Source organism: Chelmon rostratus, chromosome 17 (genome assembly GCF_017976325.1).
Source record: "Chelmon rostratus isolate fCheRos1 chromosome 17, fCheRos1.pri, whole genome shotgun sequence".
Classification (NCBI taxonomy): domain Eukaryota; kingdom Metazoa; phylum Chordata; class Actinopteri; order Chaetodontiformes; family Chaetodontidae; genus Chelmon; species Chelmon rostratus.
The window spans coordinates 15,830,001-15,950,000 of NC_055674.1; the positions used below are offsets into that span (position 1 = coordinate 15,830,001).

General features: G+C 44.2%; 6 protein-coding genes across 7 annotated transcripts in view; 4 read left to right on the top strand and 2 right to left on the bottom strand.

The window, feature by feature from the left end:
- Positions 1 to 1,548: 1,548 nt before the first annotated feature.
- nubp1 (nucleotide binding protein 1 (MinD homolog, E. coli)) lies at positions 1,549 to 17,062 on the top strand. The gene is made up of 10 exons (XM_041956739.1): positions 1,549 to 1,594; positions 9,295 to 9,399; positions 9,521 to 9,654; positions 10,485 to 10,553; positions 10,656 to 10,688; positions 10,793 to 10,883; positions 10,974 to 11,128; positions 13,179 to 13,289; positions 14,964 to 15,150; positions 15,603 to 17,062. Exons 1-10 carry the CDS (start codon positions 1,564 to 1,566, stop codon positions 15,653 to 15,655), a joined length of 969 nt encoding a protein of 322 aa, XP_041812673.1. The 5' UTR covers positions 1,549 to 1,563; the 3' UTR covers positions 15,656 to 17,062.
- A 1,417-nt stretch (positions 17,063 to 18,479) lies between these two features.
- ciita (class II, major histocompatibility complex, transactivator) lies at positions 18,480 to 35,527 on the top strand. Its single transcript, XM_041957224.1, has 22 exons — positions 18,480 to 19,794; positions 24,434 to 24,496; positions 25,432 to 25,479; positions 25,598 to 25,687; positions 26,279 to 26,386; positions 26,578 to 26,643; positions 27,285 to 27,332; positions 28,493 to 28,699; positions 29,424 to 29,474; positions 29,697 to 29,810; positions 29,894 to 29,953; positions 30,068 to 30,273; positions 30,420 to 31,765; positions 31,904 to 32,440; positions 33,255 to 33,434; positions 33,546 to 33,617; positions 33,705 to 33,785; positions 33,896 to 33,979; positions 34,123 to 34,206; positions 34,318 to 34,401; positions 34,707 to 34,790; positions 34,973 to 35,527. The coding sequence occupies exons 1-22, from the start codon at positions 18,480 to 18,482 to the stop codon at positions 35,046 to 35,048; spliced, it is 5,004 nt and encodes a 1,667-aa protein (XP_041813158.1). The 3' UTR covers positions 35,049 to 35,527.
- Positions 35,528 to 37,128: 1,601 nt separating this feature from the next.
- On the bottom strand, positions 37,129 to 41,345 carry dexi (Dexi homolog (mouse)). The gene is made up of 3 exons (XM_041957115.1): positions 41,254 to 41,345; positions 40,350 to 40,934; positions 37,129 to 40,179 (listed from the first exon to the last, which is right to left on the bottom strand). Exon 2 carries the CDS (start codon positions 40,788 to 40,790, stop codon positions 40,521 to 40,523), a length of 270 nt encoding a protein of 89 aa, XP_041813049.1. The 5' UTR covers positions 40,791 to 40,934; positions 41,254 to 41,345; the 3' UTR covers positions 37,129 to 40,179; positions 40,350 to 40,520.
- A 312-nt stretch (positions 41,346 to 41,657) lies between these two features.
- On the top strand, positions 41,658 to 81,326 carry clec16a (C-type lectin domain containing 16A). The gene is made up of 24 exons (XM_041956755.1): positions 41,658 to 41,809; positions 42,756 to 42,884; positions 44,246 to 44,379; positions 45,046 to 45,194; positions 47,060 to 47,165; positions 49,661 to 49,666; positions 51,745 to 51,868; positions 52,288 to 52,462; positions 53,248 to 53,298; positions 53,872 to 53,988; positions 57,195 to 57,495; positions 58,846 to 58,957; positions 59,078 to 59,178; positions 60,381 to 60,500; positions 61,336 to 61,445; positions 64,010 to 64,054; positions 65,167 to 65,217; positions 65,361 to 65,489; positions 65,900 to 66,020; positions 71,891 to 72,042; positions 72,406 to 72,610; positions 73,651 to 73,821; positions 75,006 to 75,143; positions 77,720 to 81,326. The coding sequence occupies exons 1-24, from the start codon at positions 41,736 to 41,738 to the stop codon at positions 78,325 to 78,327; spliced, it is 3,429 nt and encodes a 1,142-aa protein (XP_041812689.1). The 5' UTR covers positions 41,658 to 41,735; the 3' UTR covers positions 78,328 to 81,326.
- A 6,530-nt stretch (positions 81,327 to 87,856) lies between these two features.
- socs1a (suppressor of cytokine signaling 1a) lies at positions 87,857 to 89,969 on the bottom strand. Its single transcript, XM_041956931.1, has 2 exons — positions 89,797 to 89,969; positions 87,857 to 88,784 (listed from the first exon to the last, which is right to left on the bottom strand). The coding sequence occupies exon 2, from the start codon at positions 88,725 to 88,727 to the stop codon at positions 87,999 to 88,001; it is 729 nt and encodes a 242-aa protein (XP_041812865.1). The 5' UTR covers positions 88,728 to 88,784; positions 89,797 to 89,969; the 3' UTR covers positions 87,857 to 87,998.
- A 29,455-nt stretch (positions 89,970 to 119,424) lies between these two features.
- prkcbb (protein kinase C, beta b) overlaps positions 119,425 to 120,000 on the top strand; it is a 94,925-nt gene continuing 94,349 nt past the window's right edge. For both annotated transcript variants that reach the window (XM_041956152.1, XM_041956151.1), the window contains exon 1: positions 119,425 to 119,891. In XM_041956152.1, coding sequence (XP_041812086.1) covers positions 119,713 to 119,891 — 179 coding nt within the window. In that variant the 5' untranslated portion in view covers positions 119,425 to 119,712. The remainder of the gene's footprint in view (positions 119,892 to 120,000) is intronic.

Below are 120,000 nucleotides of genomic sequence, written 5' to 3' on the forward strand. Positions count from 1 at the left end.
TACGGTCCCCCTGAGTCACTGAACGACTCACCTTTGTTGTTTGTGTTGCACTCAAATGTCAGATCAACATGGAAATATTGTAAATAAATATATATAGCACTCAATTGCAATGTGATTTGAGTCAAGACTGACATTACAAGAATGAGTACTGCATGAAACCACTCATTGTCAGAAAGCAGTTCAGATCCCCATCTCTGTCTTCTTTTCCTTTTTGTGTGTGTGTGTGTGTGTGTGAGAGAGAGAGAGAGAGAGAGAGAGAGAGAGAGAGAGAGTCTCTGACTTTATCTTTTGCTGCTGTAATTCAATCAACAGCACCCCATAGTGGACACATTTCACAACACAAACAGTCACAGTGCGCTTCAGTAATCGCCACAGTTTTGGGACAATTAATAAACTTCCTGCTGCTGATTCGGGGTAATAATCATTGTAACATAATTGTTTTAAACACTATACTGAGGAATACCGAGCGCTGAGTTAATGCTGAATACTGTCAAATACTGAGTAACACTAAATACTAAATGGAATACTTTAAAATACTTTCTCCAGCTTAGTGCAGATCCCAAAGAAGTTGTTAAGAACTGAAATAAAGCAAAAAATAGTAGTACATCTTGTTGGTGTAACACTGTGACAGCTCTATGAATGAGTGAGCTAAAGTTTGATGAATTCTTATAAAACTCTGCAGGTTAAAATGTTCATGTCTCATCTGCCTGAGAGCTTCCAAAGTATGACCTCGAGAATGTGCAATAATTCCAATAAATGTCGTGTTTTCAGTGCAATCTCAGCACTATACCTACTTGTTAGTTACACACATACTTGTTACAAGTTGAAGTAAGTTAAATACAGGAATAAGAAAAAGTGATTGTGCAACTATCTGATTTTGTCAAAAGTAATTTAAATTTGAATAATTTTTCAAGAAACTGGAAATGTATTTATTTTAATTGTATTCTGTTGATTTATAATCAAAGCAACTCAGCAACATATTGCATGTAATGCACGTATGGATTTTGGTGTAAGACAAAGATTTTGGCCTTTGGCACTGAGGATGGTAAAAGCTCTAGGGGCTTTACCTCCAGTCCACATTTACAGTAGCCCTTCTAATGTCAAAGTATACAGCAATTTAGTTGTGCTATTCACGAAATATGTCCACGTTTTAGGAGATTAATATTTCAAGGAAACATTCATTAATATAATATTATATAAATATTATGCCTCATGAGTATTATATGTCTTTTAGAAAAACAATAAATTTTTGATTTATCATTGAATATGTCTGTGAGTTGTATTCCGCTTTCATACTTCTATTTTGTCTACTTCATTACACTTGAAAGAAAAAGATAAGAAAGGGGAAATCTGAATGTTATATGAAGTATTTCAATACATATTGATATATGTTGATGCATACACATTTTCTGCCGCTGCATTATCACAGCAGTGATGGAAATCCAAGCCTGTAATTGTTCAGTTAGGACATGCGAAACTCCGTTCACATCTGGGGACCGAAGTTTCATGTTGTGCGTATCCGGAACCATCGAAGGGGGACGACTTTAACGGGAGGACACGAAAATGGCGGACGTACCAGAGAACGCACCAGAACGTGAGCTTTTAAATTTCATTTTTGGGGGATTTTTCCTCCAAGACTATGTAGTCGATTGGCGTTATAGCGTTTTTTAGTACTGACTTTACTGTGAGGTCGTGATGAGTTTTAAACAAACCGTCTCATTGTGGCTGTTGCCGGAACTGTCGGCAAACTTCTTGCAATATGTTTGTTTTGATGTTTTTTGTGGCCAGGCTGGGCGTGTGTTAGCTAAAATATGCTGAAATATTCACCTGGACCGCTGCTGCTGAGGCCTCTTAGACACAATTAAACGCTTATTGAAGCATGACGATCTGTGACGCAGTTACTTACTGTGTTTTTCACACAGCCATTAGATAAACGTCAGCGGATGGATGCCATTACAGAAGTTGAGATTTTTTACTTGAACAAGATGTAATAAATGCACAGTGTTACTTAAACGGTGCTGCACGTGTTTGGTCCCCTGTCACACTGACGTTGCTCCCTGAAAGGTTGCTGAGTCATTGTGACACAGTTCACAATCAGCGTGGAAAATGACACTGATGCTTCTCGTTAGTCACATTGTTCTGCAGTATGAAATTGTACATGTAATCCCTAGTTAAAAGGATCATGCTCTATGTGGCAGCAGAGGGGGTCGGGGTGAATGATGGGTCTAATCTAGTAACTGTTACACGAATTTTGATTAGGCCAATCACACCCAAACAGTTGGAGAGATTGATAGTCAAATTGACAATAGTAACCGACAACGCCACCCCAGGAATTTCACCTGGAGAATTATGCTAACCCTTTCCACAGTAGATATAGCACACGAGTTCGTTTTACTGATGAAGGCTTGAGACTGGGTCCAGTATAAATAATATGTTCTTTTATTTAACAATTATAAGTTTAACACAATTCATTAATAAAATTGTTACGCACACACACACATTCAAGCACTCCCGAGACCAACCCAACAAAATAAACACAAAAGCAAATAATTAAATTGGCAAATAACTAAATTGGGCTTAACTCATAGTTAACCTAATAAACCACACAAATTAACAAAACCCCACAAAATACACAACAAAGGACGAATAATTATACTATTAGACGAATATGTCTTATACTATATTATAAGACATCAGACTGTGTGCAAGTATCGCAGAGCTCACAACAGGCTGGCAAAGATTGGAGGTTGGTATTATGGCAGGATGTACAGTGTCCCCGCTAGCTTTCACAATGGCTATGGAGGTAATTATTAGGGCTTCCAAGTGGGTCGTAGGTGGGGAGAGACGGCAGAATGGAATGCGTCTTCCACCAATTAGGGCTTATATGGATGATATGACACTGCTAACTTCAACAGTGCCATGTACAAGGAGGTTGTTAGATAAAGTCAGTCAGAATCTCAAGTGGGCTAGTATGAAGACTAAGCCTAGTAAGTCAAGGAGTATTTCAATATACAGAGGGAAAGTAAGTGATAGGAAGTTTGCTATAGATGGTGAGGAAATCCCAACAATTAGGGAGAAATCAGTTAAGAGTCTAGGACGGTGGTACAATGTGGACCTGAATGATGTTGAACAGGTTGTGCAATTTAGAAAGGATGTTGCAGAAGGGCTGGAGAGAATAGATAAATCAGGGCTCCCAGGAAAACTGAGGCTGTGGTGCTTGCAGTTTGGCTTGTATCCTGGGTTAATGTGGCCAATGTCAGTATATGAAGTCCCATTATCTGTAGCAGAGAGAATGGAAAGGCTAAGTAGCTCTTATATTAGAAAATGGTTGGGTGCTCCCAGGTGCTTAAGCAATGTAGCTTTGTATGGGAAAGGAATGCTTCAGCTGCCAGTATCCAGTCTAACAGAGGAGTTTAAATGCACTAAGGTTAGGACAGAACTTTTATTATCTGGGAGTAAGGACATGTTAGTTAGCAATGTGGTTCCGAATCCTTCTGGGGGGAGGAAATGGAACCCAAGGGCAGCAGTGCAGGAGGCAGAGGCAGCTCTTAGGCATGCAGAAATAGTAGGAAATGTTCAATTTGGCCGGGGAGGCTTGGGGCTTGGCCCAGGCAAACCAGTGTGGAATAAAGCAGGTCTAAAGGAGAAAAGAAAGCTTGTAGTGGAACAGGTGCGTAGGCAGGAGGAGTTGTTAAGAGGGGCAAAAGCAGTTGGTCAAGCCAAACAGGGACAATGGCTGAATTGGGAAGGTGTTGAGAAGAGGAAACTTAGTTGGAGGGACCTGTGGAATATGGAGGAAGGCCGTATTAAATTTCTGATAGGGGCGACATACGATGTGTTGCCAACCCCGCAGAACCTAAGTCTCTGGGTACAGGGCGATCAATCGTGCCCACTCTGCTCAGGTACAGCAAGTTTAAAGCACATTTTGTCAGGTTGTAGAATTAGCTTATCACAAGGCCGGTATACATGGCGGCATAATCAGGTGCTGAGAAGCTTAGCCGCAGGCATTGAAGAGAGAAGGAAGCAGGTGAATTCTGGAAGTTCTAGAAAGGAGAGGTTAGATGTGCAGTTTGTTCGAGAGGGGGAGAAAAATAGAGCTGCTAACTCAGGGAGAAGGCAGGTAGGTGGCTGCCTGGTAGGGGCTGATGATTGGCAAATGCAGGTCGACTTGGGAGGAAAGCTAGTTGTGCCCCAGGAAATAGTTTATAGTAATCTGAGGCCGGACATTGTCTTATGGTCCATGAGTAAAAAGACTGTATTTTATTGAAGTAACAGTCCCTTGGGAAAATTCAGTGGAGGCAGCTTATGAAAGGAAGAAGACTAAGTATGCAGATTTAAAGACAGAATCTGAGCAGAGGGGATGGAAGACCAGGGTCTGTCCGGTTGAAGTGGGGTGTAGAGGTTTTGTTGCAGGGTCAGCTGTTTCACTGTTGAGGGAGCTGGGAGTGCATGGGCAAAATTTAAGGAAGACAGTGAGGGAGATGTCAGATGAGGCTGCTAGGTCTAGTCAGTGGATATGGATCAGGAGAAATAATAGTAGTTGGGGGGTGAAATAGGGACAGTGAGGGAGGGGGGGGCAGAGGACATGCATGCCTAACCCGGCGGGAGAAGAGGTTCAAGTCTGAACAAGACACCTCTCCTCTGCTCTGCTTTCCCCGCCCCATCTTCTCGCTCTGCCAATAGGAAGAGAACCAGGAAGAGGAAGGTTAGATAAGGTGGGGGTGTGGCCAGCTAGAGTCTCTTTTTGGGACCATGCGGCCTGTTCAGGTGAGTTTGGGTGGTAAAATACAGAGTTGGCTTGTTTTTTGATCTTTTTGGTTGTTTTCCTGTTTTGTTTGCTTCTTGAAGGAAATGTTAGGGTTTGTTTTCCTACTTTGTTTGCTTTTTGAAGGAAATGGTAGGGTTTGCTGCTTCTTGAAGGAAATGTTAGAAGAGGCTGTTAAATCTAGTCTGTGGTTTAGGCCTCCACCTTCAGCACCCTCTAAATTTTCCACCCCCTACCTGAACAAGGGTCTGTATCCAATCCCTACTTTCATCTTTTGACTCTACCTCTTTATTTTCTACCCCCTACCCGAACCAGGGTTTGTATTCCCACCCCGCTTTTTTGGTGCAGTTGGTGAGAGGCAGGTGTAGATGATGGTAGTGTGGCAATCGGCAGTTACATGTGGCATCTAGGCCTGTGGTAGCATTGTAACAGCTAACAATAGCTAAAGCGGTGAGAGTACGATAGTATCTTAGCAGTTAGTATTGGTAGCTAGCAATTTACATTAACAGTATAGGTGAATCTAGCTTTATTGTCTTCTTCTGTTCCTCTTAGCAGGTAGTGGTTAGCACGTAACATTAGCTAAATGGTAGCATCGGAACTGTATTGTCTTCTTCTGTTCTTCTTAGCGGTTAGCATTAGCATTAGCAATAGTTAAATGGTAGCATCGGTACTGGCCACTACCTGGAGCATCTCTGGTTCAGTTGAACGTGGCGGTGCTGTTTGGATTGTGTAGGAGCAGTGTGAACTGGCACTAGGGGGGGTGACTCTGGGACGCCGGAGTTCACTGCCTAACCTCCTGGAGGTGTAGTGGGACTAAGTAGGCGAAACACTGTTGAAGGGAGGTTTCCACCTGATGACCCCCAGAGACGTGTTAGGAATCACTGCTCTTTGGCAGGTATAGAGGCAGATTAGAGCTCCAAGGTTCTTCACTGAGAATGAATCCTCTTTTTGAGCACAAGTATCTTGTGTTTAAATTAACTAAATTGGGTTAAATCAGGGTTAAATTAATTAGACCACACAAATGAACAGAACCAAACCCATGCAAACAAAAGAAAATGGTCAAATAACCCACAGCAGATAAACAAAGATAATCAGAAATAATCTTGAATTTATCAAAAATAATAAACTCCAATAAACATGCAAAGCAATCAAAGAAAGATGATAATAAAGAAGAAGTAAAGCAAATAGACATGCAAAGCAATCCAAACGCAAGGCAAAGGACTAAGATAATAACTAACTAAACCCCAATACACATGCGACTCAATTAAAAGAGAAATTATTAATAAAAATCAGTCAAGGTGTGCACAGCCCAGGGTAAGAACGGCAACCACCCTGATGAGTGCCAACAACAGCAACGCTGGAGGTGCAGGGTTGGATAAATGGAAACAAATAATTGATCAGCAGGTACACAAAACGGCAACACATCAGGTAACACAGGTCGGCGAAACAGCAGGTAACACCGATCGGCGAAACAGCAGGTGACCCGATAGGCAAAACAGCAGGTGACACAGACCGGCGAAACAGCAGCCAGCTGATGCGGCGTGCCGAGGGGCGGAGTTAAAGCCGGCAGAGTGGACTGCACATACGTGCACCCTGCCATTGAAAGACACCTTTTCAGAAACTAAAACTATCAACTATGCTGGTAACTTTCGCATCGTGAGGTTTACATACCATCAGGAGAACGACCATCACAAGGTAAGGAAGAGGAGAGCTCCGCGCCGCAGCGGCGCGACCACAAATGCGGCCGGGGGCCGCGGACCACCCACCTCCACGCTACAGCACGTGAGACGAGGCGCAGAGGGAGAGACACTCTATGGGCCGCGACTGTCTCCGACCATGGAGAGGGGACACCTAACCGGAAGCTTCCGACAAGAGAGCTCCCAGGGCACAACCACCCACCTTTATAGACTGCGCCCCAAGCAGAGTCAAGCTGAGACCGCAGCACCAATTAAGGCAGCACACAGCTACAGCCCTACTGCTACATCTATATGCCCTATAGGACAATGGTCTATGTCAAGAGGGTGATGTAGGCCATTTTATTTTTTGCCTAAGTCAACATTTCAGTATCAGTAGGGCTGAATATGATGCACATGTGAACAAAAAAGATGAAGCAAGGAAAGAGAAATCCAGTGACAAGGAGTCTGCAAACAAAGAGAAATCTTTATGGACAATGGACTTGCAAGCTGTGCTGCTGTGTCCAAAAACCCAAGCCAGCTGCCTGTATTACAAAACAAAACTGCAGGTCCACAACTTTACCCTCTTCGATTTGCAATCAAAGGAAGGGTACTGCTACATCTGGGATGAGTCAGAGGGGGACCTCAGCAGCGATGTTTTTGCACACCTTCAGTATCGCCATTTTGAAAGAGTGATCAAAGAAAATCCTGAAATCAAGGAGATAGAAGTCAGAACCGGAATGTAACTGTGGCAAACGCATATTCTGAGCTGTCGAGAAAACATGGCGTTCTTATAACACAAAAATACCTTGTAGCTGGCCACACACAGATGGAATGCGACAGCATGCACAGTACCATTGAGCGCAAAATGACAGGAGACATCATCACCAAGAGAGACTACCCGATCATCCTCCAGACTGCAAGACTCAAACCTAAACCCTACCAAGTGAAGGTTGTCAAGCATGATGAAATCATGAAACTCAATGGATCATACTTCTCAAGTATCAGACCAGGCAAAAAAGCAGGAGATCCGACTGTACATGATCTGCAGGCTCGTCAGTTCAGCCCTGATGGCAATGTCCAGTACAAGCTATCCTTTTCTGACAACTCTGAGTGGGATGCACTGCCACAGAGGACACAGGTGCCAAGTGAGCCGATGGCATGGATCAGAATGTTCCAGCAAGCACTGCCAATCAAAGAGGGGAAGTTTCAGGACCTTCAGTCCATGAAACATGTGATGCCGATGAGTGTCATCACTTCTTTGACAATTTGCCACATAGTTAGGCAAATCAAAGATAACTGAGAATAAAGATTCAGTGGATAAACTGAATAGAACCAGCAAAGAAGCTGGAGAAGTGAGGAGAGGGGCATGCTTCCTCAGTGTTGAGTTTGCTTTTTGGAATTAAAGGACAGTTAATACTCAGGTTTTAAAAATTTGGCAAAAATAGATGTTCGAAATGGGTTTAGTTCAATAAAAAAAACAGCAAAGACGACCTGGAGAAGTGAGGATAGATACTGCCTCCTGTTACAAATTGATTTATGTGACATTTGATTAATATAACTCAGGGAAATTTCAATTTTGAGTTTGCATTTTTGAATTAAAAGACAGTTTATGCCAGGTTTAAAGTTGCCTAAGTCACATTAGAATGTTTCGATTTTGGCCTAAGTCAGTTTATTCTTTAATGTTACATTATTGACACACAGCGATCCACTCCCCAGTCATCCACTGTCAAGGCCTTTTTGTTTAAAATGATAAATAAATATCATATGCTCTGAATTTGTATAAGTTTTTTGTGTTTTCCCAAAAACTTGAAAATAGGCCATTATTTTAATAGGGTGACGATATAATCTCTATTTAGTCTGTTATTCAGCTGCCCGCATCATCACCAGAACCCCCTCCATCCACCACATCACTCCTGTCCTTCAGCAGCTCCACTGGCTCCCCATCAAATTTCGCATTGATTTCAAAATCCTCCTGGTAACATTCAAGGCCATTCATAACCTCGCCCATCATCTGTCAGCTCTCCTCCGCGTCCACACCGCCTCTCGCTCCCTCAGATCTTCCTCTACTATCAACCTGTCTGTCCCCTCCCCCCGTCTCACCACAATGGGGAGCAGAGCATTCAGCCGCTCTGCTCCCCAGCTCTGGAACTCATTACCACCCGAAATTAAAAACATTGATTCATTTTCCCGTTTTAAATCCACACTCAAAACACACCTGTTCAGACTTGCTTATCCTACATGAGGTCAACTGGTCAGTCTGATTTTACACTAATTTGTTTTATCACTTGTTTATTTTATTTTATTTTATTGTGTTTTATCGTATTTTTGTTTGATATTTCTTGTGATGTACAGTGTCCTTGAGTGTCCTGAAAGGCGCTTTTAACAAACAAAAGTTATTATTATTATTATTATTATTATAGTAATCTTTCTATTGAAAATGGATATTTACATTAAGATGTCACATTTACAATATTTAGGGTTAGACCTGATGTTTTTTCAGCTGCGCAGCTCCATCAGATGGAAATATTTTAAACACCTTGTGCAACATTTTATACACATTCCCCCAAGATTCCCCTTGACATGCTTGGTGTGTTTGGAAACTCTGGTGTCTCTGTTTGAACTTAAAGGAAAGTCCGGTGGGTTTGATCACAGCTTGGCAGCACAGCATGAGTTTGAAATGACGGTCCCACCAGCAGGTTGCGTGGTTGAAGAGGTTAAAACTAATATAGTTCACCCAAAGACTTGAGTTTAATTTCAGCCACCAGAACCAGAGCATGCGTCGGGTGCTCATCAGTTTGAGAAGATCCTATAAAGCCGACTCACTGACAGCTGATGTCTGTTTAATGCTTTCAGACTGCCCGGGCACAGCAAGTGAACAGGCAGGAAAGTCATCCTCATGTCAGGGCTGTCCCAACCAGAAACTGTGTGCCTCTGGAGCCACCAAGGCCCCTGACCCTGGTAAGACTGTTCCCACATCTTGATATGGTGATAATTTGATGTATACTTAGAGTAAGGCTGGACAGTTTAGCACAACGACCCATCTGCACCCTTCGTCTCCTCCTCCCTGTCTCTTCTGCAGCTATAGCAGAGATAGGAGAGAAGCTGTCGACAGTCAAACACAAGATCCTCGTGCTGTCGGGTAAAGGAGGAGTAGGGAAGAGCACCTTCAGCGCTCACCTGGCTCACGCCCTGGCAAGCGACAGCAGGAAGGAGGTGATGTAAAACCACAGAGCCACCTGCTTCTGGTTCAAAAATTAAAACAATTAAGGTCGCCAAAACATTTGCTTGAACTTGCACATATTACGGCTGGGAGGATTTTTTCCCCCTTTAGATTCAAAGAGGGCAGGGGTGCCGTGAGACAGTTTCCCTTTTGAGGGTTAAAATGAGTTCAAACTGTCTGGAACAAACTCATGTGGTCACTCAACCACTTTGAAGCTGTGGTTTCCACTGTACCTGAGGTTCAGTCTAAACCCAGCTCCTGTGACCTGTGGAAATCAACCAAACACCACTAGAGGTCACCACAGATGTGGTTTAACAGAGGTTTAAGGCCGCACAGTTCACATTTCTACAGCTCATATCATATGCCCAGTTTAGTTTTTGTTACCCGTGACCCAGCTCATTTTTTGACACAGCAGTCAGGTTCAGCTTAGTATGCAGCTGCATTTTACCGAACTAAACCTGTTCTAAACCACAGCTTAGCACCATTCTGTTCAGATTTAGGCTGGACCTTAAAGTGTCTCTGCTTCTGCTAAAACCACATTCAGCCACACATGTAGATGCTGCCATACAAAGAATGTGGTTCCAGCCTGCTGTCCAGTTTTATCTCTCCGGCCTTCAGGTCACTTCGAGCCTTTAGCCAGTCATAAAGTCTCACTTTGTAGCACGCAGCCAAGAAATTCTCAGTGCAGCGCTTGAGAAGTGTCATGAATGCCTGTTGTAGACATTTGTGCAGGATTACAAAGAAGAGTCTAATTTTAAGATCATTTCAGCCTGTCACACTGGAGACTAATGAGTCTTTGTTTTACTCTTCTTGCCATGTTTAGGTTGCCCTGCTAGATGTAGATATCTGTGGTCCATCCATTCCTAGAATCATGGGCTTAGAGGGGGAACAGGTGAGTTGTGAGCAGAAATTAACTCTTCATTTTGTTTGATCCTTTCCTCATAAATTACTCACAGCTACTACAGTATTTATTGACCTGTCCTCTTGTTCACAGGTTCACCAGAGTGGCTCAGGCTGGTCTCCTGTGGTCAGTCAGTTCAAGTTTTTCAAGCTTTCGTTCATAGTGTCATAGTTCTTTAAATAAACTGCTTATATGACAAGAGTTTATATGTCTGTGTGTGGCTGTTGCAGTATGTGGAAGACAACCTGGCGGTCATGTCTATCGGCTTCCTGCTCAGTAGCCCTGATGATGCTGTGATATGGAGAGGACCCAAGAAGAATGGTAGTGTGTGTGTGTGTGTGTGTGTGTGTGTTTTCAGACTCTTCCAAACGTCACAACACTGTAACTTGTCTGGTGTTTGTCTAAAATCAGGGATGATCAAGCAGTTTTTGAGGGATGTTGACTGGGGGGACCTGGATTACCTCATTGTGGACACGCCCCCTGGCACCTCTGACGAACACCTGTCAATCGTCCAGTACCTAAGCTCCACCAGCGTCGATGGAGCTGTCATCATCACCACACCACAGGTAGCACACACACATGCTCAGACTTCTAACCTGTGACCGTTAACTGCAGTAATATTAGTAGCATTTCCAGCAACTGTAAAGGGAAATTCCAACCTGAAATACCATCAGTGTCTACTTCACCTGATTTGACTACTCGGTCTTCAGTTGGTGATGTCCTACATTTCCCAGAATGACTTTCAGCCACCTGGAGTTGTTCGTTCAGCCGGTTGGTTTCGTGTAACTCTAATGACTAATCATGATAGTAAGAGTGACACTAATAGCCACAAAGATGGTATGTAGCGGACAGAGAATGAGAGCCGCTAGCAGGCTAAAAACCTACAATCACAACCTTTACTCAAAACGCAACATTGCTATTGCTATGATGTTTGCGCTGCGCTCCAGGGGACTGGTGATATCGCTGCCTCTTTCTGACTCAACTATATTTCAATCACAGTTACACTAACACTGTTTTTCTAGACAAAAAAAAAGGTTTTGTTGGTATGTCCTTTAGTTAAGAATTTCTGTCTAGAATTTGCAACAGCAAATATTAGAAGCAGTCTCAGTGGTCCTTTCGTTTACGTTGTAAGAGTTTTAGGGAAAGTGTGGGATCATTTTATCTTAACTGGGAAACCCCTCGCTCTACCACTGCAGTGACTGTCACCAGTCGTCTCTCCGCCTACATGTTAAACCCACAGCTAAATTCAGTAAGTTACCACTCATTAATAATTCTGTCAAGTGTAAACACACGAGGCAGACTGAGAGAAAGAGGTCAGTCACCTGAGCTCGACGACATTATAATAACCACGTGTCAATAGAGTAGGAACAGTCTGAAACAGTGATCAGATAAGATCAACTTTATTTATCCCCAGCTGGGGAAATTTGGTGTTACAGGCAGCGTCAATAAAAATAGCAAACAGCAAAGGCAATGGAAAATAAAAAATACAAAATAAGAAGTGAGCATGTTGCAGACACAGTACAAATACACAATATCAAAGTTCTCTCTGAGATATGGAAGAAATATGTTGTGCAGTTGGCATCATGTTCCCACTAAATACATTTTGTTATTGTAAAATAGTCATTCTGCACACGCAGGAGAACAATTGCCAGGAAGGTAATTCAAATGTGACACTAAGCCATAACAAAACAGCTGCTGTTTCCCTCTTCCAACTTTTTTTTACATTGTCATTCATGAGTAACTGCTTCTAAGACTCTGCAGTCATCCAACTACAATATGGCAACCTATCCTATTTAATCATTAGCCCGTCAGTACAGTCGGGCTTTAGTTGGCGAGGGCCCAATCCTTCACAACTGGTTTGTTAAGGACTTCTTCTTTGTGTCACAAGGACACACCTTAAGCATTAGATGGGTGTGTGTTCTAAATGGGCACCGAAAAAATCTGATGCCATTGCAACAGAACAGACCTGCAGACACACACATACATACACATTGACATCGTGCTCCACAGTGCTCCAGTGTTCCTGCTTTCTGACCCAGACCCAGGCCTTTTCACCTGAATTACACCCATTTTGTCAGTAGTACTCTACATTCTACTGACTGTATCCCACACTGTATTGTAATGTCCTGTCCCTGTCCAATGCGTGTCCCCAAATCAGTTTTTACTATACACGGTGAAAGACTTCATTCGAGCAAACACTTCCTGATACTTAAATTTAGACCAGGACAGATGAGGTCAGACAGCAGGAGAATCACTTCCTCATTCCATCAGCTCTCACTTAACCAAAACTAACCACACAAGAGGCTGGAATTACCCAAGCAAATGAGCCAGTCTGGACGATATCAAGAGACGAGGGTCCAAGCTCTTAATGTGTAAGAGAAGAGCTTGGTGTATGAGGGCTCGATAGCCCTCATAAACCATGATGAACCATAACAGCAGTTGTGAGGGAAGGGAAAACAATCTCAGCTAATCCTTTCTGTTTCGCTCTCACCACCAGCGTCTTTGTTTCCTCCCCCTCTCTCCTTTCTTCTGCGATATCCTCTCTCTTTCCCTGCTCTATTTGCCTTTGTCTTTCGCCTATTTCCATTTCTGCTCTCTCTCTCTTTGACTCTCCAGGAGGTATCGTTGCAGGACGTACGAAAGGAGATCCGGTTCTGTCAGAAGGTCAAGCTGCCGATCATCGGAGTGGTGGAGAACATGAGCGGCTTCGTTTGTCCTTCATGCAAGGTCATTGACTGATGCACATGTGCATCTACAGCGATGCTCTGTGTTTTTATTCTGGAGTAGCTTTACATGAGTCACAGTTCAAAAAAGTTCCCAGTGCTTGTGAGAGGCTTCATCCTCTTGCTGGTGTGCTCAATGATATAGAGATATGGAACACTGTATTTGATAAGAGGCCAGGCCTCACTGGTCACTGTACGGAAACACAACTCTGCCAAAGGCCTGAAGGAGTTTTCCCACTCTGCAGCATATTCAGATGTCATGCCAGACTTTTATTCATGCAGAGCAGGGAAATGATTCATATTTCCAGTTGCACTTCCCACAGCTTTAATTTCAATTCAATTGATTTCTCATGTGAAAGCAGAGAGCTGAGCAGCTGCTGGAGCTTGAGGTTCAACTCTGGGAGCTACCTGGTTAATGTCCACCATGAAGGTCAAAGCACAGAGACACCTGCTGTCACTGAGTTTCATCAGGTTTTCCTTCATCTCTAGAATTATTCCAGACAAACTGACACTTAGGAACAATTTCACTTTGTCTGGTTCTAGCAGCTTCACAGCAGCAACAGTGCACTCCATAAGTTCTCCCTCTGAATGAGGTTTCAGCTTCTTGGCTATCAGCTCGTTCACCACAGAACTTGCGTGCAGAACACTGTCTCTGTCAGAATGTGGTCTTGTGAAAGCTGCTTGTTGGGCACCCAAGCTCGACTGAAGAGCTTTGGAAAGTGGACAGTTTTGCCAAACAACCACAGAACACACACAGCAATGAAAACAGAGCTCTGAAGTAGAACTGCAGCAGGTTTGGCAAGCCCATTAGAACCAATGTGACCAGAGATCACTTCATCTGTTACAGCAAAGCAAGTCAGGACTGCTAAGAAGCATTAAAGCTGCTCGGTCAAGCCACTTTTTTTGTTTTAGCTGAAGTATTTTTAACTCCTGGTGCCAAGCCTTGTGTTAAGCAGTAAGAGATAGATAGCTGTTTAAACGTGTTTCCCTTTCAGTTTGAATTAGCTCAGGTTTTTTTTTAGGTTTTCCAGCCTGTCTCCTGTGTGTTGATGATGCAACCTGATGATGTCATCAGGGTTATCTCAGGTTTGGCTTGGAGACCGCACAATTAGAAGAGAAAGTCTGCATTAAAAATGTTGCATGTGACATTTGAATCAGATAGGAAAGGTCAAATGAAAGATGCTGTTGAGCTAATATATGCGCTATGGGACTAACCCAACTTTTTGATCATTAACATTTAGTTTGCATTCAGTTATGAAAAATGTTAGACATTTCTTCATTGCTCTTGTTATTACAGGTTACTTTTTGTCTCGTTTTAGTCTAGTTTTTGGCAGAAATAAAATGTTTGCCGGTGAATATGTTCTATCACAGCTGATGGAATTAATGGTGTGTATGTTGAAGTGAGCCACCTACATATAAAGGAAAAAAAGCCTTTCAAAGTAACAAACCAGTTTGTGAACTGGGAGTAGCTGAAAAACAATGAATTTTGCATCAGACATAAACCAAATGTTGAAAAGTGAGACACTTACTGTTGATGATACTGACAACACAGAACAAATTATACAAAATTATGATGGATTTCAACAGCATAGTATCTTAGATCCTATGTAATTTAGGGTCCACACAATCTGAAAATGCATTAATAACTTAGATTTTTTTCTTGTCCCCTCTCTTGTAGAACACATCCCAGATCTTCCCTCCCACCAGCGGGGGAGCTGAGCGGATGTGTGCAGATCTTAATCTACCCCTGTTAGGAAAGGTTCCTCTAGACCCGAGGATAGCACGAAGCTGTGACGAGGGCAGGTCTTTCCTCAATGAAGTACCTGACTCTCCTGCTGCTGAAGTCTACCAGAGTATTGTGCAGAGTGAGTGCTTCCAGGATTACATATGCAAGTGTTTCCAGCGGCTGTTTTGCCACCTATTATTATTGCTACATTCCTGGGTAAAGGCGTTTGACGTACATACAGATATATATTTTGGCTTCCAGCGAAGTCCATCAGTATTTTTGATGACTAGATGGTTTACTTGATGTCCCAATTCCTGATTAAATACTGAGAAAGAAGAAGTGATCGCTTTGCAAATGGGAAGCAGTCGACTAAAGCGGAAGATGCAGAGATCGAAATTCAATAACTGTACTTACATCATGAGATAAAGTTGAGGAATCAAATGCAGTTTGTGTTTTGGATAATTCACCCAGAGTGTTTACAGGCAGTTATTAAAAAGAAAATACACGCAATGTTCTTTAATAACAGGTATATTTGTTTGTTGCTGTCCTTGGAAATCTTCATCATCATCACTCTTCTCTCTCCTCCATCAGGTATTCAGGACTACTGTTCCAACCGTGTGACAGAGGAGCAGAGCACCACCTGACCCCACTCTGATGGAGGCCATATTGGACCACAAGACCGGACAGATCACATGATGACGAGCTACTGAATAAGAAACGTACAGAGGACCACAAAGAGCATTAATAATGCAAAATTCACCAAAAGCCTGCCAGAATTATCTCAACATCTTCCATTATCATTTAATTGTAATATAATTGGGACTAGTTCCACCTCAATAAATATTTAGAAATAATTACAGCTTTATAATGATGAGTGGTCGTATCCACAGAAGCACTTTGGCCGAAGTTTGAACCTCAGTGGTCGCGTTTCAAAAAACAACAACTTCAAACCACCAGTCCGAGCAGTTTTATAAGTCATCCTGAAAGATAAAGCCGGCAATATTCTTTTGTCAGGTACTATTTTCAGCTGCAGATTAAGACACGTTTGGTGTTTGATTGAGTAATCATGGCAGCTGGACTGTGTATTTGGGATTCATCACAACAAGGGAACCTGTCTGTTCGTGTAACAGTGCAGTTCAGTTATATGATTTAATTGATTTTGGACGCCACTGGAGCTCTACAGCACGTAGGAAACTATATGAGTCTTTGGATACACAGGCAATACTTCAGCCTTCAATTCATAATTGTTTTTGGTCCTTTCATGGAATTTGTGACTATGAGAAAAATAGACTTTTCTGCAATGTTAAAGGACAGGTTCTCTGCTTATGAATGAGACTGATGTGGATCTTGTGATACATCAGACATTAGTATATGCCGGCAGTTCTTATGGTTGATGAAAAGCACTAAAACTCTACCCATTGTGCTAAAGTAGGCAGTTTGGTGTTTGGGGAAGTTAAGAAATCAAGTAGTAAATCAAGCGAAAGTGTCAAACAGTTAACCGTTTCCTACAAGGTGAAGGACAGAGTCGTGTCTGTGACCCTCATTGTCTCTGGTTACAGTGAATCAGTAGTCAGTCCCACCATCAGTGGGATTTAAACTCAAGTCCTCTAAATACAAAGCACAGCATCATCATGGTATGAAAATTCAACTCGTCATTTGATTCTGTTGTCGCTGTGATTGCAATCATTCCACATTTGAAATGAGGAGAGTGTACGTATACGTTGACCTTTCAAGCCGTGTAGATGTTTTGTTGTTGTTTTTTCAGGACATGTACAGTGAATTTAAAAAAAAATTCATGAAAAAAAAAATGATGAAAAGCTGCAGGCAAAATGTACCAACATTTGGCTCATGGTGGGTTTTAATTTTCTTCACCGACCGGATGTATCTGTTTATAAATCAGAGACTAATTGAGAAAACATGTTTGTAGTATTTGTTGTAATAAGTTTCCCTGGGTCTTGGCACCATGTTTTATTTGTCTGCGTGCGTGCGTGCGTGCGTGCGTGCGTGCGTGCGTGCGTGCGGTTACAGCTATGAGCGTTCTCCCTTGTACTTTGACATGCGTAGTCGTAGTTCCTTAAAAAACACATGTGAAACTGCATTTGCATCCTGCTAAGACAAAACAACAGCAGCCACACGCAGTGTTAGTTATGTAGCTCTACAGTTATTTTATGTTTGCATGGTTGCAGTCTGTTGAGTTGTAAAAGTGTGACTTTCTTCCATTTCAAGCAATTCAGTTTATGTAGAAAAATGTATATATACATGTAAAAGTCAGAAGTGCAAGGTCAAAATCAGTTTAATTTGCTAGAATACATCAAACAATTTGAAGCAATGAAAGACTGTGACCCCTAAATGGTTCAGTACACAGGAAACCATCTACAGAGGCAGTGTTCACTATTTTAAAATCAACAGCTCTTAACCCCAGTGAGCACCAACAAATGTTTATGTCCCCCGAGCACTTTAGCAAGCATATATCCATGACACAGACATAGAGCAGAGGGGAGATACGGAGACAGCCATGTAACCTGGTTGCTAGGAGTCCCGCCCTCACACCTTATGCGCTGTTATTGCCTGGGGGCTACACACCAACTAACCAAAAGGTTGACACCCAGAAACGTCCCGAACACAGCAAAATAATAAGAAACTAGAGGCAGAAGGCAGGAGATGCATACGTTTTTCAGGAAGATCTGCATAGTGTAACTATAACTGCTACAGAGGGTGTGGCTGAGGTGAAACTAAGCAAATGAGGCACGGTGAATATCGGGCATGGCAATACGGCTTTGTTTAGCCAAACCTGTTCTAGTCACTGAAATACTAAACTAAATACTTATAGTGGCAAAGCGTCATGTAGGAAGTGGAGGAGAGAGGATAGTGTGTATCAGTGCTCAGTTATGAGTGGATTTGCTGAATGTTTGTGATTGAAAACCGGTAAATCATGACTAATTCAGTATGGAATGGTGGAGGAGTTTTAGGGAAATACAGAAATGTAGTCCCTCTATTGTGGTCTTGTGTTACATAAAGAAAAACTCCCTAAATCAGTGAAACACAATAACTCATCAAACTGGAATAATGTTCCTCTTGGTTTGAGAAGTATGCGCGGTCTGATTCTGCACTTAAAACGATGTGTGTAAATCAAACAAAAAGCAGCATGTGTATGTTTGACACTATTAATGTAAAAAACAGCAAAATATCAGGCACCTTTAAAGAAAATGAATGGTGGCTAGACAACAGGAGTGACTTTCAGCCTGTGTAGGCGTTATGTAACCTCACCTCCTGATTATAATGACGTCTCTACTTCCAGGCCGTTAAAGCCCCTCTCATGTGCATTCACACGTAAAAAAAAAGAAACTTTTCATTATACAGACCTCCCCTAAACCACGCAAACACCTCCTTCTTTTAATGGGAACGCCTCCTGACCAACATCGTTTTTGTTCCTTAAAAAAAATAAAAGTCAATCATCTCTACAAGTGCATGCCAGACAACAATGTCCGGGGCGCAGACGTCGTCGTCATGACTCAGTTTGAGGAGGTTCTGGACTTGGTGCGGCTGGGTCTGACCTGGGCCTCTCCTGATGAGATCCGAGCCCTGCTGGAGGGTTTGGTGGAGGAGCGGATCGTTTCAGAGGCCTACAGCAAGAGCCTGAGTCTGCGCCGACTTACTGAGGGGATGGCGCCCGAGCCGGCTCCGGCCGAAACAGCTTGTCAATCTGGTTCGATTAGTTCACCGGGATCTGACCAGCGACCCAACCGAGGTCAGCTCTGCCAGGTCTGGAGAGACTCTGCTGCCGGTGACCACGTCCACGCAGGACCAGAGTCTGTATCACCAGTGGATGGACAGGACGGCGCGTGGTCCGGGCCAAAAACGCACCCACCAGTGATGGATGAACACTACCTCAATCACAGGCTCCTCTCTTCACAGACAGAACATGACTTCCAGAGAAGGCTCGCATTAGATGAAGAAGTAACAGAACTGCTGAGAGGTGCAGAATCAATGCAGAAGCCAGCAAGTGATAATGAAAGAATAAATGAGGGGAATTCAGAGGATGAGAGGGAGTGGCTAGAGCAGGTAGAGGAGGCAGCCAGAAAGATAGCTGTCCCTCTGTGGCAGCACTGGGACCGAGGACGGAGCATGTTGCTGCCCCTGGTGCCTTGTATGACGACTGGCTGTTCAACAAGTGAAAACTCAGCCACAGGCAGCGACTCTCGATGCCCTGCTTTGAATATGGAAGAGGAAACAGAACTTGCAATCGCTTGCAGAACACTAGATTTTTGTGCGAATAGCTTTTACTGTACAGAGATTATAGACCCAGAGTTCACACTGGATGCAGGAGGAGCCGCCGACACACCAGAAGGCCTCGGTTTACCTACAAGCGACGGCGTGGCGACGACTGGATTGAACACGGATCATTTCAGCTTCTCTGGAGCAGCGAGAAACGCCTCACCTGTTGAAGCCTGTCCAGCAAGAGACACAAACTACATCACTGATGGGCTTGTCGGCGATCTCGACGTCTGCTGGATGACAGACACAACAGAGGACCTGCTCTCGTTGACAGGCGATACACAATGTGGCTTTCCAGGATTTAGAGAAGGCATTGCACATTTACTTTCTCCCTGTATGCCTAAGGACCCTCATACTGAGGCACAAGATCACTCATTGTACTCAAACACTAATGACGGCGTGGAAAATGTTTTCAGGGATGCTTATGGTGCAAAAATGTGCAGCACTGATAGCATGACAGGCTTCAGTGAGAATAAAGAGGATGAGGAGAGGCTGGATTCACACTGGGGTAAGTTTGCACTCACATCGTGTGCCCTGCTCTCCTGCTTTCCAACAAAAAAGTCCCAAAATAAATGTCAGCCTTGCATTGGACATGTGCCTTCCATGACCAGTCACGGCTAGTTTGTTGTGGATAAATGCCCGGTGAGGATTTGGTGGTTAGGGTGTGACTTACTTTCAGTTTCATTTTGAGTTATTCTCAGGCCAAAAAAAGGGAGTGGAGAAAGTATTCAGAGCCTCAAGGAATAATAATACCACACTGAAAAGTACTGTTAAGTAAAAGTCCAGAACTGAAAATGTACTCAATGCAGAAGAATGTTCTCTGTGACTGTTATACTCTTATAAAATACATCATTATGTTACTTTTACTCATGCAAAGATCCCAAAGTGACACCTTCACAATGCTTGTTTTGTCCAAACCTCACAAGGAGGAGGTGTGGAGGTGGAAGCATGAAATGTTCCAAAATCGTTTCCACTTAATTTTAGGTCAATTGATCATTTTAGTTGCACTAACTTATAACAAAACACAGAACTCTAGAAGCTCCTCATATGTTTTGTGAGCAAAAACTTGTTTAAAGTGTATGGAACGAGTAAACAAAGCTGTCAGATACATGTAACTGAGTAAAAAGAACAACAGTTTGAGCTTGATAAAGCTTCAGTTTTCCGTTTGAAGAGTTACAGATTGGGCTTCAGGGTCAAACAGCTGATGTTTGCAATGCGAGCTGAGGTGACGTGGACACCGAGCAGCCATGATGGAATTTGCTGTGGGAAAACTGCTATCATGGCAGAGATGGCAAGAATGTGCGGCCCAGATGAGGTTTGTCCCTGTGGAGATGGCTGTGATAGGACTCAGCCACACGGGCGGAGCTTGACTTTCTTCCGTATGGGTGTCGCCGCTCAGGCCTCTGTCCACTCAGTCAAAGGTTATTAATCTGTAACTGCCAGCAATTATCGGCAATTTGTTGCATTTATTCCCCAGTACTAGTAACGCTGTCACACCTACAAAATCACAGCAAGATCAACAGTTTTGCTCTAAAGCGACACACCTTTCTCAAGAATTTCACTCATCTGCCCCTCTCTTTGTCTTTGCTTCCTCCCACCATCTGTAACCTCTTCCCTTTCCTTGCTCCCCCATATTTGCCAGCATTGACTGTGTGTCTGTGTGAGTGTGTGTGTCTTCACGCACACCCACTGGTTTCTGAGAGAAACACTGTAGCAGCATCGTGTCACTTGGCACAGCAGCAGGTATTCATGGTATGAGCCTGTGTGGCAGCGTGGCGCAGAACAAGGCTCATCAGTTTGGTGCTGGTGAACAGGTAGGCCAGGTACTTTCCACCAGAAATAACCAAAACACCCAGCGCTTCCTCCTTCAGGACGAGTGTGTGATGGTGTTTTTCACGTGTTGTACCGGGGGTCGAGCTGAGCTCAACCAGTGTGATATTCAAAATCAGACTGTTTGAAACAGAAACAACACAAAGAGAGTGGAAAGCACCTTACTGGGAAAATACTGTGGGAGTAAAACAAACAGGACCTCATGCAGGAAAGTGATGGAAAGAGGCAAGTGTCATAAGCTGACCTGGGACAGACCTCCTAATAACAACAGTACAGTAATAATAATAATAATAATACCAATATTCTCACATATCTGAGACTAAATCTGACATTAACTGAAGGGTTGGTAGTAATAATTAATAGCTTCCAGCAGCTGCTTTAAAAGGTGAGTTATGAGGCAGGTGTTGGCTCTCCACATCCAGAGGGAGAGTTGTTCTCCTTTTATTTTTGAAGACACAAACCGAAACTGCAGTTTGTCCCAGACACAACCCGCTGCTGCAGCCCCTCATCCCGTCTTGCAAAGTTTGGCTCCTCTTCAGGCGCGTTTCGGCAAAGTGAAAGCAAAAGCTTGTCGGAGGGAGCAGGTTGCGCGCACCGAGTTCGCCTCAGGACATGCTGTATGCGTGCATCTATGTAGGCGGTAGATGTTGTGACTTAGTTGACCGAGTTTGTCGCCCAGGGATCACACAGCAGGAGGACGGAAGACCTGAGCATCATCCAGTGAGGCCGGCCCGGCAGGTGAGTGGTTCCCCGGCTCTGACCAGGCGGTTTGGGCGCATCTATCCAAAGTGCGCAAGCACTGATAGGGAAGGATGCCGCCGTCTTTCCTTTCATCTACATGTTCTTCGTGTATTTACGGCGTTATGTAATGATTTCAGGTTGTTTTCGGCTGCTTATTTATACGCAGGGGTAAAGTTTTCCCCCCTTCATCGTTAAATAAGCAGAATAAAATAAAATAAAAAGTTTACAAAAAAAATGGTTAATTTTGCAATCTGATACTTTCCGTCTTCATATAACCTTTATCATGCCCAAACGGTTAATATCCGGTTGATGGGAGTCTACACTTCTCTTAACAGCGATGTTTTGTATGAATTTTACAAACGTTCAGCCATCACAAGGCGACTAGACTCAATGACGCACGTGAAGTGGCTTATGTGGGGGGTCTACCGTCCAGCATGTCCTCCATGTGCAAAATACACGCATGAGGTGAGGGGGTTGTTGTCAGGGGGGAGTCAGTGAAAGCCGGGTATTTGGGGGGACTTCCAATGCTTTTGCAGCACCCAAAAAAAAAAAAAAAAAAAAAAAACACTCACGAACACCGGGCTTGGGGGGGGGGGGGGGGGGGGGGGGGGGGGGGGGGGTGCAGGCCACAAGTCCAAATTTTCATCGAGATTAATTGTGTCATGGCGCAAGTCTGAGCATAGATGTGAGTTGAAAGTCCAGATGAAGCAGGTTAGTGATTTGGCAGGCAGAGTTATGGTGAGTTTGACTTAGTTAGGGTGTGTGTCTGGCTTATATAACCATAACCTACTGCCAATGATACCTGAAATGTGATACCTGCCATTGCACTGGGCAGGACAGGAAGTGCAACATTGTTGAACTGTGCAGAGTTGATTGTAAAATCCGGGTGGTCCCCATGCTGTGCTCGTTATTAATATTTAATGTTTAATTGAAGCCAGGTTAACGAGTCTTCAAGACAAGCAATTTAAAGCTCCTTCTTTTGTCCACGTTTCAAAGCTCGTTGTTTAAAGTTTGGTCATCACAGTTTGATCATCCAAAGAAATCTGAGGCTGTCTGGTTGAAACGATCAGCCCTTTGGGTGCTCAGGGTGGGCCTGAGAACCGTCTAACCGACACCAACAAAGTCAAAATATTCACATTCACATCGGCGGGCATGTGGTGAAAGTCACTTTTCCCTATCTTTCTCGATTGGCTAAAATTAGACACAGTTTAGTGCACTATGATAGCTTGGCCTTTATGTTAGGCTGAGTTAAACTGAAGGAGAGAAAAAAGGGGGGGGGGGGGGACACTTTCGACAGAACAGTTTTTCATTGTTAAGTTTGCTGGATGTGTGCAAGATGAAGCAGGATGTAGGGATGTAGCAAGCAAGCTGACGGTGGTCAAGGTCTGCATGGCAAGTCGGGGCTGGTCTCTGATATAATCCCACATTTACCACCCACTGTACAAAGATGTACTCTGCATTATGCAATGAGAACCAGCCTTAGTGGATTCACCAGCTTATGATTTCAGTGCGGATTTTAATGCCACATCTCGCACAAATCATCATCTGATTTACGCCAGGCTTGTTTACACGGTGCCTTAGTTTCACTTTCAAGCAGGACGCTGTAATAACACACGTATAGACGCACTCTAAATGAAGTTGAAGGGATGTTGAATAATCGAAATAAACAGCATCAGCAGCACTTGCAGCAACGCTGTCGCACACGTCTCCGAGTGCCAACACCAAACAAAGAATCCAGTCTTACTTCCTCGTACCTTTCTATGCTGTCTCTTACAGATACTTCTACTTATTAATGTTTTGTTATTTTTACGGCTTAATTTCATACTGCCACTAGAGAGGTGACAGGAAACTGATGTGAGAGAGGCAACAGAGGTTGACCTCAAACGAAGGCTGTTGCACGTCACAGTGTAGCTGATTTTTTACCCTCTGAAGCTGCCTCTTTAACAGAGCGTTAAGTGGTAATTTCCTGGTTCCTGGTTGTTGTCCTGTGTCTGATGATCAACTGTGAAAGCTTTCTGAGTCTGGGGAATAAATAATATGACTATGATTATGTTGTGTGATATTTTTAATCCAATAAATCACTGGGATAAACAGAAAACTGCTCCAATCCTGCCAAAGCACCTAATACACACCTAATATTATGTAAACTGGGATATTTCAACGTGCGTTTCTTATTATGGGACTGTTTTCCTCAGCTTGTTTGGTACAGCTGCCGTGTCCTTCGTGTCTTTGTGCAGGGAGAGACTGTACCAGGTTGTGGGATTTCTCAGTTGGACCACAATGGTCCTGCACAGTCCGGCACAGGCAGCAAATGAAACAACAGTGACATTGTGTTTGAAGCTTAATATGAAAATGTTAATGGTGTTAATTGAAAATTGCTCTGGCTGCAACAGCACTCACCAAGACATGTTCTCATCTAATGCTGGCCAGTCTGTGACGTTTCTGTTCACTGCTAATCTGTGCAGGTCAAGAGGTTGCCGTCAGTGCTCGTTCAGTACAGCACCGTGCTCTCAGTCGCCATGCATCAATATCTTCATTTCTTCCCTTCATTTATTTCATTTTATCTGTGTTACCAGTTGCCAAGATGCAGGAAGTGGACCAGGACCCGTGCATGTTCCCTGACCTGGGAGAGCTACCAGGTTAGTGCTGTTTCTGGATCTGCATGAATCAACACGGAAAGGTACTTTGGTTTGTTCATAAAACTAATGGTGCATCGGGTGTAAAATCTTTTTATTCAAAAACGGGATGAGCCCATTAAGAAGCAGATGAAAGACGCACCAAGATGAATAACAGGCTGGTTGAAAGGCACCATTATTGGTGTTCATGCACTAGTTTTACCAGTGAAGAAGAACTGGCTCAAGACTTGGTCTGCAGGTGGTGTTCTCTACCTCTGTAACCAGTAGGTGTCTTGAGGGCGGATGAGGGGGGTTACCAGCAGCCTAACTGTGCTGTGTATTGATAGATCCATGGTGCTGTCTGTGGTGCTGAAGTAGCAGATGGATTTGTAACTGCACCTTTTTTCTCTCAGGGCCGCCCGTCTGTCAGTTTCTTCTTGGATTTATAATATTCTCTCAACTACACACTGTAAATACTCAAGTCTGTGTGTGTAGCCACGGATGACTGAGAGGATCATAGAGACACACTAACACACCATCCACCCTGTTAAAAATTAATAAATCGCCAAGTGTCTGTAACCACATCTATAACCCCCGCCACCAACCGCTAAATGTGTAACTTTGAACGTTTTACTACATTCATTTATATTAACAGTTTTAGCTGCGTGAGGTCCAAGGTAGCAAAGAAGCCCACATATCCTGCACGACATGGGGGCTAAAGCTTGCTGTGCTCTTCCTGGTCATTCAGATCCAGTGTTCTTGTATGAATGGGATGTTTTCCACTATTGCAGCCTTCTTCTTGTTATGATTTATATTCATAAAATGCTAAAACATTAGAATTGAGAGTCGCTGATTTTGGAAAAGCAGCCCCAAAAATAGACTGGCTGGTCCAATGAATTGTGATATTTAAATGGTTTGAATCTGAATGACGTTCATTATGTTCATTATGTGTGTCGTAGATGATTTATCTGAATTCTTGAATGAAGATTACCTGGGGAAGATAGTGGGTAAGTTGTAACCAAACCTCTGCACACATATGCATTCGTTCACAGTGTTCAGTGTGTGATGACACACAAGTGGACGTGAACACAGGGCTTGATCTATTGTCACCGGATTCTTACCTAGATGCTGATGTGCTTTTTGGCGATCCATGGTTGACCTGCGAAGATGAACTCAACACCTGCAATAAGGACCTCCTCCTCTCATGCATAGCAGGTGATGAAGGAGAAAAAACATAATAGTGAACTTTTGTTAAATATTACAACGTGTCCACATTCCCTGACTGACCCCAGGCATGAATAACATCACTGTGTGGGATGCCATTCTGTGCATTTCTCTGTCTGTGAATGACTTTTTGGCAAATTTAAGGAGTATTCATATAATATAATATGTAAAAAATAAAACATTTGTTGCAATGACAATGTTTTATGGGGGATTTAGCATCTTTCGCACATTGAGAAGGGTTAGGGTTAATTCAGTTCTTTTCTACATGTTGGGTTTTAATGAAGTGAGTGGAAAAGAAAAGAAAATGTGATGATAAAAATTGGAATTACAAACAGAGCAGAGCAGGCTCTCTGTGTCCCTAAAGAGCAAGGAAGTAATGCTAGTGGCCACAAAACACAACGGTTAACACTTCAAGGCACAGTTGCCCTACGTTTTACCCCGTGCTGCACTTGAACATGTTTGGAGACACACGCCTCACTGCCATTATCTTCAGTTCAGTACTAAAATTGATGTGAATAACAACCATTTCTGTTTTGCTAGCTGCTTCACTGACTCTTTTACTTCCTCTTTCATGCACTTCAGGTGATGTTCCCATGCCAACAGAGCTGCCCAGCCCCCCAGACAACCACCAGCAGAGGCAGAAGGACAAACTAACAGACAAAACGAGTAACAGCAGAAAGAGACCCAGAGGTAGATAACCGGCCGCTAACTAGAACCTACTGACTGCAGCTCAGTGACAAATGTCCTCATCACCTCTTTGTCATGTAAAACTTCATTTTCAGATTTAAGGCCACAACGTTCTGCAAGCCTGAACCAAATGCATCAGCTTTGCTTGCCTGTGTAGCAGGTTTACATGTTCTTTTTATAATTTTCCCCTCCAGTTCCCCGCTCACAAAGGGCCACTGATGAGAACACACCATCTAGGCCAAAGAGGCGGAGAGCAGCAGGTGAGCTACCCACACTGTTTGGGTTACTGCCAGGTAACTGCTTGTGACACTGTGGCTTCAAATGTGGGACACTGTGAAACATGCAATCTGTCCGTCTCGCAGCGAATGTTTCATTGGTGCCCTGTTTGTCAGATAAAATTATATAGCCTTTTTATTCCAAAACAGAGTCCAGGTGAATGTATTAGCCAAATCTTCAGGACAGCCTACGGTAATTGTAAAAACTAGTTCACAGCAGCGGTCAAGTTTGGAATAGGTGCACAGAGAATCTGTGTTGTTATTTGTAGTTAAGGAACTAAAACTTGCGAAACAGTTGATCCTTTAAGCGGCACTTTCTCCGAAGATACACATGCAGTGTACACATAAAACGCTTTTCCAGCCATTGATTCACACATTGCGTGACTCAGTATTGCACTGATGCTTAACTTTACCTAACACCAACGGGGTGTTTGTTTGTGGTATATTTATATTATCGTTGGGTTACTGGATCAAAATGACTGTTGGCTGGTTTTCTGACCGTTGCTTCCGGGTGAAATTAACCCAGTGTTGTGTCGGTGCTATATTGACCCCACACCAACGGTCAAATGGTCAGCCAAGTGTTTTTTAGTTTGCTTGTTGTGATGTTGGCTCTTCATCTCTTGTAGGTCGACCAAAAACCAAAGAGATGCAGGCTGAGCTAGCTGTCGCCCAGGGTAAGTCTCTAACGCTTGTGTTGTAAATGAATTCTTAGGGGAACAGACGGACACCGAAGGGTTTATTTAACATTTAAAGATGTGATAAGAAAAATAATTCTGCTTCCAGTTCCAGTTGCTGTTATGAAAGGAGCTGCGGGAAAAGCACAAGAAAGGTTGCATCAGTATTTCTAAAAACTGAGCAGTTGTGAAAAAGGGGTTATTAATATCATATATGAATCAATGATATCAATTGAATAGGTACTACAGTATGTAGCCAAGATCTTTTTTTTCTTCATTTCTCTAATTCTTTAATTTGCTTTTGTTGGTGAACTTCTCCAAAATCTGTTCCCACCTGTGAATAGGTTCCTATCATATCAGTTGTCTGTGGCATGCCTTTTTGTTTCCCCAGGAAACGTCATTTGCCGTTGCTCCGCTGGGCTCACGCTTCAGTGAGAATGAGCTGAATGTGGAGACGAGCGGGTGTAAAACCCTGACGCTCTGTGTCTTTTTTTTCTATCGCGAAAGAATAAAACCCCACAACAGAGCGCAGGTTGGCGCACGTACACAGTAAATTGCTCATCTAATATGCTGCACGCAGCTGTACTGTAACCTGTCGTGTTCAGAGCAGAACCGCAACATGAGAATTGACTGTATAACTAAATGGCATTTTACAGTCAAGACTAACAGTGTGAGGCCGCAGCAGTAACATTAGAGTCACGAGTTAGAGGGATGTTGGTTGGCTTTGCTTGACTTGGTTCCTTCATGGCACCGGAATGCAAATCAAGAATGAGGAAGTTTAATTTAGACTTTGTCAGAAAATAGGTGATGCTGATGAACCAAAAGAAGAACTCTCACCTCGCCGACTTCCTTCACACGCTGCTTTTTAGATGTCCGATTGATTCTCAGCATGATGAAAACTCCTTTCAGAGGAGGTGTTTATTGTTATAAGTACACTGTTGTAAGCCCAGCAATCAGTCTTCTACTGTTGACCACTTAGCTTTCATTTTCACGTTTGTGTACAGATACGAAAGTCTTTAATGCGAAACCCCTTGATGTGTCCTCGGAAACTAAACTTTTAGCTTGCTTTCCTCGCTCAGCTTCCATTTCTTGGACCACTCAAGGTTAGCAGAGCCCGTCGGCAAAGAACGATAAGAACGTTGTCGCTACTTGTTTCGCAGGCGATGACACGGGATCAGAGTCAAGTCCAGGAGAGATGACGGGCCTCTCCACCACTCCACCGAGAATCCTTCATCTGCATCCCTCCATTCAGTTTATCACCATCCCAGACCATCCAGGATATCAGGTTGTCCAGACAGTGAGGCTCTCTCCTCCAGTTATTAGACTTCCACTCCCCAATACAGCTGCTGCACCTACTTACATATTAGGTAAGTAAAGTATTCACGCACACAGACGCTAGTTCTTTTGGGTGCCCCCTTTCAATCTAGTGCGGTCCAACTGAGCAGCCCTGTAAAACGTCCTGTTGGTGAAGCTTGTAGTGTTCAGCTTTTGTTGGCATTGTGTCCAAGAGGAGTTGATTGTGTCAAGGACGTGCAGATTCTGTTGATATGCAGTTTTAATAGCCCTGAAAACTAGATCTGCAAGTGTAGCCTGGACCCAGCTGTGATTAGCAGTCGCAGACCTACTCCAGATCTTCTGTTTGAATGTGAAATAATTGAAAAGGGTTGTCTACCAGAAGCTTTTTACATTTGTCTGCATACGTTTCTCTGCTAAAATTTCAGTCTTAATCCAATTGAATCCTGTGCTGACTTTGACCCCATTAAGCATATAGTACTAGCAGACAGATGGGACTACTTTGTGTCTGTGCGGAATTATGTATCTGGTGGCAAACCAACATGACATGCAGAGTACTTGATCCTCTTTTGTTTAAAGTCTCCACTCCACCAGACCTAGTGGTTGTGTTAAGAAAGGACATGCGATGCACTGCAATACGCGTTTAGTCATGAAGCAACACGTGCTTGGAAGAAGCTTCCCAGAAGATGAGATTTGCCGCATTTTGTTTCTGTCCATTTGATTTGTTTTATTGTGTTAAATGTCTGTTAAATTACTCTTTTAACATTTCATGTGTTCCTGTTTATTGCACATATACAGTTCCTGCTGCGTCACCACCCTGCAGACGCCAAGTTCCACCTCTCTCCCCAGGTCAGTAAAAAAAAACCCTTTCATTTGGGTTGTGCATGTGTGTGTGCTTGCGTGCCAACTCTTCTTCATGTGCATGTCTGCAGAGATCTATACTGGCAGAGTCATGTACTTCCACGTTTTCCGTTTTGGTTCTGTCTTTTAAGCAGCAACATAGCGACCGCCCTCGACCAACTTCTTGTACCTGACTGCAGGCTCTTAATTTTTCTTTTCTTGTGTTTGTAGTGGACGGTGCAGTAGCGCCAGTCCAAATGAGCTCATCCCCACCAGGATCTTTGTCAGACACCGCTAGCAAAGCAATGTCTCCCGCCTGTGCCTCACCCCTCTCCCCCAGCATCGGTGAGTACCGGACATGTCTCATTTCTTTCTCCTTCTGCATAAATTACCCATGTTAAAAAATATCACGACATGTTGCATTTCAGAGACGTCTGTGTGTAAGGAATCGCCTCTCCCTCAGTCTCCCACTGCCCTTGACATTCCACGTGAGTTGCCACGTGCTTTCACCCCTCGCTTTTGCTTTTATCCAAAATGACCTGAAAGTACAAATCATGCTTTATGGAGCGGCAGTTCAGTGTACAGTTGTGTTTATTTTTCAGAGGTTGTAAAGGACTATATCCAGGAAGTCAAAGCACACATGAGTCAAGCCTGCCAGGATATGGAGGCAGGCCTCAGCCTGACCTCTCACTACATTGATGTGCAACTGAGCCAGCGAAAGATTCTTTGCTCCGGAAAAAATGCAAACAAAGAGCTTGTTATCATGGGAGACACAGATCGACAAAAGAGTTTGTTGCAGCGAAGTCAGGTAAGAGTTTCACTCTCATTGGGTAGAAAAAGAGTTATCAAATAAATTCAATACAATGAAGCAGAATATTTTGATTTGTTTATATGACTGGTGTAATAAATGGTTGCAACTCTCTTGTACCTATATGTTTATCTTTTTCCACTCAGATCTTCGAAGGTTCAAATGGAGACAAACCCCGACGCTCCATCTTGCTGCTTGGCAATGCTGGCATGGGCAAAACCACCCTGATCCGGAAGCTGTGTCTTGACTGGTCCAGAGACTGTATCCCACAGTTTGACTTCGTCTTCTTATTAGATGGCAAAGCGCTCACGTTAACGGAGCCGACCTTTAGCCTTCAGACCCTCCTGTTAAACGTATCCTCCTTTGCCCCCCCCTGCATGGACCCAGAGGCAGTGTACACTCAAATCCTTGCAGCTCCTAAGCGTGTGCTCATCATTTTTGACGGGTTTGACGAGTTGCGTGTTTACGAAACTCTACTCCAGACTCTAGAAAAGGACTTACTGACCTCATTGCAGAGAGACAGTAAAGCACAGACATACACTGTAAGACAGTTATACTCTGCCATCCTGCAGAGGGTTCTCCTTCCAGGCTGCACTCTTCTGCTCTCTACCCGACCAAGAAGCACTGCTGGTCAGCTGCTCCGGCGGACGGACAGCTATTTGGAGGTGTGTGGCTTCACCCCCACGGACGTAGAGACATATTTGTCCCAGTATTTCACAGATCCTGCCCTCAGAGCGTCTGCTTTGGACTGCTTAAAAAACTGCAGCTACCTACAGCTCCAGTGCTGGAACCCCGGACTATGTCGGTTGGTCTGCTTGGTTTTAGAACAGTCCAAAAGTTTGGAGGTCCTGCCCAGAACTTTAACTGGGCTCTGCCATCAAGTGCTTCGTCTGATCATGGAAAAGGACAGTAAGACCACAAACTCACAGCCTGAACCTGAAACACAACAATCTGTAGAAGACACCCAGACACAAACCTCAGGTACTTCTCAAGTGAAGAGCTGCCACAGAAATGCAAAGACTAGGTCCAGAGCAAAGGCTCGAACTGGCACCCAAAGAGCAAGGCGGGCAACAAGAAAGGAGAAGGAGGAAGAAGATGATGAGGAGGTGACGAGTGTTGGTGGGGAAGCAGATCAAACGGAGGAGAGAGAGATGCTGTCCCAGCTGAGTTCTTTGGCCTGGGAGGGTGTCAAAGCAAACTCCTCAATCCTCCCCAGAGGACGGACCATATCCGCAAAATTCAAGGCATTCGGCTACAGGACAGGGCTCTTCTCGTCTTACCACCTGAGGACAAGGCAGGCTGTCTCAAGCGGTAAGACGGGGGGAGGAGGAAGAGAAGACAGAGAAGAAACGGGACAAGGAGAGAAAGAAATAAATGGAAACAGAGGGAGGTTGGTCATTGAAAACGCTGATGCAGATTATGACCACATCCTGCTGTGGGCCAACCCTTTCCTTCAGAGTTACCTGGCAGGGGTCCATTTGTCTCTGTCGAGGTAAAAGTCTCTTGATTCATCAAAAAAAAATAGTCTTCTTTTATGTTTCTGTGAGAATGATTTGACAAAAAGATTGTCCCTTGTTGCCCCACCCTCTCTGGATTTCACTAACTCTTTCCTGCTTTCTGTACCCCCAAGGACTGTATCAGACCGCGCCTTCCTCCAGACCCTTCCTTTCCAGTCAGGCCCAAAGGCACGGCGGCGGCCTCAGAGGGAGGAGCTCGAGCTCACCCAGCGGTTTGCAGTTGGGCTCCTGTTCCACAACAGGACAGAGCTGCAGAGGCTTCACTCGTGCACTGAGACGGCATTTAGAGATATGTTGGTCGGCAAGCAGGCTATAGTAACAAAACACCTCGAAGGTCTTTCGCATGGGGATCTGAGCCCTGCCCAGGTCCTGGAGGCTTGTCACTACGTATATGAGGCAAGCACCACGCATGCTAATGGCAGCAGAGACTGCGGCAGTGCGCAATTAGTTGCTCACCTGGCAGCGAATCTTCCAGACGTCCTGACATGTCGTGGAGTTCCACTCAACCCATCGGACGTGTTCGCTTTGCAGAACGTCCTGGAGAGGGGTGGAACTGAAGGTAGAAGTTTTTGTTTGGATCTGGAGGATTCTGGGATACATATCTCTGGACTCAGAGCTCTGGCGGGGCTCAACAACATCAACACGTACAGGTACAGATTACAGTCCACGTCTCAAAAAGCTGCTTGGTATCAACTGAGTTTGTTAACCTCTTTCCCAAACAGCGATTGTCCAGTCATAGTGTAGCAGCCCTAATAAGGGCAGGACAGGGCTGTCAAGCTTTGGTTTTCCCCAAAGCGGTGAGTGTGGGGCTGTAGTAAGAGTAAACATGTTATTCAAAGGACAAGGAGCACACAAATAACCACATTAAAGTTTGTGAGGTTATATAGAAAGAAAAGCCACATTCACAACTTGCATATCTATTGTTTAGTATTTCCTCCACTGCATGGAAGCCGATCCTGGATACTGTCAGAGTCAGCATCTCTGCACTGTTCTTTATTTGATTTGTGGAAGTTTACACTCCAACAACCTCAGCCAGTGTTACCATAGATAGTGTTTCCAAACACAGTATTAGTCATTCACAGTATTAAAAGTGAAAACATACCAAGCTTACCAGTGTGTTTGCAGGGCTGGAATGAAGGAAATGACTTAAGAGGCTGGTCTTACCTTATCAAACTTATCACACTAGGCCTAACCTGCTGGCTGCCCTCTAAATGAAAAACCTGCTTTTGTTAAGCTCTGTCTGGATTTAAGGACCCATTGTTTCAAAAAAATATTAAGAATTTCAGATGTAATTCTGCCACAGTTATAAAAGTAACTTCATGCTGAGCAGAACGGAAAGCTTGACAGAATATAAGTTGCCCTGATGTGCTCAAAGAGAACGCTGCATTTTTGGGCTATTTATTCCTTCATTGGCCTCTGATGATATTCCACTGACAGCAGTGTCGACCCCTGGGTGTCTTTTAGGGCATGCATTGCAGATGTCATCAGCCTGTGGGAGCAGCTGGAGCAGAGCGGTGAAGAAGGGCTTCGACAGGGGGCGGTGTCCAAATTCAAGATCCACCCCCTGAAGGTCACACAGGTGTGTCACATAGAGCACCTGGCAAAGCTGGTGAACATACATATGCGCAAGAGGCTGTCGGACAGGTAATATGGCGCACGCACACACACATAAACACACAGATACGCTCAGTCACACACATACAAACTAAACTATATGTGTCCGGCTGCTCATGTGTGTGTTGTGTTTACTTGTAGTTCCAGCCAATCAGATTCCATCTTAGCAGAAGGAGTACCAGCTGTCAAAGAGCTGCGCAAGCTGGAGTTTGAGTGAGTAACTCTGACTTTTGACATTTGAATTCATGATGATGACGACAGTGACGATGATGATGCCGACCACGCTGTCTTTCCCTCTAGGCTTGGTCCAGAGAGTGGTCCTCCGACTCTTCCCAAGCTGTGGGAGCTCCTGCCAGGTCTACATAACCTACAGCACTTGGAGTAAATATACACACCTTTACCTCTACGTCTGTCTCAGTGCATCAGTCTCTCTGCGTTTATGCTTTGTCTCTGATGTCTGACAGCAGTGCTCACTCTCTCTCCACCTTCAGTCTAGAGAAGAGTAAGATCGGGGACGAAGGAGCGGAGAAACTTGCCGATGCTTTAGGCTCGCTCTGTTTCCTGGAGGTACTCAAGTGAGTGCACGTTTCTTTCCCAGGCTGCGATGACATTTGAACTCCCACTGCAAAATAAATCACACCTTCTAGTTTATAACACAGTCAGATCTTTCAGTGCAGTGTTGATCAAAGTGTGTGCTCTCTCTCCTTCTGGCCTCTAGTCTGTCGCAGAATTGTATCGGAGACCAGGGGGTGAGGAAGCTGGCAGCCACGCTCAGGGATCTGCCCAAGCTGCACTGTTTAAGGTACATAACATAGACACACACACACAACATATGTGCACCACAACACTCAAAATGGCCTGAACTGTAAACTCACATGTTTTCACTTCTCTCTCCCTTTGTTTTTTTTTCCAGTCTTTACAGTAATGTGATTTCTGATGAAGGGGCAGAGAGTTTAGCAACTGTCCTGCCACACATGGCTTCCCTCACTGACCTGGAGTAAGACAATAAATATCTATACCTGTGTGTGTGTGTGTGTGTGTGTGTGTGTGTCTGTGTGTGTGTGTGTATATATATATATATAAAACTTCCTGTCCTCATATCTGACTCTATATTTTACTGTAACTGTTTAATTAATGAGAAAATGTACTGTGATATTTGTATTTTGTGCTGTATATCATTTTCATATGATTAGAGAAGTTCATGCTGGTCAGATGATGTGTGGTCTGTCGGTAGTCAGTAGACACAGTAGTGCACGTTGAAGAGATGTCTAAAGTGTGATTTGTTTCGCTTCCGTTTGACAGCGTGGCGTATAACAAGCTGACAGATGTTGGAGTACAGAGCCTGGCAGTCAGTCTGAGAAGCTGTAAAAAAATCAAGACTTTGAGGTGAGGGAAGCGCGTTTGCATCTGTGTGATCATCGTCATCTCCTGCACACCTGTTTGTTTTTTTTGTTTTTTGTTTTTTTTTTCAGGCCCCACCACCAAAACTGGAGTATTCTTATCTAATTTCCTTCCCGCCACGCCATGTTTCTCACCTCGCTCGTGCTTTTCCTCCCATCTCGTTGCAGGATGTGGAACCAGTGCATTCCATACGGCGTGTTCGAGAGGCTTCAGCAGCAGGACAGCCGGATCCTTTGCCATTAGAATAATACGGAACCTCTCGACTGCGACGATGATGATGAGCTTCTTCTTGTTTTAACACGCATCTCATGCATACATGTTTACACTACACAATACATTTTCTAAAGAATGTATGCTTGAGAAACAAACAGGAGCAGAGAGAGAGTGCACTAAAAAGCCCATTTGCACTATGATATTTCCTCATTCGTTTTCCATTTTTTATGACAGGCATTTTGTTTGCACTCGTTCTGTGGCTGTAAAATGCACACTGCTTCACAATCACCCGGCACTTTAATGTAAATAAAATGTTTCATGTTGTCATCAGGTACATGCTCGTTTCTTTCTTCATTTTCACTACTACTTTCACATGTTTACTGAATTGATGGGTTTAATAATAAGTCCTTTTCACTTCCTTCCCAACAGGTTTCTCTTCTCTGTTTTGATGCAAACTGACCTTTAAAAGCGTTGTGGTGTCTGTAACTCTGCATTATTTATTATATTATTTGATTTGCTCAAAGCTGGATTTTTTTTCTTCTGTCAAAATGTTAGCAGTAGTGAGCATACTTCCTCAAATTTTGATGTCATGGTAACATCGATGGGTGAGAGGTAACTAAACTGTGATATAAATACTTACTTTGAATGTTCCATATAGTGACTCTGCTGTCTCTTGAGATTTATATTACCCATAAATAGGTTGGAAACTCAATGTTTAGCAGGAACCCTGTGATACCACAGACTGTATAAAACATGGACGTAGCCGCGGTGATGTCACCATGTAGGTGAAACTTGGTGGCGGTGGTTCCGGCTGTCACCAGCGGTGCCTAACTCCAGTGTCTGAAACAATAAATTTGCTAAGGGGTGGAGCATTGGTGAAGCTGAGGGGGTACCAATCAAGCCTGGTTGCTCAAACCAAGCTAACCTAACTAGAAGTGGCCGTGCCCATAATTATGCTTAACTTTAAGCCTTAATATAAATGAGTGAGTTATATAAAAATTCACCCCCATACAGTTGTCATGAATGGGGAAATTAGTTATAGACGAAAACCATTTATTTATTTCTGCTGTCAAGTTGGACATTTTAATATGGGGGTCTATGGGGATTGACTCATTTTGGAGCCAGCCTCAAGTGGCCATTCAAGAAACTGCAGTTTATGGCACTTCCATGCTGGCTTCGTTTTTCAGCCCCGGTGTTAGCTGCTTGTGTGCTACATAGTCATTGGCATTGCATCATGGGAAATGAAGGACCCAGTGTTTCTGCCGTCGTGATGCTTTGATTTTGACCGTTCTTTTTCTAATCTGCCTCTTGTAAGTGGAATTCTAAATCACTAGTGTGCTGCTTTAAAAGTAAAAAGGAAACAAAAAGAAACGTCAGGTCACTGAAGAGCTCAAACATCAGAGAATCACAAGTTTCGACATTCTGACCTGTTTCCACAAGACACAGTCCAAGTGTCTAACAGGCCAATTCAAATGAATAAGATGAAGCAAAATGGTATTTCAGTCTTTCATTTCATTAAGAATGTCTCAGATGTGAAACACGTGAGAATCTACGGTACATTTCTTTTTTTTATTGTGGCTGTGAAATAGATTTTAGGAAGAAGGAAGAAAACAAGCAGCAGTTTCTTTGTAGGCTAAAGGGGCTAAATTTAGTCTTTATTTGATGTACTTTACTGTTCTTCTGTTTATATGAATAAATGGAATTACAGATACAGTACTAATGTAATAAATAAAGCTGTAATGTTTGGTCCATGTGTAAATGGACCAAGCAGTACATCCCCAGAAAAAGAAAGGGAATTTTTTTTATTCCACTCACAAAAATCTTAATATCAATAATATATATTCCTGGCAAACTGCAGATACTAAATAAATCTTAAAACCAGAGGGCAGCTGTCAGATATTTTGAAGATTTCATTCATCAAGTGGCATCGGAGTGGTCCGACAAGCTGCAGGAGTTTGCTGGTGCACTGATGCTCTCTTGTGGAAAAAATGGAAAGTGACACAAAAGGAAGCAGGTGGTAACAAGTCAGCAGTCCACTTTTCTGTTGCTGCCATTCATCTACTGCATGATCATTAATAAACATGTAAAGTCCAAACAGTGGAAGTCAGAGACAAAACGCTGGCATTCGCCCAAAGTTTATTAAATACACATTGGAAAATAAAACTCTGTTACGATCCATAGCTTATTATAGCATGTGCATGTCTGAAAAGAAGTACATGTGGAGGGATGACACAAGCGCTGGGTGAAGGCTGTATGTTGATGACGATGAGACATCCGACAACCCGAGCGGAAGCTCTGATCGGTCACAGTCTCGTGGGTTTCCACTAGGCTAATCCTGTGAGTAGAGTTGATCGGAACCCGACCAGCACAGTGTGGTATCATTCCCGGGAAGTGGCACAAACAGCTTCATACCTGAAACCAGTCAGGTGATTTATAAACAGATTTCAGAGAAAACTAGGAAATCTCATCTGACCGCTTCTCTCGCTTTTTAGCACATGGGAAGCGACTCGTCACACTGACCGTCAGGTATCAGCCTGTTAGTGTCGTCCACCTCCAGCAGCTGGATTACATCCTTTCTTGAATACTTATTAACAATTCATTGTTCATGTACAGTCAGCCCTTACCTATTACTGATTATACGACTCTCTGATCAAACATGCTTTACTATATTTAATGAATATTAGCATCCTGAGCTTTAGTCACATGATCTAAATGTTGTTTCAGGAGGATTTTTATCCTGCCAAAAATAGATTTTTTTTATGGACACACAGATTTAAACAAATTCATATACAACCGAATCAAAACATTTTAAATGTCACTACATAACACTGCTTACTGGCAGCCTTAATCCAAAAAAGAAGAAAGAATTTGGTTATTAGCCATCATTAATACTGGTTGAACTTTCAAAAACAGTCATCAACGTGTTTGACACAATTATTTCTTATTTCTCTGTTCTTGAGTTGCAGCACAGCCTTTTCTTTTGAATTCATTTCACAGTGTGGCTGAGGACACTCATCTGCCTATACTAAATGTACCATTTCAGCTGAGTAGGCAAAGTGTTGGTGATACATGCGGCTGAAAGGCTGTCTTGCAGACTGTAATGTTCAAATCACAGTCAGGCAATGAATTCTGCACAAAAGCTTGTATAGAGTATGAAACGTGCATGTGCAAATATTTAGAAAAGGTTTTTGTCTCTACAGCTTCAGTTATTTGGTGGACAACAACCACACTGAAATGATTAGTATGCACAATTTGCTACTACGGTAGACAGTACTGTACTGTATGCTATGAGAAACAGATCAATGCAATCGCCAGAGTAAATGTTGGCACTGTTCGTTTTTGCTAATCATGGATATGCTAAAACTTTGTTTCAATTTTATGCCGTAACAACTTGGTGCTTAAGGTCCTGGTAGGTTTAGGCACAAAAACCACTTGGTTAGGGTTAGGATATGATCATGTTTTGGCTAAAAATACGTGGTTTTGTTGCCAAAAACATGGCTGGGAAACATCCCTACCTCTCATTAAAAATACCCAGTTTTTCGGGTTTTGGCAGTCATCTCACCTAGCTGTCGTGCCACCACCACCTCCTCCCTCTGAAGAGAAACTCATATCATATACATGTATCGGTAATCTGAACTGCATCACTTTGATACCTATTGTAGAAATCTTGATATGATATGTAACGAATCTGTGGTTTGCATAAACGTACGATGCCAACATTCAATTCTGGCAACTGGGCTGCACAGACCTGTAATGCTTTCTTACAAATATCAAGCAAATCAAGTGGACTCTCCCCTTCCAAATGTCACTGACATGAGGCGGTTTTCCTCCACCCAGCCACAACCAAATCCAACAGATGGATGGAAAAATTACCTGATTCCGCGCACAATCTCATTCCTATGACTACAGAATTGCTGCATTGCTTGAATCCAGTATATTATTGCTATCAAGAATAAACATTTTCTGAACTGAATTCTAGATTCATAACAAACAGAAGAAAGTGCGATAAAACAGACAACAAAACAGACTAAACTGATTTCTTTTAAAAACACACAACCAATATCATGCGTTGAATTTGTTCTATGTCTCGCACGGTTGGAACGTTATAAAAACAAACATGTGTGCAACAGAGGATGACAAAGTCAGATATCTGAAGCACCTCTTCTGAGGTTCTTTTTCATATGAGGTTCAGCCTTTGACACAACTCACAACAGCTTCACACATCACAAGTGTGATCACAGCTGTCATTACTGGTGACTTTGTGGAAAAACTTTAAATTTGCATATAATCTGAATTATCATCAGACACACTATCAAAGAAATAACTTTCCCTAGATACAATAATACTTTCTGCACTAGAGTGACAAGTGTGGTAAATGTGGTATGATGCTCCTGGTTTATAAGAGAGCTTGAAGAGATTAGGGTTATAGCCAATATCCTGCAGTTTCACAGCCTGTGTCCAGTGTCAGCGTTATGTCTCGCTCCTGCACGAGTTCCTAGCTGTGCTCCTGAGTGCGTGTACATCCCTGAAGCTGATACACATTACGGGTGGCCTCAAAAGACACATTTCAAAATACACCTTAACGATGAGCGAGCCTGCGAACCGGCAATGCACGTTTTCTCGTCAGAAAACTTAAAAGGACAAACAAGTTGAAACAAGTTGTTCTGTGAGTGACTAAGTATGCAACAGACCTACAGTGGACGTGGTTTTCCTGCACTATGCCACTTCTTCTGAGTCATGCTGTTGGATATCTCACTGCGACTGAGGTGGCAACTTTCAATTCACTTCCTTCAGCGGTCAGCTACCAGATCTTGCACAGCCTTGATAATTGTTTTAAGTGTATCTGAACTGGCTGCAATGCAGACTACCTGAATTACGCTCCACCAGTAACAATTATTTTTCATCCACAAGGGACAGCTGTCTCCTATCACTTGCAGCACACAGTGCTTCCTTTTCCTCTTTTATTATGTCCAGAGTGAGTGGCACAGACGGCACTGCAAATCCCACTGGGTCCGACCGGACTCAATAGTTTTTAGAGTGGCAACAGACTGACTGACAGCTGATCCAGCGCAGAGTGCTCTTCCCACAGGACAGTCGCTGATCACATGGCTGGTGATGCTGAGTCTCTTCCTCCAGCTACCTTCTTTTGAGCCGAGACAACCTAGAGATGTGTGACACACAAGTGTTACAGCAGATAATCGCCAAAACATTTCTTACAGCTTCTTATACTTAATAATATAAAAGAATAAATTGCGAAGTGACCTATGGGCCTAATCATACAATCATGTTTTACTTCTTAGTGTCTTATTCTGAACAAGACATTCCACTTACTTTTTCACTGATATGTCTGTGTGAGAAAAAGGCAGCAATAGCATCCACTCTGAGGCATTTTGTCCCAACATCACTGACCGGGGTGTTTTCACGCTGGTCCAACCTGCACCGGACCTCTGCATCGTCATCACTTCCACTTAAATTCCCTTTCCGTCCTCCAGGACTGCCCTGTCACTCAAGATACCCCTCAAAGACATCCAGCTCCGTGTCCGTGTCGTACGGGACAGAGGCCGGGTCGGACAGCACCCCGAGGTCCACCAGTGCTTGGTCCATGTCCTCAGGCAGAAATACTATCCCCACATTCAGGACGATGTACTCCATCAAAAAGGCATAGTAGAGGATCAGGACGTTCACAAAGAACAGGCCCAGATAAAACATATATGGGAGCTCGTCCAACAGCGATTCTACCGAATCTAGCTGGGCATAAATTGGATGTGTCATAGAAAATAAAGAAAGCCACGGTTTGGGTCCTTGCGTTTGTGTGGGGCCAGGATGTGGCGGACTGGAGTTGCAGGTGTCACCGCTAGAGATCTCTCTGGGGTGTCGGGGCTGGGGCGCCCATGTCGGCTCGTCCCGACCTGCAAACTAAGATTGAGAGGCACCTATTTTAGTACTCTGGTGCTACTTTAGCTGTATGGTCGCTCCATAAGAAAACGATCACAGGTAGACTTAAGGGCGTAAGGTTCATAGCTAATAATAACCGGCAGACAGTATCAAAATATCACGCTAGCTAGCTCGACGCATTCTTGACATTGGTTCGTTGGGTTTGCGGAATTCACGCCATGCCAGTTGGCAATGGCTAAAAACAGTAGCATGCGATGCTAGTGCGGACAAACACGAAGATTTCTACGAGCAGAGAGATTTGTAGTATACACATCCGAACCAGAAAATACGAAACACTCACGAATACACGCTTCTGTCACTATTTTACATGGAAATACCCCTTCTGATATGTTTGTCAACTGCATCAAAACAGTCCTGGCCACGACGCGACGCCTGCACCCTCGGCAGTTGATTGGCTCACCGCTTGTCAAGCTCTGCTGTGATTGGTCTTTAAGGTGTCAATCGGCTTAACGACTCTCTCGAGAGGACGTGTCGCGTGCTTTAATCGTCACTGCTAACGTGAGAAGTGAATGTTGTAGTCCTCCTCCACTCGTTGCGGTTTGCTGTATCAAGAGTCTAACGTAGAAGAACTGCAACTCCCAGACAAACCATACAAAAAACCTGTTACGTAATGACCCCTCAGCCCCGCTATCGCCGCCTATCACCTTCTGTTTGTTAAGTAGCTCTCTGTCCGGGGAAGTGGGTGTAATGGATAGATGCGGACGCTAACCTGTGCAAACTAACACGCCAGGCAAAACACCAGTCCCCCTTAAAGTCGCAACCATGTTCGGCCGGTCACGGAGCTGGGTTGGAGGACAGGGGAAAACGAAAAACATCCACTCCTTGGACCATTTGAAGTGAGTAGCTAGCATTACATGTGCTAATCTTAGCCTCTATGGTAACCGGTTGATAACGTCTCTTAGCGTTATCATTAGCCGAGTTGTTAACAGCTAAACAGCAAGGTTAGCTAACTAACTACAGCTGTCCGGATATCTAGTCAGCTAATAAAATCTGTGGTTGCGCTGTCGTTTCCATTCTTTTTGGTACGATAGACATGTGAGCTAGCTTGTTAGTGTTATCTTTAAAATAAAATTCCACCCTAAAACAGAATGACACTGTACTCTACTATTCAAATTATTTTGACGAAATAAAAAGCAAATAATGAATCAGTATCTAACATCGTATATTTACTATCCATACACGCTGAAAATCGAAGCTCGAATGGCCTGCACAGGTGTTTTCAGTTTTTCTGGCTGATTAGACCTCTATTCAGGTAGAAATAGGAGGGAGCCATGGTGGGAATTACCTAGGTCACAAAAGTCCATGTGCTGATCAGGATGGCAGAACTTGGTTGTCCCACCACAACAGGTGTGACAAATGAACCTGAGAGTGAGCGAGACGTCAGTCAAGTTGAGTTGTTGAGTCAAGATTAATCAGTGAAAATAAGTGAAAACACCTGTTGTATGGGTGGGTGTATGATAGGGGCTTTAATTACTGTTGTTACATGGTTTGAAGATGATCCAGTTACTCTTAGTTACAGGCTATATGTCCACATTAGATTTATGTAAACATAAGGTTCACATTTTTTTAAACAGATAAATTCCTCATGATAGTAAAATCACCACTGGGCCTGTCAGTGATATAAGATTTTTCATTATTACGACCTGTGAAGCAGCTTCCAGATGCGTCTCCAGATCATGTCTTTGCACTGTTCCATTTAGAGATAGATTTGCACATATTAATGAATAAAAACTGAGCCTTGCGTTCACCACTTCCTTCCCTTTATTCATGCCCCTCCATCAGGTATATGTACCATGTCCTAACCAAAAACACCACAGTGACAGATCACAACCGAAACCTTTTAGTGGAGACCATCCGCTCCATCACAGAGATCCTCATCTGGGGGGACCAGAATGACAGCTCTGTGTTTGAGTAAGTATCAGATCTTTATTCCAAATCCCTCACCTGTAGCTACTAATATGCAGATGTGACGCCTGCTGGAATCAAAGTGACAACTTTGTATTGTCCTGTATTTGACTCTCTATTCATATCGGCACGGTTTGCTAATCGTGCACACTCTTTTTATAGCCTCACATTCATGCATTCAAACAGATGCACACTTGTAAACTAATGAACTGTGACTTTTCCTTGCTGTCAGATGTTTTAACACCTCTCCATCATTGGAAGTAACACAGACAGATAGTCATACACTAACAAGACTTGTAAGCCCACCTTCTTTCTGTATCGCAACAATGCTCTTCTTCAAGTAAAACTGTGTCTGTGTATCAAAGAGATTCCAACTTTTCTTCCTGTTGTGCTGGCTTTGCACAAAGTAGAAACATTTTGACTTGTGAAAACATTAACATACTTGTGTGGAAAATTACATATTTGTTAAAAAAGGGGGGAAAAGCAGTAGTTATTTTCACACATAATAGGCAAATGTTTGCATTTTGTAATCTGTCTCAATAAATAACCAAATTTATGTTCAGCTGAGCAGTTGGCTTATTGTACAGTAATAGTCAACCTCTTGTCTGTGTGTGTTTTATGTTGTTAAGATGCTGTTAAATATTGTAGGAGAACATTCTGAAGTCTTCTCATTCTAAACCACTGGAGCATTTCCGTCGTTTCCGGGGAGTTAAGCCTGTGAGACCATAGTGCTGTGTTCTTGTTTTTAATCAGAAGCAGCTCTGCAGTTAGCAATGCATGTCATCACCTCTGTCTATCCACTTTGCCACCTCTGGGTTTATCATACGAACCAGGAAATGGTGCAGAGCAGAAAAGCCACAGAGTGTTGAAAGCATATTTGGTGCTATCAGAAAACCCTCAGAATAAATGGTCACTCCTTATTCTATATTCTACTAGCTGGTCAGTGTTTGGTGAGTGTTAGATGCTTTATTTTTGTTTTTTGTTTTTTTTTAATGGTTGAACTGAGATTCAGTCCTACCATCATGATAATGATCTTTATATATACAAACATTCGGTTTGTATGATGTAAAGTACTAGTGGTAAATTCAGTATTTTGTTTTCTTTTTTGTGTGTCTGAGATCTGGCCCAATGATAACCTGGAAGGTTTCTTAGGATGGAATGAACAGTATGTGACTACAGGATATAAGCATAGTGCAGCACAGAAATAATGGTCCACTACCAGAATCAAATCAGAGATGTTGTGGGTATATCACATCTTAACCACTAGTCCACGAAGCATTCTTCTTCTTGACAATTACTCATCAAGATGAAGTCATCATGAATTGCATCCTCTATCTCTTTGTGTGTCCACTCCTGTGTGTGTTCAGCTTCTTCCTGGAGAAGAACATGTTCGCCTTCTTCCTGAACATCCTGCGTCAGAAGTCAGGACGCTATGTGTGTGTGCAGCTCCTCCAGACCCTCAACATACTGTTTGAGAACATCAGCCATGAGACTTCCCTTTGTAAGTATTTGAATCAACACTGGCTGAAAAACTAGAAACTCGCATATGATGTAATGTATTGCAATAACATAGCCCTGCAACAGAGAATGCATTTCCTAAAGACTGCTGCTTTATTAGTTTGTGTGCACTTTATGATATAATGCACTCTTATTGCACTTAAGGTTGTCTAGGACTGCAACTAATGTTTGTGTGTTTTGTAGGCCAAACAATGCAAGGTATGTTGCATTGCCTTTCGTTGCAGAAATATACAATGCGTTAGCAGCCTGCTGCATTTTTTGTTGTTGCTAGGCAACAGAAAACTCAGCAGATGATATACTGACATTTATACAGTGAGTTGATATCTCATATAAAGTAAGTCAATTCTGCATTTCAGTAAATTGTCGAGGTATTACATTTGTGGTATCATGTCAACAGGAATAAAGTTTTTTTTCATGTTCACAGTCTACAGTCACTGCGGTAGTCCAGCCCCACGGATCTGATTATAGTCGAGCAAAAATGAAAGTAGTGCAGTGAAGCTATCGCTTCTCAGCTTCAAGTGCTTTGTGTGTGCTTCTTCAACCACTGCGCTCTACTCTGAGATGGCAAATAGAAGCATCATCAGTTGTTCACAAAAAGCCATCTTCCTAAACATTTGCTTTGTGCTCTTCTCTTCTCTTCTCTTCTCAGATTATCTCTTGTCGAACAACCATGTGAACTCCATCATCGTCCACAAGTTTGACTTCTCAGACGAGGAGATCATGGCCTACTATATCTCCTTCCTCAAGACCCTGTCTCTCAAACTTAACAACCACACTGTGCACTTCTTCTACAATGAGGTGAGGCGTCAGGGGTTTAGAGGGACTGAAACAAAGGTGACACTGACCATCTGGCATTCAATGCCTGTCGTGCTCCCTCTATGGCAGATGAAGAGGAAGGAAGGAAGAGATGAAAGATGAGAGGCTTTCATTTGCATTTTGTGCAAGATGAACTCTCTTTGTACTTACCAGGCAATTCTTTCTGCCGACCACACTTCCTGTGTCAAAACATCTGCTTCCTATGTAGATGGTCTGATTTAGCTAATGTTATCCACAATCATACAAACAAACCTCTTTCTCTTCACCAGCTGACGTAAACTTCATTTAAAGGACTGTAATGAAGAAGAATGAGCACATTGTTCTCAACAACATCTTGTTTCTCTGAAGCTGAGTTTCAAAACAATCATGTTTATTTCAAAATATTCATAGGCTATTACCTGTGCGTGCGTGCGTGCGTGCGTGCGTGCGTGCGTGCGTGCGTGCGTGTCATATAACACCAAAGAGTACTGACCACCTGAATGATCTCTGATGATGATGTTACCCTTCATTGTTTCAGCAGTATCTCTAGTCCCTCCATTGGCCTGTGTGTGCTGGGGAAAGGTATTGGTGTACTGTTGATGGTAGCTTTACCCCTGAAGCCAAAACCAGGCCCAATGTGTAGATCTGAGAGTATTTATGTATATATATAATATTTCGTTGAATAAACCTTATACATTTTATTAATTTCAGCTTCATTTTACTTAAGTTATCAATTAATAGTAAACGTAAATTATGCCTTTTTGGAAAAGTAAAGGAAACATTTTTCATTTCTGGACGTAAAGTTTTTAGCATCAGTCAGTTTGAAGGCAAACCATATTTATAATGCTAAAGAACTTCATTGCAGCCTTTCTCCCACAATTTACATTAGTCATATTTATAATTCATTTCTCACTTCATTTATTACTAATTCATAATTTATTGATTTATAATTTAGTCCCCTCCAGAGGGAGCTATTGGATCACTGATGACTTAAGCCTCTCCTGTTCCTGTCAGATCTACACAAGTTACATTTTTAAGAGCAGAGGACACACTCCCGACTTGGGTTTGGAGTCAGGGTCGGGTTTCTTCATTCACTGTGACCTCTGTTGCAGTGACTGAGGAATGTTTGGGTAGAGGATCAGGCCCTGTCACAGAGAGAGATGACTGTAAAACTCAGAGCGGCTGGTTTGTCACACGCACATTTACTTAGTGCAGCGTGCTGGTATGTAAATACACGTTGACCATCTAGCGTACTGTAAGATTGTTTGGAGCCAAAGTGCAGCTTGTTTTTTTTTTTTTGAGTGTGTCCGTCATGATTCAGCATGTGCCACAAACCCTCAAATTAAAAGCTCACAGTGTGTTCTTTTCTTAATGCTAATCTTTTGATATGAAGAGCAACTTCTACAAGTCAGCAAGAAGTCAGGTTCACTTACCCATCCAATATAACATCAAGACTGACTGAATATTAAGAGTCATAAGACTTTTGCCATGAATTTTGTAGGATTTGAGTTGATCTAGAAGGTTACTTGTCCGCTGTATGTGTGCTGATGGTGGAGAAATTCTTCTCCTTTTAGTATCCTGTTGTCGTGCTTTAATCTTTAATTTTGACTTTAGTTTTATCTGCCCAGCCTGTATTTCTGTAACAAAACAAAACACAATGCAGTGACTTGCACTCGTAAAACCTTTTCTCAGTTAAATAGAGAATCAAGTTTTCCACTTTCATTAAGTCCTTTCTTGTCAAAAAGTAGTACTGCCCAGACTTTCTGTCTCCACAAGCTGCTTTCTCTCTCTGTGGTCATTTGTGGCCTGAGCGCGGTGCAATGCTGTGCCTTGCTCACCGGCGCCCCCTCTCTGTCTCCCACACACAGCACACTAATGACTTTGCCCTGTACACCGAGGCCATTAAGTTTTTCAACCACCCTGAAAGCATGGTCCGCATCGCAGTCCGCACCATCACACTCAACGTCTACAAAGGTGAGTGCCAGCAACATGCATGCGCACATGCTAACCATACACACACACACACACACACTCTCTCATGGGATGCTCGGACTGCCTACCGCCTTTCTCTGTCCTCCTTCTCTCCTTCTTGCTGCTGCTTCTGATGCATGAGCATGATTAACAGGTACCCCTGTAACAAACACAGATACACTGTGATTCATTATCATTCTAGTATAGAAGAGTAGCTTTCGAAAGTGTGATGCAGTCCAAATGATTTTTAAGGTGTCTTTTCTCAGACCCTTATTTTATGATGCGTTGCAAAATGTTTTGCTGATTTGATTGTAACCTGTTATCACAGTAATAACATCTGCCATAAAACGCGCATCTTTTCTTCCCAGACAGCAGGTCCACAACACAGACTGGAAATTCTGTAAATATTTGCTCAGCTGACAGATGAAAGCTATTAACCTAAATAGTCAGCTGAAATGGAAGAATTAAAGAAAATATGTAGATATACTGTATATACAGAAAGATCTGGCTGTAACCCTAGAGGCACAGCAGTGAGCCAGCAGCTGTGAGCGTCTTTTTTTGTTGCATAAATAAGCCACTTTGGGGGATGTTTGGTTATTTTGAGGATAAAAGAAGCAATTCATACCCTGTTGTCAATTTATGATTCAGAATCACTTTTTCTTCGACACATTTGTCATTACCTCAATAACATCTGCTGATCAGATTTTTGCTGTTGGTTTTGTTTCTGTTGCAACAAGCCGATTGTGATGTGCACTGTGTGCAGTCAGAAGGACATTCAGCCAGCGCCAAATATCGATGCATAATTATATTTTACATTGGTATATAAAGTAATTTGATGTAATTTGACTCTACATGCTAGAAATTTTTATCCCTAATTCATGTTTTTTTAGTTATTCACAATTCACTTCTGTAATCCATTTGTTGACGCATTATTATTATTTTTAGCTTCTCTTGTGTTATTATTGATAAAGTCACTGACATACTTTCATACTTAGGAGATTTAATGTGTTAAATGACAGAATCTGATAACGGTATCATCTGTTCAAGATGCAGATTGCAGCTAACTTTCTTCAAGTTAATTAATATGAACTTTGTGTGTGTTTACGAACTAACTCTTCAGCAAGTCCCCCCTACCCAGCATGCAAAGTCATTGAAATACCACCACTCAAAAATCTATTGTACTTCTTTGTACTGCGTTTTTTTCAAAATTAATACCCTATGGGTGCAGAAGCAGCACAGCAGTGATGCTGCGAGTCTATAAGCAACACAATTTTTCCAAAGGCCGTGTTGCTTTCTGCACTTTGCTGTGTCAGCATCTGCTTCTCCTTCCTGCTGTGACATCTCTCTGGGCTCCTCAGGGCTCGGAGCTTGTCGCCGTCACTCCAGGGGAGGCGAGCAGTGCATTTAGCGGGTTTGGCTTGTCTCCACATATCATGCTTTTCTTCACTATACATAACATTGCCTCCACATACAGTCACTCCAACATATCAACTATGGCATCCTGTCTGTCTCCGTACCTGTTACTTCTTGTAATCCTGCATGCACATTTTGCACCATACAGCTTAGCGTCTGACGTCTTTAACTCCTAACATTGACGTCATTACAGTAAGCATAACTGACCTTAGCCAGAAATACATGTCACTTCTGAGGTAACCAGGTGATGTGGAGAATGTATCATTGATGGGCTGGCAATGTGCTATGCTGTAGTAAGGAATCTGTCAAAGAGGGAAGCATCAACTTAATGCAGCATCTCAAACTGGTGTTTTTTTCTCCCCTCCATCTGAGAATTGTCGGGACCACACAGAACATCTGCAACTGTAATGCACAGCTGTAATGCAAAGTATTCATTACACTGTGATTTTATGTAGTGAGAGCTGTAGCTTATTGTGGCAAAAAAAATCCAAAACACTTCAAACATCTTGCTAAATTTTTAAATGTAATTTTGACTTCCATACTTGCAGTGTCACAACACACAACACAACTCTTATCTGAAAATGGGTCTGTGTATTGTAATGAACACGTTGCTGTTCGATGCTTCCTACTGATTCCTTGGGTCACGCACTGCAACAAATGACAACCTGGAAAAGGATTTTTAACCAGCGTCAAGACTAATTGAGCTAGCATCAAGATATTTTGGTGAATTTCTGTGACGTTATCCCTGCTAAAGTAGCTTTTTTTTTTTTTTTGAGGAAGCTGCTTGTTTCAGGTTTCTTTTGTTGACATGTGACATAGTTAAAAGCAATGTGAAATCCTAAGTTTAAAATGCTGAGGTAACATCTAAGCTCCTTTGCCAGACGTGCCATTGTTTGCAGTTGATTTGTTAAGATACCTATGGGGTCCTTCCCAAACCTCCACCCCTCCACAGCCGTCCCTTTACTCACATTAACCCTGTGTCTGTTTCCCCCTCTCCCTCCTCCTCAACAACCACTCCTCTTCCTCTCCTTGTCTCTCTCCTCCTCTCCCTCCTCCCTCTGCGCGCCCCATCTGCCTAACTCCAGTTTCATGTAAGTTGGTTCCATTCATTCAGTCTTTTTCTTAGGGCTGGGTATCCTGGAAGCATGTTTTCCTTGTACTGTTACCAGTTGTTCATGCAGTACATTGATGCAGATAAAAAACCTAATTAGCCTGTAAGCCAGTCAGTGTTTTTCAACATGGGCTGATTTCAATCATTCTAGTTTTTTTTAATGTGATTTTAATACCTCAAAATGATTAAAAGCATTGGTTTGACTAATTATTACACTTTACACGTTTTGTCGATACCCAGCCCTATTTGTTCCTAATGGTGTATTTGTTATAAATGTACTGGTATAATTATCCTTACAATTGTCGTTCTTGTACACCATTCTGTATCACCCACCTGCATACATGCAGAAAAAAACAGCATGCCTTTTAATTCTTTTTTCTTGGGTTAATTGTTCCACAGACTTAATTTCAGCTGAGCCCCACATGTTGGTTGTTATTTTGGTGATGGGTTTGGCTCACTGTTCTGCTTTAATTCTCAGTTCACGAACTAAGAGCTGGACTGACACTGTGACTTTGAGCCGTGGCAGCTTTCTGATTTGTCCCTTTGTTTTCGGCTATTATGTAATCCATTCATTTGTTTTGGCTGCTCATTCACTACCTGTCTCAGTTTGACCTGTGTGCGTTGGCATTGTGAAATTATTAGCAGCTTTTATTTGCATTTGGACGACTACATGAGAAAGTGGAAATACACCGGGACTGTACATTTTTCAAGTCTCTTATTCCAGACAAATTAAAACAGATGCATGGAAATATTCGCAAATGCAATGTAACACAGGTGTCTCTGTAGTTTCTCTGTTGCAGGTTCTCGCAGTATGAATTTGTGGACACAGTTTGTTCTCTTTTATAAACCAAGTCCGACCTTCACCCGTTGCTTAACTTTGTTCTGTTAAAAGAGTTCTCCACTGATTTAGCATTGCACTACTATAAGGATAGAACTAAAGAGATTAATTGCATTTCCACTCAAGATACCCACAACCTTTAGTCCCAGGAACTATCTTTCAAGGAAGTAAAAGGTTCTTTAAGCCCCCTTGTTGTCTGCATTTCCACCGCAGTCTTAAGACCTGTTAATTTAGTCTGCTGTGTCCCTGGGGAAAGTATCTGCAGTGGATACGAGGCTATTGTTTTTATGTTCCATGCATTCTTCTTCCTTGTATAAACCTGGCCACCTACATTACCCACAATGCCACGCAACCGCAGACAGTATAGATGGAGATCTGGGTGTGTAATGCTAGCAATGGCTGATGTAGCGTCGGACTGGTAGCCTCAAGCAGACGAGAAGTGGGCTACAGAGGTCTGATAAGTTTACTTCTGAACTCCACCCCGTTGATTTTTTTCATCGTCTATCTTGTAGTCTACAGTTCCAGCCAACACTGCCCTCAAGTGACATCACTTACCCTCTGGAGCTACATAAGGCTTTCTGCAACTTTATTCACATGCGCTGAAGTATTTCCCCATACCTGTAAACACACTTTGAAGGGAAAAATCGGCGGAGTTCCCCTTTAACCTTTGTATAGAAATTAGATTACATTTCTATAAGATTGCTCTATGACTAATCTTGTGAAAAGCATCACTACTAATACAAAGATGGACTAAATCTGGCTCTTGTTTTAAGATATGCTCCTAAGAGAGCATCAGTGAGTGCGACACTCTGATGAACACAGGCTCAGATCACAGGCTTGGATTAAACAGACAGAAAATGTGTTGGAAAAGCAGTTCTTCCCTGTCTGATTACAGTGCAGTCCCTGTCATTGAAACTGAACCGTCTTTCCTTGTAGTCCCTCGCCAGTAGTAAATCTGTTTATTGCTCTGTCAATGGATCGATTAGACCAATTCATGTACTTAATTTGACTTAATGTGTTTGATTAATTTTCTTAATTTGTCTCTTAATTTTAATGGCTTATTTGTTTTTTCAAATCATATTTATCTGTCGCATTCTGATAATTCTCTGGGATCACGAAGTGTGTGTACATGTGTGGGTGTGTGTGGGTATGTGATACCCGTGGGCAGCCTTGGTAACAAACCTAACCCAAAATCTTGATCCTGACCCTGCTCTCTCCAGTGGACAACCAGCACATGCTGCACTACATCCGAGATAAGACAGCAGTCCCATATTTCAGCAACTTGGTCTGGTTTATTGGCAGCCATGTCATTGAGCTGGACAAGTGTGTGCAGACTGATGAAGAGTAAGTGTCATCTATCATTCTCCATGTAATTATCTCTGTGGCCTCTAGAGGTCAGGCTTGTGTAGGTTTGTAGCCGTTATCCCTGGTGCTTTCTGTTATGTGATATATTTTAACTGACTTACTCACTGAATGCATTTCCTTTCAGTGGTTTTCAAGTTAGAAGAATACATTTTTTATTGTATGCCAGTGTCTTTTTATGTTCAGCATCTGCACATGCAAGTGTCAAGACAGCATTTGTGTTAAAGCTGCCACACAGTTTAAAAAATCAATGGTGTGCAATGTGGTACAAAGTTTTGCCTGTATATGCATTAAGATAATGTACAATAAAACATGGAGGCCGTAACCTTTTCATGCCTGGAGTTGGTTGGTTGGTTTCCTGTCACAAACTAACATCTCTGCCTCTCGCCGTTGTGTCCCAGACATAAGAACAGAGGGAAGTTAAGTGACCTGGTTGCAGAGCACCTTGACCACCTCCACTACCTGAACGATATCCTCATCATCAACTGTGAATTCCTCAATGACGTTTTGACCGACCACCTGCTCAACCGTCTCTTCCTGCCCCTCTACGTCTACTCTTTGGTCAGCCCAGAGACGGTATGTTACCTGCATGTGTAAATGCATTCAGTCACTCTGACGTTAACATGTTCAAAGTGCTGCTTCCGTCATTCATTTCTAAAATATGCGAACATCAGATCGCTACACGATATGCTATAGCACATATGCACGTAGGTGTTGTTCCAAGTGAATGTGTGAAAAAAATATGAGTGTGTGTGTACAGTCTCATCATAGGTTTTTTTTCTTCTTAATGTAATTTCACTGATGAAGCCTTTTTAACCCGTTTAAGGCTGCAACAATTATTTTGTTGAATTGTTCAATCTGTAAAATGTTCATCACAGTTCCAGTGTCCAAGGTGACATCTTTAAATTGTTTCTGTTCAACCAACAGTCCAACACCCCAAGATGTTCAATTTATAGTGATATAAAACAGATAAAAAGCAGTGAATTACATTTAGAGAAGGTGGAACCAGTAAGCATGATTAATGACATAATGGACCGCACCAGCAGTCAGACCAGTAAATCCTATGTGTTTACAACTTAAAAACTGAAAACGATTTCCAAATTCTGCCACTTTAATTTGTAAATGTTTTTCCCACCATCCACTGTTGAAGTTTATTGCAGTACAGATCAAAATTGACATGCAGAGACTTAAAACTTCATCAACAGAGCTCAGGCATAGAAATAAAACACACATCTCTCCTCTCTGTCCTTACTCTCATCTCATTATGCATTTTACTCTCCCTTCAATCCCCTTATAGATGCCAGTTATGGAACTGCTGTATATGTGACCTTGACTGGCCTTTAATTTTTCTGTTTGTTTAGTCTGAAGACCGAAAGATCAACCCTCAGGTGTCCCTCTACCTGCTGTCTCAAGTAAGCAACACACACATGCACACATCAGACGCCACCAACAAAGCACTGGTATATGAGTTAATCCGCATCATTCTGCGTATTCATCATATAGGTTAATCCCTCAGGAAATGTGACATACGTGTAATAAGTAAAAATATACTCCAAGTGTCAAATTGTAAAAGAGACTCACTGCTGCAATGTGTGTTGTTTGTAGAATTTTTCCTTTTGCAGCACTTTTGCATGTAAGGTAAACCTGTCCAGTGAACTGCTTTAGCTTCAAAGTGTGACTGAAATTCAAATATGCTGTTCTGACTTTTTTTTGACATGCAGTACAGTTATAAGAGCAGTAACAACTAGGTCCTGTTAATTACTGGAAGGCAGCCACATCTGTAGGAGAGTTTGGGAGGCTCACATAGTTCGTTTATTGGAAGACATTTGGCATTGTTGAAAACACATTTTTTGGTAGAGTTATGAACGTGACCGCACTTTTTTCACATGTGCTCCATTTCATTTTCACTGGATGGTTCTTGTTTTCAAAGGCATTTTTGTTACTCTGATTGCTCTCTTAATAGTGCATGTCTGTGTGTTTTACAGGTGTTTCTTATCATCCACTATCAGCCAATGGTGAACGCCCTGGCCGACGTTATCCTCAATGGAGACCTGTCTGTCTTCACCCCTCAGACAGACATGCACAGCACACACAAGAACACGGTAAAACAACAAAAAACACAGAACAACATTCAGAACACAAACACATACACACCATTCAGACCAGCATGCAAACCAGAAATACAGTAATGTTAATGTTCAGTGTAAACACCACTCACTGCAACATGGTTTAAAAACCACTGCAATACACACACGCGCACACACACACACACACGCGCACACACACACACACACAGTACAGCAGGCAAACAAGAAATGCACACAGGCACACTTATGCCGGCAAACACGTGGATACACACACACACAGAGCAAACTGTACATAGTGATACGGTCACACTCTTGTGCACACACACACACACACACACACACACACAAAGACTTGAGTTCCAGAAGTGAGCGTAGGTGGTTATGAGATCGCGGGGTCATGGTTTTCTCCATGATTCACCCACATCAAGGCAGCAATATGCAAATGACCCTCATTGTTTTTCTTCTTTACATTTGTCGAACTCTCTCTCCCTCATTTCCATCTTTTCTCCTGTCCGAGCCTTGGATTGAGACGTCTTGTCTGCCTTCACTTCTGCCTTTGTATCGTCTTTTTCTCACAGACTCTGTATTTTTGTCCGTATCTTTATGATCCTTTCCTATGTCCCCCTTGCCTCCGCCTCGTCTTCCTCATTTGATTCCCCTCACCCCTCATTTTTAATGCTCTCTTCTTTTTGCTCTTCTGCATTTTCTTGTCTGTGATTCGACCCCCCTCCCCCCCGTTTAATTTTTTGACCATCTGTCAGTGAGGCCAGGTAGGCGTGCTGAGGTAGTGAGCGTTTCTGAGAACCTTTGTGGTTATTCTCTGTGCTGCGCTTGTGTGCGTCCACGTGTGCGCGTGCGCTAGACCTGCGGCTGTTGTAAGAAGCGGCCTACCATTTCAGTGAATGTGAGTTAAGGCGTGATGTTTTAATACTGTTGGTCTACCACAACAGGAGGCAGCAGACACAAACTAGTACCTGCCTGCTGTTCATTCAGCAGTGCTTTTCTCTGTCTCTGTGTTTTTGCACTTTTCAAAAGTTTAAAGAAGTGTAGTGTGTACACATACTGTTGAAGCCGCTGAATTGTCACTGTCATGTGGTTCTTCAGGCAGATTATCCTGCTCTGTGTTTTTCACCTTTGTTTGTTCTCTACTGTTTTGCCACAACAGAATTCAACACGGCCCATAACTCGAATGACTAACTCAAACTGTGTCATTTACTTGCATTTAACCTGCAGTGATGCGCATCTTTGTGCCCTTGAATGTGCTCATACCGGTGTTCAAATTCATGTTTATTCAATCTTTATGTTTTAAGGCTCATAGGACACCAGTGTTGCACCATGAAAACGCCCATGACAATTTCAGATGATGCACAAGAGACACTCAAAAGAAGGATTCTTTTGCATTAATGCCGGATTTTGAATATGCATTGTTTCCGCCACGTCAGAAAGAACTGCTGCTGTGTTATTGTTTGATTTATTGTAGATGAAACACCAGACAGATTAAGGATGGGCTCTGTTTCTGCACAGGTGGTCAAATGGTACTTCCTGTTTTTGTGTGATGTGGCAGGAAATTAGGTCACATGATGGAACACTGACAGAGCTGTCTCACCTAACCCAAATCTCTTTCCTGGAAGAAGTCTGTCTGTCTCTCTGTCTCTCTCTCTGTCTCTCTCTCTCACTCTGTCTCCCTCCCCCTCCTCCCCCTCTCTCCTTCCTTGTGTTTACTTGCAAGTGCACCAGTTACATACATGATGTCAACACCTGCATATCTGCACAGCTATATTTTTTCTTCCAAAGCACATGCAGCTGTTACAGTTGTGTGCACTTATAAGAATATCTTCAACCTTCAAATGGCGCCCTATTTTGATGTGCTGCAGTGTGTGTGTGTGCGCACGCACACGCGCATTTGCCTTACATGCTCCATGACCTCCATTAGTTTCTCAGCATAGGCTCGGAGTGTGAGCGGTTTACCAGAACACAGTCAGCTAACAGGTGCAACATACACACACACACACACACACACACACACGCGCGCTGATACCAGTTTGTGGTTTATGTCTGACAGTGTGCACACACTGTTTTTAGTAGCAAAACAGTATAGTCCTAAATGCTCAGATGCACCCAGTGTTAGAGATAGATGGCACAGCGTTTTTTTGAAATGTGGCTGGCTGTAGGGAGGATTAAAAAGACCTCTCTTAGTATTCCGTGGAAATGAGTAGCGAAGGCGTTTAGCTTTGTTAAACATCAGGTCAGCAGTCGAATAGTTAAAAATTGGGCTGACTGAATCTGAAACAAAAACCAGTAAAAACAGATTTTAACCTTTGACAACCACTTTCCTGTATTCAGTGATATCATTTTACTAGTTGTACTGACAATTATTGTTTTAATGATTACTGAGTCGATGCTGACATCTTTGCTCAGTATCTTATCAGTTATCAGCTGTTTCCTGTGTACATATCAGCTTTCTGGTGCAGGTTTTAGGACTATATGTGAGAAGTTGGTTTCCTCTAGTTCCAGCATGGCTTCACAGAAGTGGCCTCAAAGCCTGTGTGTGCGTGCGTGCACATGCATGTCTGTCAAGTGGTCAATTTCTCTTCTATTATTCTGATCAATTTTATCTGGGAGGAAGTGGCTTGTGTGTTTTTATGGACTTTGATCAACGAGATAAAGGGTTTACTGTAAGGCTCTGTGTTTGTGAGCATGTGTGAAGATGTATAGGCACATCAGTTATGCAAGCGTGTTTATGTGTATGCGTGTATGTGTTCTCTTGCATATTCGTGTGTCTGTTTTTTGCATGCACGCCTCCCAGTAAACGGTTGCAGTGCTGTATCTTTCTGGAAACGGGACAGTTAGTTTCTTCTCAGTATCTGGTTTCTGAGTGTGTTTACTTCAGACCGTCATTACCTGATTAAATACGCCCCCCTCCCTTTCTTTTCTCACTTGTTTTAAACCATTATCTGCCTTTTTTCTTGAAAACAGGCTGGGAGGTATGGTGCTGTATTAGCACTGTGGTACCTTTGTAGACATGAAATACCAAGAAGCAAAGACACACTGCTTTATTTCAACCAAAAGCATCTTTGAAAGCACATAGATAGCAGATACTTTTGTGATCTCATGATCATCAGAAAGGATTCTGACACAATGTAAAGTTGATCAGATTGTTCTGTAATCATCACTTCTAGTCATGTAATGTCTTCCCGTCTCACAAACTCTGTCCCCCCCAGACCAGTGCAGGAGGTGTGCGTCGGTTCACCAAGCCCCCGGAGTCTCTTGAGCGCTCCCTGGAGCTGTCGCGCCACCGCGGCCGCAAGAGAACTCAGAAGAGGCCCAACTACAAGAACCTGGGCGAAGAGGAGGATGACGAAAGGGCAGGGGGAGGGGGAGGAGGCAGCGGAGGAGGAGGAGAAGAGGGCTGGGACGACGATGGGAGGGAGGGAGGCCGAGAGAGGGAGAAGGGAAAAGGTACAGAGGGAGTAGGAGGTGGGAGTTCTAAGGGAAGCAGAGCGAGTGGGGAGACGGCGGAAGGTGAGTGTGTGTCTCTTCGGACACAGCAGTACAGGACTGTGTTTTGTGAGTGTTTCTTTACTGCCATCAGTCAGACACAGTCTCCCATGATGCACCCTGGTTACCCGACAGCCACCACAGCAGCAGCCCTCGTCTCCGAGCAGAAAAGAGAGAGACCAACTCCTCAAAAGACAGAAATAGCTTAAAGGATGATAGCAGCACATCTTTTTACTGTAAACGTGCTCCACTTTTTTTGCTTTTAATTTTGGCCGCTTAATTCAGTGTGCACTTGACTGCTGCTGTCAAATCCATGCATGTATTCTTTATTGCTAAATTAAGATTCAGACTGTGCACATTTCTCAAATTAAGGACCTGCAATGGGAAGAGTGTTTAAAAACAACAAATGTCAAAGATTGACAGAGTTCAAAGTTGAGGCTGAAAGAAAATGCAGACAAAAAATGGCAAAAGCGTTAAAGTAAATTTCTCTTTGGCTCGTTTTGAGATGAGGACTCCCTCTCTCTGCTGCTTCCCCTGTTTGGCACCTTTTAATTTCCTTGTGGTTACTATGGTACCAGTGATCACATGTCCAACACAATCTCCATGGCAGCCAGCTGTCCATTTCCACGGTGACCGTCCATCCTGTGCTCCTCACCTCTCCGCCTGTCTCTCACTCCTGCTCCGTGTGCATGTGTGTGTTTGTTTGTATCCGAATGTGTGTGTGCTAGTAAAAATGTGGACATTTCACTCATCTGAAGATTCCTTCTCTACTTTGAATGAATAGGCTCTTTTTGCAGGCAGTCTTTGTGCAGCGCTACACAGTCTTCAGTGCTTCACAAGGCCCAGCTGCACAGAAATGTTTTCGACAGCATAGGTTTTAACACTAATGGCATCGTGGGCTGCAGAGGAACAGTTTCAAAATGACACATGTACCATTTGGGGTGGAAAAAACAACACCTACCCAATTTAACTGTTTGATAAGAAAAGTGATAAAAGAAGAAGCTTTCTGAAGGATAGACGATAACTTTGAGACGCTCTACCTCATTGGTTAAAGTATTCCTGACATGTTACATACTTACATCAGATGGTAAATTTTATGCATTGAAAATCGATATTGAGCAGACACTGATGGCATGATTAGGCTATCTGTGCTGCTGTACCATATTTCATCATTTTTGATCAGTGAAGGGTGAGAAGGAAGCACTTCAGATTGTACATTCATAATCACTGATGACATTTTCTTCACAGCCATGATGTGTGTTTTTGTTTGGGCTGTGTGATGTGAATGTGAATAGTACACATGAAAAAAAAAACTTCACAGGTATGGACATTTATGGAAGTAAGTACAAAGTGTGTGTGTGTGTGTGCACACAGAGATAGAGATGGTGGTGATGGACAAGTGTAAGGTGTCAGAGCTGACAGAGCAGAACATCACTGATGAGGAGAAGACGGCTGCAGCCACCCGCACGCACGCACAGAGGAGCAGGTACATGCACAGGCATTACTGAACACACCGAACTCATCAAAAAAAGGAAAGTATGAAAAAGCAAACCAGACAAAGCAGAAGTGACTATGGCCCGATGATATCTTCTCTCTCTCTCTGCAGACCGTTCTTAGACATGGTGTACAGTGCTCTCGACTGCACCAACGATGACTACCACGCCCTGTTTGTCCTCTGCCTGCTTTACGCCGTCTCACACAGCAAAGGTTGGCCTTTCCTGTCATTTACACGCATGTACATTCATTCAGTCTGTTATAGTGGCTCATTCTAGACACCAGGTAAATTAAGTTGCATCCGTATTGGAGGTCCATATAGACTGTGCACAAGTGCTCATATTTCTAAAAACAGGATTTGGCCGACTCAACAGAACTGACTACAACCACGATTTCAAAAAAGTTGGGACGCTGTGTGAATAAGACAGAATGTGATCACCTGCTGATCCTTTCTGACATACACTCCATTGAAAACAGTACAGAGACAATATATTTAATGTTTTAACTCATCAGCTATTCTGATTTTGATGCAGCCACACGTTTCAAATGAGTTGGGACAGGAGCAACTAACGACTGGGAAAGTTGTGGAACGCTCCAAAAACACCTGTTTGGATCATTCAACAGATAAACCGGTTGATTGGTAACAGGTGATAGTATCATGATTGGGTATGAAAGGAGCATCCTGGAAAGGCTCAGTCGCTCACAAGCAAGGATGGAGCGAGGTTCACCACTTTGTGAACACATGATTGGATAAAGGATGTTACTACATGGGCTCAGGAACACTTTGTAAAACTGTCAGTAAACAGTGTTTGCGCATGACTGCATTCTGTTTTATTTAGGGTTTTACAGAGTCCCAACATTTTTTGAAATCGTTAGTGTACATTTGCTTCATTCTGTGGTATTTTTGACAGAACTATTCATTTCCTACTTTATGCCTGTTTTAATATACACTCACTTTTTAATTAGACGCACTTCACTACAACTAATGCAGCCTAATAGAACAGTCCTGTAGTATATCGTCTCGTCATGAAGGTTATAATGTTCAGTGTTTTGTTGAAACTGTTTTAGAGAGGTGTTAATGCAGCTGTCATTTTTGAGGATGTAGTTTGTGGTGCTGTTGAATTCTACAGAGAGATGTTTACATTATTTTGTCCACCCCATCTATGCCAATGACAGCATGCTAAATAACAGAAAAAACTCTTTCCAAAATGCAGTGTTAAGTGCAAAGTTACCATGATCCATGGAGTGCCAATGGGAAATACTCCATGTTGAAATATACTGTCATTTTAGAATCCATGTTGATAAAAACAAAAAAAACTATAACATCACCGTATTCATGTTTATGCCACCAAATCTGCATACACCTTTTTCCTCACCCGGTCTGCCTGCCTGTCCAACCGTACGTCCGTCTGTAGGTATAAACCGAGATCTTCTGGAGCGTCTGCAGTTGCCAGTTCCAGACCAGGAGAGGAGCTCCTACAGCCTGGTGCTGGTAGAGAGACTGATCAGAGTTATGAGCCAGGCAGCACAGCCAGGTAACACTACACACACACACACACACACACACACACACTATCACCTGCCTTTGGGATCCTTTTTAATATCTTTAGTTATCTCAGTTAGTAGTACAAGCCAGGCCCTCAGTGGAATTCCAGTTTGAATCCACAACACTGTGCACGGCTGTGTGATGAACATGTTCATACCATAAACAAGCTGTCTTCTCTTCCAAGCTGAGCATACGAGCATCCACACAGTCTGTAAAAACACTACATGACCTGTACTGGCTGACTGCCATCAACCACCGAGCCCGCTACCATCATAACATCTTTATTTTATTTTTCTTATTTTTTTCTGTCATTTATTGTTCTTATTTTGCACCCCCAATGCTGTTTGCACTCCCCCTCTTGTGTTTTCTGAAGAACTTCTGTAACAGTAAATTTCTCCAGTGTGAGTTCAAAATAGGCTTATCTATCTATCTCTCTGTCTATCTAAAAGCTGCTGCCCCCCCGCACCCTGCCACACACACACACACACCTGCCAAACATCAAATGCAGGTAGATTTTGCCTTCTTGAAAATGCATTTCAAGCTTTGCGAGTAAAAAGCCGATAATTTATCCAAACATTTACGACCTTATAACTGGTGAATGTGAAGAAAAAACAGCTTGTTTGATTACAGTATTTTCTGCCCGGTGAAAACATGTTTTAATTTTGGAACAAACATTAAACTTTTAAATTGTAGAGTTGATTTACACCTGACTCAATAATGGACACATTATTCCATGTAAAGTTAAGCCAATATGGAGATACAGTAAGTTATCATCATTACTTATTTATGTGTGCGTGTGTGTGTTTGTGTGTGTGTGTGTGTAGATGGTAAAGTGCGTCTAGCTACCCTGGAGCTGAGCTGCCTTTTATTAAAGCAGTCTGTGCTGTCTGGAAACCACTGTATAATCAAAGACGTTCACCTGGCCTGCCTGGAGGTACAGTACACACAAACATGTAGCCACTGCTCTCTCTCTCTCTATCTGACACACACACACACACACACAGTCCTGCCAACATGTTGCACGCACACACATAAACCCACATAAAGAGTTTGAGGTTTCAGAGGATCAGAGAAGTGCAGTAAAACGACCCTTTTAATTTTGACCATACTAATTTATGGCCCAAGACATTTTTCAGCATGTGGTGTCTGGTTGATGGTTTGAGCGTGATGACAAGCCGGACGAACTGTTTCCTCTCCTCCAGCACCCACACCTCACATCTCACCTCATCAGCTGCGTTAAGCATTGGGCATTTACTCCCTCTGACTCCTCTTCCTCTCCCTCCTGCTACCCAGCACTTGACTTCTCTTCCTCGTTCTTCTGGGAAGTTTTTAATTTCCTCCTCTCTCACTTCAGGGTAATCCTCCCCACCCTCTCTTTCTTCGCTTTCCTCTTTTCTTTCTTCACAGGGCTTACAGGAAGTAGTTAAGCTACTGCCTGTGAGCTTTTTTTAAATTTCCTTCTATAACCTTCTGATCTGACTGTGTTTAAAAGTGAATGGAAACCTCGCCGTGGTAATTTTACTATATTGTTTCTGAACAGGTCTGGTCAGGTTTCACTTGTTGCTGATATTAGTCAGTTTAACATCTCTGGGGGGGTTTGCCTGAAGAATTTCCCACCTCTGACGTAATTTAACATTAAGGAAGACCCCCCTTTCAATGGGTCAGCGCTGCTTTGGCCAGAAATTATCATCACCTTTTCCTTGTCAAATTCATTTTGTTAAGTTTTGATTTACTTAATTACTTACTTTGTGCTGTCAAATAAAGGGTTAGGGCAAAAAAAAAAAAAAAGTGACCTCAGAAGAATAATTCTGTTAATGTAATGTCACGTTATGCCCTGACCCGGCTAATTCTCTTCCCTCTCTGCTGTGGGGAAACAGCTGACTGTTCATGTTACTAATCTCTGACAGGAAAACTGGGCGGCATTTCCAAGTTTAGTTTATTCAGTGTTAATCCCGTACGGCTTCACGTTGTTTTAGGATTACATAACTTCCTTCATTCAAATATCACTGCAGGAAGAACATGGGCAACTGTCATCCCTCTATTTCTCTGTTATGAATGAGTAAAACCAGAGGAGCGTTTATTCCTGTTAAAAGAGTTGGTGTGTCATAACATAGCTAAGAAGTGGCAGCATTACAGTATTTGATAGTTGCAGTCCATCAGATCAGATTCCTGTGAAGTGTGGGATCCACTAATAGTCACTCATGTGAATATCATTGACAGCCGTCACCCTTTCTCAGAAACAGCTGGGTGGCGTGAGATGCAACTAATGATGCTGCATGTTAACTTAGTGAGAGTACGACGTAGATTCTTGTGCATTTGTTTTGAATGAAGCGCTGGAGCTTTTCAGTGTATTTTACAATTATAGATAGATAGATAGAGAGATAGACTTTATTTATCCCAAACTGGGAAATTGCGGTGCAGCAGCAGCATTACACACAGTGAAATAATTGAAAATTTGTGAAATAAGACTATAAAGAACAAACTAAACATAATAAAATATCAAAATAGCAAGCAGTAAAAATTATATACATAATAATAAAATAGCAAAATAGCAAACAGTAGTAATGAAAAAGTATTGCACAAAAAAGAATATCTACAGCAAATGGCAGTGTGTAGAAAATAAAGTGTACCGTGACTGTAAGCATACACACAGTGAAAAAAGTGAAAATTTGTGAAATAGGACTATAAAGAACAAACTATATATAATAAAATATCAAAAGTAGCAAACAGTAGTGATAAGAAGTATTGATTTTTTTTTTTTAGCTGTTATTGTACAGTGCAATGACATGTGGCAGGAAAGATTTCCTGTATCTGTCCCTTCGACAGCGGAGCTGTAGCAGCCTGTGGGAGAAGGTGCTCCGCTGTCTGTCCACCGTGTGATGGATTTATTATTATGTCTATTAATTATTTCAATATCATGTCAATAATATGAAATTCATGCTAAATATAAAATGGAAGTTGTTAGCGATGACTGTCTCACAAGTTGTTTAGTGATTATTGTGCCTGAATAGGCAGCGGCTTGTAATGCACATTTGATTGCATTGTTATTTTCCAATACTGTAAATTTGTTCATCGTAATGCAATTAGTTCCAGTTGGGTAAAACTTGTTTTCTAAACAATCTTTAGCATATGGACCGTAAAAAGACAAAACAGAGAATGAATTTTCTTTTTTGAGATTAGATTAGATTTGGCATGGGGTTAGGTTGTATTATGATATGTAGGAAAGTGTCATTCTTTTGCTTTGTCCATTTTCCTCTAGCAATATTGAGAAGATGTTTTTAAGCCCCTCGTTTAATGCAGGGATTGGTTGATTTTGTATTTTTAACCAACACAGCTCTGGTGATTTATTCTCGTTCCTGTTCTTTGTTTGAAAATATACGTTTAATGAGGATACGTTTGTGTTTATTTCTGTGTGTGTCACATGAGCGATGATTTAGTGTCTGCAATTGTTTCATACTGTTTATACTGCGTACTATACTTCTATATCTATGTTTGCAGGGTGCTAGAGAAGAAAGTCTGCACTTACTGAGGAGATTCTACAAAGTGAGTTCACACAGTAACCTGCACCAAAACACACCTTTTAAGACAACAGCTGCTTAATCAACCCAGTGCGCACACACACACACACACATGTTCCACTAACCTGGAAAAATAAGTGCTTCTCTCCCATCCACCCACACATTTGCAGTATATAAACACAGGTGTGTGTTAGGGTCTTGTGTGCGTGTATCCCTGAAGGATCACAGTGATACAGCAAATGGGCATGCCTGCTTTCTTTAGGGAGTGGTAACAGCAAAGTTTGAATGACGAATCTCACATAATTATATGTTTTAATTGAACGATAACAATAATGGTAATTGTTTGATAACTCACTGCTCTGTTGCATGCAGCTGCAGCAGAATGTGGTCACAGTGGAAAGCTGCCACAAGTCCAGAAACATGACCATAAACACAAAGAAAAACATCATGGACCCCACAGAAACTGATACTCACCACATAGTGTTGTGCAAGCGTGCAAACCCTGATACACTGTTTTACACTCGCACGCGCAGACTTGCCCAAACAGATGAGTCAGCTGAATGTATGATATCAGCATTGTATATGTGGTAAAGTGGTAAAGCGAAGGAAAACGTGAAAGAGGGAGTCTGAGCAAGTAGTCTTCTTTTCAGGACACGACTAGCTTGTTAAGCAACATTTTAGGGGAGAGTTTATACATGTATGCATTAACGTCCTCCTTTTTACTGGCATTAGGATTATTCACAGAAAATAGATTTACATTTTGTGATTGTAACTAAAGCACAAATCAGATTTTGGTCTGTGTTTCCACTGTCACGATCAAATAAGATCAAATAAAAACCAACTAAATAAATAAACATAAAACTTTCCCATATGGCTTACATTATGTAATGGTGTGTTATGAGTTTTTGATAGTAGCTGCTTTGGCGCTGGATTCCAGGATGGTGCCAGAACATGAAAATAAGTATGATTAGTTGCAAAACTGTATGCATACTAGCCTTTTGATAGCTGACCTTCATTTAAAAAGCACAGGGGGGGGGCTCAATATGAAAGCCCACCCTCATCCAAATTCACTGCAGCTGTTTTTTTGCACACATTCACACTTTTTAACCGACCACCAATTTTATTATGTAATCACAGGGCGAGGAGATCTTCCTGGACATGTTCGAAGACGAATACAGGAGCATGACGGTTTGTTGGCCTTCATTTGATGCTAAATTTGTTTTCTTTTTATCCGTGAAAAATGAAACATGATTCACCCAAACTGACAAATATGTTCTCCTGTCTGTCCGGGTGCTGTGCGTTGGGCTCGTCTGTGCGTGTGCTTGTTGCAGAGTAAGCCGCTGAACGTGGAGTATCTTATGATGGACGCCTCCGTGCTGCTGCCGCCCACCGGTACCCCTCTGACTGGCATCGACTTCGTCAAGAGGCTGCCCTGCGGAGATGTGGAGAAGACACGCAAGGTGCGCACACACACAAACACACACACACACACACAAAGAGTCTCGAGTTCAGTCCGTATTGCATGGGCACTTAAATCTTACATTACACTGTAATAGCAAAAAGCAGGCGTACCTCATGTTAAATTCTTTTGGTTTCGAGCTCTACCAAAAAACAGTTCACGACAAACACATGACACCAGACTGGCGCCACTTCAAAGCTCTGGTGACAGATAAAATGTGATTCTGACAGTGATAACAACCCTGGATGATTGATGTCAACGTCCCGCACAATGTTTCCTTAATAGGATTTTTTGAGCTCTGCGATTCTTTTGTTCTTTCCACTGGTTTGTTGTAACTGTCATTTTCAGATAGGAAGGTTGATTAAATACAACTCTAACTGTTTGTGTGGGCCCTCTCCGCCCCATCTACAGGCGATCCGTGTGTTCTTCATGCTGCGGTCCTTATCGCTTCAGCTTCAGGGAGAACCTGAGACGCAGCTTCCTCTGACCAGACCTGAAGACCTTATCAAGACAGATGACGTGTTAGACCTCAGTAAGACACACAGAGAAACATACAATAGGCTTACTATACACAGGACACAACCAGCCCACAGACCACAGGCTGCAGGACAGCTGACGTGCTTATGTATTTATTATTTTTGCGCTTCAGACTTCAGGATGGGCAAGGTCGATGTAAAAAAAAAAAAAAAGTCTGATTAGTAAGAGCTGTAACCACCCCTACAGTGTACAATCTCCCTGAAAGGCCGTCAAACTACAGCATGAATTCTCTCTTCCTCACTGCACAGGCGTGTAGTCAGTGTCTTAACAATACCCAGACACATGCAAACAAGCAGAACCGCAACGATGCAGATTCGAGAATACAGACGCACTCGCAAGTACCTACTCCAATCTTCTCTTACTGTACTCAGGTGTGTAGATGATGCTATGGAAACTTGCATGTGGTTAGCTTTGCTTTGTATCATATCACAAGTACATTTGCACAGTAATGTGAGTGCGAGTGATAACGCTGTCACACACACACGCAATGCACAAATTTAGCAAATCTGCATTTTTTTTTTGCGTTGCAAGCATCTGTGGCTCCGTAATGTTAAAGCTGTGACTACGTTTAACAATATAGGTGAAGATATTCCACCTCCTACTACCAAAACCTCCATTTCTCACACTAGGCTGCAACTCAGCTACGTACTCAGAGCAACTTGTTGTTGAAGTTTGTTTGTTTTAATTATGTTGTGGGGACATAAATCTGTTTACACAGTCACATTGTGGGGACTCACTGTCCTCATGGGGACATAAGTCCCCATATTTGTAAATCATGAAGTTTTAGGGTGGCCCAGCATGCCTCACCCAAGCCTGGTTTTGTTTTTAGCGCTGTATTATTCTCAACAAATCCCATGAAAAGACCGAAACTAATGCTTGATTTATCCTATAGGTTAGCATTGCCTACGTAGCCAAAGAACTAAACAAACCAACTGTTGGAAATATATGAAAACTATTGCTTTGACTGACATGTGGAAACAGGTCGGGAGAGAAAGGAAGCTTTGAGAAGTAGAAACCAACATGGCCAAAATAATAACCAGTATGATTTAAAGATGCAACTGTGCTGAAATATATGATTTAGAGTGGAGTTACTCCAAAAAAGTGATATTTCCTGGGTTTAACCTTAACCATCATCAGGAGCTGTTTCCTAACACTTCTCCCTGATTCTTTATTAATAACACACATAATGAATGTCAGGTAAAGCCAAATGACACTATTTACATACAGTTAGCAGTTTATTAGGAACACTTGTGCAATTGCATGTAAACCAGTACAGATGCCCAGTTTCCAAATAAAGAAAAAAGGGCAACATAGCTTGAAAATGAAATTGCATTACAGCAGGTTGATGCAGAGCAGCAGTAAAACATGTCTTTGTGCAGCCTGCAGTCCTGCCCTTCCTATCTTCTGATCTTCAGGAGACAAAAAGGAAGTTTTTCTGTCTATAAAATATCTACTGGCTCAGAGAAAATATAATCATAACTTGATTGTCTACTGGGAACTGAGTGTTATGCTCAAAATAATCATTAAATATCAAATAGATAACATTGTCTTGGAACAGATACAGGATGTACGACCTACACTTAATGTGCCGCTGTCATAACAGTGCTATGCAATTCCACTGAGTTATAGTGTGACTCAGTCGAGAGCAAATGGAATAAGCAGCCTCACTTCTTCTTCTACTTCTGCGTTGTCTCTGAATCTGTGGAATTGAGTTAGTATAGCTGGCATATCACTCGCATTAAAACACATGCAGGTTAGGTGAACCGGTGACCCTTAAACAGCCTGTTGGTGTAAACGTTGAGTGTGAATGGTAGTCTTAATACGTGCTGACGGGTGAGCCCCAGCTCTCCCGCCCAGTGTCAGCTCGTGGCCCTGCACTGGATGAGTGGGTAAAGATAAAGGATCTCCAGGGGGTGGATGACAAGTTTGACATATTTATATTACTGTTATAGTTTGTTTATTACTACCCTGCACAACTTAATAATTTCGGTGGAGCTGAAATAATCAGAATAACAATTCACTCATGGTTTTCAAGAAGGCCACCTCTGTTACTTGAAATGAGCCACTTCCCCAATTTATTTTAAGTTTATTTTGATAAGCAGAACGTCTCAGAAAGAAAGTACGGTTCACCACAAATTCCCCGGAGCAGATAGGATGTCATACAGTATCTATATTAGGTGCAGCTTATGATGCAAGCAAAGAAAACCTCTTTTCCTCTGTCTGTTTTCTTTTCCTCTTTCTTTCCACCATCTCTCGTCTGACTTTCTTTTTCTGTACTGATCAGTAACACGAACATTTAAGAAGCTCTTTTCGTTGAAGACGATATCACCTGCGCCAGTGTACAAGCGACATGCTCTGTTTCGTCTTCTTTTACTCGTCTTTGGGATTTGAAATGCCGAGTGGCCATGCCATTAAAATCACTTCTTAGAATCACACATGAAGAGAAGAGTTCATCATAAATTCCAGCAGGCTGTTTACCTAGCAGTGATGACTGTACCGGCTGTGGTAAATTTAGATAGGCATAGCCTTTAAGAGTTATCATATCATCTGTGATGACTGAGCTGCAGTTTCGGTGCTTTTTGGAAACACATTTGCTCAGTGATTAATGATGTTAGCCTGACAAAAGTGGCATGATGACTGGATCAAACATACTGAAAGGCTTTCTAGAGATGGTTCTTGGCTGTGCTGCCATTCGCTTCTGCATTAGAATATTAGAACATTTTATTCATTTTTGTCTCTAGACTGCATGGAAGTGGTGTCAGTGGTTGATATCAACCACTGACCTAGTTTTAGTTCTTGAAAGACTTTCCACTTTTGTGATGGATGTGTTCTGTGGCAAAAGCTCTACTTTCATTTTCCCAAACCCTGCTGATGGAAACACACCTAAAATTTTCTTAATTCCCCTCTTCTGGGAGAGGGGGTGGGTGATCTCAAGAAATCACTCGACAGATGGATGGAAACGTGCTTCTTGAAACCAAATGTCCCCCTGCAGCTTTACTTTCAAGTCTAATTCAGCGGCTGAAACCGTGACTGTTTTCACGATTCCAAATGCCAGTCGAAAGAGTCTGCGGCAGATTTGGGTAGGGATAGCCTTTTCATGCCGATCATATCAGGTGTGACACGGCTTCCAGTAATTTTCTGCCACTTGAAAAGATCATTTGAAACCGTCCCTGTTCAGTAATTATTATTATACGTCTTGCATTTCACTCTATCTGGGTACACTTTAAGTAAAACAAAAAAACAATTCCCTTCGTGGGTTTTCTCTCCTTTTTTTTTTTTAAACAAAGTCACTGTCACCTTTCATTTAAGCATAGTGGTTGATTAAGAACACACTCTTACAGACTCATTGTGGGGTGCGTGAGGGTTTTTCCTCATTGGTTTAAACCTGCAACCTTCCACCCACAAACTCCTTTTTTGACCATCACACTGCCAACACCTCCATTTCACCACATCCCCTGCTAACTGTTGAATCGCAGAAAGAGCATCTGTATGTTGTGTCAGTCAGAGTAGCGGCCTCGTGGTTGCAGAGGTGCTGTTGCAAGTCAGAGGTCATGTCACATTCCCATCAACAGGAACCTTGCCTCAAATGTGAAAGTGGTGCTGGAGGAAGTGTACCTAGACCTGGTTGCATACATGTGATTCAAAGGAGCACGCAGAGACATTAATTCACATTGAAGCTGCTGAACATGGGAGTTCTGTGGTTTGCTGTAGAGTGTAGCAGGGGAGTTTTATTATTACATGTTAAAAGTCATCCTACGGAGGCAAAACAGTCTGAAGACATTGATTTTACGTGTGACATATTTCTAATGAACATGCTCAGGTCTGATCAAGTATGTCTTGAGGATGAAAGGCTCTATGAGGCTTGAAACTAAAGTCACATGTTTTTATTTGCACAAGTGAATACAGTCACTCCATTGTCTAGCTACAGTAATGTTTGATTTAGGACACTTGATAGCCCAAAAGGACACTGAGTGCCAGGCAGTTAAGGTCGACAGCTTTTCAATGAACATACATCTTGCCTTAGTTGTAGCTTAAACAGGAAGAACAGGCTGTTTCTTACTTTAGTCATAAAGACTGAATAAAAGAGCCAAATTTCTGAAGAACTCCAAAGACTCAATGAAGACAAAACCGGGCCCATATATGATGACACTCATGACACAGCATTATGCGTCAGACACTGAAACAACTTTTTGAGTTGCTTACACGTCAATATTCCTTTTGTTCTTAGCTTCCTTCTTCTGGGAGGTGGAGTTAACCTAAAAATTCACTTGACTAATATGTGGAAACGTCGTGCACCTCGTGAAACCAAATCTTACATAGGAAGGTGCTTCCCTGCACTCTGCCTGTTTTTGGATGAAAGCGCTATCAAAACAAATCAAGCGGTTGAAACCGTCACTGGTTCAGTGATCCCAAAAAAAAAAAAACCTGCTGGATAGAGTCAACCGGTCTTATGAAATGTCCCACATTGTCCAGCCTTTTTGACCAGGTCGGCGGGTTTATTTCCCCTGCTGGCTGGCGGCCTTAGTAAACGGGGGACTACCTCTCCAGCTGCAGGTACTTTTCAGCGCTCACTGTTTCAGTGGGTAAAGTCAAATTCCTGGCAACCCCCGTTGATCTATTAATGTGGTGGTCGGTTAGAGAGAGCATCATATAACCAGTGGGCCACGTGTGGTTTGCATGACAAACTGACAAGCCACCATGTGGGCATCAGCAGCTGTTGACCTTGAGAAAAACACCAAAAATAGTGTAAAAATAGCAATACCAACTTCACATGTATATCATTAGTCACAGCTGCTAAAGATGGTTTGGTCAAGACTCTCTAATAGAAATCATGGAACTAGAGAGCACTGATCTTAGACATGGGAAGGGACATGAGTGAGACTGGGCAAGAGACAGAGAAGTTTGTGAGGGGGTTGTACACCACTGTGGTGCTACTCGTTTACGTTTAGAGCCAGCCAGAGTGGGTGATATTTAAACCAGAACTAGTGGTGTTGAATCAGGTCATCATTAGTTCCACGTATCCTGTTTGCTTTGCAGTAGGCTTTGTGGTAAACTCTTCATCGTCCTCCTAGACGTGTGGGAGAGAAGTGTCTTCTCTGTCCTTTAAAGTGTGTGCAGCATCCTGCCTGCTGTATCAATATGTGTGCACTGAACATGGTGTGAACACAAAAGTCACATCTCCAAGTCAACAACACTTAATTGCTAAGAGTTTGTAAGAGTCATTTTTTTCAGGTTTTCACAGTAGCACTTCTGTATACTTTCTGGAACCAAGGTTGTTTTTCCTCAAATACTTTGACATTGAAACTTTTTCTGAAGAAGATGATTCATTTTATTCATTTGTAACATAAAACAGAAGTGGGCTCAGTGTCCTCATTCTGTGTGGTTTTTGCGTTAGTAATTATGTTCCACTGAAATAGCCATCATTAACTCTGTTTGTGTTGCTGTGTGTGTGTGTGTCTGTCTGTGTGTGTTACTGTGATCTTCTTTTCCTTGTAGTGCCTCTATCTGTATATATCTCCAATATTTAGCTTTATGAACAAATACCAGCTAACATTCCCATCAGCTTCAGTTACGGTTAGGGTTAATACAGCCCCGCCCAGCAGCAGCTAACGTCTCTGTGGCCCACCACTGATTGGTCCCACAAAAACTTTACCACTTTACATTGCAAACATTACTAATTGTTAATTATTTGAATCCCCTTCTGGCTGCTGGCTCTTGTTATCATATGCAAACGGAGATTTTTGAACACCAGACTCACAGGTGATATTGTGTTTGGTAAGGATCGCAAACAGACCTGAGGCACCTATTCAGACCTCGTCCTGAATTGTCCGTACATTTACAGTCACGTTTGTCTGTCCTTTTCAGATAACAGTGACCTCATCGCCTGTATGGTGGTCAGCAAAGACGGCGGCCAGGCCCAGAGGTTCCTCGCTGTGGATGTGTACCAGATGAGCCTGGTCGAACCAGAAACCAAGCGCCTTGGATGGGGTGTCGTCAAGTTTGCCGGCCTTTTACAAGTAAGAGAAAAGTTGTGTGTTCATGTCTCTGTGGATGTTCGTTTGTGCTTAAGACTGAAGTCATTAAAAGCACTGATTTCTTTTTTATTCTTTTATTTTTTAGTTATTCTACTTTCTTGTACCTTTCTACCATGCACCTGTTTTTTTACTTTCTGTTTTCATTACATCCGGTCTGCACTGTTCCTCACTCTATATGTTGCTTATTTACAGCCTACATTATTGTTTTTTTCTGATTTTGTCTGTCTTTGTCCCACTGTTTTCCTCTTTCTTTACCTCTGACCATCTCTCTTGCTGTGTAATTTCTCGAACACTCCCCCACTCTTTGTTCCCTCGCGCTGTCCTCCTCCCTCCCCTCCCTCTCAGGACATGCAGGTGTCTGGCGTCGAGGACGACAGCAGGGCATTGAACATCGTCATCCATAAGCCCAGCTCCAACCCCCACGCCAAGCCTCTGCCCATCCTGCAGGCCAACTTCATCTTCGCCGACCACATCCGTTGCATCATCGCCAAGCAGAGGCTGGCCAAGGGTCGCATCCAGGCCCGGCGCATGAAGATGCAGAGGATTGCAGGTGAGTAAACAGAAAGCCCTCGCTTTAATGGTCAAAATGACCCTTTACCTCTAAACACAGGTCAGCAGAGTGGCTGAAAGTGTTTCAGAAACTACTCTGAAAGTACAGTACAGCAGTTTTTACAAGAAATCACATGAAATGTTGCATAGAAAGCAGTGAGGGAAAATGGAACATTCAAAAAACAGAAGTGGAAAAATCAGATCAGGTCATCAGTAATGTTCAGCCGCAGCTTAATAGCTAACACAGCTTCCAGCTAATCTTTAGCAACACTTCAACATCCTCAACAAAAGCATCAGATTAAAAAAACAATTTTATAAAAAAAAAAAGACTAATCAGAACATGTTATTAGTCACACTACTAACTTTAGCGCAAGTGAAACTACTCTCCAACAGAAGTGAGGGCTTATCTCTAGGAGAAGTTTCATAGTATCAGTCATTTCTCTGAATCACTGTCCTTCTTCTCTTATTATTCAATTCTAATCATTCAATTAATGACTGTTAAAAAAAAGTCTTCCCCATTTTCTCTAGTTATCAGTTCCACGTTTCTGTCATCCATGATAATTGCCTTTTTCCGGCCACAAGTACATGTGGTACCCATGCATATTTCACCCGCTGGCCAAAGTCGCTGCTCCTTGTTTCCTTCTGGTCTGTAAATACTGATGGATTTTACCCATCAGTCACTTGTACTTCCCCTTCCTGATGGTCACATTCTTTAGACTTGTGAACAGTATTGAGATACCTGAATCGAATACAGCAAAGTTGAGGAAGATGCAAGTCCTGCCAAAAAGCCACTGCAGTCACAAAAACGGTTTCAGAATCTCTCATTGACTGAACAGTTGCACGAACAAAATCCGTTCTGTGTCCCATTGAATCCAGTGATGCATGGGGCACCATTTAGCTTGACATGCTCTCCCAAAGAGTCCTCTTCTGTGGCATAAAGCAGACAAACCTTCTCTGTAATCTCACATGAAGTCCCAAAGATTCAAGTTAAAGTGGTGCTGTTTCTATCAATCTTACACTCTCCGCTTCCCGTGTATGCAGCTCTGTTGGACCTGCCTGTGCAGCCCAGCGCAACGGAGGTGTTGGGTTTCAGCCAGACAGCCAACGCTTCACCCAGTGCCCTGCCTTTCCGGTTCTACGAGCAGTCGAGACGGGCGCCCAACGACCCCACGGCGAACAGATCAGTGTTCGCCTCCGTCGATAAAGTGCCAGGTGACCAGGGTCCACTGCCTACACATGCTGCTTTAGCCTGCATACTACGTCAGACATCCAGAAACTCTTCTTTTTATGCTTCTTCCTCTGCTTTAAGTGCAGACATAGTAGACACTAAAAGGATCCAGGTGATCATAACAGTGAGAGTAAACTCAGGCTCCTGGCTGAGAAATATAAAAATCAATAATACAACATTAGTGAATTGTTGTTTTATTACAACCACTTTTTTTGAGTATTAAAGAAAACTTTCTAAGTAGGGTGTCCTATAGCTGGACAATGCTGGACAATATCCAGAGAATCAGGGCCAGACATTAAGAGGAGACGATCTCACCTTCTGGAAAAACTCAGTTTGGTTTAGGCGAGGGGTGGTGCCTGCGTGGCTTTAGATCTTTGCATCAAGGTACAGCTCCGGAGAATACACCTGAAGACTCCCTGTTTCTAATTTCATGTATTCTCTCTTGTGTTAAATATCATTTGCAATAATTTTGCTTGAGGTTCAGTTTTGTTAGTTGCCTCGTCTGTTCCCGCTAAATGCTTATTCATAGGTTTATATTACCCGTTGCAGTTCCTGAATAGGACTTTTTGTCTGACGCATAAAAATAACTTCTTCTGCAACTTCTGTGCAAATTACTTAAAAATGTAGAGGTCCTGAAATCCAGGCTTCATCTCTGTGAGAGTGATAGCAAGTTTTGACTTGTGTCCAAATTGATTGAAATGTCTTTATAGCCCCTTTAAAGGGATAGGTTGGATTTTTTTAAATGGGGCTGTATGAGGTACAGTGTGTTACATATTATTGTTTCAACAAAAGTCATCACGTTTTCACCTAAAGGGCAGTAGTCTGGTATTAGGGCAGATTAGTATTCATGTGGTGTGTTTTCAATAAATGGCAGTAATATTTTTTAATACATTTATAGTTGAGCTCTCTCAGAATTAACACACGTAAGCATACATGTACACATATGCATGCATGACCTGTGTTCATATACTGTGTGCCACACCGTAATTCAGACTCTTAACTTGTGTCTTGTACAATAATGGCTAAAAACAACTGAAGTGCAACATTCATCACCTGAAATGAGGCCGTTAGGGCTAGATATGAGTCAGGAGGAACAACTTCCCAGTCATGGTAACACATGCGTGTGTGTCTGTGCGTGTGTGTCTATGTCCATGTACGCCATCCGCAGGTTTTGCAGTGGCTCACTGCGTGTCGCAGCACAGCCCCTCACCCCTCTCCTCCCCCTCGCCTCCCTCCAGTGGGAGTGGGAGCACAGGAAGATGTGACTCTGTTACTGCGAGCACTATATCAGCTCAGAGCCCCACAGGTAGCTCACACACAGCACATCCGCATTCCCTACATGCATAAACACACACGTCAAGAAGCACCTACGGCACATTGTAATGATGGATCATAATATGAGAACAGAAAACAGAGTAAGCGCATAATGTAGCCAGAGTCTTGACGGAGCTGAGGTGTGGTTAACACAGTATATCTCCACTATGCAGCACACACATATCTCGTTTACTCATAGAGTACTGTGTGTAACTATGATAGAGGCGCATAAACACACACGCCACAAAAACCACAATAGTGTGCAGTGGTGTCAGTTGAGCTTAATATAAGACTAAGCACAGGGACACACAAGGCACGTAAGCCTCCCTGCGCCTCCTCTGTCACAGGGTCATGCAGAGTTGGTGTCAGCGTGTGCTGTGTCTCTGCGAATGCGTCCTGTTCTACCCTTCAGAGAACCTGTTCAACTGCTGACAGAGTAGTGCTTCAAAGTAGTCACTTCCACCTCAACTCATGTGAAGTGAATATCAGAGCCGGTAAAAAGTAGACCGAGTGGAATGAGAATGTAGGAAGGTTGAGTATCCGTTTGGGTTGATAACAATGAAATGGTGCTTTCAGGTGTTTAACCTTTACTGTTTTTTACATTATTACATAAATGTATGATTAAATGTTGCATTTAAGGTGTCCTGATTAGACAAAAATCAGTCATGAGAGCGTTTTAGGTGTTCAGGCTCTGTTCTTTGGTACTGTGTGTGTGTGTGTGTGTGTGTGTGTGTGTGTGTGTGTGTGTGTCTGTCTGTCTGTCTGTCTGTCTGTCTGTCTGTCTGTCTGTCTGTCTGTGTGTTTGATACACTGGCTGAATGGCTTCACAACTGCAGCTAATATTCCTGTATGCAAAACAGCACATCACAATATTACACAGCTTATGTTTTCAAATCTGTCACACAGTGTGGATTATTCACGCTCTTCACTCTACATCTGGTCAGCCTGACCAGAAAGCTGCAACCTATCAGTGGTTTGTTCTAAGTTTGTAGACGTGACATTGATTTTTGTAAACAGTCTTGTTGTGTCTTTCGTACTGCACCATTACACTCTTACAATGTAAGTATGCTCTCATCGTAATTTAGTACATAGTTTATTTTGTAGTTCTGTCCGTACAAACTGTAAACTGCTAGTACAATTGCTGTTGCTGCTGCTCGTGATCTCGCCCTCCTGTGCAGTGCGTCCACCTTGTACCTGCTTGGAAGCTTTTCTGCACTAATGACATACTTGAAATCATTCCAGCCTTCCAGCTCTTCATCTTAGAACATATATATGCAGGGCTGTCAACAGACTTGCTGGGGCCCGGGACAACATACACGCCCCCCCCCCGAATGTCTAATATATATTGATGACTCTCGACTTTTCCAGCACTTACTACTCCAGTTTCAGTTTCTTACTCTATTTTGACCATATTGCACCACAGCACCAAGACAAATTCCTTGTATGTGAAAACCACACAAGGTTCTGAACAAAAGGAGGTACCAGATGGACACACTGGACTGTGCTACTCAGTTGTCAGTCTGTCCAAATGTGTGTGTTTCATTCATGTGTAAATCCTGGGGGCTTTTAGGTTCCCACTGGTTCTGGGTTTTATGAACAGTTTTCTGCTGAATTTTGGAAATACTGTGGAATTTCACTGAATATTCCAGAATTTAGCTGAAACTGGTTTCTCACGTCAGTTGCATAGGATGGTAAATTCATTCTGTTTTCTCACAGTACTTTTAAATGGCAGCTACTCTTTTGACCCCTTAAAGGATAGCTTTCGTTTGTTACAACCTGGACCTTATTTCTAGCATTAAATACGCCCATTTACTCACCCAGACAACTTTGGTGGCATTTGGAGTCGTTTTGAAGAAATTAGCCCCAGAGGAGCGAGTACTCGGGGCATCCATGCGCAGCCTCTATGTAACGCATGATCTGCTGCGAAACTTGTTCATATTCCAATATTTTGTTAAGATATGCTGGTGCTATTCCCCTCTGAGCCTGTGGTGGCATGTTATCAACATCCAGCGTCTCTAGACAACTACCTCTGACGTGGATGGTGTCATTACCGAACGCCGGGCGCTGCGAGCAGCCAGCCACAACACGGCTGACTCTGCGGCGGTCAGCTACGAATACGCAATAACAAACCATAGCTGTGCCAAACTACAGCTAAACTAGCCGACCGCCGGCTCAGAGGGGAATAGCACCAGCATATCATAACAAAATATTGGAATATGAACGAGTTTCGCCGCAGATTATGCGTTATATAGAGGCTACGCATGGATGCCCCGAGTACTTGCATTATACGGATATACGCGCCGCTCCTCTGGGGCTAATTTCTTCAAAACGACTCCAAATGCCACCAAAGTTGTCTGGGTGAGTAAATGGTCGTATTTAATGCTACAAATAAGGTCCAGGTTGTAAAAAACAAACGTTATCCTTTAAGGTCATCTCTGTGCAGAAACTCTTTACAAAGCAGGTTTTTAAAGGCTTTATTAAAGAAAAGCCACATTATTTCTCAGCTGAAACCTTAAACCTTGTTGTCTTCCTCTGAGCTCACCTGCCTCACTTTCTCCTCTCCTCTAGATGATGGTGCATTTTTGGAGCACACCCCGCCCTCCTCCTCAGGCGGAGAAGGGGAAGGTGGCGCTGGAGAAGTAATGCTAGTCTCCTCTCCTCCCGCGGCCCCGGTTACAGCCCCGGCCCTGGCCCCGAGCCTCACCCCAGCGTCCCAGCCCACCATCTCCCTCCTCACCGACAGCAGCACAGACACCCTCAGCGTGGAGTCGCTGACGTTGCTGCCCCCCGCCGACTCACCGCACCTGCACCCGTGCACCAGCCACATCCCCGCGGCGCACTCCCTCCAGACACCAGACGCCTCCATCGCAGAGGAGGAGGAGGACGACGAAGAAAAAGAGGGGGATAGGAAAAGAGAGCCAAGAGAAGAGGAGGAGGTGTCGCCGACGGATGAGACTGAGACAGATGCGACGGTAAAGGAGGAAACCACGACGGCGGAGTTGGTCACGCCCACTGACGAGGAGCCAGAGGGTGGAGGTGAGCCTGAGGGCGAAGACACATCTGCGGAGATGAACAGAGACCATGAGCTGCAAGGAAGAGACGACTCAGAGGGAGCAGAGAAGACAGAAGAGGCAGAGATGCGCAGTGAAACACCAGACTCACCTGAACTGGATTAATCGACACACACACCGTCACATTCATGCACTTAAACTCGCCTCTTACGCGCACACATACTCACACACCGAGGACAGTGAAGTGTGACTGTCACACTACCCAGCTTGGCTGCAGTACATGTTCATGTTGCGACCTGCCGGCAGTGTGTGTGATGTGAACAGTGTTAGGGCCTTTCGGAGGCATCTCAGCATTTGTGTTAGCACATGAAGAAAGACTCTTTTTGCTCACACACAGAGAGAGAGAGAGAGAGAGAGGGAGGGAGAGAGAGCAGAGGACGAGACAGACACCGGTCGAGCTCGAGGAAGGCTTTCAAGCACATGTGTGCACCGGAGTGTGTTTTTAGCAAGCGTGTGTCAAGGCACGCAACCAGCAACGTTTTTTACTCATCCTGATCGATTGTCAGCTCAAAGACACACACACACACACACCAACATGCTGCCGCCGTGAGCTCTTGTGAGGTTTTGAAAGGCCTGCTCTTTTTGTGTCTTATGTTCACCAGTTCACAGTTCACCTCTTTTTTTGCTGCGGTGGTCACTTCTGTGCTGACGGACAGACACACATACTGTACACACAGAGTCAGATGCACTTGCCTTTTAGCCCGTTGCATGTCAGACCCCGTCAGCAGTTACTGCCACCTAGAAGTGCCGTGGGTAGGTGTGCATGCATGCCATGCGTGTGTGTGAGTGTGTGCAGGGTTATGTATGCACTCAGATAATTCAGCCACCACGGTTGCGTGTGTGCTCTACGTTTTGCTTTACAGTTATTGTTCCACATGCAAAGTGACGATCCATTCATTTCCCATTTACCGATCGGCTTCTTTAACAGAACATGTGTGAAATAATCTGCAGCGTCTTGAGGAATGAGGGAGCTCGTGCTGTAAACATTCATTTGATGTTGACGCTGTGGGTCACACCAAATCTTTTGATCGGTAGATGTTTGGATGAATTCACCTCTGGGGTGTACGAGATGAGGTGTGTGAGAGCAGCAGCTTTGGGATTCTCAGAACAAGCAGCGCGCAGTTGGTTTGCATCACAGGCGACGTTGATCTCTTGAGCTGACAGGTTTGGACGGGCTGCTTTGGTGAAGCGGAACAAAGACGTTTTGTTTTTTCAGATATGCAACAGTAATTAACAAACTTTGACCTCGTTGGATTGGCTTTGTTTTCCCCCAATTCCACATCACTAACTTCTTTCCCGAATCCATTGTGTGGCTTACAACCTGCAGGGATTAGACAGCGTGTGTTTATTCACAGAGGTGATTCGCCAGTCAGCGCCCCGACTGACAGAATGAATGACGAGAAAGATCTGAATGGAGCGAAAGCTGCTGAATCAGTGGTGGGGTAGTTGTACATAATGGACAGCAGTTGACTGAGCTGGTAGTAAACGATTCCCTGAGCTTCTCTCAGTCCATGCAGGCATTCATTCTGAATTCATGAAGCATTTCAGGCTGCAGCAGCGCAGGTGTGCTGCTGTTTTACTGATTGAAAAGCTAAGTGTTGCGTGATTCTATTTAGAAAAATAGATAAAAAGTTCATTTGACTGATAAATTGAAACTCTCACAGCCTCAAAGCGATGCAGGATAATAGATATCATCGATGTCAGACGTGTCTTCAGGTCTGCGCATGGCCACAGCTGGGCTGAATGTATCTGCTGGTTACCCCTCAGGTGCTGACCTCAGCTCAGTTTTTATTCTCCTCATATCTGGGAATGGCTTTAAATTGGTAAGTGCTCACAACACTTCAACGGCTGTTGGGAGCATCCTCACTATAATTTAATAAACAGGATGCTGGGAACGACTTTTCCACCCAACTACCAGTGAACCATAAAACAGCCATTCTCCAGGAAAAGTAGGAGTAAAATGTGGTTAATAGCCCCAGAAAAACGTAAAACGTAGTGGTTGGGCGGGGCACAAAGCTATGTTTGAAACCGAGAAAAACAGCAAACAGTAACTTAGAGAAACACCAACATTGTTTTCTTCAGAAGCTGTTCTGAGTTCAGCGTCTAGGGGCAAACCCCTCCTCGCCCTCCTCCTTTAATCAGCTGAATAAAGCTTTACTACTGCAATAATCTTAAGAGCTAACCAATGAGGGGAGAGATGAATGTAACGGACAACTTATCTCTCCAAACAGCTGTGTTGTTTGATCAGTTTGAATGGGATCAGTGTATTTTAGCCCTATTCTTGACTTTATTTGTAAGTAACAGAGCACAGTCACAGATTCTTTAGAACATTTTTTCCTCCCTCTCTTCATCCTTTTTAATCCTTTTATTAACTTTTTCTCCTCAGCCGTTGCTTTCCAGCTCACGCCTCTCTTTTCTGTGCCATTGTCACACAGCTAAAGTCTTAATGCTCGATCAGTCTTATTTTTTAACTCTGTACAGTCATCAACAAGTTTATAAAGAAGAAACTCAGAGCAATATTCTTTTTTTTTGAGTCTGTCTCTTAGTATTTCCATCTTGTTACTGTAAATAGCAGAAGAATGATAGTGATGATGACGATGATGATCACTGACATGCTGAAGAGGCTTGGCACCACTGGTAGAGCGGCGACCGATGGTTCGAAGGAACATGCCGTCATGTGTGAAGACAACATGGCGGCGCGTTGCCTGTAACCATTGGCAACCTCTATCCGAACACGGGATGACAAGCTTCCATTATTTAGTCTCTGATTGTAGTGTGTGTGTATGTAACATTTGTATGCACTGTAAATGCGTTTGGCTTTTAAACCTGTAATTATTGTTCATGACCTGAAACAGAGGAATAAATAAAGAACCGCAATAAATTATTCTAATTAACAGTGAGACAGCTGCCAGAGTCGTTACTGCGTTGGTCGACAGAAGACGGTTTTTCTGGGGGTGGTGCTGTGCTCGTTCTCCCTCTGGCTCTTCTCTTTTTTTTCTCCTTCTTTGCAGAATGGCACTCCTCATGTGTTTGAGCAAGAAAACCACAGGAAATATTAGAAAAGAACTGCCAACCCCAGAAACACACATACACTGAGCATGCAAAGGCTTCCACTTATTGTGTTTCATGGCCAAAGTAGTACCAGTTCGCTACAATAGACTAAGTAGGGCCACACTGAGGGGGAAAAACGTGGACATTTGGAGAAGAAAGTAATATCTTGAAGAAAAAAATGCAAAATTTGGAGGAAAGGTTAAAATATTTATAGACTAAAGTTGTATTTGAAGGAATAAAATTGTAATACTATGAGAATAAAGTCATAATGCGAACAATGTCATATTTCAAGAAAAAGTAATGGGTATTAAGTTGTAGTTTTCTGAGAAAAGTTGAGATTTTAGTGCTGTGGTGTGGTTGACAGATGAGAGCTCTGTCTCTGTGTCAGTATGGTGGAGGACCTGAAGCTACACGCTTCACCGATGAGCACCTGATCTCCTTAGCAGAGAAAATAAAAGCAGCTCCATTTGTATGACTCAATAACAGGATGTGTTTAAAGCAGCAGCTGGGGTCCAGCAGGGACCAGGTTTTCTCCACACAGCTGAGACCAGAGTTCAGTTATGCCATCAGAGTGGTTAAAGCCCAGTGAATTTAATGTAAATGATGTGAAAGGCGGCTTCTACCTGTCTCATATCCTGCAGCACATGAAGTTACTGCTCTGCACTCTGCAGATATGGTAGTATCCTATTCAGATTATCTTTCCAGAGGTGGACTCAGGTGGTCTGAAGGGCTGGCTACTCTGGATCTGCTATTGGTGCATCCATGAGGGCACTTTTGCAACATTCTTTTCAGCCATGGGTCACCAGAGGAGCAGTTTCTATCTTTGAGTACCTCTACATTTCTATTTAATCACTCTCAAATTTCTACAGTCTATAAAATCTTGAGAATCTACAGCATGAGTCAGAAAAGCAGTAAAACCCTGATCAACACTGTAAAGATCCATCTAGCACTTCTGTGCAAGATAATGCATGACGTCCTTCTCTGCACTTCTACACCGAGGCGTAAACTCGTGCTTAAAACTCTTCTGGAGCGTAGACATGCATGTATTTGCTTGAAATCGTATTTGTGTGTGCGAGGGCTCGGATCATGACGTTGCCTTTGCACTTTCTACCTTTGCGTTGTGTTTCTGTGGCTGCTGCAGGAGCCCTCAGTCATCTTGCGGTCTGCATGTGTTGCTTTTATCTCGGTTCCTCTCTTCAGGGAAGTCTGGCTGTGTGTGCGTAAACATGTGAATGGGTTCCTGGTACTGCAACCATACTAAAACACTCTAGTGAATCTGTGTGTGTGGTGTGTGTGCATGTTTTCTCTGTACTAAACCACAGTCACAGCACTGACTAAGTTTTGACTGTAGAGATCTTACATGGGGATTTGTGCTGTTCAGGTCTGCACGCCCCAGAGTGTGTTACGATCACTGATATCACACACACCTGTTCTAAATATAAGCCCAGGTTTGATTAAAGATACTGTACTGTGTAAAAGGATTGAGTTGAGAACATAACTAATAAAATAACAGTTCTCATTATAGCATGAATATAACATATTTATGGTAATTTATACAAAAGTTTATACCAGCCATCAGCAAATTAGCTTAGCTTAGCACAAAGACTGGAAACAGGGGGAAACAGCTAGCTCTCATGAAGTCTTGTCACCAGGCAGACTCCAGGGAGTAACTGCCTACATCAAAACAGATTGTGAGCCTGACAAGCTTACTGAACTTACTCCTTCCACATAAAAATATTTGTGATTTTTTATTTAATTAATTTTTTTGTATATTTTCTAACCTGCATTGCTTCTATCCATGTTCACACTGGCTAGACGTCTTCTTCTCTGTCCTCTGCTGGTGCACTGCTGCACTTCTTTGTGTGTTATTGCTCCATAGTTTTACATTTTGGGAAATATGCTCATTGGCCTCATTTCCGGTGGAGAGTATAATAAGAACATTGACAATCTCATATCTGTATGGTGAATGTGAGGACACAGCCGGCAGTTAGCTTAGCTTAGCACAAAACCTGGAAACAGAGGGAAACCGCTAGCATGGTTTCCACAAACTTACATAAAAAAAAAAAAATAAAAAACAGTTACCATCATACTGTGAATTCAGAGATATCCCACTAACCAGAACTGGTCAGCGAGGAAATCCTGCAAGCCTGAAGAAATGAAGGAAGCTGGTGACTAATGACAGTCTTACGAGAACCGGCCTTCTACACAGGAAAGCTCCGTCCAAGGAAACACACTCAACTAGCGAGGCTGTGAGATATGAGAGCAGTCTATGTAAAAGCTAATAGCCTTTACCTCGGGGGAGTTATCAAGTCTCACTCTGCTGGTAGAATCCATTTCTTTGGAAACATCTAATGTCAAGGTATTTTTTTGAAACAGCGTCTACTGGTTATTCTTACCCCCCATTGACCTTGTGGGCATCTCTCTGTTGCGGTGCAGGTTTTTAATTGAGTTCTCTAGAAGGGTGTGTGTGTGCGCATGTATTTAAAGGACAGAAAACTCCGAGCGGAGGATTCAGCAGAAATCAGCTGGTAAGTACACGTCACTTCACCTTTCACTTCTCAAAATAGTCGGGAATGTCCTGAAAAGTGAGACGCCATGTGCCACGTACGTGATTCACTCACTGACCTCAATTTCTAGGTACAGCCTCGAAAAAAGTGAGGATTGGTAACATGAACGCGGCAGTCAAAATTCAGATATCATTGTGTTTACATCACTGACTCATGTTCCACTGTGGTGTGTGTGTGTGTGTGTGTGTGTGTGTGTGTGTGTGTTTTCACCTCGTTCCTCAAGCTGAGATAATTATATCCTTAAACTACTCAGGCTTTCCTTGAATCAAGCTGCATTTTATTCACAATGACTCAACATTGTGTGTGTGTGTGTGTGCGTGTGTGAGTGTGAGTGTGTGAGACAACATTTGTCTAGACCCAAGAGAATAAAAAAAAAATCCCCAGAAGCAGATCACAGAGCTTTATGGTAAGGTTTGGCTTCGGCGTTGGTGTTCTGGTTAGGTATGAGGAAGGGGTTGGGCTCGCGAAGGTTAAAACCTCAAGTTAGACGTCAAAAGGTGACACATGCTCTCACAAATGTCACGAAAGTGCAAAATTCACCAAATTATTCTGCTTTCGAAAGATAACGCCAGCTGAAATCACAGCTCATCTCGCAGTTCTTTTGACAAGACAAGACAAACTTGGGGAACAAATTTAGCAAAAATTAGCGCTTTAAAGGAAGAGTTTGACACTTTTGGGACATGCAGTTATTTGCTGTCTTGCTGAGAAGATCGATACTGCTCTCACGCCTGTAGGGTGACGCTAAATGTATGGCTGAAGCTAGCGCCCGTTAGCTTAGCTTGGAACAAAGACTGGCAACAGAGGCTAACAGCTAGCTTGGCTCTGTTCGCCAGTACCAAAACACACCTCTAAAGCTCATCAGTCAAAACATTATATCTTGTTCGGACAACTGTGAGACAATATGTTGCATCTGTGGCGACCGAGTCATCGCAGGTTAGCGTTCCCGAGTGAATGAAGTGTGCCGACTGTGCCTGTAGATCGAAGTGAAACAGAAAACTCTGAGTCTGAGTGATGGTGGCACTGAAGTTTTTACTGTGTAAAATGTGGCCCTACCATAAAACACACGCTTTTTGAATGGAGTTTGGTTTAGCAGTCCGTCTACGCCAGGCATGTCAAACTCATTCCATAAAAGGCCGTGTGGCTGCAGGCTTTTGTTCCAACCAAGGAGGAGCACACCAGGCCAACCAATCAACATCAAGGGATCACTTAGTTATCAGCTGAAGACTGAGATCAGCTGATTAATTGATTCCAGCCTGGTGTGCTCCTCCTTGGTTGGAACGAAAACCTGCAGCCACATGGCTCTTTATGGAATGAGTTTGACCTGCCTTACGTAACAGCGTAGGAAGTGGGGCTAAAACCAACCTGTTTTCTCCATCTCTTGTGTAATGAGCACCAACAGCTGTCAAAACAGAGGCAGCTGTTCCGCTTCGCCACAGCGATATGATCAGTTTGCAGTAATGTCCCGTTGGACTGACCACCATGCTGGCAAAATGAAGTGGCTTAATGACTGAAAATGTAATAGATGTCAGAAATAGCTTACCTGGAGCTTTAATGAGGTGGTTGTGTCAGGTTCATCCACTGTGATGGAGGCAGACAGCAACACTCGGCAAGCCCATTTCTTTTGTTTTTCTATATAACGACACAATCCCCTGACTGGCCCCAACATTTGTGCTCCTAATTGCTAAAAAGCAATACGCTGCTCTTATTTTATGCTTTTGGGGGAAAAAAATAAGAATTTGCATTTACCTGTTTTCACCCAGAAATGGCCTCCTCTTACCTACCTTCATATTTACTGTACAAGCGTGACAGCCGCATCAATCTTCTCATCTCTCAGCGGAAAAAGCTATTTCCCAAAACGCTGAGCTCTGATCAACACAAACGCAGCAAATGAAAAACAGCGTGTGTGGCTCTGTGATCGGCGCACACGGTGACGTTTGAGAGATGAGTGGCAGCGTTCAGCGACAATGACGGCATAATGAGATATGTCCATGTATACCAGGCATCTCAAACCGGTTCCATAAAGGGCCGCGTGGCTGCAAGTTTTCATTCCAACCAAGGAGGAACACACCTGGCTGGAATCAATTAATCAGCTGATCTCAGTCTTCAGCTGTTAACTAAGTGATCCCTTGATGTTGATTGGTTGGCCTGATGTGCCCCTCCTGGGTTGGAATGAAAACCTGCAGCCACGCGGCCCTTTATGGAACCGGTTTGAGATGCCTGATGTATACCGTATGTGTCTGCAGTATTTTTGCAACAGCTGAAGCCTTCCACTACATTTCAAAGTTTCATTAGTTTCTGCTGCAACTCTGAATGCAACAGCTGTGTGTCACACTGTGTAGAAGGTGTGTAAGGTTCTTCTTCTTCTGTTAAGTCACTCTGCTGGGCGTGTCTCTGTGCAGCTGCCGCCCCTTTGAGAGGAAGGCCGCAATGATAATCAGAGCGGCTTTCACCCTAGCTTGATCCAACGTTGCAGTGATGAAGAAAATTTAGTGAGTGAATAGCGTTTGTCAAACATACGCACCTATGAGTCACTCAAACCAGGTATGCCCACCTGGCCGAGTGCTGCCACACCCAGCAGAGAAAGGTGATATTCCAGCCTGAGCGTGGTGAATGGAGGCAGTGTTTTGTTTAAAGAGCAAAGCCACCGTTTAAATCTCCTCTTGGTTCACTGCCTCACTTTGACACGCTGGCATTCATGCGCAGGATGCGCAAAGCCTTCGGATTTCTTCTCCACAAATTCTTCAATATTTTTATCTGCTTTCGTGTGTTGCTTTTACCCCCTTCTGCTTATTTACATACCTTTAACTGTGCGCTGCATACGAGGGGTTTATCGTAACTCTAACCTGAAACACTAACCCTGACCTTGATCTAACATGTCGCCGTCAAACCACGAACCCAAAAAAATTTCCCACTTCCTCCTGAGGGAATTTTAATCTGCTCTGGGTCCTCATTAGGTTTACAGCGCGCACGCACACACACACACACACTCACATGCTTCATTATGTGTCACCTCTGCCCCTGTTTCTGGTAAATGTGTGTGTGTTTCTAAGAGTAATAGTCCATTTACTATCAAAGTAACCCCACCCACCTGTCACTTTGCCCTACAGAGATGAATCACTGTGGTGACGCTACTGTACGCTCACACTTCCTGTCTGCCTGTCTGCCCCATTGTCTGTGACATAGCGAGGACAAAGTGTGTGATTATGAGGGTGTGTGTGTTTGCCCCTCCCCCTCCCTCCACCCCTGTGAACTCCCACCACTCCTGCACCTGACTCGATTTAGGGAACAGAAATCCCGCAGTCGGAAAGTAACTAAATCCAGAAAGGTTAGTTTAAATACATTTTATTTCCAATGAAATAGTAGAAAATAACAATATAAAAAAATATTCATATATATATCTGATTCAGTACAGAAAAATGATCATCTGCCTGGCAGAGATGGCTGAACAAGAGGTGGTAAGCCTCTGCTTACAGTACAACTGAACACCTGAGCTGGCGACTCCACCGCCTGACGTCCCCTACAGTGCGTCCTCTGGGTCACGCTGCGAGTCACGGCAGCGCTCAGGATCCGAGAGGACATCAGGTGGTGTCTGAGCCGCCAGCACTGGCGTGATGTAAACATTCAACAACATTAGAGTATTCAAATCTGCTACAAAAATAAACCCCACTTGTACCGACGCCTGTGGTGGTTTCAACCGCACCCGCCGACATGCCTCCACCTTTCTAAAAGTCCACACTCCTCTCAGTGTCCATCCACAGTCCACTCTGAAATGTTTTTGGGCCTCTGGTGGCCACAAACAGATAACTGACCCCACCAGTTCTTTTATGTCTGTAATAGCTCCATCGTGTCTGTAGTTTTCTCTTAATGCGCCGTTTTCCGCCTTTTCAGGCTTCCTCGCGACCAAAAGGCGCTCCGTCCGTGTGCAAGCGGGAGCTGAGTCTCTGGAGGTAACGTGTGTTGAAATGTCAAGCGTGGACCCCGTCTGATTGGACACATGACGGTGGTGATAATGTCTCTTGTGAAACATTCTGCAGCTTTTCAGCTCAAGGCGGGGAGCTGCTCGGAGCGGCGACCACGGCGTTGCGGCCTTAACGTCCAACGCTTGGCGGCCGGCCTTGACCAAACGCCGCCTTCCTGAAACTTTGTAAGGCAAGCTTGTTATAGTTTGTAAGGGAATTCCAAGAGGAAGTCCTGGGCAACATGTGTGAGGGGCAGCTCTGGGACCCGGCTTTCCCCACCACACTGCTCCATGATGCGCTTCCTGCACAGCTCCTGCAGCGTCGGCTGCCATTTCCTGTAGGGGACACTCAGGCTCTTCTTGGGAGAGTTGATGTAATACTCCAAGAGGGCGAAGAGCGATGGGAAGGTGCGCTCGTTGCCCGCCAGTGAGAACTTCCTCCGACTGTAGCTGATGCGCACGCTGACCGGCCCGCTCTTGGCGTGGTAGGACAGCGTGAAGAAGACGTCCTTCTGCCGGCTGTCGCGGATGAGGAAGCTTCCCAGCGGAGCGTCCCGCAGCATGCGGTGGGCGTCCTCCACTCCCAGGGGCCCCCAGTAGAAGCTGCTGCGCTCGAGCTTGGACGCAGTGTCTGTGATGATGTTGCAGTCCTCCTGGCAGGAGAAGGTGGGGAAGTGGGTCAGATACACGGAGGCGACGGGCGCTGACCTCGGGTTGCGACCCGGAGCGGCGTCCCGGCGCTGAAGCTGCTCCGACTCTGTGCGGTGAGGGCTGACAGCGAGCTCGTGCCCGGCCAGCGATGACGAGGAGGACAAGGAGGAGGATGAGGACAAGGAGGAGGATGAGGATGAGGATGAGGATGATGACGACGAGGATGAGCTTGACAAGCGGGTCTTGTCGAGGCCTTCCACTGTGCTGTCGGCTACCATCCTACAGGGGAGAGCGGCCCCAGACCCTCTCCCATCTCTAACCACCACACTGACATCCTGAGAGAGACAAGGCAGGAAAGAGAGAGAGTTAACTACAGACCTTCATCATTACTATTAAAGCAACTGACACGTTCACTGCTTCAGCTGAAGTCAACACCTTCCTGCCAAAAATCAGTGTAACAATAAAAGCACACGACTTTAAAATCAGGTTTTGAACAATGACCATGTAAGGCCCTGAAAGAAGAAAGGTGTGTGTGTGTGTGTGTGTGTGTGTGTGTGTGAACACTTCAGTGACTTTCTCTGAGTGTGGGTCAGACATTCATTCTAGTTTCCACTGATGGGTACTGTGTTTGATATGAGTGGAATCTGCGGTTTGGCTGGAATACAGTAAACGTTAATGTCGGCCACACACAGATTACTGTACATTAGCCTGGAGACACACACACACACACACACACACACACACACATACACAAAGTTTACGACGCTCACAGTATTTTTTCTTTCTCACTTTGGCCTCAGCGACTGCAACATCAGGTTAAAATCCAGCTTTTTGGACAAATAAAACAGATTTTTCAAGCCATACATGGTCTGAAACACTGAACCCCAGAGGCTGACCCCACTGGACTGAACATCTGTAGCTACTCATCTCAGCTTAGTACAATTTACATGAGGTGCAGACCAAAACCACTTCTCCCGTCCCACCAGAACAGGCCGATCTGAGTTACCGCAACTTGAGCCAAGAGTTCATCAAAAGTGCTTTTAAATTCCAGGAAAAGGTAATGATTACCAGGTGATAACGTGTGCTATATTTATTTTTTTTCCCCCACATCACATGTTGCCATCACACGTTAAAGGAAGATGAATAACATTCAAATTATCACCATACTTCTCATTTGCATTAAAAGCTAATCATGAAGGCATCTGTCTGTCCATGCACTCAGGAGCGCACATGGTTTCACCAATGTTCACCTGTGCAGCGCGACAGCAACAACAACAACAAAAAAGAAACAAAACACAACTTTTGTCCTCCAAAAGCTCTGCACAGCTGCAGCTTGACAGCTCTTACCGTTTTGTTCTAACAGCAGCGCCGGTTTTAAAGATCCGTTTTGTGCGTAAAATCCCAAAGCGCAAAAGTCGCGGTGGCCGCAGCGAAGCGCCTGCAGGTAATCCGTGACGCGGCGCCAGGTGGACGCGGAGGTCGCATTTGAAAGCTCGGAGGTGACTCGTGGACCTGCGGGCTGTCTGTGATCCCCGCCCGTCAGATCTGCACGCTCATATAAGCGCCGAGGCAAACACTCCTCCGCCTCCTGACCCCGCCTGCTCTGCTCGATCCACTTCCTCGAAAAAAAAACAGGGCTCGCATCACGGTAGTTTAGCGGCAGGCGGGCTGTTTCTCTGAAACACAACCGAAAGTGAAACCTCTGCTCTTTCTATTCGTTTGAGTTCGGCTGTTTTTCCTGGTATTCTGTCGGAGCATCTCTCTCTTTCCGTGTAATTGTATTGATTTTCATTCATTCACTACAGCTGCTGAGCCATGCGTATGTCAGCGTGTGCTCTGAGGCGCCTCGCACTGAATAATCCGTCACTTCTTCATTTGTTGTTAGTGGCAGGCTTTTCTGCAGAAAAAGAGTTTCATGGGACCTTGACATTTTGGGGCTTTTCATCTCAGAAATACTCATATTGTGACATCCAAACAGTCATTTCACTATTCTGACTTTCAAAACTAGGCGACATCATGCCATTTCCACTGGGAATCCCACCTTTTTTTTTTTTAATTGATGGTATGTGATTTGTAGTATTAATAGAGTGCAGATGACACGTCATAGCGCTGGTCATATTTCTCTTAATGGTGGTTTGTTAGTGAGACTCTGAGGTGTGCTACTCCTCTCAACTCTTTCACATAAAGTCACATCTCTGCAGTCACAAACTCTTGCCTAATCAGATGATTTCTAATGATATCAAGTAGGATCAGTTGGCACAAGCTGTGACGCAAGACTCGTTTCACGGGAACCCGAAAATTGAGCTCAGTCTGATCTAATTTCATCTAATTAGAGTGCAAGCAGTTGCTGCAGTGTTCGGGCCCTTCAGGGCTGCATGCATGCAGAATCTGTGCTCGCAGTGCGGCTTCACTGTTCTGGCAGACGACTGTACATTTCTTAATCGCTCTTTCGTGCCAAATGACTCATTTATTTGGCAAGCAGCTGTACAGTAAGTAATGTAACGCACATTGTATGACTTAACAAGTTGCTCATGAAGGCTTCACATGTTAAGTCCAGCCTGGTCTGCACCCGCTGCAGGTTAGTTTGAGCCCACCTCTGAGAGATTTTCCTTTCCTCCTAACAAAATGACATTCATGGCATTATAATGGTGTCTCTTTTTTTTTCTACTACAGCGTCCATCTCGTTGAGTTAACAAGATAGAGGGAAATGAAAGTTATGAACAGTCTGCTGCTGGCACCTGTGGGCATCACAAGCGAAGAGAGAAGTAGGCCCCCTGTGGTCATGGTGCCAGGCAACAAAGGAGCAAGTCAGATAAACAGAAAGTTAAGGAAAGACTCAAGGTCAGCTGACTTTCTTAAAGAGACAGAGGCAGGCAGGCAGACAGACAGACAGGCAGACAGACAGGCAGGCAGATGGCAGCCAGGAAAAGCTCTGCTGAGGTCATTGTGTCTGTCAGTGTCATAGTTGGTTTCATTTTACCAGGATTTGTCTGACTCAACTAGTACTCAGATTAGCCTGCTGGTTCCATTATGAGTGGCTGTTGCTAATTGTGGCCACTCTGTTTCGTTCTTGCACCCCTCATCTTCATCATCAGGTGATTGCTGAAGATGTGTTTGCTCCCCCCTCGTGGAGACCCAGAGGCTTACTTGTTGTGTCCATTAGTTTGTTGCTGTCAGCATTATTTTTTTTTATTAATGATTACTAATCATTAAGTGTATCCTTGAGTAACAAATCATGCAGAGTCCAGACTGCCCGTGCACCCAGAGGCAAACTCCACCAACTTTACATATCAAAGTCTGTTATCAGATCTGTTTGTGGCTGCAGGAGGAGCTGTGTGGAGACGAACGGCCTCAAGTGATGCCACTCCAAATGAGGTGAGCGAGTTGCATTGTGGGTAATGAAGGCCTCAGTTTTTGACAAAAAAGAAGATGTGTGGAATCAAAAACATGGTATCTCGAAATCTGCTGCATCGATTGCGAGGAGCGCAATGGTAAATCAGTGGAGCGCGCTTTTAAAGGCGCCAGTTAACCTCCGACCTCTACTTTAAAAAATAAGAAAGATCAGAGACCTGGTCTCAGATCTCAGTGCAGAACAACTTTGTTTGTTTATCACGGTTTCCTTTCAGTTTGGCAGCAGGATATCGTAACACATCTGAGGTTCTAACAGTGAGACTTCCTAAAAGGCCCCATTTGTATCTACACTTTCTAAACAAACGGTTTGCTGATAACGTTTATCAGTGTGTATTTTGTTGGTGGCTGAGAATAAGTGCTGATTAAAACAAATTTGCAATGCGAAGTTGGAGAGTGCAGGATACACTCAGTGCAGAAGTGATTCAGGTAAAGAGGGAGACAGGCAGAGAGAGCGAGGACTGGGTGGACTGCTCTGGCTCTGCTCTGTGTTGTGTGGTTGGAAATGGGTTAGAGGGTTGAGCCTAATCAGAAACACACACACACGTTTTAACAGTGGATGCGTGCCCCTTCTGTCTCTGCACATGTTGCACGTCTGTCTTCGATTTCCTACATGCACTGCAGACGTATTGTATTTGCTAACACACGTAGTGTGTAATGCAGTTTGGAACACTGTTCTAATGCGTGCATGTGTCCAGCGTGCATGTTATTAAGCCCTCAGTGTTTATTTGCATGTGTGCACATGCGTCCATAAGTTTCATTTCTGTGAACCAGGGAGAGAAGCGAGAGGCTGAAGCATATCCAGCTTAGCAGAGTGCGTGTTGTGTCTGATTGCAGCGTGTTAAGAAACTGTTTGCACATACGAGTGCAGCTTGGAACATTGCGCCCATGTGTGCATGTGTCTTGCGTACATCTTAGCAAACACTCAGTGTGCGGATGGTCCATGAGTTTCATTTCTGTGAAACTTGCAGAGGCTGAAACATTGCCAGCTTAACAGAGTGCACATTGTCTCCAAATCAGATCCTTACAGACTGTAGAGAATGTGTTTGCATGTATGAATGCAGCGGCTCATAGGTGACTACGCATCCAACACATGCATTAATATGGAAAACATGTATGAAAACACTCTGTTGCAGTTTGCTGATGACCTGGGATCACTTTGAGTTTTTAAAGGGCTTTCATTGCTGTAGCCACAGTGGAATTTGGTAACTGAAGCTTGTTGTTTGTCTGTTTTTGAATGAGAGTGTGCAGGGTGAGAAGGTTCATTGATGGATGGCAGATGGATGAAAAATGCAGAGCAGGAAAAAATCAATTTTTGCTGCTTCTAGTCCTGCAGGAGCCCTCTGTATGAAACCACATGAGCTTTGGTAGAACATCCTCAGACATGACTTGCAGCGGCTGTATCAGCGGTGGCTGCTGAATATTAGCAGATAAAACAACACGGATGCTGCTATTTTACGCTTCGAACGTCTGGGAGAGATACTGGTAACTGTCATAGTTTCGGTGTATCAGTGTGTTTCGATCTGCGGCGTTTCATACAGTTCAAAGTGTCACACGCACAAAGACAAATATAATGTAACTTATGAAAAGGACCTATGTCTGTCTGTATTTGTGAATCAGAACTCTTCCCCGAGCTGTTCGGAGCATATTGGCTTCATCCCATGAAGTGAAATTAGCACATTCTTGTCAGGGAAGCTGGAAAAACACAGAACCCACGTTTCTCTTTGCTTTTCTTATTGTTCAGCTGTGATAATGGAAGTTAGTGTGTGTGTGTTCATTGTTCTTTGATTTTTTGGGGGAGTTTTCCTTGCTGTCTCATTCAGACTGTCTTTATTTTCATTCTTTAAAATTGTTGCAGACACTCAGCGGTGTTACAGTAAGAGGAAACATCAACTCCCCTCTCTCCTCCACACGCCGTCATCAGGCCTTGCTCCATAGGAGAATGTACTTTCAGTATGATGAAAATCTCAAGATGCTTGTTTATATACTCTCGTACTTTTCTTTTTTTCTGTGCTGCATACTCAGAAATGAGGATTGCTGATACGTGCTCTGCTGCTGAATGGCCAGTAACCATGATATGGCGAGCACGGCTGCAGTGAACAGTAACATTACAGAGCGCACGCTGCTTTAAACCTGTGTGAGCCTTTTGTGCTGTAGATGTTATGGCAGTGCGTCCTGGCGTGCCCTCGTGCAGTAAAACAGCGGCTGAATCCTCTTAAAAGGGGCTGTAAAAGATTTAGGGTTGACTTTGTTTGGATGTGTGCCCGACGGTCTCACTTTGTATGATTCCAATCAAACAGCGCAGAGCACAAAGCCGGAGCACAGGAAAAGTAAAAGAACACATCTGAGACATGAGAGTTTTTAAATGATGACGTATGATACCAGTATGATACCAGTGTGATACTAGTATGATACACTGTGTGCAGCCTACTGCAGCAGCTGGAAAAAGGCGGCATTGCTCTCGCCTGTAAGTGAATCTTATTTGTCAGCCAACACACCTCTTAAAGTAGTTAGCAATCATTAATTTTGGCATTTCCAAAGATCCTCCTTGGCAAGCAGACGAGCGGATCAAAAGCTTTTCCTGAACTTCTGCCAGCACATCTTAAAGTTTAACTCAAACAGTTTTTTTAACCACAGCTGAATGTTGATGTATACAAGAGTTGGTCGGAGGGAAGACAAAGACCAAATCCAGCCAACTTTATCCGCCGCTTCCTTTCGTCGATCTGTCAAAACATATTTGAGTCCTGAGGAAAGAGGAAGCAGGGCTGCAGTGAAATGAGAAGCTGATTATTATAAGGAGGGTTAAGAAATTCACTGGGACATTTATTACTTTCGGATTTACAAAAAAAAACACAGACACATAAACTCCCCGTATCTGTGGTGCAATTTAGATGATATGGTGATAAGTGACCTATGCACCAAAGGTAAGTATGCCAAAGTGAAAGTATGGCCGTCTTCCATGAAGTGCTGATGCTTATGAGAAGCACTGCAGCACTGCTAGGCAACAAAATCCCTGAGGCCTCAATAGTTTGCAGCGCCGCCTGATGTTAAACAGAAACTCGTTATGCTGCCCTCACAGCTGCGTTCCTGTGCAGAGCTAGACAGCTAGCTAACAGTGAAGAGATTGCACGCTGGAAATTCCTTTTCTCCTTTTTATTTTGTCTTCTTCTTTCTCATTCATTTACACTCTTTGTCTTTCACTCTTTACATTCCAATAGCGCTCTCTCTCATTTACTGTAAAACTGCAATAAAACAAGAAAATAAAACATACATGAATTTCACATAAGAAATCCGAATACGTAACACAACGCATTGTAATCTATTTATAGCCCTCACGGAACGAGACCTAGCGTAGCTAGGGCAATCTGACTAGCAGAACATATCAGGACATTAAACATCACGTTTTGGGACATTTAGACCAAAATTACGGGTACAAACAAGCAGATGTAAGTGCTATCTTGCTTACAAAATGAATCTAACACAAAACAATACTTACAGACAAATATTGTCCAAGGCTCAAGTGTGGATAGGAAACGAAATGTGAGCACTGAAAGTCTGTCCCGTTCATGAAGTCAGATACAATAAAAACTTAACAGGAAGTGGATAATTGGCGCAAGAAGGCGCAATAACGAAAATGTCCACTAGATGGCGGTATTCACCATCAAAATTACGGCAACTCAGTCAGGGCTTCTTATAGAAGGCAGAACACTCCCCGCTTGGCGTATAACTATTATGCCACTACAAACTACTTAAACACAAAATGCACTTAAGTTTCAAAAGGATATGGTGTTCAGCTTTCTTCAGAAAGCAGAAGGACGATCTCTGAGATGGGTCTCAGAAGAACTTTCACGGTTCCATCACGGACGATCTTCACTTCCACCTTGCGGATCCTCTTGTCTCCGCTCGGCAGCGTGTTGACGATCAATCCCACAGGCCATTCATTCCTGTGGGCTTGACTGTCCTTGAGTAGGACGACGTCGCCCATCTTGACGCTCGGCCTCTCGGCGGTCCACTTTCGGCGGCCCTGCAGCGTGGATAAGTAGTCTCTCCTCCATCTCTTCCAGAAGGTGTTTGCAAGGCACTGTACATGTTTCCACTGCTTTCCATGCAATTCCATGGGCGCAGAGACGGTACTCATCTTCTGGGTCAGGAGCATAGCTGGGGTAAGAACTGTGGGCGCATCTGGGTCGGATGACACAGGTACGAGGGGTCTCGCATTCATTATAGCCATGACTTCGGCCATAAGAGTGCTCAACACTTCGTATGTCAGGCGAGTGTGTGTTGTCTGGAGCAGCATGGCATCCAGGATGCGCCTAGCAACGCCGATGAGTCTTTCCCAAGCCCCCCCATGTGTGAAGAATGGGGCGGGTTAAAGATCCAGGAGCACCCCCTGCCCTGGAGGTAAGTTGAGACTGGGGAGTCTTCTGTGTCGATGCCCAGCTCTTTACAGGCCCCAACAAAATTGGTCCCTCTGTCGGAACGGAGAAGCTTGGCTGGGCCGCGGATGGCAAAAAACCTTCTCAAGGCATTAATGAAGCTGTCGGTGGTCATGGACTCTATGAGCTCAAAGTGGACAGCCCTGGTCGACATGCATGTGAATATCACTGCCCAGCGCTTGCTGTCCGCACTTCCTCCTCTTGTCCGCCGCGTCATGATGGTCCATGGTCCGAAGACATCCAGGCCTACGTGGGTGAAGGGAGGCTCTGGAGTGAGCCTGTCGGGAGGCAGGTCGGCCATCTTCTGTTCCTCCAGGCGCCTGCGTAGCTTGCGGCAGATCACACACCTATGGATGACAGCAGACACCAGACGCTTACCTCCGACGATCCAGTATCCGGCTGCTCTCACGGCACCCTCTGTTATGTGGCGCCCCTGGTGTACTACTTGTTCGTGGTAGTACCTCACCAGCAGTGTAGCGATGTGGTGAGTGTGTGGGATAATCAGAGGATGCTTCTCTTCCCTTGGCAGGTCCGGGGCAGATGAGATGCGACCTCCGACCCGCAGCAGGCCACTTTCGTCAGTCACTGGGTTGAGCTTCTTGAGGGGACTTTGTTTGGGAAGCTCGCTGCCCTCTCTGAGGCAGTCTAGTTCGGTTTCGTAGGTGTCATGCTGGACAGCACGGATGATGACACTCTCTGCATGGGATAGCTCGCTTGTGGTGAGTGTGTCTCTGAACGAGGCCCACCTGTTACGTGCCGAGCTGGCTGGGTTCCCTTTGAAGGATGCGGCAACATGGATGAGCCTGGCTGTGGCTTTGCAGAGGTTCCTCCACTTAGAAAATCTTTCGAAGCGCTGAGACCCAAGACCAGCATCCAGGGCTCTGGTGGCCAGAACCGCAACCTCGGGCCGGATCTCTGCGTCTGCTTCGGGTTCGACGAGGGTGAAGACGTTGGGTTCTGAAGTCTCCTCTGTGTTCTCACGTGTGAGGAAGCTGGGACCAGTGAGCCAACTGCTTTGCTGCAGCTCTCCTGCCGGCATGAACCTGGTGGCATGGTCCGCAGGATTTAGGTCTGTTGGGGTGTAGGACCACTGGTCTGGATGGGTGGACTGCCTGATGCGGGTCACCCTGTTGGCTACGTAGACGTAGAATCTTCTCGACGAATTGTGGATGTAGCCAAGCACGATCCTACTGTCGGTGAAGAACCTGACAGCATCCACATCAATGTCCATCTCGTCTCTGATCAGCTCGTACATCTGTACAGCTAGCACGGCTGCACAGAGCTCGAGACGGGGAATGGTATGGGCAGGACGGGGCGCCAGCCTGGACTTCCCCATGACGAAGCCCACATGCGGTTTGGTGTCAGAGGTGACTGCTCTCAGGTATGCGACGGCGCCTATGGCTACTGTGGAGGCATCAGAAAAGATGCAGAGTTCTCGCCTCTGAGTGGAGGTCAGTAGCACGGGGATGTAGCACCTTTTTATGTGCAGGTCTTCCAGAACTTTTAGCGAGTCTCTCCACGCGTTCCACTTAGTCTCTTTCTCTGGGTCGAGTGGAGTGTCCCACCCCTGGTCTGTAGACAGCTCTCTCACTAATGCCTTTCCTTGCATTACAACAGGAGCGACAAACCCCAGGGGGTCGTAAAGGCTGTTGACCGTGGACAAGATACCTCTGCGGGTGTACGGCTTCTCTTCCTCCGACACCAAGAAGGTAAAGCTGTCCGTTTCCAGGTTCCAGGAGAGGCCAAGGCTTCTCTGGAGAGGGAGAGGATCGATGCCGAGTTCCAGATCTTTCAGGTCTTTGGAACGGTCTTGTTCAGGTAAGGCTTCCATCACCTGTTCGCTGTTTGATGCCACCTTATGCAGCCTCAGGTTCGACTCTGCGAGCATGTCTTTGGTTCTTGTGATGAGGTCTATCGCTTGCTCGGGTGTGGCGACAGAGGTCAGCCCGTCATCGACATAGAACTGGCGCTCCACGAACTGTCTTGCGTCGGAGCCGTATTGTGCTTCACCTCTCTCGGCGGCTCGCCTCATGCAGTAGATGGCGATAGCTGGGGATGGGGTGTTCCCAAATACATGGACTTTCATCCGGTACTCCACCACGGGCTTGCTTAAGTCGTTGTCCTCATACCAGAGGTAGCGGAGGTAGTCTCTATGATCACTTCTGACCACAAAGCAATAAAACATTTGTTGCACATCTGCTGTGATGGCGATCGGGTCTTTTCTAAATCGAAGGAGCACTCCTAGCAGCGTGTTGTTTAAGTCAGGGCCGCTGAGGAGTACATTGTTCAGGCTGGTCCCTTCACACTCTGCGCTAGAGTCGAACACAATTCTGATTTGACCCGGCTTCTTCGGGTGGTACACACCGAACGTGGGGAGGTACCAGTGTTCTTTACCTGGCTCCAGGGGTGGCGCACGCTCGGCCTGGTCGTTGTCCAGCATTCTCTGCATGAACTCGGTGTAGTGGTTTTTCATTTCTGGCTTTTTCTCCAGTGTCTTCCTGAGTGAGGCTAGACGATTCTCCGCCTGTGCCCGGTTGCTGGGGAGGAGACGCCGTGGCAACCGGAACGGTAGGGGCGCTACCCAGCTGTGATCGTCATCCTGGTAGACCTCCTTCTCCATGATGGTCAGGAACGCTTTGTCGTCCATTGACAGCGCTGGTTTATTGTCGTCTCTCGAGCTCTCGAAGACGGTGTGCCTCAGCTCATCTGTGCTCGCTGCCTGGTCCAGGTCATCCGTCAGCTGGGTGGAGGAGAGGCGTTGGTGACGGTGTGGCTTGCCACTGTAGTCTTCCTTCACCTGGATGTTGTGTGGACAGGGACGGAGAAAAGATGCACGGCCATTGGGTAACACACTTGCCTTGAACACGTTGACTTCAGCTGGTTTGTGGACAGCATCCAGACAGGCCTCGCCCACGATGACCCAGCCCAGGTCGAGTCGTTGCGCATAAGGAGCGTTGTGTGGCCCGTTGATCTGCTCCCGTACCTTGTGGACTCTCAGGATGTCTCTTCCTAAGAGCAGGAGGATGGGTGCGCTGGGGTCCACAGCAGGAATCTTGTGCGCAACTGGCTGGAGGTGTGGGTGGTTGAATGCCACATCTGGCGATGGGATTTCCGATCGATCATCGGGCACCATGTCGCACTCGATCAGCGTGGGGAGTGGGAGTTGCAGTTCTCCATCCATGGACTCGAGCACGAAGTTGCTGGCTCGCCTGCCGAAGGTCTCTGTAGTCCCCGAGCAGGTCTTTAGTGTGTACGGTGCTGAGCTGGCATTTACCCCGAAGAGGTTGAAGAACTCTGCCTTCGCGAGAGACTTGTTACTCTGTTCGTCCAGCACTGCATACATCTTGACTGCATTTTCTTTTTTCCCTGCAGGAAATGCTTTGATCAGGCAGATCTTGGCGCATGAGCGTGGGGTGTCTGCATTGCCACATACCTCAGTGCAGAAACTGGACACGGTCGCCGGTGTGTCCTTGGTCGGCTCCCCGCTTTCCTCTTTGTGAGCTTGGTTATTCTCTGCAGGTGGAGGAGGACCAGGGTGTAGAGCTGCTATGTGTTTTTCACTACTGCACTCGGTGCATTTGATGGGCACCTTGCAGTCTTTTGCAACATGCTGAGTTGACCCACAACACTTGTAGCATATGTGGTTGTCTTGCAAATATGCCTTACGTTCATCAATAGTCTTTAGTCTAAAAGCCTTACACTTTTTCAGTGGGTGTGGCTTCTTATGCAGTGGGCACTCCCGATCTGGTTCGCTGGTGCTTCGTCCTGTGGAACGAGGAGGACTGTCACTGGGCTTGGATGAAGCGTCAGTCTTGTGTACTGTGACTGTAGCTTTCTGGCTTGGCTTTATAGCCTTGTCTGGTTTGGACGGTGTGGAGGTGGTGAAGACGAAGCTGGGGTCGTTACGCACTTTGGCCTGTTGGCGGACGAACTCTGAAAAGAGCGGGAAAGGAGGGAAAGCTACCCCGTGATCTTCTTTGAACCTGGACCCCTTGGCGATCCATTTCTCTTGAAGGCTGTAGGGTAACTTTTCCGCGATGGGGTTCACCCCCCGGGCTGTGTCTAGGTAGGCGAGGCCGGGGAGGTAACCATCTGCCTTCGCACACTCCAGTTCGAGCAAGATGTCGCCCAGTTCCCGGAGCTTGGCGCTGTCTTTGTTAGTCAGCTTGGGGAAATCTTCCAGCTTTTTAAGTAATGCGTGTTCGATAACCTCCGGTGTGCCATAACATTCTTCTAGGCGTTGCCACACCATGCTGAGGCCGGCGCCGGGATTGAGGACGTGCACTGAGCGTATTCTTTTTGCATGTTCCGCTGATTCGGCTCCAAGCCATTTAACTAATAAGTCCAGCTCCTCTCTATGGGAGAGGTTTAAATCTTGAGTGGCAGTCACAAAAGATGCTTTCCATGACCAGTAATGTTCAGGGCGGTCATCAAACTTGAGGAGGCCAGAGCTGACGAGCTCTCGCCGCATGAGGTACCTGGCGAGGTCTTGTGCTGGTTGTGGCTCCAGTGGAGTCGCTCTCTGAGTGTTGGTGGGCGGCTGCAAGTTGTTGGGGTATGCCCTCGGTGAAGGCCTGACGCTAGGCTCTTCTCTTTTAATGTTTGTAGCATTCAGCATTGGATATTGGTGAACAGCTGGCCTGGGCCCGGCATCACTGTGTCCAAATGCTCTTTGAAGCTCTACTGGTGGATGTTGCAGTGGCTGTGGTTGTCTGTGAAACAGCTGTGCATGTTGCTGGACATAATTACCGACTCGTTCAGCTGCATTGAGGGGCTTTTCAGTGACGACTGGCCCGCAGAGCTTCTCCCCGCTTTCACTCTCCTCTTCCTCCTCGTAGGCAGCTGCTTCAGCTTCGCGGACAGCAGCGTTCTTTTGGCAGCTGAGGAGATGGAGACTGGCTTCGAGTTCAGCTCTTTGCCTCAATGCGTTAGCTTCAAGCTCGGCTTTCTGTCTCATCATACTGGCTTCTTTTTCAGCAAAACCTAGTTGTGTCTGTGCAGCCTTTAATTTGGCCCGTGCTCTGGCAGCGGCTGTTGATGTTGATCTCCTGCTGGAGCACAGCGAGGAGTGATGGGATTTTTCTGAGCGGGCCTCTGGTGTTTTGAAAGGCTCTTGGTGTTCAGTTGACTGGGGAACATTGTTGGTTGGCTCTGCATCAGCTCCACCTTGTGTCTGTTCGCCCTCCTCACGTTCTGGGATGACTGAATGATGACTCATGGTTTCTTTTCTTCAATAATCTTGTTACTTGAGCCCGCTGCGCTGATGTCTTTTTACTATGCTGCCCTCACAGCTGCGTTCCTGTGCAGAGCTAGACAGCTAGCTAACAGTGAAGAGATTGCACGCTGGAAATTCCTTTTCTCCTTTTTATTTTGTCTTCTTCTTTCTCATTCATTTACACTCTTTGTCTTTCACTCTTTACATTCCAATAGCGCTCTCTCTCATTTACTGTAAAACTGCAATAAAACAAGAAAATAAAACATACATGAATTTCACATAAGAAATCCGAATACGTAACACAACGCATTGTAATCTATTTATAGCCCTCACGGAACGAGACCTAGCGTAGCTAGGGCAATCTGACTAGCAGAACATATCAGGACATTAAACATCACGTTTTGGGACATTTAGACCAAAATTACGGGTACAAACAAGCAGATGTAAGTGCTATCTTGCTTACAAAATGAATCTAACACAAAACAATACTTACAGACAAATATTGTCCAAGGCTCAAGTGTGGATAGGAAACGAAATGTGAGCACTGAAAGTCTGTCCCGTTCATGAAGTCAGATACAATAAAAACTTAACAGGAAGTGGATAATTGGCGCAAGAAGGCGCAATAACGAAAATGTCCACTAGATGGCGGTATTCACCATCAAAATTACGGCAACTCAGTCAGGGCTTCTTATAGAAGGCAGAACACTCGTATTAAATTTCAACAGGAGAACTTCTGCTCAGATTATTTACTGATGTTATTTTCTTTCGGAGCGACAGCCTCCGACAGAGAGCACAACAGAAGTTGTCACTTTGCCTTAACTTCTTGTTTGCTTTTTCTTTTTTTTTTCCAGCCTCTTGTCGGACCAGAATGGCTGCTTTGCAAAGATGATATTCATCCTGTATTACAAGTGGACAAAGCCCACAAAACGCTCCTTTATCCCGCTGCCCGTCTCTGAGTCATATTTCTGTACCGAACAGTTTTTGTTTGCTCTGTGCTCTGAAAGAACAATGCCATGTTATTGTTTGCCCCATCCCGAAAGTGGGCTGCAGACCAGTGCAGAATCGGCTCTGAAACTGACCCCCTGTCCTGCTCAAGCACACATCTTCATGGCTGAAATCACAACACCCCCTGACCGTCGAATGCTCCAGTATTTTCAGCCAATAAAAAGCCTTCAGACCTGGCCCTCAGGCTAAGACACAAAGGTGAAGTGAAACAAGTTACAGTAAGACAGCATCAGGTTTACTTGAAAAGCCAGAGCGGCTCCATGAAATCAGCCTTATTGATAAATCATCCCATCATAACAGGAAGCTTCTGATGAAATTTCTTCTGAAGAGCTCAGAGGAAGCAGTTAAATTCTTATTAATGTGCTTCACACTGTCCCAGAAAAAAAAATGCATCAGTTGTCAGCTGGCTGCTAAGGTCAGACACTCGTTCTTGTTATCTTGTTTTCCTACAACTTCATGTGTACTTTTAAAACTGCACCGAACAGCACACCACGCCCACCGGCTGCAGGCTCCGCGGCTTAATCACAATCCTGTTTATCAGATTATTGTGAAAGTGAAAACGGCAGCAGTGGGACATGGTAAGATACAGTATTTCTACTCAGACTCTCTGCTGGAGGTCGAAACATCGCCATGATGCGTCAGACAGAAGACGACTCAACGCTGGGGGGTCTTTGCACCTGAAAGCCCCTGAGCTTCCCTGGGTTCCCTCAACCTCGCCTGACCAACGCTGTCCCAATTACAAGGCATTCAGACAAAAAACAGCACCTGGTTAAAAAAAACAAAAACAAAAACAGGTTGTGCAGGTGGGGGCCTGTTGCTTTAAGTACTGCTGAGAAAACGTAATTTGACCCAGGGAGAGCAGCCTGAATCATGGATCTATTCACTCGGAGGCTTATTAGATGCCAAAACACAACACAGTTGTTTCTGATACTATAAAAAATGTTCTGTCTGAACATTATGCCATTTGGCTCCCAATCGCTTCAGTGTTTCTAAAGCAAAGTTTTTGGGCCCTCCCAGTTTCAGGTGTAAGGTTTCCGACTGTGCTATTCCTGTACGATTCAGCCAAAGTTCACCCAGGTCAGGGATCACCCTTCCCCTTCAGTCCCAGGACTCTTCAGTCCATCCGGCTCGCCACTCATCTGTCCTTCCATTTCAGCCCAGTTACCAGCAAAACTTCTGCTTCTCTGCCTTGTTTCTGCATTTAGGACTCTTCCAGAAAACGTCGCCACAAAGGTTTTATATGAACAACAAGTGCGGTGGGTTCTGGGGTGTCCTGGATGTGGAAAAAGAAGCATCCCAGGATTACACAACAGTGCATTTGCTAAATCGTGTCATGCTTTGCTGTTGTAGGGAAGCAGCGTTATCTGACTGCAAAGGCATGAGACCAGTGTCTCCCAGTCATGCTTCTGTCACATTGTTTGCTCTTCTTGTTGTAGGAAAAGGCCTGTCAGCTCCACCACATCCTGAATTAGCCCTCGATTGTCTTTGGCTAGCAGTTCAGCAGCGAATCCCCTGCTAATCTCTGATTCTGTCCGATAATGTCAGCGATCCAGTTCCTACTGTGCATCTGTGCTGTCAGCCCCGACCAATTGCTGGTTCTGCTGGCTAGGCCAGCTGGCAACGCTGCTGTGCTTGTTCAAACTTTGCCTTCTATAAACTGGACACGCCAGCCGCCGCCACGGGGAAATCTCAGCAGAGATTTCACAGATGACAGTATGCAAAGGACACCTCACAGAAAAATATCAGGGTTTCCAAATAGCTGCACGCGGACGCTGCTGTGCACACAGCTGCCGCTTTGCACAGCGTCTGCAGAGGTGATTTGAGAGGTCATTTGGTTTGAGATGCTAGCTCACTTTAACAATGAGCCCTGTAGCTGCGGCGCTACCTGAGTGCCTTGTAAAAGAAGTGCTGTCAGAATGAAACTGAAAATGTAATCTCCCGACTAATTCAAGGATTAAGGTTCTTCATTTTATGGACATAAGTATTTGTGGAGTTGTAGTTTCCTGCTCTCCCTCCCTTTTCAGGAACAGGGTTGGCAGTTGAAGCAATGACTGGAGCGATGATGGGAGGAATGCAGAGAGCGGTTTGTTCTCCACAGCGTAAACACACAAACACGCATCAATTGGAGAGGTGGACAACAGTTATCATGGACAAACAGCTAAATGGCTGCACGCACACTCTGATACCAGCTACACACACACACACACACACAAACAAACATACAAATAAGTCATAGACAATATACTGTTTTGCGCACGCGCTCACACGCACATACCTTTGGTATGGAGTCTCACAATTCCATGATAGGAAAAGGCATGGGCATGCAAACTTCTTCTGTGGTTAAAAAAAAACTGTAAGTGCGTGTGTGTGTGCGCGCGCGCGGGCATATGTAAAGAAATGTCTGTAAATTGTGGTGTGAGTCCATCGCGTGTAGCGCACTGCAACGGAATTGTACCGTTTTCTGGGAACACGAAAGTGAAAGCCCGTGCAGTCCCGAGCTCCATGGACACATGGCGACAGATGATGCAATAGCCTACAAAATTCCTGATTGGCTCTTTTTCGCTAAGCGGCCTTCCGGGGCCGTTGGAAAAATGATAAACATTAGATACACTGTCTTCCTTCTTGATGTGAGCAGTGTCCCCTTTCTGGAGTCCTGAACTTGCAAACCTTTATATTCATGCGAGTACTCAAGTAACTCAAAGGGAAATATCGTTGGGCAGGTTTTTGAACAAAAACAAAACCAAAAAAATTATCTTACTTCCCTGGAACAGAGTGTTGATATATGGGCAGTTTTGGGGAAATTTATCAAAGGATGAGTTAGGATATCGACTTCCCTCTAAAAGTTTTCTGGAAGCCATCAGGAAACGCTCAAGAGAAGGCCGAGCTGGAAAGACGGTTATCTGATTAAACAGTGTGTCACATGCCTGCATGTGTCCAGCGCTGTTTCCACAACACAGAGTGCTGTAAGCCTGCTGTAAAAAAAAAAAAACTCAAACAAAAGCCTTTTTTATTTAATGTCCAGTATTAAACATTTAACATGACTCCTGAGGGGGAAATACAGATAATCATTGAGTATCTGTGAAAAGATCCACTGCTCTCAGGCTTTCTCTCTGTTCTGCAGTGGGAATCTTTGGCATTTGTGGTTCAAGAGAGCAGTCCTTGTGGCGCCAGAGTCAGATGAAATTTCAACGTGTGCGCACACACACAACACACACACAATATCTAATGAATCTTTTCATATATCTGCTCCAAGTGATAGCTGCTGGAGAAACAGAAAGCAACAGGGACGGTCAAATGACATGTTGACATGCAGGTCAGAATCTATTTGTCAACATCTCGGTCGCGAGTGTAAGCATTTCCAAGTGTAAATATACACACAGTATCATTTTGATTATTCCTTGCTGACGTCAAAGCGACGTCCTGCTCAGTCAAAACAACGATGTCGGCATCCTGATTTCACCCTCTGTCCTTCTGCGCTGCTTTGTCCACACGATAAACTTGCTGGATAAGTCACAACATGTAGTTCACTGTTCTGCATACATGCGGAGACTCCCCCTCTCTCAGGATTTAATCTGGAATCCCTCCATTGAATACCGAGCGCTATGAGGCCGTGCACATTCACAAAACCGAGCAAAAGAGCTTCTTCTGGTTTTATTCAGCTTCTTCTCTCAAGGAAGCACATGCAACTTAGATTTGCGCGTCGCTCACTTACTGGTTGGAAAAGTCATCGTTCTGTGGGGGTGGGAATGTTAACAGCGTGGAGTTCAAACCTCAGATCCTGTGAATTCAGATGACCCAGGGATGACTGGTTCATTTGTAAGAAATGAGACAAAAAGAAAGAAAAGATGTTTTTTGTCGAAACTTCAGTTTTGTTTTCAGGTCAGTGTCTCATATGTGATTTTCCAAGAAACTGTATGTGCTGGCTATCAGATTTCAACATCTGTTTCCTCACACCCATGCAGCTTCTATTTGAGGTTGAATTAAATGGGGGCTTGGAAGTGGAATAGTCATCAGAGTCATTGCTGTGTTTCACTGCAGCCAGACTTCTGTAGGCAGCACAGAGACAGCAGAGAGGTTTTATTTATGTCTATTTAAAAATATCTTTATATTTTTATCACTACTTGTGGTACTGTCACTCCTGTCATTTATACTATACTTATACTACTACCATCACTGTTAATATTACTATCTGACTACAAGTGTTACTGGGTGGTGGGCTCAAGCTGTCTGAGGGGCAGGGGCAAAAATAAAAAGGGCACCAGCTGCATGTGGTGAAAGTTGTGATGCATTTATGATGAAACAGTTCCAAAACCCTGGTTAAGATTGAAATTGTTTTACTATGTGACCCAGATTTAAGTATAACTACCACACCGCTGCAGTACTAATTTTCTACCATGTAGGACACTTGAGGCCACATCTACACTAATATGTTTTCATTTTAAAGCAGATGACTTTTGCTGTGTTTACACCTCGCGTGGAAAAACTGCTGACCCGCTTTTATCTCGAAAGCTGGGATTACAGGTGGAAATAATGCGTTTTGGAAACAGTGATGCACACACACATGTTCCTTGCTGATAATTTCTTAACAGTCACGACATGTCCTTCCCTGAATCACCATGCCTCTACCACGTGACCCTTTTCTGGAGGAAATTATACAACATCAGCCTGTGTACAGTATATCTATGAGCCTTGACTACCATTAATTCAACATTGATAATGAATTCCAGGCATGTGCAACTGTGTGCATGTGCAGCTTACACAAGAATTTGATGTAAAAGTAAAAAAAAAAAGCCCTTTTAGCAGGTGCATGGATACAGTGGGCAAACTGGTGTAAGATGTGCTGTAATGAATGTAAGTTACAAACTGAAAAAAGATGGTGGAGGTGAGTGGGAGACGTTCGGTATGCTAAACAGTATAGACAACATCGTCTTCTACGTCACCACCTTGAGTCCAGCTCAACTCCTCCTCCAATCACTGAGCAGGCCTCCCTGATCGGCACGCTGAGCTTATTAGCATCTCTCACCCTCACACTCCAGCCCCAGCATGCTTAAGGATAGCGCCATGTCCTGGTAGTAGTCTGCAGCATCCTGTTGCCTCTGCAGGAACCGTGACCCCTCTTGTGGAGGGCGTCTCTGTGTCTCCAGCACACACTAGCCTGTCAAAGGGGTGCACGACGTATTTATAGAGGCAAACCACATCGTCTTCCTCTCCCTGGCTTGATACAGGGCTCAGAGGAAGCGTAGTCCTGCAGATGTCCACAATCAGTCCAGCGCTTAAAGCCCTTGAGGCAAACTGGGATTCTGGGCCACATGAATAAAACTGACTGAGTCATTATTCTAGTTTCTGCAACTCTGTGCAGTCGCTCATTCAGCATTTCTTTCACTCAATCCCAAAAATGAATCGTCTTCTCGAGGTTTACTTTTCATACTCTAAGACAAAGTGACCTCCACGACAGCGTGGCTGCAGAAAAGAAACCTTTATGATTTACTACATATGTGTTGTATGTTGCATGTAAACAGCATATCCTGAATATGGCCACCTATGGTCATGAACTCTGGGTCATGACCGAAAGAACAAGATCTCGGATACAAGTGGCTGAAATGAGTTTCCTCCGCAGGGTAGTGGGGCGCACCCTTAGAGATAGGGTGAGGAGCTCTGTCACTCGGGAGGAGCTCAGAGTAGAGCCGCTGCTCCTCCACGTCGAGAGGAGCCAGCTGAGGTGGCTCGGGCATCTTTACCGGATGCCTCCTGGACGCCTTCCTGGGAGGGTGTTCCGGGCATGTCCCACCGGGAAGAGGCCCCGGGGAAGACCCAGGATACGCTGGAGGGACTATGTCACTCGGCTGGCCTGGGAACGCCTCGGTGTCCTCCCGGAAGAGCTGGAGGACGTGTCTGGGGAGAGGGAGGTCTGGGCATCCCTGCTTAGACTGCTGCCCCCGCGACCCGGGACAACACTGGAGTGGTTGTACTGACTTGATGTTATTAATATTATCATTATTATTATTATTATTACTTTCATACTACTAAACTACATACAACCAAAACTGTAATAATTACAGTATTTCTAACTCTCATACTGCTGCTTTATTTCTGTGTATTACTATACAATGAGTTTTCTCATTATATAACTCAGCAGCATCAATATCTTGGCTCCACCTCTGCTCATGGCCAGCAAAAAGAATGACTTACAGGAATGCACACATACACACACACGCACACACACACACACGCACACACACACCTTGTTATCTTTCCATTAAACAGTCAGTCATAGGTTAACCATCAAGAAACACAGATAAGCACGACTACAAATACACCCACACACACACTGAGACACACGCCAACACACCACAACTCTGTGGTCGTCCCTCTTTCACACTCACTGACTCAGTTTTATGAAGTCACATGACCTTTTTTTTTTTTTTTTTTACAATTGATAGCACACATTCCTCGCACTGAGTTCACATTTCTGAAAGTCACTGCCAACATTCTGCTCAGCACACAACAGTTCAAAGACAAAATGCACAAATACAACCAAACCGGCTCCATCTCAGGATCACAACAACTGACAACAGGTGGCATTAAAATATGTTTGAAACCAAGTATGCATTGTGCTGCCTTACAGCATCCTGAATGTCACAGAATGTAATCAGAAACATTGCAGTATGCTTTACAAGGCTGTTTTTGTTTGCCATCTGGGCAGACATATTTATTGTACACATGTAGAGGATACAGACATAGAGATACAACAGTACCAGTGAATCCTGTCTTCTGCATTTTACTGCAGCCTCTCAGCCACATCACACCTTCTGTCCTCTCCTGTAATCTCCTCCTGTTCCATCGCTGGTAATCTTCTGCAGGTATGTCCAGGCGTCCGGCACCAAGAGGGACATCTGATCCTCTCTGGCTGGAGGTCACAAACTTTGCACGTCCATGAGGAGAGGAATTCCTCTGCAGGGCTGAGCAATGAGAGCAAAGTGGAAGGAACATAGATACTGTCCCAGGTGGGGCTGTAAACCAGTTTGTGACTGGATGACAGCACTTTCCTCACCTGCCTTAAGTCTAAAAGACAATTACTTCATGCATATTTATGTTTTATTTCTTTTCGGATGTAGATGTAGCAGAAGTTATTTATTTTATTTTTTTTTGGCTTTAGCCACTGATGTCATTCATCTCCAGTCAAGCATCATTACTGATGCGGGGTGGCTCTATTTTAAACGACACCCACTTCAGGTCATGTCATGTGGTGAAAAGCATGTCTGCACAGAAAAGTACGTCTGATGCTCCTGGAATTATTTCATTTTCCTTTTCTGTTTTTGTCACTTTCAAATAAATTAAATGTTGAAGTGAAAGTGATGTCAGCGTCATGCAGCATGTCATTCAATAAAAAAGAGAATAAGCTGTCACTGTTTCTAAAACAATGAGGCTAGTGGTCAGATATCTGCAGCCATGTTTGCTCATGTTGTCATCTGTGCGTGTGTGTGTGTGTGTGTGTGTGTGTGTGTTTGAGTTTGTTTGGGTGCATGAAGCCATAGAAAGAGGGAAACAGCACTTCTCTATAATAATTTAGCATTTCAGAAGAAGAGGATCTATGTAAACCATTTACAGTAAGCACACACACACACACACACACAAACAGAAACAGCTCTTAAGAAGGTGGGTTTCACTTGTGTTTTGATATCAAAGTTGGCTTTTGCAGCAACAATAGCTGCCCCTTCTTTCCAAGCAAAGACAATGTGGTGACAGAAAAGTCAGGGATCATCTAGTGCAGACAGTGTGACTGCATGAGGCCACACTCTGGATTGGCTAGTAGTGCACGGTGCTGAAGAAACACTAAGATGTGATGATGGGGAAGGGCTGTGTTTTGACTGGGACCAGTTCCCAGTCAACCAGTGGCCTGGCCAAAAAAAGTCATTTTTCAGTTTTACATATTTATGCATCGACGTGAGCGTCTCAGTCTTCCCCTTTAACTCTTGGCAAGGAAGCGAATAAGCCTATTTCCAAAAATGTTGAACTATTCCTTTCATTCTGACACTGATTGCAATGAAACTAACCCACAACTGCAACATCTGCTGACAGGAATCTAAACTCGAGCCCTTTTCTCATTCTCATTAAAGGGGAAATGTGTGTCAATTGATAGATCTGCCAGAGAGCCGAGGGCTTTTGGGGGGATTTTAAAATATGATGAGTGACACGAAACCAGTCATGGAAGCGAGTGCACATGGACACGTTACATGCGTTTTGAGCTCCAGGTGCACCTTTTTTCCACCAATCCAACCACTTTTCACGCCTCAGTTTGATTTTAAAGGGACATTATCATATGATGGGGTCTTTATTTGGTTCTCTTTTACCTCTCAGTTTTCCTGATGAAATGAAGGTCAAATCGATTTAATTTTAGACAGCATCTTGTCATAGTAATGGTTTCAGTGTCAGCTGAACATACAGTACACTGCTAGTCTTCAGCACTGCTTATTGTTTCCCTTTGTGAATAGGGAATTAACTGAGCTGTCTGTCACTGTACTCAGTGTCAGGCCCTCTGTCTGGGGTCTGCGTGTGGTCACGTGGCGGTGCTGTTTTCAGTTTTCTGGAATATTCTGAGCATCACAGGCTAAAGACTTCTAACAAGTAAGTAAGTTTGGGTGTTTCCTCAAACTACACGCCTCTAGTGAGAGAGCCGCCTACTCCCTTAAGTCCCAGCAATTGAGACTGGGTGGAGGAAGAAACTTGACTGCAACCAATAATTGCAGCACTTACTGGGGATATGCAATTTAAACAGGCTTACCAGTTCTCACTGGTTTGGGTGGAGCTACTGACAAGTGTCAGACTGGTTTTGCTGGTATTTTTGAAGAAAGGAGCACTACTGCTGTTGAACAGGCCCAACTTAAAAAGGCAAAGCAAAATAACAATTCATTGCTTTTGTAGGCAGAAATCCCAATGTAAGAAGCTGTTAATCACATGGACCAAGGACAGTTATGAAACCAGTCTTTATGGCTAATGTTTATGTTTTATTGATGGTTAATGTCCTTGTAAATAAAGAAACAAGATGAATAAGTGCTCAGGTGCTGTGCACTGTGCCTTCATAAGCAATACCAGGATTTGATTTAGCCTGTGGAGTTTGTGTTGAGCTGTGTTGAAACCTTTATAGTTAAATCAATATATCAAATAAGCATTATTATGTATGTTTAACAAATGTCATGTGACCTAGTCTGCTTATTAAGTGTGTGGCCCAAGCCTCAAGGATGAGGCCAAGTCTTTGTGCTACAGTTTGGCTGTCACATCAGTGAGCACAGTGTCAGTGTATGACACAGGTTGATGAACGCAACAAATATACAGTTCTGTCTCCCTCTAGTGGTAGAAGAGAATTTAGGCATTGGTCTCAAAACCATGTGCAGCAAGACTACTGCCTGTCTCTCTCTGTGTGTGTGTGTGTGTGTGTGTGTGTGTGTGTGTGTGTGTGTGTGTGTGTGTGTAAATCTGATAAAAACTGTTTTTGCTCTTTTCTTGATTTGTCAGATTTTGCAGCTGCACTGTTTTCTGCAGCGCCTCAGACGTCTAGTTTTGAAGCTGCTAGGAGAGTGTGGGGAAACGCAACAAGCTGTAAGATAAGACAGGATTACATGGAAGATGCACTGTGAAGTGGATCGAACCCAGCGAAATAGACAGAAGCTGGTGCATGGCAAAAAGACATGATCACTGTTCAACAGCTCAAAACTGAAACTTGTCGCCACTAGAGTGCGCCGTTTTGTCATTTTGGATCAACCGCTCTGTGCTCCAGAGGAGTGAGAGAGATGGAGAAAGAAAGAGAGGGAGAGAGAGGTCATTATAAGGTGCTGTGTGGGTGTGTTTTGCTAGATGAGAGATGGAGATCACCACCAGGCAGGAGGTAGAAAGTCTCTCACTATTTTCTCCCTCTCTCTCTTTATTTCCCTCCATCTTCATCTCTCTCTTCTCCTCTCTTTCTCTCCCACAAGATCCAGTCTTTCATATATAAATAGCAGTACTGTACACCGCGCAATGAGTCCTTTTCCTCATTTCTTCGGTGTAGCAATTACTGCGAGTGCACATGCAGATTCTCGGGTGGGCAGAGGGTTTACTTTCTGCCACATTCGCCTCCTCAGACAGCTGCAAAATCAGCAGCTCCTGTCTTTCAATTTGATCATGCAAGAGCTCTCCTCAGCTCTGAGCCCAGGTGAACCATTTGGACACGTAAGCCTCCAGCACCTTTAAGCATCAACACATAACCAGGGTCATTACAGAGCCTCATATCCCCCCTACTGCGAAACGGTCAACATGTGCCCCATCGAACAAAACCAGAAGTGACTGCCGGTGGAAAGCTGGGGAGTGTGTTCTTGTCACTGCACAGGTGACTTCTCCAGGTTGCTTAGGTTGCCTGTGCTGAGGGCGGACGGATGTGTCAGTCCACGCAAGCTATTTTCTCCCGTTGCAGCTCCTCTCCGACAGGTGAACCGAAGCAGCTGGCACAAGTCCACGTGCATCAGGAGAGAAATGTTGTTTACACCCTCCCCAGGCCAACAGTGGGAGTGAGCAGCAACAAGATCCGCAGTGCGAGGGGAGCCGGCTGCTCCGATGTGGGAGAAAAAGGGAAAAATACAACAATAAATGTGAGATGTCCTGCAGCATATCAGTGCCTTGTGTGCTTGCAGTCCTAGCAGGTGTGCTGAGGCATTAAGGTGCACACAGATTTACAAGCAAACTGCCCATCAATTATTTTTGTTTTATTTCATTGGTTTACATGGCTTACGTGTCTCATATGTAGCATGTTTTTATATTTAATTGTTTTTGTGGATAATATCTAACATTTTATGCTTGAGGGATAATAATATCTGAATAAGAGGAGGGAGAAAAGAAGAAAGAAGGGTGTGAGTGCACTGGATATTTCACGCTGTGGCTATACTTTCATTGGTCAGTGGGTCACAAAGTTCATAAAGGACCAACATGGACCTTGAGACAATTTAGTTCAATTCAAGTGGCTTTATGGGCATGACTGCATGAAATGCACATGAATCGCATGAATCTTTCTGAGCAATCTGACCAGGCTTTGATGGCCAGGTAGATTTAAAAAGCCAGACAAGGTGACGTCTAATAATTTTTAGTCGGAGTTTCCTAAAATCTGAAAGCGAGCTGTACATTGACCCACACGTCTGTCATGTGTAGATTTTATTGGAAAAGAAGTGACCCACCTGAGATTCATCAGTCAATATCTGAAACAGATGGATTCTACCCTCATAAAGAAGCTGTTATGTAAGCAAAGGTCTTGTGATGACTCATGAATTAAGCAACTAGCCAAATGTGCTCAACTGAAATTTCCATGAAATTATGGTTTGCTCTTCATTCAACCCCATGTTGCAACAGAAGTTCATGTAGTTTGACCAAAAACATGAACAATGAACCTGTTTTGAAAAGCTTCTTTGCTCTGCTTACTGCCGAGCCTTTCGGCTTTGGAGCACACCTCTTGGGTGTGTACAGTATGCATGTGTGTGTGTGTGTGTGTGGCCAGCCCCCGTGTTGTCGTTTGACAAGAAACAGTGAGAGATCTTGATCCAGAGCTGACCTGTTTTTGCCGCTCGGAGAGAGTAAACAAGATTTGTGGCAGTTCCTTTCATGTCGTTAGTAACGGAAGCGCCACCCTTTGCCAATTAGTATAAATTAGGGTGTTGTAAGGAGCCACAGCTGTCGTTCTTATGAGCCGCTAAGCCTGAAATCATGAATGAGTCAAACAAACGTTACCTTGGAATTGTGCTGTGATGACAAACGTGTGGATGGGACAGAAGCGGGCAGCATATTGATTGTATCGTGCTCGATCTTGCCTTATCTTATTAAGCATTTAAATTTGAGGTTAGATTAAAATTCAAATCAGCAGTTAGGATAAAAATAAAATTCACTTCCTGCTGTCCCACACACACACACACACACACACACACACACACACACACACACACAAGCAGTAAAGACCCAATTACAATGCAGCCTTAAACATGATTACACAGATCACAGTTTACTGGAACACACACCACCCGCCCCTATGCTGCCTGCGCTGCTGGAGGTGTCAAACAACAACACAACACGCATGAAGACACAATCACACAGCTTCGAGCATGCCTACAGTTCTGCACAATACACACATTCGTGCAACCACACACAGACAAACACCAGCGCACGCAGCCAAAGCGAGAGAGGGAGAGGGGGAGAGAGAGAGGGAGGGAGAGAGAGAGAGAGAGAGGGAAGTGCAGATATGCAAATGCAGTGTGAAAGCAGAAGAAAATGCTCTCTGTGGTTTCAGATCAATGATGTTTGAGCTGTGTTTAACTACTCCTAAAATGAGAGCGAGAGTGTGAGGGGCACAGAGAGTGACAGAGAGAGAGAGAGAGAGAGAGAGAGAGAGAGAGAGGAATAACTAAAGGAACTCATTAAGTCATTAGACATGAAAGTTACATAAGTGAGGTAATTGTGCTTGTAAGAGTGGATTTGTCACACACTTATCTTTAGCTAAACATACCTGTGTGTGTGTGTGTGTGTGGGCTATCCAGTACAGCAGGACTGACAGTATCCCTCCTCAGACTGGCTGGTATAGGCCACAGAGGGTGCAGTGTGTGGGAGCAGGGAGACAAAATGTGTTTACGCGTGTGTGAGGGTTATATCTTATAAGTGCTGCAGTTGTGCTAATGGCTGGCCACGTGTGTGTGCGCGCGTGCGTGCATGAGTGCGTGCGTGCGTGTGTTTAACCATCTAGCACACAGATGAAAAGATTATGTAGGCTATTATACGAAGGTAAAAGAAATCAAAGAACTGAATCAAGACAAGCAATCAAAGCTCAATACAACAATGTGCCTAAAGCGGCGCGGTTAGTGTGTGAGTGTACATGCGTGCGTTTGTGTAACTGTATTTGTGCGTCAGAGTGTGTTCTGCGCTGTAGTCAGAGGATGACGAAGGAAACAACAGGTTTATATAACAACTCCCTCCCTTTGTGGAGGAAAAAGATGAGAAAAAAAGGACCGTGAGATTGGAGAGGAAAGACGCTCAGAGACTGGGACGGAGAGACGAGATGGAGGCAGAGATGGGGTGGTGGACACGGGAGAGAGAAAGGAACGGTGCAAAAATGGAAAGCCAGAGGTGGAAAGTTAAAACAAGCTGAGAAACTGGTTGCAGATCACAGACACTGCCCCCCCCCCCCTCCGCCAGCAACATCCACATGTGTTTCAGTCAGCTGCTGCCTACGTGTCCCAGAATGCTGTTCAACAAACCCCAGAAAACTCGTCAAGCACAGGTGCAGCTTTATTAGGGTGCACTAATCCAGGTGAGACAACTAACTGGAACTCGTTCATGCTATTATTCACACCTGTGCTAAACGTCTGCTGTTGGACGTTATACTGTGAACCAAGAGAGAGGGAGCGAGTGAGGTCATGCATTCAGCTTAATGAAGGCTAATGGTGCTGGTGAAGGACGTGGAGCAAAGAAGAAACTACAACAGAGGCTGTTCTGTCTGAGGAAACTGAATCCGCTCAGAGGAGACCGTCGTATCCGCCAGATGTTCTACATCTGTTCTGTGGGGTGTTCTGTCCCTCGGCCTGGTCCGCACCTTCGGGATAATGCTCGTTCAAGATCATGCCAAAGTGCAGCGTGAGATCAAGACAGGAAGTAGGATCACTGGGGTTGAGCAGCACAGCTGTACTATTACGACCCTATGTTTAAAAATGCAAGCCATCCTCTCCACCTGAAGTTTGGAGGGAGAAGCAGGTGAAGCAGCAGAATCCTGCAGCATTAGAGGAGGGATGGACGTGCGGTTATGTGATCAGGCCTGTGAATTTGGATTGTGATGCTGAACACTTGGACAGTTTTTAGTTTGTGGGTGTTCTGATGATGTAAATTTATGTTATATAGTGTATGCAATGTAAACGTCATATTGCTAGCACTGCTCGGATATTTTGCAGGTATGTGTGTGTGTGTATGTGTGTGTGTGGGGGTATTTCTGTTCGTGCATGCACAGTGTACCCCTGTGCTTTAACTGAGACGTGTATGACTACATGAATTCCCCCTTTTTAAAAAGAAAGGGGGCGAAAAAGGATTTTTAAGAGTGATCCGAGCTGATTTTGGTCACGATCCCCTGCTGTCATCCACATCTTATTGGACGTCCGAGCCGGCTATCCGGCACAGACGCTCGGCCTAGTTCAGTAACCCAGGGGGAATAGTTACATCAGACCCCGTGTATTGATGAAATTGAAAGAGATCAGCGGCTTATGTGCGAAACGACGGGTCACCGTCTCCCAGCCTATACATACACACAGGCCTGCTCAGGGCCCGGCGTCTCCTGGTGCCTGCCACCGTTGCAAATTAAGCCGTTCTTATCACTTTGCAGTCCGCCGGCTGTTGAGACAGACGCTGATGTAACCAAGCAGGTACGCGTGCCTCTAACGCTCCAGGTTGGATGAGTGAAGACGCCAGGTAACGTGGACCAGAGAGGTGGAAAACCTTGTATCGATGAGAGCGGGGCGAGCTGCACGCACTGCTATCTGTCCTGCAGCTAAATCAATCTCATCTAGGTCAGTCACTGCCAGCTGACTGCCATGATGTGTGCGTGCATGTGTGTGTGCGTGTGTGTGTACAGCATGGACCAATTGGGACGATGGTTGTCGCCGTCCTGAAATGAGATTCTGTAACACTACTGCACCGCATGTACATATATGAAAGACATGCAGCCATTAGGTGTGTTTACTTGCCGTCAGCGGCGATGTCGTGCTTCACACTCGCAGCAACAATCACTCACCTCACCACGTCCCTGCATCGCTGTCATCACGCCTCACATATTCATGCCTCTGCATTTACTACGCCGACAGATGCAGGTGGTGGAATAGGGTTCTTGGCTCTTCCTACGAAGCATCATATTTTCGCCGATGGATGACTCAGGAAGTCACAGAACTTAATGCCTTAAATGCATCTTTGGGAAACTTGGGCGACATGAAATTCGTCCAACAATCGCAGATGATGATCCTCCAAAATCCCTTTGAAAGCAAAAGTCTTAAGATGAGTCAGAGCCCAGCAACTGTGCGTGCTTCCGATGCCAGCGCTCAGACGTTACGGGAGGAGAGTCTGTGCTTCTCCTTCCCCGAGCGGGACACAGAAAATGAACATTCCAGCTCCAAATATTGAAAGTCATGCTTTGTGTTTGCTGTTGGCTCTATACGTTGCTAATTTAAGAAGTGACGTACTCTCCTGTTCCATATACTGCCCTTGCATAACTTGCTCCAGATGAATCTTAAAACGCACGGATGTGACATGTATCACGTTTATACTAAGATATCTATCACATTTTAGACCATGGCCTGGGTCATCTTGGGACCACTGTGCAACCCTGTATCCTAGAAACAACGTTTAAATGGGAGGTGCACGATTTGCTAAGTGTATTTAATACAATGCTGACATGCCATCATGTACATTGAAAGGATGATTGCTTCCTGTAATTATTCCTCCTGTCCAAACTGGCTGCACGGAGATTTGAGCGACGGGGGGGACTAAATGTACACTCCTCGTTTCGCGCATAAATTAATTTTCTCAGCTAAATCGAGGATTTGCAGGTTGAGTCACACAAATCAATCTCCCGAATATACACTGCTTTTAGCACAAAGTTCCCTCTTTGTACGCTGATATTACCGTGTTAGCTCCATACTCGCTTTGCCTGGAAGGCATCTCTGCACAGGCTGTGGATGTTGTCCCCCATCACTGACGCTGAAATCACACGAGGGAGGGCTTTCCTCACACTCAGCGTGGACAGCGGGAACCACACGTCAGCCTGCATCTGGGCATGTTCGCCTTGTTTTCAGGTCGACTCAGAGATGCAATTGTCAGGTATTTGATTTTTCAGGATTACCCAAAGATGGTTCGGTTAGTTTATCCATTAGAATTTTTCCAGCACATGTGCGCAGCCCCGATGTATCGCCTCACCGTTAATTCACATATAGGATGAGCTCACTTCACTCCCGTTTCAGTCACATGACGCTCAGATCTAACACTTCAAACGTCAGCATTACCTTTGACAGGAGAAACTGATGAGACCAGGGTGCTAATACTCCTATTCTGCAGTACAGATCCTGTTGAAATATTTAGTTCAAATCCAGCTTTGTGGATGTTTGGTGTTTTCAGAGTTGTGGTTTTAGTCACAATCGAAGAACTAATTAAACTACACTTTCAGGCAGAAAGTGTCAGAGACGAGAGACAGATGAGCTTTTACAGTTCACACGCTCTCCAAATAACACTTACCTTAAATGTCAAGAAGTGAGGAAGTTAAAGCTGCTCTCTCTCCCTCCCTCCTTCTCTCTCTCTCTCCCTCCCTCCCTCTCTCTCTCCCTCCGTGTCCCTCCCTCCCTGTCCCTCTCCCTCCCTCTATCTCCCCCTCCCTCCCTCTCCCTCTGTCTCTCCCCCCTCCCTCCCTCTGTCTCACCCTCTGCCTCACCCTCTGTCTCTCTATCTCCCCCTCCCTGTCCCTCTCCCTCCCTCCCTCAACCCCCCTCTCCCACCCTCTCTCTCTCTCTCCCTCTCCCTCCCTCCCTCTCCCTCTCTGTCTCTCTCTCTCACCCTCTGTCTCTCTGTCTCTCTCCCCCTCCCTCTCTCTCTGTCTCACCCTCTGTCTCTCTCTCTCTCTCTCTCTCTCTGTCTCACCCTTTGTCTCTCTATCCCCCTCCCCCTCTCTCTCTCTTTCTCTCCACCTCCCTCTCTCTCTGTCTCACCCTCTGTCTCTCTATCTCTCTCTCTCTCCCTCTCTCTGTCTCACCCTCTGTCTCTCTCTCCCCCTCCCTCTCTCTCTGTCTCACCCTCTGTCTCTCTCTCCCCCTCCCTCTGCCCCCCCCCCTCTCTCTCTCTCCCCCTCCCTCTCTCTCTGTCTCACCCTCTGTCTCTCTCTCTCTGGTAGTCACCGGCTCTGTGTGCGCTCTGAAGAAAAGGAGGAAGCGCAGAGAGTGAGAGCGCAGCGCAGCGCACGCCAGTCCGCTGAGCCACAGGACGAGATAGCGAAAACCGAGACAAACAACCCGAAGATCACCATCAGCTGATCGCACCGCCGCAGTTTTGAACTCCTCCACGCGGAGCAGCGCACGAGACGCGTCCTTTGCAGTCCCGGAAACGCTCTCAGGCACCAACAACTTGGCGTCGGTCAGTTAAAGTGCGACTAAAGACACAGATAGTCGGAGAATGGCAGACTCGGCGGCGGCCAACAGCGACGGGGAGGACGGACCCCGCGAGCCCATGCGGGGCTTCGCGCGCCAGGGAGCCCTCCGCCAGAAGAACGTGCACGAAGTGAAGGACCACAAATTCATCGCGCGCTTCTTCAAGCAGCCCACCTTCTGCAGCCACTGCACCGACTTCATCTGGTGAGGAGCGACACAGGGAGGGATGGGGGGCTCAAAGGCAGCTTTACACACTGAAAGAATAGATTTCAGTTAGTTTATTGCTTTTATTGGTGCTGTTTTACTATAAACT

Coding starts and splice junctions, on each gene's coding strand:
- socs1a (XM_041956931.1), bottom strand. CDS start 88,727: ATGGTAGCCGACAGCACAGTGGAAGGCCTCGACAAGACCCGCTTGTCA.
- nubp1 (XM_041956739.1), top strand. CDS start 1,564: ATGGCGGACGTACCAGAGAACGCACCAGAAC. Junction 10,689..10,792: donor GCTCAGGCTGGTCTCCTGTG/GTCAGTCAGTTC, acceptor TGGCTGTTGCAG/TATGTGGAAGACAACCTGGC. Junction 11,129..13,178: donor TCATCATCACCACACCACAG/GTAGCACACACA, acceptor TTGACTCTCCAG/GAGGTATCGTTGCAGGACGT.
- clec16a (XM_041956755.1), top strand. CDS start 41,736: ATGTTCGGCCGGTCACGGAGCTGGGTTGGAGGACAGGGGAAAACGAAA. Junction 65,218..65,360: donor ACGAATACAGGAGCATGACG/GTTTGTTGGCCT, acceptor TGCTTGTTGCAG/AGTAAGCCGCTGAACGTGGA. Junction 72,611..73,650: donor GAAGATGCAGAGGATTGCAG/GTGAGTAAACAG, acceptor CCGTGTATGCAG/CTCTGTTGGACCTGCCTGTG.
- ciita (XM_041957224.1), top strand. CDS start 18,480: ATGCCAGACAACAATGTCCGGGGCGCAGACGTCGTCGTCATGACTCAG. Junction 29,475..29,696: donor AGTTCCACCTCTCTCCCCAG/GTCAGTAAAAAA, acceptor TTGTGTTTGTAG/TGGACGGTGCAGTAGCGCCA. Junction 29,954..30,067: donor CACTGCCCTTGACATTCCAC/GTGAGTTGCCAC, acceptor TTTATTTTTCAG/AGGTTGTAAAGGACTATATC.
- dexi (XM_041957115.1), bottom strand. CDS start 40,790: ATGACACATCCAATTTATGCCCAGCTAGATTCGGTAGAATCGCTGTTG.